This window comes from Lynx rufus, unplaced genomic scaffold, assembly GCF_022079265.1.
Source record: "Lynx rufus isolate CCGP_SWC_20201006 ecotype Redwood Valley unplaced genomic scaffold, mLynRuf1.p SCAF_9, whole genome shotgun sequence".
Taxonomy (NCBI): domain Eukaryota; kingdom Metazoa; phylum Chordata; class Mammalia; order Carnivora; family Felidae; genus Lynx; species Lynx rufus.
In genome coordinates, this window is record NW_025814897.1 from 8472105 (window position 1) to 8594000 (window position 121896).

The following is a 121896-nucleotide window of genomic DNA, read 5'->3' on the forward strand; positions in this document are numbered from 1 at the left end:
GATGTCCTTCTAGAGCCTGCTGTCTCACCTGTGCAGATTGACAGACAACAGGAACAGGACATGTAGAGAATCCCCACGCGGCCGCAGGGGGAGGGAGGCGCCAGCTTTCTTTCCTAGAGGAACCGGGACAGGCTGTCCCCGGGGGAGGGGGGGCGGGGGGGGGCCTATTTTAACGAGGGGGTTGGGTCTCCAACCTTGTAACATCTCTCCAGAGAAGGAGCCGCATCAAGACCAACAAAACCTTCAAAATATAAACTCCCTAATTAATAGGGAGTTTCATTTCAAAGTTTGCCGTTTTTCAAATCTTGCCGTCAAAACCTCTGCTCTGGGGTAGATCTTCCACCCTCCTCCCCCATATTTAAGTTTCCAGGAGAAATGAGCTCTGGCAGGAATTATCCTGAACAGGGTTTGGCTTTGGGTTTTGGTTTCGGTTTCGGTTTGGTATTTCATAAGTATATAAATCTATGTGTGTGTGTACGTATATCCGACTCAGCCGCTCTTTTCTTTGACTCTGAATCACTTCAAGCCCAGAATCTTAGGAAGCAGCCTGGGGCCCCGTGAATCCCAGAGCCCCACAAGAATGTATAATCTGCTCCTTTCCTTGATGAAAAATGAGTCATTCTTCAACAAAGGAGGGACTAAGGCAAGATGCTTATGTACCAGGGCTTAGTTCCCTGAAAGAAAGCGGGATGCCATCTTGATGGGACTCGACTTTCTAAACACCACCTGATTTAGATGGGCCTAGCCCATGGGCCTAGCCCATGTCCGCGATTGCCGTAAACTAAGGGAAATGTCACCTGTTAATTTTCTCCTTACATTGCCCGAAGAATATGTTTAAGCAAGAGTCCCTCTATCGTGAATCCAACCATTCGTGCTGTCATTGTATTTCCTTTCCTTGCAAAATTTCATTTTTGGGCTTAAGGCTCAGCCTTCTTAGAGCCTCAGTCCCCTCTACTGCCATGGTTTGTACTGCTGTGATTCTTCTCCACGGGCTGGTTCAGGGCAGAGGGACCCCTGCGTGCCTGCTAAATTTCCACTGGTCCCTGGTCTTCACCTCAGTGAGCTGTTCATTGATGCTCTGCTTTATGAACCTCAGGAGAGATAAAGCCAAGTCTAGCCAGTTCTGGTTCCCATCTTAGCCAGCAATAAAAGGTCTGTTCAGCCCTTTGCTTTGTTTTTATTTTTTAAGTTTATTTTTATTTATTTTGAGAGAGAGAGAGCAAGTGGGGGAGGGGAAGAGAGAGAGGGAGACAGAATCCCAAGCAGGCTTCATGCTGTCAGCACAGAGCCCAATGCGGGGCTCGAACTTACAAACTGCGAGATCATGACCTGAGCCAACCAGGCGCCCCCAGCCCTATGCTCTGTGACTCTCATGGTCATCTCCTGCCAGGCTCAGGAGATCCCCAGGAGCTTTCCTGCGAATGACAGAGATCTGTCTCCTACAGTACAATGGGAGGCTTTGTGTGTTTTAATACCTTATGCCATTGACCAATCCAGATTCCAGTAAAAATAATCCTCTCCTTTGCAAGAATTAAAGTTTTTAAAATTTTCTTACAGAAGAAAATGACAGAGAGAAGAGTCTCTGCAATTTAAAGCCATGTTAAAGGGTCTGTCACTCATGTCCCAGGATTACGTGATAGCAACCCGTTTATCCACACCTGCTCCTGCTTTTCAGTAAGATGAGTGTGATAGGCCTTCGGGTTTGCTCTCCTGCCACGATGCACACTGATCGCTCAGGTATATGGCCTCTGAGAGATGGGAATTTATCTCCAAAGGCTGCAACGTCAAGATTTCCTCCACGCGTGGCAAAATCTTTCCAGAAGATGGCTTGGACCAAAAGGATTGTTTCCACATGGCATGGAGAGAGTTATTTTAACCTAAATGAAAAAAAAAAAATCCCCTAGAAAGTGTGTAAATTCCACCAAATACTACTGAAGGGCAGTCTCTGGTAATGAGTTTAGTATAAATCTCACTTTATTCTCAATTCTCTTGCTTTGGGGAGGAAGAAGGGCAAAGTACTAAAATCAATGGCAGGTGAAATTTGAAGCACCACAGACTTTTCTGGAAAGCCATCTGGCAATATCTTTAAAAATTAAAATCATATATACTCTTCAATTCATCAGTTCCATTGCCAGGAATCTACCCATTGGACACAAAAGTGCCTGTATAAAAGGATGCTTATGTGAGAGCCAAGAACTGAAAACAAAGAGGAAATCCCGTAGGGTGACTGAATAAGCGTGGCGCTCGTGGAATACCACACAGCCACGGAAAAGAAGGAGGTAGGGCAATACAAGATGATCTGGGAGGGTCCCATAAGCAACTTTTGAAGGAGAAAAGCCAGAACCACAAAAAACAAAGACAGGAAAAAAAAATGTGTACGATATAATTTGTTCCCATTAAAAAAAAATTACTCAAATAATCTGTATGCGATAGATAGATATAGATAGATCTAATACACCCATATAGAATTATATAAAAGTTGATAAAAATATAAAAAGACGGGGCGCCTCGGTGGCTCAGTTGATTGCGCGTCCAACCTCGGCTCAGATCGTGATCTCGCGGTTCATGAGTTTGACCCCACATGGGGCTCGCTGCTCTCAGCACAGAGTGCACTTCAGATCCTCTGTCTCCCTCTCTCTCTTGCCCCTCCCCTGCTTGGCACACACACTTGTTCTCTCCCGCAAAAATAATAAGTAAACGTTATATATATACATATGCATATGTGTATATATAGAGAGAGAGACAGAGAGAGAGAGAGAGACAATCGCTAAGGATTAACATGGGTCACTTGGGATGGACAGTGATCAGAAGTGGGATATGAAAGTCTAGACAGGGTGGTATGATAAGTGTCCATGAGAAGAGCAATTACTGTTCGCGTAAAGTCATACATATATTTTTTAATTTTTAGTTTTATATATAATCCTAAAATAAGACATAAAACAATGATCATCAAAGGTTAATGATGGTTACCTCAGAGTAGTAGAATCTTAGATGAACTTGACTTCCTTTTTTTTTTTTTTTTTTTTTGAAGATTTTTAAGTAATCTTTACACCCAATGTGGGGCTTGAACTTACAACCCAGAGATCAAGAGTCACATGCTCCATGGACTCCAACCAGGCACCCCCTTTTTTTTGTTTGTTTTTATATGTCGTTTGAACTCTTTAAAAAGAGCATGTGCTACTTGGGGCACCTGGGTGACTCAGTCGGTTAAGCATCTGACTTCAGCTCAGGGCCTGATCTCATGGTTCGTGAGTTCAAGCCCTACATCCGGCTCTTTGCTGACAGCATGGAGCCTGGAGCCTGCTTTGGATCCTATGTCTCCCTCCCTCCCTGTCCCTCCACAGCTTGTGTTCGCCCTCTCCCTCTCTCTCTATCTCTCAAAAATAAGTAAACATTAAAAAATTTAAAAAGAAAGAGCACGTGCTACTTATAGTTTATATAAATGTATTTATATATTATATCTGTGGAAATAAAGACCAACCAAAAAAGAAAAGCAAAGCCTACATGTTCAGAGCTTGCCACAGCAAGGGAGACAGCCACTATCCAGACAATTCTGGCAGAGTCAAAGGCAGGCAGAGGAATGGGAAAGCTTCGTAGTAGACAAAAGGAGTCATCAGGCGTGCCCTGATTGAAGGCTGTTGGCCTGGGGGCGGGGCGGGGACAGTAGGCGGGCTAACCAGAGGGGTGCATCCCATGTGATTGGTTAGGAGTGCACATTTGGCTTTCTCTGATTGGTCCTAAGTTGGAAGCGGAGACAATCAGGGAAGCTGTTACTTCCTAATCAAATTCTGCCCATTTTGGAGTGATTGTTGCATGTTATTGTTTAGCTTCCGCGATCGTTTCTAGAGAGAGCCATCTGGCCTCCTGAAAGTGTGACTTACAGCAGGCTGGCTTCCCGGGCTGATTTCGTAGGTAAATGGGCTGCTTCTCTGGAAAGGTTGCTTCAGGTTGTGCGTCAGAGTTCTGGTTTTATAGATGGTCTGGGCATTGTCCGTTTGTATATTCAGTCTCCACTATTTTATTATATTTATAAGTAAATATATTTTATGTATTGACAAATATATTTTATATTACCTAATTTGTATTTTGTATTAAATGCCAAATTTCCGGGGCGCCTGGGTGGCTCAGTCAGTTGAGCATCTGACTTTGGCTCAGGTCATGATCTCACAGTCCGAGGGTTCGGCCCGGCGTCGGGCTCTGTGCTGACAGCTCGGAGCCTGGAGCCTGCTTCAGATTCTGTGTCTCCCCCTCTCTCTGCCCCTCCCCTGCTCATGCTGTCTCTCTCTGTCTCAAACAGAACAAAACAAAAACATTAAAAAATATTTTTTAATGCCAAATTTCCATTTTATGTAAATATAAAGCTATTTAACTGTGAAAAACAGAACAAAATTTTTTTTAATTAAGGAGGCTAATGAATGATGTAAGAGAAAACAGGTCCTGTCTTCTCGGACCTGTCATGGTAGTGGTTCCTAAACCTGTTTGTACACATTGTTGCACCTTTTAAAACAGGAGTTTGTTAAACTGCAATGGAAGAATGTTCCTATTTCTGTAGGAATCTTTTCCTTGTAACTTAGAAGAGCTTCTAAATCCCTGTTGCAATTGCCCTGCCAACTTCCCGCTGCTGGCTTGTTAACTGTATCACTCTCTCTATGGGAGTTTGTGAGGACTGTTAGTCGTGAGCACCAGCCTGGCTTGGTTAGCAGGGTAAAGGGGAACACGCCATCGTGTGCCCATGTGCCGAGCTGGTCTAGAAGCACCATGATCAACTATCCCAGTCAGTTGCCTCTGGTCCTCTCACTGGGGAAGTTAAAGGTGTAAAACACCCCACATGGGGGGAGGCTGGGGCAAAGGAGTTAACAGACAAGAGAGCCAAGCCCCAGAGTGGGGCTGCTACTGGCTCCTTAAATCAACTGGGGCCACACTAGAATGTATCATTTCTTTGCAACCTGAAAGGGTCCAACTATCACATGTGGGCACTCAAGAAATACATTCTATTTCATTAAAAAATATTAAAAATATGCACATATAAAATAATACAGAAATACATAAAATAGGGGTGCCTGGATGGCTCAATCAGTTTTGCATCCAACTTTGGCTCAGGTGATGATTTCCTTGGTTCGTGAGTTCGAGTCCCGCGTCGGGCTCTGTGCTGACAGTTCAGAGTCTGGAGCCCGCTTCTGGTTCTGTGTGTCCTTTCCTCTGCCCCTCCCCCACTCACACTCTGTCTCTGCCTTGTCTCTCTCTCTCTCTCTCTCTCTCTCTCTCAAAAATAAACATTTTTGGGGCGCCTGGGTGGCGCAGTCGGTTAAGCGTCCGACTTCAGCCAGGTCACGATCTCGCGGTCCGTGAGTTCGAGCCCCGCGTCGGGCTCTGGGCTGATGGCTCGGAGCCTGGAGCCTGTTTCCGATTCTGTGTCTCCCTCTCTCTCTGCCCCTCCCCCGTTCATGCTCTGTCTCTCTCTGTCCCAAAAATAAATAAACGTTGAAAAAAAAAAAATTTAAAAAAAAAAAAAAAAAATAAACATTTTTTACAAGAAATATATACCATAAATATATATAAAATAAATGTAATAAATCAAGACAGGAGACCCTATGCTTGGTTTGCATAACTAATTATAAAGATATATTTATTGACAGTCTTCCAATGTACAGCTTTCAGAAAAAGAAAAAAAAAAGAATTGGAAGCACATATCAAAATGAAAGTCTGAAAGGCCTGTTTCTTCAAGCTCTGTAAATCTAAAGTGACTTTGTTTTCAGTTCCTAAGGTTTCATATACGTTACGCTGTTCTCGGACTGAACCTGGTCACCGGTCTTACGACTCATCTGAACACAGCTTCTGAATTAAGTCTAGGGTGACTATCCTTTGTCACAGAGCCGTTTACTTAGTTCCTACTCCACCACTGACTATGTTACACCCTCATCTCATTAAAAAAAAAAAAAAAAAGAAAAAGAAAATCAGAAAAGAAAAATTTGAGATTGTGGACTGAATGTCTGCTTGAGACACGTTTGTTATCGTTTCCCTTCTCGTTCTCCCTGAAGACGCCCCCTGGGAAGGGACAGGATAGAGATTTAGTGCGGCCATCCTCAGACCCAGCGCAGGACTGCAGGGTTTAGATTGGGCCACCTTGAAAGGAATATGTGAGGATTTAGGGAACTACTCCTCCGGGGGAGGACGTGGGTAGTTAGGGTGGCCACCTTTAGAAGGGAGGACAGAGCACTGTGATCTGGAAAAGAGGGTGGGAGGAAGGAGGTGAGGTCACCGGAACTAGAAGTGGAGGACGAAACAGTCGTGTCTGGGGATTGGATGGCTGGACCTCATTCCCAGCAAGGTCCTAATTCCACCTGAATTAGCCCAGGAGAACTATGGTGTGGGGCACCGTGGGTGAGCTCTAATGCTGCGGCAGGCTGTTCCCTGTGAAAGAAGCAATATTAGACCTCCCCCAGCCATCACCAGGATGTGTTTTGAGTCCACACACACCAAGACGATCTGGTCACATTCAGGCAACCCCACACCTCACTCCCGGACACATAGGAACCACTGGATACCCGGTGGGGCAGGAAAGGAGAGGCTGTCACATCTGGATTTGGGAACCCGACAGTGGTTCGCTTGAACAACTCTCTCCGGCCAGGAGAGGCAAGAGGGGGCACCTTCACTGCTACCGCCCACAACTTTTAGTGGCCTGTCTCAGCCCTCTTCCTGTGGAGTCAGGAAGTGGCCCTGGGCCTAGCTGCAGGAACTCTGCTTACCCACATTCACACAAAATGAGGGTAGGCACAAGAGATCTCATGATAAGTCAGACGATAACCACTAGCCGTATGCATTCTGGCCCCACATTCATAATTCAGAATTACTTTAGGTGATGGGGAGGGTGTCCTCTCTCATATATAACACGAAGACAAGTATCCTCCTTCTTGCAATTAATAATGTTTTATGATGAGCCAGGGGGTGGATTCACAAACAACTGGGCCTTGAATCTATTGCCAGAAAGAGAGGCTCAGTATTAATTATGCAAAAGCTAAAAATATTGTCTTTGATAGTCTCCAAGATTAAACTCCAAAATTTGACACAGAAAAAGAAAAACACTTACCATAAACTAATGTGATTTGCTATCTGGAGATACATTTTGCCATCAATCTACCCTGGAAAATACCCCAGGAAGGCAACTGAAAAGCTCTAACATCCACCTTCCTCTTCATCAGCTGTGCCACTCTCTTGTCCTTTAATGTTTGACTGGACAACTCTACCGAGTTCTAACGAGTCTCTATGCTTCTGGTCTGTTTCATCCTGGGTACTTCCAATGAACCCATTCTGCCCACAGAAATGTGTGAAAATATGTAGCTGTGCCACAGAAATGTGTGAAAATATAAAAGTCCCACCATATAACAGGGCCTCTGCAGTACTGGCTTCCATCCTTGGAATTGCACATGCTATCTCCTGTTCCGCGGATCCCAATCTGGTACTCTCTACTCCTGTCTCTTCTGCACCTCTGACCCCAACCTTGATGGTTCCCATTGGACTTTCCACTCCAACTCAACCTAGCATCTCTGTCAGACAGAATCCTGATACTTGCCTTCCACATTCGCCACCGAGTATTTGGATAAGAGATACTCCTAACCCTCCCCACACCAGTCTTTCAGCAGCTATGCCAAGGGAACCTGGAAAGTTTCCAGCTTTATCTCCTTCTAATCTATCCTCACTGAAGCCAAATTCATCGCTCTAAAATAAAATTTTTATACTGTTTCTCCCCTGCTTATAATTCTTCAATGGTTCCCTGTGGCCTTCAAGATGAAGTCCAAACTCCCCATGGCAAACATGGCGGGCAAAATCCTGCTTGACATTGCTCCAACCACTCTTTCTAGATTCTTACGCTCAACTCCTCAACCACTCTTTCCAGACTCTTACTCTCAACTCCTCTCTACCCAGTTTTCATCTTAACCATCATAATATACTTGCAGCTCCCCCAGTACACCATGATTTCCTGCCTCTGATATCCCCCCTTTCTAGAATGTTCTTTCCTACGCTGTTTATCAAGTAAACACTCAGTCTTCAAATATAAATGCTTTCTTTTTCGGAAAGCCTTTTTTTTTAATTCTCAGAAAAGAGCTTAACATGTCATTCTTGGAGGTCCTATAATGCTCTTTACTAAAATTGTTATATATCACTGTAATCATTTGGGGTTTTTCTGTTTGTTTTTGAAGTTTATTTATTTATTTTGAGTGAGAGAGCAAGAGCGAATGGGACAGGGGCAGAGAGAGAGAGGGAGAGAGAGAATCCCAAGTAGGCTCCTCACTGTCGTGTGGAGCCCAACGTGGGGCTGGAACTCACGTACCATGAGATCATGACCTGAGCTGAAGTCGGATGCTCAACCAACTGAGCCACCCAGGCACCCCTGTTATCATTTGTTTTTAATGTTTGTCTGCCCACTTAACTGTCTTTGAAGTCCTAGTCCCTTGTGTAATATCTGACCCATATTTACTCTTGAGTGAAAGAACAAACAAATGAATTAAGAAATGTTAGAGTGCCTCCAAAGCACGTTCTTGAGAAAATTTTAACATGACTTTTGGATGTCAATCTCTACCAGAGTTGGATAATATCACTGATTTTTTTTATTATTATTATTATGGTGAAAGAGAAGAAGGAAAAGCCTGTCCTTTATAGCTTGAGCCATATGTTGTGACAGTTTCTCTGTGATCCGGTGATTCCTGACCATTCGCCAGGAATTCTGACAAGGAAGAAGTTGTGTTGAGAAAGGAAGGAAGTAGAAGGAAGAAATTTAAAAAGAGAGCAGCTAATGGTTCTGCCAGGTTAAAAATGGGAAAATAGGAGCTTTTGCTTTGATAACATTTTCAAATACATGAGCTACCAGGTAAGACACCAGAACAAACCAATTTTGGACAAGTTGAGAGACAAGGAAAATTTGCACCCAGAGATGTGAGTCTGTAATCAATTCTGTGAGGAAGCGTGCCGGTGGGCAGACAGGACATCTGCTCAGAAGAGATGGAACCGTAGGATTGTTCCTAGTAGTTTAAATTTTTGTTATTGCTGTCTATGGTAATGAAGAAAAAATAAGATTTTGGTACGTGTGGCATCAGAGAATAAATAGAACCCTGAGATCTGTCTTAAACTGACATAGCTGATTATATATGCTTTGGTGGTTCTATTAAATATTTAATTTTTTTTTTAATTCTGAACAGTTGGGTGGGGAGGAAGAACAAATTCTTCCCTGTCCCATGTCTCATAGATGCTGTGCTCATGATTCTCTGATTCATTTCCATGTAGAGGCAGAAATGATCATCCAAGAGTGTAGTGAATGAGCTTATATATTAATAATAGGATGGCAATCTGGCCTCTCTGCAGTTTTTACTTTCAAAGCACATATCAATCTCATCAGCCACAGAGACCATTGACTTATCAGGCCCTGGACAGAGAAGACAATCTCTGCTTTGTCTATCTCTTAGCCAACTCCCATCAAGAGCCTCTGGGAGAATGGTATTTTATATAAATATATAAATTTATGTAAATAAATAATATATATTAATATATAATCTATTTTATGTATTTATATAAATGTATATAATTATATGAATAATAATTACTTAGATAGTATCTCTTATGATACACAATCTCTCTGCTCTTTTACGTACTATATAAAATTGTTGAATAGAATCAAATGAGATGTTCATCAAGAAAGCCTGCAAGAAACAGTCATACCATTTCCTATTTTAAAAAGTCACTGGGATTATTAATGACCATCCCTTAACAGAAAGTTTCATGTGTCATAGGGGTGCCTGGGTGGCTCAGTCGGTTGAACGACCGACTTCAGCTCAGGTCATGATCTCACAGCTCGTGAGTTCGAGCCCCACATTGGGCTCTGTGCTGACAGCTCGGAGCCTGGAGACTGCTTCGGATTCTGTGTCTCCCTCTCTGTCGCCCCTAACCCACTCGCATTCTGTCCCTGTCTCTCTCAAAAATAAATAAACATTAAAAAAATAAATTAAAAAAAAGAAAGTTTCATGTGTAATATTTCTTTAAAATACAGAGAAAAGAGGGGCGCCTGGCTGACTCTGTAGGTAGAGCATGTGACTCTTGATCTCAGGGTTTTCAGTCCGAGCCCCACTTTGGAGGAGGGATGACTAAAAAAATAAAATCTTTAAAAATAAATAAAATAAAGGAAAAAGAAACAAAACAGGACTCAGACAGTTTTAGCTACTCTGCTTCCTCCTTTTTCAAGTCAAAATCGCAATGCAGTAGCTGACTTCTTTGGGTGCTCTGAGCCCAGTTCGCAGGAAAAGCTAGATTGAACCACACCAAGTAACATGGCCGTCCCAGCCCTTCCTTGCTATCTCTTGAGCTTACAAGCCGCCTTCTCTATCTCCTCTGCTTTTCCTCTATTCTCTTTAAGAGTAAGCCTTTTCTAGTGGTAAATTCCCAGACCTATTCTCTTATTTATTCATTCAACAAAATGTATTCATATAGTGAGAGCCCACTATTTGCCAAATACCATGTCATGTATTGGAGGTTGTGGATGAGACAGAACCAGTCATGGAGTTGATAAGCTAAGGTAGGAATCAACTCAGGCTAAGTTATCCTTAGCTCTTTGACAACCCCACGATTCCTCTGGCAAAAAGCGCAAGCTCTTGGCTACTTTCTCAGCTGTCGGATGCCAGCGGTGGTCTCTGTGGGCTGGAGGACTCTGCAGACATCACCAGGCACGTCACATCAAGAAGCACCAGGCGATGAAACATTCCATTTGCAACCCCAGGCCCCACGTTCATAAGGACTTTGGAGGGAGATGCAGTTTAACAAAGGTGCAGATTCTTTTTTTTTTTTAATGGAATTTATTGCCAAATTGGTTTCCATACAACACCCAGTGCTCATCCCAACAGCTGCCCTCCTCAGTGCCCATCACCCACTTTTCCCTCCCTCCTACCCCCCATCAACCCACAGTTTGTTCTCAGTTTTATAGAGCCTCTTATGGTTTGCCTCCCTCCCCTCTAACTTTTTTTTCCCTTCCCCTCCCCCATGGTCTTCTGTTAAGTTTCTCAGGATCCACAGAAGAGTGAAAACATACGGTATCTGTCTTTCTCTGTAGGACTTATTTCACTTAACGTAACACTCTCCACTTCCATCCACGTTACTCCAAAAGGCCAGATTTCATTCTTTCTCACTGCCAAGTAGTATTCCATTGTGTATATAAACCACAATTTCTTTATCCATTCGTCAGTTGATGGACATTTGGGCTCTTTCCATAATTTGGCTATTGTTGAAAGTGCTGCTATAAACGTTGGGGTACAAGTGCCCCTACGCATCGGCACTCCTGTATCCCTTGGGTAAATTCCTAGCAGTGCTACTCCTGGGTCATAGGATAGGTCTATTTTTTAATTTTTTGAGGAACCTCCACACTGTTTTCCAGAGTGGCTGCCCCAGTTTGCATTTCCACCAACAGTGCAAGAGGGTTCCCGTTTCTCCACATCCTCTCCAGCATCTATAGTCTCCTGATTTGTTCATTTTAGCCACCAGCCACGCTGGTGACAGCGTGAGGTGGTATCTCAGTGTGGTTTTGATTTATATTTCCCTGATGAGGAGTAACGTTGAGCATCTTTTCGTGTGCCTGTTGGCCATCCGGATGTCTTCTTTAAAGAAGTGTCTATTCATGTCCTCTGCCCATTTCTTCTCTGGATTATTTGTTTTTCAGGTGTGGAGTTTGGTGAGTTCTTTAATTTTTTTTTTTAAGTTTATTTATTTCTCAGACAGAGAGAGACAAAGCATGAGCGGGGGAGGGGCAGAGAGAGAGGGAGACACAGAATCAGAAGCAGGCTCCAGGCTCTGAGCTGTCAGCACAGAGCCCGACACGGATCTCAAACTCACAGACCTCGAGATCATGACCTGAGTTGAAGTCGGTTGCTCAACCGACTGAGCCACCCAGGCACCCCGATGAGTTCTTCATATATTTTGGATACTAGCCCACCAAAGTGCAGATTCTGCCAGAGGCTACTGACTTTTGAGACTGTTCTGATTCCCATGATACAATCCCTGTCTGCCCCTTACACCCCCTCCCTCCCTTGCACACTATGCTTGATTGACAGTAAACTACTCCAGTTCCCTGAACCCACTGTGTCTTTCAATTCTCCGCATCTTTGCAAACTCTGCCTCTCGTCCTTCCTTTGCCAACCTGTTCATCTACCATACTCCTGTCATTCAAGTCACTGCTTAAGGAAGACCCCCTCCCTAATGCCTGCTGGCTTCCCTTCTCCCTTCCCCTTCTCCTTTCCCAAAGTAATCCCTCCCTCTTCTGTACTGGAGATGGATGATGCAAAGTTTTCTAGCTGACTCTCTGAATTCTAGTTAATCTGAGTTCATCTCCTGGCCCTACCGCTTAGCAATGGCAATCTTGGACAATTTACTTAACCTTTCCGGGTCTCCATTTCCTGACCTGCAGAAGGGGGCAATAATACTATCCACCTCGTAGAGCTGTTAGAGCTAAACAATGTAAAGAAATACAAATGCTTGGAGCAGGTTCTGACGCATAGTGAACCCTTCTACCATTGATCATATCACATTGGGGTGGCTACACATTCGGTTTCACTTCACCCCACTGGACTGGCAGCTTCCTAAGAGCAAGAATCATGTCTAATTTATCACCGGGCCCAGCATATGGTAAACACACAACAAGTGGGCTTTTAGCTGAACCTAATAGTGGTGTAAAATATGAATGTCAGAACTCCTTGCAATTCAGTGCAATTCAAATGCAAGGGATTTTAAGTGGCTCACGCTGTACTAACCGCAGTGAGAGATCCTCCTTCCCTATGCTCTCTTTATAACTGCCCTTTCCTTTATGACTTCACCTGAGCTGTTCATCCATCAAGTGCCTGCTTTGGGCCAAGCACTGTGCTAAGACAGTTAAGATTTCTTAGTGAACAGAAGGCAGTCCTAAGCCTCTAGAAAGACACAGACAAGTAAACGAGCGTAGGAACCAGGTCCTGTGAGAGTCACAATGAACCAGCACACAAATGCCAAGGGAAAATCTGAGGAAAAGCAACCATCTGATTTTTGATGTCAGAGGAGTGAAATCTGGCTGAAGGTAGGAGAGTGGAGTCTTCGGGAGGTATAGTCTTCACCCACTAAGTTAATAACTGACCAACCAGCTGCCCAGGGGCACCCTTCTCATGTTATTAACGGCAGCCCGGAGCAACCCTAGCTCCCTTGCAACATTACTTCCTAAAGAAGACGCCACCCTTAGAAGTGGGTAGAGTTGAAGGCACAATATGTTGTGAGATGCCTGGGGCCATATCCTAGCTCTCCTAGAATTCGCTGCAATAAATCTTCCTGCTTTATGCACCTACGTCTCTTCTTGGAAGGATCCAGGTGTTTTCAAAGCACCAGTTAAAATTATACAGGCATCAGTGATTTTTATTATGGTCAGAAAGACCTTGATTCTCTTTGCATGTAACGTGTGCTCCACATCTAAGACATTCGGAGACAATCTCTAAGTTCTTGCATTAGTGAAACATTTATTGGACATCTACTGGGGCACCGTGCGTATTACCGCTACCCCCAAGGGCCGGCATCTCTTGACTTTTTAAATTCTTCATTTCCTTTCTCCATGATCTCACACTCCGTTTCCCCACACCTGTGGGTTCGTTGATACAATGCAGTAAGTTGAGGGAAGTGTAAATACATGGGAGACATGAAAGTCAACAGAATCCCTCATCGAGTTTTGAGTGGCTTCTGGCCTTAGCTAGAGGGACTGCATTCTGGGACTTCCAGTCTGGTTAGCAGGGAGTGCCTTCCTTTATCTGAGCATCACCGTGGAGCAGTCCTCTTTAATTCACACTTTTCTCTCCCCGTGTCAAGTACAGCACTCCCCCTCTCCTATTAGCAACAGAATATAATTCTACATGTTGAATTTGAGTTCACTGGTAAAGGTTAAGGGTTCTGGCGTCAGGCAGAGCTGGGTTTGAGTGCTGCTGGCTCCCAACCAGTAAAGTCACTGTGTGCTTTTGGGTAAGTTACTTAACATGTCTGGACCCAGCTTTCTCATCTGAATAGAGTTGTTGTAAAGATTAAATGAGATAACATATAAAAAGTTTAACTAATCATTGTTCTAAGTGCTTTATTGTATGAACCCATTTGTCTTTTACAAGGAGCTCATCCCATAGGGAACTTAGGGGTAAATATCATGTCACCATTTTATAGCGATTTCTGCCAGCTCACACCTCCCTTACATGCCACATTCTGTACTTCCCCGGGCACAAAATAAAGGCAGCTTTCCTGCCGCGACTGGCCTTGAGATGTTGCTAGCCCCAGGCACCCAGCCCTTGAGCCCTTCTGAAGGGGACCTCTGGCATGCCCACTGTGGCTGCTGGGCTCAGACAGCCTTCAGCACTTTGCACTAGCTGCAAATACATCTTGCATTTTAATCCAAGAGAGCGGGCTTTGCTGACATTAAGGACGTGGTGCAAAGCTCAGCTCTTTAGTTTCCAAATGAATGAAAATGACACATTGAAAGCGAGGCTGGCCACAGCATCTCGCTGGAAAACAATAATGACTCACAGGAAAGACAAAGACTGAGTAAGCACTAACGAAAGGCCACTCATCCCTTCATTAGCATCACATGGGACAATATGGTCTTGCTATGGAACAACCAGAAGCATATGGACAAAAATCTCCCAGGCTTTTGAGGACAGTCTCATTCCCATCTGGCTTGTCAACTGCCTGTCTTCCAAAGGAGCTACACTAGGAGTTGACAGAGGATATACAGGGGTCACGGATATACAAATGTTTGCATGTGGCATGCATCTGCATCAGGACTGGCATTGCTAATCAATTGTGAAATGACTATTAGATAGCTTTAAAAAGCAAGCTTATTATTTACAGTCGAGATGTTGGACCACAAAAACATTCCACTGGTGACAAAGAGAGATTGACGTTTCTTTCTGTAAGTATATACTGTCAGAGGTCAGGGGAGAAAAAGAAAAAAAATCTAAGCATAAATCAAACATTTAATGTGTGACCCTTTCCTTGTTTATTATTACTACTGTCATTATCATCACCTTGTAATGCATATCTTAGGCACAAAAGCGTCTTATAACACGTAAGCTTTTCTTTCAACCTATTCATTATTTTTATAGGTGATCACTTATTCGCTATATTAATAATTATCTTTGTGCAACAACAACAAGAAAACACATCTTGATTTTAATGCTAGTAAATGTTCACAATTTTGAAATCAAAAAAACTATCTACATACCATCCCACAGGGAAAAAAATTACCTAGGGAAAAGGGTCTCATGAATCACCAGCAAGGAGTTACCAGCAAGGATTGGGAGCTAAAAGGAGATGTCTAGAATCTTTTTTTTCCTGAATTTTTTAATGTTTATTTATTTATTTTGAGAGACAAAGCATAAGTGGAGGAGGGGCAGAGAGAGAGGGAGACACAAATCTGAAGCAGGCTCCAGGCTCTGAGCTGTCAGCACAGAGCCCGACCTGAGGCTTGAACTCACAGACCGTGAGATCATGGCCTGAGCTGAAGTCAGAAGCTTATCCTACTGAGTCACCCAGGCGCCCCAATGTCTACAATCTTGTATTAACTAAATCAAGTGTTTGGTTACCAACATCAAGCATTCTTAGAAGACACACTTCATGTATATTTTTAATGGTTTTGGTTCCCCAGCATCTAAAACTCTTTGCTTGGCTTGAGAAACCTAATGAGGCAGAGCCCGCCCCTCACTGCAGAAGCTGAACATTCCAGGTGCCAGTTTGCCCAGCCGCCCTTGCAGCTATAGCACTGGCACCTGGTCTAAACTGATTGGATGCACTCACATCAGAATTTGAACCAGGAGCTAGTGACCGAAGAAAGAGAGCCCTCATGGGCTACCTTCTGGCAAGAATCATAACAGGGCCAGAAGCTACACTTGTTTTCCAGAGGTGCAGCAATCCTCATGGCCCCTTCTGGTACCAGCATGGGGTGGTGATAGGAAAGCTGTGGTGTCTGCACCTGTCACCAGAGACGTGGCTTCTAGGTCAGCTTTCCTCCTCCATGGGACTTTCCCTCATTTTCTTCATTGTCTTTCTACTTGCTCGTCAGCATGGCAGGAAATTGTGCATGTGTAGACTGCTCTTGCCATACTATCTCTCATCAGCTTTAAGGAATTTCTTCTTCCTACACCTCTGAAAGAATAGAAAGTCTTTTGTGGGAATTATATCTTTATCCTACTCCCAGAGGGTACTGCTACTTAAGAAAGTTTTCAGCAATTAGCTTAACCCTTCGATTAAAACCTAAGTGGTCTCCTACTAAGCCACCAGGCTGCTTGGGACCTAAGTGATTCGAGGTGGTTACAGTTCACATAGAGCTTTCCAAAGCAAACATCTATGAAATTATAAACATGTCCACTTGATAAAGGAGATGGTAAGCATTAGAAAAATATACTAACTCGCCCAACGCACAGAACTGGTTGAAAGTGGGACTAGATTTCAGAGACTCAAAACCCAGGCTTCAAACTTCATACTTTTTCCTCTATGTGACTGTATCTCTCAGCTGTGTCGTTCATGGTGGCCCTCACACTCAGAGCCCAGAGTCATTTCCAAGGGAAACTGCTCCGTGCTGAGCCCCTGCTGACAGGATGGCTATTCACACCCCTCTCTGGCTTCTATTGATTGAACAGGGGCGGACAGCTGACCCCAAAGAAAGGCAATCCACAGACTGGTCAGCAGTCTCTGAGGTGGCCTGACACGAGAAGTTTTGACTCAACAGAGGTGACCTGAGTCAACCAGATTCTAGCTGATTTTTATTGCTTCTAACCGGGAGACCATAATTGACTCAACCTTTCTGTAGATAGTTGCTGTAAATGCTATTCTGATAAACAGATTGTGTAGAACAAACTTGTTCAACTTTCTGTTTTACCACTTTTACATAAACATGTCCTGCAGGACCTCACATGTTTGAAACCTCCCAGTCTTCTTCATCTCCGGTAACTACTTTCCTTTTAGAGATTCTGTTCTGTGGGCTCCTCAGTCCCACACAGTCTCGATCCTTTCTCTGCATGATAGGCAGCACTTTGAGTGCTTTACATAAATTATCTTCTTTTAAGGCTCACAGCAACCCCATAAAGTAAATACTATTCGTGTCTCCATTTTACGGATGAAAACACAGAGGGGTGGTGGTGGTCTGGGTCCAGGTGGAGATAGAGGAGAAAAGGGGGCAGATCAACAGATATATTTCGAAAGCGGAACCAACAAAGCCTGACTGCTGAATTAGACGTGGAAGCCAGGGAGGAGAAGAATCAGGGATGATGCTTAAGTAACAGAGGGAATTATGCAGCCATTTGCCCAACCGACTGGTCATCTCTAATTGGATGTCCCAGAAGCCCTTCCAGAAGATAAGTTCACCATGTCTAAAACCGAAGTGTATCATTTTTCCATAAGACCTGCTCTTGCTTTTAATGTTTTCTTTTTCAAAGAGCATCACCACCACGATTATTAAGTGGCAGGTACTTTGCAGAAAGGATTGCAAATGAGAGAAGCCGTTTAAGACTACAGTCCAGATCCTTCTAGATAGTCAAAGTTTTCTCCAACTTACCCATCTGTTTACTAGACTTTTAGCTTCATTGTTTGACCATACGCTTCTCAGGGGCAGAGACTGTGTGTATAATTAGAGCTAACAGTTACTGAATATTTGCCAAAGGTCAGGGCTTATGTTAAGCACTTTGCAGGCATCATCCCATGTAGTTCTCCCAACGGCCTTGGGAGGCAGGGCCCAGGGCACCATGGTTAAGAGCCCGGGTTCAAATCCTGCCTCTGGAGCTTGCTCTGGGGGAAGTTACTCAACTTTTCTGTGCTTTGGTTATCACACGGGACCCTGGTAGAATAGAGGGGGGACCTCTAACTCAGAGAGACAAGATCAAAGAAGGCTTTCTAGAATGGAATGAATTGCTTTGTTCACAAAGTATTAGGGGAAAGGTGTTGCCAGCAGAAAGAGCACACCAGGTGGAGGCCCAGGAATAAACCAGAGCATGGAACCTTCTGAGAACTGCCAAGGCACTTTACCAAGAGCAAGGAAGGGGGACAAACTCAAGTGCCTACAAGAGCCAGGCAGGTAAGGTAAGTGAGAGGGGCTGGCCAGGGATACGATAATGGGAAGGTGTGAGGTCGGGGCAAACTGGAGAGCAAGGGACCATCCACTGGCGCCAGCTTCTACTCCCAATACAGGCTTCATTCTCTTCCCCGACCCACCTGGCTTACACTGCCTTGGGGCTCCTGCACTTGCTATGGCCTCTACCTGGAATGTGCTTTGCGTAGGCTGGCTCCTTTGCATCATTTCAGCTCAGACGGGAGTTTTTAAAAAATTTTTTTAGTTTATTTATTTTGAGAGAGAGAGAGAGAGAGAGAGAGAGAGAGAGATTGAGCGAGCACAGGTGGGGCAGGGGCACAAAAAGAAGGAGAGAATTCCAAATAGGACCCACACTGTCAGTGCAGAGCCCAAGGTGGGGCTCGAACCCACGAGCTGTGGGATCACGACCTGAGCCTAAGTTGAAAATCAGACGCTTAACTGACTGAGCCACCCAGGTGCCCTAGCTAGATGGGATTTAAAGGAATCCTTCCCTGATCACTGCCCACAGCCACCACTGACCTGCTATGCTAGTACTCCGCTCTGATTCCTTCAGAGCATTTGCTAGTATGTGAAATTATTTTCCATTTATTTGTGCCTTTCATCTGTTGATTTAATTGTATATTTTTAAATTTTTTTTTTCAACGTTTACTTATTTTTGGGACAGAGAGAGACAGAGCATGAACGGGCGAGGGGCAGAGAGAGAGGGAGACACAGAATCGGAAACAGGCTCCAGGCTCTGAGCCATCAGCCCAGAGCCTGACGCGGGGCTCGAACTCACGGACCGCGAGATCGTGACCTGGCTGAAGTCGGACGCTTAACCGACTGCGCCACCCAGGCGCCCCTAATTGTATATTTTTAAATACAAGTTCTACCGGAGAGGGAAAGTTTTCCAGCACCTACAACAATGGTTGACATAGTGGGAGCCCCCAAAAGGCCATCTATTCATTTTGAGTAAACAGAAGGTGCGTTTACTGTGCACCTACTCACTGCCAGATACTCTGGGCTGCAGAGATGGATTTGGTAATCACCAGAATATAGGTGGCACTTCATGCCACAGGAATGGGTGAGAAAACCCGGGACAGGCATGTGGAGTCAAAATATAATGGGTCAGAGAGGAATTCTATGTAGGAGTAGACAGAACAAAACCCCAAAGAGACGGATCTGGGGAGGTGAAAGGGAAGCTGGAGAGATGTGGTATCACAGAAACCAAGGGAGAACAGAGCCCATGATATAAATTACCACTTGATTAGATAACCTGCTTCTGGCTGATGATTCTGTGCAGTAGCTTCTTGGGGTGTGGCTGAGACTTGTTGACTGTGTAGTATTTGTGCTGTGTGCCCATTGGGGACTTCTGAAGAAAGCCTTATCTACCTATCTACTTTCTGTCTGGGTTTCCTGGGATATAGCTCACTAGTGATGTCATATCTGTTCTCCTTTCACCTTAATTCAAGTAAACTTTCCAGAATTCTCCTCTTCGGATAAACAAATCTCCATTTATGTAGGCATCCTAGCTGGAAATAGATATCTGTATCTATATATCTCTGGTATCTGTCTATCTAATTTTTTTTTTCAACGTTTATTTATTTTTGGGACAGAGAGAGACAGAGCATGAACGGGGGAGGGGCAGAGAGAGAGGGAGACACAGAATCGGAAACAGGCTCCAGGCTCTGAGCCATCCGCGCAGAGCCCGACGCGGGGCTCGAACTCACGGACGGCGAGATCGTGACCTGGCTGAAGTCGGACGCTTAACCGACTGCGCCACCCAGGCGCCCCGAAAAGTCAGATGTTTTACTGATTGAGCCACCCAGGCACCCAGGCACCCTTATTATATTTTCATAATACATGTTATGGGGGTGCCTGGGTGGCTCAGTCAGTTTAGCGTCCAACTCTTTTTTTTTTTTTTTTAATTTTTTTTTCAACGTTTATTTATTTTTGGGACAGAGAGAGACAGAGCATGAACGGGGGAGGGGCAGAGAGAGAGGGAGACACAGAATCGGAAACAGGCTCCAGGCTCCGAGCCATCAGCCCAGAGCCCGACGCGGGGCTCGAACTCACGGACCGCGAGATCGTGACCTGGCTGAAGTCGGACGCTCAACCGACTGTGCCACCCAGGCGCCCCAGGTATCTGTCTATCTAAATCTGGATCTGGACCTGGATTTGTACCTCTCTCAGGTGATTATAAGGGCCTAAAAAAAAAAAAAAAAAGGCAGGGTCAGGGGATGGAGAGTGACCAGAATATACACGAAGGGAGGCTATGTGTGATATTCCAGATAAGAGTGTTGAGGGATGACTTTGCCGATAAGGTGACATTTGAGCAGAAGCCTGAAAGAATTAAGGAGCAAGCCTTGTGGATATTTGGGGAAGAATGTTCCAGAGAGAAGGAGTGGGCAGAACAGCAAGAAGGCCACTGTGGCAGGTGGAGAATGAGCAGGGGAGAGTAGGAGAGACAGGGGGTTGGCCATGTGCAGGGTGGACTGAAGGCAGCAGCCTTGGCCTTCAGCTTAGGAATTCTCCAAGGCTGCTTTAGGAAATAGGGGGACCTCCCAGTGGTGCCCGGAATACAGCAGGTGCCCAAAAAGCACTTGTTAAATGAATGAACCCCTAAGGCGGACAGAGAATTATTTTGAGATCTGCATCCTGGGGTTCGCCGCTAACTGAGTGAGTCCCTAACTCAGGCAAGTTTAGCATTTGATTATATTGAATTTAGTGTTTTCCCTGGATTTCCCCCCCCCAGTGTATGTCTTAATGTTTCCTTTAAAAATTTGGTGTAGGGTCTGGGCGCCTGGATGGCTCAGTCGGTTGAGTATCTGGCTCTGGCTCAGGTCATGATTGCACAGTTCATGGCTTTGAGCCCTGGTCAGGCTTTACACAGGCAGCCCAGAGCCTGCTTCAGATTCTCCATCCCCCTCTCTCTCTGCCCTTCCTCACTTGTGCTCTCTCCGTCTCTCAAAAATAAATAAACGTTAAAAAAAAACACTTTATTTAAAAAATTGGTTTAGGGGCACCTGGGTGGCTCAGTTGGTTGAAAGTCTGAATCTTGGTTTCAGCTCAGGTCCCCATGCTGGGCTCTGCACTGTCAGCATGGAGTGTGCTTGGGATTCTCACTCTCTCTGCCTCCCCCCCCCATATGTTTCCTCCTTCCCTCCACCCCCCCTTTCAAAATAAATAAATAAACTTTTAAAAATAAATAACGAAAAACAAAAATTTAGTTGATTTAGGACATAGACCATGTCTTTTATTTTATGATGGAAAGTCCAGTGCTGGAATTCAACACTTGCTTGGCTTAATTAAATCAAGAAAGGTAGTGGAATATAGATACAGAATTAAAAAAAAAAAAAAATTTAGTGTTTATTTACTTATCGGGGGGGGGGGGGCTCAAACCCACAAACCGCAAGGTCATAACCTGGCCCAAAATAAAGAGTCAGACGCTTCACAGACTGAGCCACCCAGGCATCCTCAGCAGTTCCTACTTTTTACTGGAAACCTTTCTAAAGAAATTCAGGAACTTATTTTATTTTGGATAGCTCCAAGAGGCAGTTAAATGTTCAGTAAGTTTTGGCAAGGACAACTTGTTTACTAGAAGGCATGTCCAGATAAAATATATTGTCATCACTTTCTGTGTTTACTTTGCTAAACTACGTGTTTGTAACAACATTTTAGAGTGTTGGTAGGATTGAGTCTATACAATAACTTGTATTGTCTTGGGTGGTCAATTCTTTATATACAAAAGCAATAGCTGGGGCGCCTGGGTGGCGCAGTCGGTTAAGCGTCCGACTTCAGCCAGGTCACGATCTCGCGGTCCGGGAGTTCGAGCCCCGCGTCAGGCTCTGGGCTGATGGCTCAGAGCCTGGAGCCTGTTTCCGATTCTGTGTCTCCCTCTCTCTCTGCCCCTCCCCCGTTCATGCTCTGTCTCTCTCTGTCCCAAAATAAATAAACGTTGAATAAAAAAAAAAATTAAAAAAAAAAAAAGCAATAGCTAGGATTTACCAAGGCTCTTTTATATATGCAGCTGGCCGATAGTGAAACTGAGGGTCAAGTACTCCTGCCTCATGGATCTTGAACACGGTTAACCACGGAAGTGGTTTTCACTGGCTTTTCTAGTACCGGGTAGTATTCCGATGTATTATTTTAAATTATCACGAGAATACATGCTCATGGCAGAAAGTTTTTAAGACACGTAAAAACACAAGTTTTCAGAAATAACAAATTATCCCTCATCCCATCACCCAGAGATAAACAGCCACCCTTACAATTTAAAAAAATGTGGGGGCGCCTGTGTGGCTCAGTCGGTTAAGAGTCTGACTCTTGGTTTCCACTCAGGTCATGATCTCACAGCTCATGAGTTCAGGCCCCACATCGGGCTCTGCACTGACAGCATGGAGCCTGCTGGAGATTCTCTCTCAACCACCCCCCCGCCCTTCCGCCATTCATGCTGTCTCTGTCTCTCTCAAAATAAATAAATAAACTTTAAAAAAATAAAAAACTGGAGGAGGTCACATGATAACTAAAGAGCTAGAGAAACATTTCAGGGGAATACTGATGTTGTTTCAAATAAGGTAACTGTTGTGACCAAAATGAAGGACCATGAGGGATAGGAATCGATACACGGCTGAACCCTAGGCTAAGGTACTGCCTGACTCTGCCTCTGCTTGTCAAGTGTAAACCTGTATGCTCTGGACTGACCACAGGATTAGCAAGACAGAACACAAATCGATCCTCTATGGTCAGAGCTCACCTCCACCAAACTCCTGACTGTGATCAGTGACTTCCCAAAACCACGAAAAGCCGTCAGATATTTGTATCATATTTCTCTCTTGAGCCTCGGTCACCTACCTAGGCTTGTGGCACTCACTTAGGGGACCCGTAGAGATGTGCTTAATGCTTCCTGCCTGGCGGGACTCCTCGAATCCTCATTTCGGACTCCTGGATGCTCTTTGACCGAATATCCCCTGGAATGTCTACATTCAGACCCAAAGAGCCGAGAGTGGAAATTTCCCTGTGACTTCCGCTCTTAAGGTTACAAGTAAATACCCAGAAGCCTGTAGGTTGGCTGTTTGCCCTGTCTCCCTCTGACCTCAGCCACTAGGCTCACTCACCTGTCCCCCATCCTAGACTCTGAAGCCAGCCTAGACCCTACATCAAGGTGACTTTCCCAACCTAACCACCCAACTCTCCAGAGGCACAGTGACTCAGCAGCAGTCCCCTCTGCTTCCTGTGAACTGCAGCCCTAATTATAGGGCTCTCGCTTCCATTTTATTGTTGTGCTACTCGTATGTGTTTGGGGAAGCTGTCTTGTTCTAATTCGTTTGTGATTGGTTATCTTTCTTTTTTCCTTCCTTCCTTCCTTCCTTCCTTCCTTCCTTCCTTCCTTCCTTCCTTTTTCTTTCCTTCTATCTTTACCAAGCCCCTACCTGGTTCTGCTATTCAGTAGTTGGCTCCTTGCCCTATTCCTCTATGCGTAAATAGTTTTCTACCTCCCCAGTTCTTCTGAGATTTGAATTCTGCTTTGCCCATGCTCCCAGATGCTGGAAGCCTGAGGCCTGGCTCCCCTGGCCATGTCTGTACTGCCTTCTGGCAGATTAATGCCTAAAGAGGCAGCCACGGGCTAGAGAGTCACGGGGTGCTGTGGTCCCCAGAACGGAGCCAGCTTGAGTGCTTTCTACACGTTGGGCACAGAAGAACTGAGGACACTGCAGAGAGCAGGACAGACAGAGCTCCCACCTTCCAGGAGCTTACCTGCTGATGTGAGGAGACACAATAAAACAGATAAGCAAATATAATTCTAGGAGTGAATACTGTGGAGAGAAAAGAAACATGCTCGTGGGCGCCAGGCCTCCCGCTGATTTTCTGTGATGCCAGCCGCTTACGTGAACTGGTCCTGTATCTGCTCGTGAGAACTTCCCTGAAGGCTCCTTTAAGGTAAAGCAGTTCCCATCAAAAATCCTCATAGAATCTGAGTTTGAAGCTTTTGACAATTAAGTTGTGAAAACAGCGACTAATCCCACTAATGCTGGCTGGGAATCCTTTAGCAATTATGGGACCTCCCCTTCCACATGACCATAGGAATCTTTCCCTTCACTGGGAAGCCCCAGAACCCACACATGCAACTCACAGGACTCTCAACTTCCTCTTCCTCGTGGCTGGGGTACTCTTTGCAAACATAATATCTGCCTATCTATAAAATCCAATAGAAAAGGGCAGACAGTAGCACATATCACCAATAAAGGTAGACTTAAAAATTTGGGGGGGAGAGCTAAATCAAGCACCCCATTTAAAATTCAAAAGCTATAAATGGTTATAGAATAAAAAGGGAATCTCTTTTCCACGCGTCCTTTGAATAATCATCCAGTCCCCCCGCCCAGGACAACCACCATGACCAGCTTCTTGTGTGTCCTTCCAGAGATAATGCAGGCACGTGTAAGCACAGGTAGAAATATTCTGTTTTTCACACAAATGGTAGCATATTATATACACTGGTATTGACATCACTTTTTCAAAAACAATTCCAAATGCATTAAGCCACTTCATTCTCTTTAATAGGTGAATGGCAGTCTAATGTATGCAGATACCACAATTCATATAAAATAGTCTCCTATGAATAGATATTTAGGTTTATTCCAGTGTTGTTTTTTTTTTTTGCCTCTGCCAATAATGCTACAATTAATATTCTCGTGATACAGCCTTTTAACACCGGGTATACTTTAACCCGAAAATTCCATCATTCTCTTTCCAACTGGCTCAGTTATGTGCGTTTGTAATTCTGTATACGAGTTTCCTTTTAAAACAAGGGAAGCTTGCAGAGGTGATGAGGATGTTTCTGGTACACTTAAAATTGCACAAAAAAGATTTGGTGCAATTTTTACAACAAAAAGTCTTTCAACTTCTGGGCAAGGTGAACTGTCATGACACATGTTGGTCCTTGTCAAAATGGCAACGTGCCACCTTAGGAGCAGTTTTAAATTCAATAGTAAACGTTCGTGATTCTCAAAATTCCTATGTTGACCAAATGTGGTAAATTAGGGCAGCCACGCTGTCTGGTTCAGGTAGAAAACCAAGCACATGACTGTATGACACAGCATATTGAAAACCTTGTGTTCTGCTCTCCGGGGGCCTCCCACAAATGCTGGAGAAAAAAAAGAAAAAAAACAGGAGTCATGCTGCTGATATAGAATCTTGTGGTAACTCCATCAAGAGAAAGAAGTCCTGGGATTGGTCACCAGCACGTATCTCGTGCCCTCTAGTTTCCTTTCCCTACGAACTCAGCATTAAAAAGCAACTCTAAGCAGTCCCTGAAGGACCTGGGCAAGGATGTGTTTTTTCCCCTCTGTGTCTGTCTTCTACAGATCATGCTGTTTAGGGGAATGATATGATTAAGAAAACTTTACATTTTGTGGATGGTTGGAATTAACCAGAATTGTCTGGAAGACACGAACCGAATGAAAAGTCACAGCGGTCGTCTGGCTCTGGGCGCAAAGCTCTTCAACCAGAGGAAGTCGAGTGCTGGCCAAAGGGCTGGGGCTGAATGAAGCGCATGGAAGGGACCACTGACATTGTCTCAGCTGAGTAAGGTGAGTGCTTTGGTGGAAAAGGTGGAGGCAGGAGAGAGAGTTCTCTTGCATCCTCAAGCACATCCATTGTATACACACATTTTCAAAGAGGAAACTTCGAAGGACGTTGCTAGGAAAGTTCTGGATAGAGTAGAAGCAGTTGCTGAGGGTGTGTGACACTTTTCAATCTGAGAGTGGCTTATGGGCCCTCACTTTTTAAGTCCCTGGAGGTCTTAGAAAAGGCGGCTGGCAATTGGAAGTTCCAGGCTGAGGGTAGTCAGGTGGGAGGTGATGGCCATCTCAAACTGTCTTTTGAAGTTCAAATGTGAATATAGGTGTGCAGCAGTCTACCTGGGAGCTATGGTTTAGAAAGAAGCGCTGCTCTTTTTTTTTTTTTTTTAAGTTTATTTATTTATTTTGAGAAGGAGAGAGAGAGCACAAACAGAGTAGGGGCAGTGAGAGAGAGAGGAGAGGGAGAATCCCAAGCAGGTTCCATGCTGTCAGCACAGAGCCCGATGCGGGGCTCGAACTCACGAGCCACGAGATCATGACCTGAGCCAAAAGCAGACACTTAACCGACTGAACCACCCAGGTGCCCCACGAAGTGCTGCTCTTGTACCCATTCTCTCCACCCTGACCAACCCCCTGTCCCTAATCTGTTCTTTCCAAAGCATTTGCTTTTAACTAGTGAGGCTGTCCCAAGGCTGTAACTTCTGTGGAGCTGCGGCCACTCAAATCCTTTTCATTATGTGCAATTCACAGTCACAGCTCGAGGTCCAAGCTTGATTTTATAACTAAAATACAGATTGGTTGTCTCTCCAGAATTGGTCATGGCAAATGTGCCATAGTTGCCAAATGCCTATTTTGAAATTTTATTGTCAAGACATTGAAAGTTTGATCCTCAATTCCACCGTCTGCAAAACGAAACGTCGGATCAGGCCAAATGAGCTCTTAATTTTCTCTCATCAGTCTTATATTCTCTGAACTCATGGATTTTCTTTCCTGTATATTCTTTTGCTTCTAAGTTAATATAATCTGGACTCAAAAAGAGAGACATTCCCTAATACTTATTTGTCTCAGGGGCACAGAAGCATTTTATTTTTGTTAGAGATTTTCTTTCAACACTTGTTGACTTAAGACGAATAACCACGCCTGGTTATTCTTATAATAGTGAGCGTTCAAAGTTTTCATACCCTCTCTGTAACATAAAAGTCTCATTTATGTAACTATTTGTCTCTTCTAGATAAGGCCATAAAACATTGCCACATACATATTCCACTATTACCACAAATACATGCCTAAAACCAAAGTATTCTCAACATTTGTTCAAGAAAGTAGTTTCCCTACCCCTAAGCTTCCTCTTTTGCCCAGTCTGCAATACTAAAGGTTTTACATTTACACTCACAGAGTTACTTTGGACTTCTCCCGTTTCTCACGTCTGTCTTGGTCAAGTGTATGCAATCATTCACAAAGCCTCAGTACTTTTCAAGTCCCAGTGCGTCACTAAACTGTCCCTTCCTCTCCTTCACTATTTACTTCAGTATTTCATGTCTGTTCTGCCGTATTGGCTGTCAAACGTGTCTCCCTGCTCATACCCAGTCCCTCCCCTTTCCAAACCATCCAGTAACCATCACAATATTTATTTTCCTAAAATAGGATGTTCTCCACGTCACCCTGCCTTCAAAACTCTTCACAATTCCACAAAACCCTTCCAATTCATTGATACGCCTTTCCCCCTCCGCTCTGTTTATCAAAATACTATTCCTCATCATTATCCAGCTTCATTTTCTTGTCGTTTTGAAGCCCAGGCTCTTCTTCTATGCCAGTCTTCTCAACTGCTCCAACTGAAGGCAACCCTTCTTTGGTCTGAAATGTCATTGGATTTATGACCCATGACACACACTAAACACTTATAAATTCTCTTGTCTTCTTTGAACTTTCATGTGTTTTTATTTCCCCAGCTGCGTCGTGAGGTAACTAAGGGCAGTTACCATATCGCGTTCTCGCAGTGGGTCCTGATTCCAGAGGGAGACTGTGCTCCCACCCGTGCACTGTTACTGACTGTGATCTTGGTCTCAGTTTTCTCATCTGTGAAATGGAAATAATGATACTTACTTCCTCACAGGGGTTTCGTGTGCCTAATAGGAGACAACACATGCCAAGTCCCTAGAATGGTAAGCATTCACAAATGTGGGCAGTTGCAATAATTATTCATGTCTCTTAGCTCCAGACTACCTAATATAGTGCCCTGGTCTGTAACTATGCTTAATCAATACTGAATGGAATTCAGTTGAGTCAATGAGGGAACTAAGACTGTGTGGGTGATATATTGTGGAGTAGGGGAACTCCTGGCATCACTAAAATCATGCCACAGATGCTGTCACTTATTGTCAGCCAGCCAGCCTCTTTTTAGGTCCCCGCCGCTCCCCGATACTGCACAAGAGACTTCTGAGGGTTTGGCTCAGCGAACAGGGGATGATTTCCCAGAGCATCCCTCCCTGCTTGCCAATCAAAACAGACCGGGCTGCAGAGATCAGGGCGCCAGACAGCCTGAGGGTCTTAAAGGTGATACTAGAAACGTGGACCAGAGAGCTCTCGTGTCCCAGAAGAAGCCTACCCGTCTGCTATTTCCTTTAATAGGCCCCAAGCCCGGCCTGCTGGAGCGGAAAGCAGGCTCAGCGAGGTGTACCTTTTCCGTCTTACAGTTACCAGGATGTCCATGGGCACCAGCCAGCAGGATGCTGTCAGCTGGGACCCCGTCATCCATAGCTAAAGGGCTACAAATGTTGGCCAAATAAGTGGGGACACCTGTACTGCTCGACGGAGCCATAGAGGCAGATTTTTTTTTTTTTTTAAGAACTGGGAACTATAAAGTTGTAGCCCCAATAAGCGGTATGGATGTCACTACCATTAAGTAACCCAAGCAAATTCAGCAGATCCCGGCTTAAATCACATATGCTCTATTGAAAACAATTCAGAGAGACAAGAGAGAATTTCATTAAAGGTGAAAAGTCTCATCATCAAAGGCATGACGGTCCAGTGAAACAAGGATGTGCTTCGGCCGCAGACAGGCCTGTATATCCTTCCTGTTCAAACCGTGTCGTTTCAGCAAATTTTTCTAACCTCAATTTTCTGAGGGATAAAGGGGATAATAACACCTAGCTCACGTGGCTGTGGTGACACACACATGAGACAATGCACTTAAAGCGGGCTACCCAGTCTGTGGCGCATGGTAGGGACACAAGCCACATAAATTCCCTTCCCTTTCACTCCCAAGGCGGATTCATCCGGCCCAAGGCTAGGAGTGGGGCAGCCGCTGAGAATTCCACAGGCAGGCGAATACGATTATTTGAACATTACTGAAATGTTGACCTAAATTGTGCCGGCGGTTGGACTACTGACAGGAGAGAAAAAAAGGCTCTCTGCTCTCAGCGCTCTTCACTCTTGCAACTCAGCGCACAGGGCTGTCCGTCTCCTCCCAACCTCCAGCGGGAGATCTGGATTTATCCCGGGTTTAACCTCGATTTTGACACACTGCCATTTCCAATAAGGCCAGTTTCCTTGCCGAAAGAAGTCCTTCCCCTGGGTGAAATCCCAACAGCTTCATTTGTGTAAGTTCCCTTATTGGTCTTGCTAACGCGGGTGTGGTTTTTCCTCGTTACAGAATATTGATAATAAGCAGAGGAGCACGGGCAACTCGCCCTAAGTAGGCAGCCTGTCGGTTTCCCTGCCCGCCCAGGGAATGAATGGGCCGCCTTATTGCTGCGAGGACGAGGTGTCGCCGAGCAGAGAGGCGCCCTCCCGGACGGGGCTGGGGGGCGGGCCGGGAGAGGAGGCCAGGACCCCCGGGCCGGGCCGGGGGAGGGCAGGGGTGCGAGGGGAGGAGGCCAGGCGGGCTCGGTGGAGCCCGACAGGTTCCCGTGGCTCCCCTCACCCCTCTCCACGCCTCCCGGGTTTTCCCCTTGGCTCGGGGTTTCCTGTTTCAGTTCTCGGTGATCTCCAGCAGCAGGTGCTGGTTTGCCAACCTCGGCTCCAGAGGAGGCGAAGGAGAAGGAAAAGAGGGAAGGGGAGGAGGAAGCGGCGCGGCGGCGGCGGCTGCGGCTGCGGCTGCGGGCGGGCGGCCGAGGAGCGAGGCGGCAGGCGGGAGAGCCGGCTTCGCTCTCGCCCGCGGAGCAGCGGCGCGGGCGGCGGGCGAGCCGAGGCCCCGGCGCGCGGCCGGCCGGCCGGGCGGGCGGCATGGGGGAGCCTCCCGCTCGCCCCGCGCCCTAGCGGCGGCCGCGGCGGCCCAGGGCGGAGGCGAGAGGCGGCCGGCCGCCGGAGGGCCCCGGGGCCGCCCCGGCTTCCAGGGCATGTCGTGATGGCCGCGGAGAAGAGACCGCAAGTAGGTTGAGCAACAATTCCGCGTGCGCGCGCGGCCGGGGCGCGAGTTGTGCAAGCCCGGGGGAGGGGGCGCCGGGGCCGCGGTCCGCGGGGAGGGAGAGAGCGAGGGCGCGCGGGCGGGCGCGGCTCGGCGCGGGGAGGGCCGGGGCCGGCCGCCGTCGCTTGCGGGCCCCGCCGCCGGCGCGCCGCTTCCTCGCGGCGTCGGCCATGCCGGGCTGCGGCCGCCAGGTTTGTCCCCCCGGCGGCGGGGGAGGGGGCGGACAGCGGCCGGAGGGGCCCTGCGGGAGCCGCGCGAGGGGAGGGCGGCGCGCCGGGAGGCCGCGCCCGGGCGCCGGGCGGAGAGGCCGGAGCGGCGGCGCCGGGCGAGCTCCAGGCCCGGGCGGGTCTGTCCCCCCCCCCCCCCCCGGAGGACGGGGAGTGCGGCGGGGAGGGGGTGGGGGGGGACCGGACTGAGCGCCCGCGGCTCCCGCAAGCTCGGGTGGGGCCGAGCGGAGAGCCCGGCCCGCCGTCTCCGCGGCCGGAGCCGTCCTCGCCGGCACCTCGGGCCGGGTGAGGCCGGAGACCCGGGCCCCGCGGCCTAGGGCAGCGGTCCACTCCCGCCCGCCCGCCCGCCGCGGGGCTCGGCCGCCGAAGATGGAGGCGAGCCCGGGCGCTCCGGACGGAAACGGACCCACGGCGCTGCCCCTGCGGCTCTGGGCGCCGCGCGCTCGCGGGGTGAGGCATCCCCCGGCACCTCGGATCCAGCCCCAGCCCTTAGCTTTCGTGACGCGGCCCCGGCGGAAACCCCTCCGGCGTCCCCGTCCCTCCTGCGCCCCGCGCCCCTCACCCCTCGGCCCCGGGGCGCACCCCGGTTTTCACCTCGCGTTCATTTTAGACGGGCCGCTGCTTCCCACCTTCAACCCCCGACACAGCCCTGTTCCACGCCGAGCTCGGAGAAAGGATCCCCGCTTTCCTTCCCTACACTGCCTCCCCTTTCACCCCTTCAACCCGTTCAGAAGCAGCCTGAGCTTCCAAGTACCGATTACTCTAACTGGGAGTCTTGCCATTTGGGTAACCGTTAACAATACTGGTTTGTGCTCCGTGCTTTGTGATAAAGAGATGAAATCTGAATCCAGATTTAGTCAAAGTTTTCCTATTGGTTGCAAGGCTGGGTTGGAGTATCCCCCAGGCCGGTGAGACGCTTATTGATTCAGATTTCTTTTTTCTTTTCGTTCTTTTCTTTCCTTTCCTTTTTTTAACCATCTTGGAATAGTTACAGAGACACTTGGGCTAGTATATTTAGAAATTTGGTAAAATTCATCAATTCTTGACTCATTTCCTCGTTGAGTTTTTCCATTGCATCTTCTAAACGGGAAACAGTGGATATGCCTCAAACACTTTTTGGGCTTTCCAAGAACCACAAGAAGTCAGCAATACAGCGTTCTATCCGTATCTATCTCTATAGATAGATAGAGGTATCTATAGAGATAGATAGGAGGTATCTATAGAGATAGATATGTATTTAAGTCTACATATGTTTAGGTTGCAGAAGTTTGTTTAGGTTGTAGAAGGTATGACTTACATGTATTTAAACACTCCCATTTAAGTTAATTTTAATGGCAGTTTCTTCATCTTGGTGTTACCGGACTATGAACATAGCTTCGCCAAATATTTGTAAAATTATCTTACTATCTTACCTCTCTGTTCACCTGTTTGCTTCCAATTTGGCGTTCTTATTTTACGTTATCTATACCTGTCTCTCTGAAGATACCCTTAAATATCGGAATGATCTAGTAACTGAAATCTAGAATTTGAAACGTTTTGAAATCTAGAATCCAAAACGTTTTGAGTTAGAGTTTTTACTTAAAGAGTGGGTTTTACTTTCCAAGTACTGTAAAATTCAACCTCGGGCATCTGGCCATCACTAAAGTACTGGAACATTACAAACAAAGTAAACTTTTTAACCAAACGACAACAAAAAGGCCGTTGAATTTAAATCTCCCTTTGATAATGAACATCTAATGAAACTAGTTGATTAACAGTGGAAAATATTAAAGAATAGGAAACAGAAGCGTGGAATGTTTGTATTGTTGATGGGAGTTTTTATTAGTCACTTCCTTTTATTAAGTATTTGTTGTAATTATCAGACGAATAAAAATAACCTATTTTATATTACTGGCTTCTCCGGGAGCTAGGTTTCACAGGTTATATCTGCCAAATTGGGCCCCAGGTGCTTCATGGAAATTCTATTTTTGAAGTATTTTCCTCATTCTGCACCTGAGTTACCTTGTCTTCATTCTAACAGACCACAATGGCTTTTACATTAATTTTAATTACCGTAACAGACGTAAAAGTGTTGCTATCATTTTATAGCTTTCAATTCCTTTTCTGTACCCTCTTGCAAGTTTTTATACTCTTTCTGGGCTTTTCACTGTTTTTGTGCGTAAATTAGAAGAATTCTCTCATTCTGATGGGAGAGCGATTTTAAAGGAACAAACATAAGATAATAAGTAGATTTTTTTTTTAATCCTGTTAGTGTTAGAATGTAGGATTGTAAACCAGTCTCCAGTTATTGCTCCCTGGGCACCAGTAAACTTTTATTCCCTCAGCAGATAATTAATTTAGTGTTGATCTAGGTGCTGTATAAGGCCCCTGACCTCTAGAAGAAGAGACATTAGGAACAGCTAAAACATGGTGCTGGATGAAATGGACTAAGGGGGACAAACGAAGAATAGGAAATGCAGGTATTGTAGTGGGAAAGGCTCTTGGCCAGGTCTCCAAAGTTAAGATTCAAGCTGGTAGAGCGGGATAAGAGTCCCTTCCAAGCGAATACTGTGAGGCAAGGAAGGCGGGGCGTGGATGGGCCAATAGGAGCAGTGAGTGGCAAACACGGTTTCCGGGTATAGCTTTTACTGGACAGAGAAATAGTAAATAAGGTCAGTGAATAACAAAAAAATGTATTAAGTCAGGTTTCCAAATGCAAACCAAAGTGAAACCAAATTTAGAATCCTGAGATGCTGGGGTTTGATCTCCAGTCTACCAAACGTCATAAGAAATCTTGTGTCTCGGAGGTGCCCGCATGCCTCGTGGACTTACAACGTCTGAAACACCCTGATTTTTACAAAACTTGAATTTTAAGGTCGACCAGAAGACCTGTTATAATATTTGCTGCTGTTCGTAGTTTGGAGAAATGATGGACAATTGAATTTTTTTTTTTTATGTATTTCATCCCAGAATATATCTCCAGTGTCTTGGGGAAGAGACTTTATAGGGCAATTGAGCTATTTAAATGAGGTGGCCTGGGAAATGTGCGCCGTGTCTGTCACATCTGGTGCTTTATGGCATAAAGGTAGCTTTCAGATCTGTGATCTGGAGACACCAGTTCTCCATCCTTGCTGTGGTTTTTGTAGCTGACATAACAGCTGTTATGTATTGTGTGCCGATGTGCCCGACCCCATGCTTACACACTGCTCTTCTGGTCCTCATTCTATAGATGAGGAAACCCAGACACAGCGTTCAAATAGCTTCGAGTCACACGGGTAGAAAGTTGCAGAAGGGAGCCAGAACCTTTGCTGCCTGACTCTGAAACCCATGCCCTTACCCCTTGGGCAGTTCTGTCTCCCTGTGATTCTGTTTTTACTTTGTTCCCTAAGACGTGTCATCGTGTGTACATATGTAGACACACATCGTTTGAAAATTAAGAGATGCATGATCATTAGCACTGATGGGTCTGGAAGATGAGAAGACATACACTAACTTACTCTCTGCCAAGTACTCCCAGGTCTGGACAATATGAAATCCCGTCTGGCCGAAATAGTTTGGAGGCAAGGACTGTGTCTTTTCAGCAGATTGCTTAGGGTCCCTAAGAAGACAAACCTGAAGACAGTTTTAGTCTGACATGGGGAACACTTCAACAGAAATGTAGTCCCACCAGAAGGAGCATCTTTTGGCAGAAACCACAAAGGTTTTTATGAGTAGTGATTTTTACTGACGTTTACAACACTTTTTTCTGGCTAGAGTAACGTCACATGCTTCCTGGTAAAAGACTCAGAAAACGTAGACAAACGTAAACAGTTTTTTAAACCTCTATGACCCAGAGCTTGCTAAAAACACTACGACGCATTTCTCTCTTTAACTTTGCTGTGTACCAGCAAAGGATTGTTTTACTTCGTTAAAATGAAAATGGAAAAATAATCCCCCCGTAAAGCCTAGTGTATGTGGTTTTACATCACAGCACTGACAGTGATTCTTAGGCTCAGTGAACTGCCCACAAGCAGATGTCTGAAAAGTCAAAGTGTTCTGCCTTCAAGGTAATTACCCACTCCTTAAGGGTGGATAGGGAATAAGCGGAAAATCCCAAGGTTGTCCTGTTTGCCTGGAACATTGTCCTGTTTGCCTGGAACATTACCTTTTCTTCGGCTCCTGGCTCACTGTCGAGGCCTCTGCTTAGATCTCATTTGGTTTGCTTTGTTGTATTTTTAAGGCTGATGACAATAGGTAACACTTAATTGTGCCAATCATCGTTCCAGGTGCTGTCCGTGTATGTTATACTGCACTGCCCTTGAAAAAGTATTTATGGCCTCTTTTTCTTTCCTCCCCTGATGAAGAAAACAAACCACAATGTGGTAAAATAACTTACGGAGGTCTCACAGTTAATAATGGCAGAGCCAGGGTTCCAGGTTGGTCAGGTTTACAACCCCCTCCTTTAAACAAATATTTAGGGCTCTGTAACCTAATGTGTGTTAATAAATTTGGTAACGTGAAATTTAAACAATGTGATGGAATCCTCTTTCTTAGAAGTTTGGTTCTAAAAAGCTTGGTTTCTAAAAAGTTTGGTTCTAGAGGTCTTTTTCTTATGCAGGTAGAATGATAGAGCTTTGCCTCCCACCTTCCCATCCCCAGGTAGCATACACTAAGGATTTTCTCAGGATATTCAAAGTATTTCAAACATTTTCTTGCTAAGAACATGTCATTTAATCCTTATTCTGTGTGAGTTACACACGTTTTTCCCCCAATATTTTAATATCATTATGCTTTAGTTGAACATCCCAATGAAATGTTTTCTGCACCTGGGTCCTTTGGAGTCATAGAAGTAATGCTCAAACACAACAAGCTTTAAGGTTTTTGATTGCCAGAAAGCTTTCCAGAAAAGTTGAATGGATACGTATACCTGTTAGCAGAGAGAGAGAGAGAGAGAAAGAGAGAGAGAGAGAGGAGAGAGAGAGAGAGAGAGAGAGATTGGATTTCATCATGTTTGAATGCACTATGGACTTTTTGGGGCACCTGGGTGGCTCCAGCGTCCATCTTCGGCTCAGGTCATGATCTCACTGTTGGTGAGTTCGAGCCCTGCATCAGAGTCTGTGCTGACAGCTCAGAGCCTGGAGCCTGCTTCGGATTCTGTCTCCCTCTCTCTCTACCCCTCCCCCGCTCACACTCTGTGTGTGTGTGTGTGTGTGTGTGTGTGTGTGTGTGTACACGCCCTTGTCTCTCAAAAATAAATAAACATTAAAAAAATTTTTTTAATAAAATTTTTGACAGTTTGCTAGATGAGCATTGATACCTAATTTTAATGCTGGTTTTTTTTTTCGCCTTATATTTTAAATTGTTTAAGTACTACAAGTTGGTTAAGAAAAAGCAGAGAGAGAATGAAAGCCACCTGGAATCTCCTTACCCAGAAATAACTAATGTAAATATTTGGATGAATCCTCTATTTTTTATTCCCATAGGTATACTTTACAGAGTTTTTACTTGGGTTTTTAAGTAGAAACACAAGCGTTCCATAATCTCCCAGTTTTGGGCAAAATTATTTGCTTGCTCCCCTGTGTTTTCAAAATATTACATATTCCTCCCTAATCTTTGAATATTTGTCTATGTTTAACTGTTTACTTCTTTCTTTTCTGCTTTTTGCACCTCTACTCTTCATCTGCAGACAGAAAGTACTACCTAGAGCATAGATTTGTCATAACGATATACTGATAATACAAAATGTTGATAACAGTACCTTATATGCGCATATGATTTTTTTTATCTTGTTTTAGGTTCCCTGAGGGCTAGGACTCTGTGGTCTACATTGTTCTAACCCAACTCTGATACAACGCTTGGCACCTAGTAGATATTTCATGAATGTGTTGTTATTGAAGGGCCACATAGCACTTAAAATGAACCTGCTAATGTGGGTGGGATGAACAAAAGCCTGTGGATGGTGAAGAGATGGTCACAATAATTGATTCAGAGCAAATAAGAGAATTGGTGCCCAAACTGTAAAAATTAACTTAGAATGAATGATGAGATTTCTTGAGGGGCCATACAGGTTTGCATTCTAAGAATATAATTAACCTTATCTACCCCACTTAGCAGGGGAAGGATATTATAAAACTGACTTGCGTAAAACGTTTATTCTTAAAGTCTTCGAAAAGCGCAATGTTTAAACTGTTTTAAGTGGAAGATTTTGTATGCAGACATGATAGTTTTCTACCTTCAAATAATATGCAGCTTATAATTTCACTTACTGTGAAATCTAATAATAGCTAACATTTATAGGGCACTAACTCTGTGCCAGGCACCGGTATTAAGCACTTTATTTACATTATCTGATTTAGTTTCACACAGTTCTGTTAGGTTTATACTGTGGTTGTTTTGCCTATCTGCTAGGTGATGGAACTGATGTCCAGAGATGCTTATAACTTGGCCAAGGTTATCGAGATTTCTGGTTTATCCTAAAGTAAATGGCAATACTTGTTCATGCCTTTTTGTTTGTTTGTTTTTTAAATGGCGGGGGCAGCAGGACCTCATGATGTATACTGATTTATATCAGCGAATTCTTTGGTCTTCTTGATGTTATCTGTTCCTTGCTGACACTGCCCCTCCCTCCCTCCCACTAAGCCGGGTTGGACAACTGAAGGCTTATGCTGCACAGAGAAAGCAGGTGGGACCTCAGAATTGCATCTCAGCTCTGCCCTTCCCAGACCATGACCTTAGGCAAGCCTCAGTTTCACTTTGACTTTTCTCAGCTATCAGACACTGTGTACTTCGCAGAGTTGTTTTTACTGAATCAAGATCATGAGCACAGAAGCGTGCCAGGCACTCAGGATTATTAGAAAATGCTTTAGCTGTATCCGTTGATTTGATTGGACAGAGATTTGGTTTGTTTTGTTTTTCTGTCTCCTTATTCACAGGCTCTTAATCATGTCCTGAGTGGTTGGGATTCCCAGGTAGGAAAAGCCTATAAAATTGAGTTTGCCGTTACTGCTTTTAATATGTCAGTTTGTATTATAGATTTTCCGAAGGGCTTTCAAATCTATTACTTCATGTTTTTTAGGGTGAAGCTAAAATTAGTTTTTGTTCTTTGTTCTTCGTCATCTGTCCTCATTTACTATTCAAAATTATGTGGGTTTATTTTATCCTTATTCTGTGACTTAGTCTGTTTCACATCTTGGCTTTTACTTTCTAGCTCATTTTTATTGTGTGCTTACAGGGAACAAGTTCCCCATGTAATTGAGGCTTTCTGCTTGTTGTTGACTTAGACATTTTTGTTCTACCTTTGAATTGTCATTTTTGTTAATTGCCTCACTGATGTGGCGATCTTCTATATTAGATAACTTCTGGAATTTTGCTATAATTTTAAATGATTAGTACAGACTTAAAAGGCTTAAAACGTGCAGTAAATTATCTATGTTGATAAAGCAAGTATTCCTGTTTTTGCTAAGAGAGAAAAGTACCTTAAGTAGCATAAAAGTCATGGGCATAAAAGTATGTTAAAATTGGCAATATAGTGCATAGGAAGAAACACTCTGAGGTAGCGGAAATATTTTCTAAACTGCATTTCTATTATTTTGATACTTCACTTTATCTTTTAAAATTAAATTTTGAGTTTCCTTAACACCTTCACTTTATCACATTTTTAGAATACAGAAAAAAGATCTAAAATGATGCTGAAAATCATCTGTGATTCTCACCCAGAGATCATTTTGGTATCAGTGTTGCCATTTTTAAACTTTTAGCCCATATAAACACATTGCTTGTGTTGAGAGAGACAGAGAGAGAGAGAGAGCTAGCGGGGTAGGGGCGGAGAGCGAGGGAGACGCAGAATCCGAAGCAGGCTCCAGGCTCTAAGCTGTCAGCACAGAGCCCGACGCGGGGCTCGAGCTTGTGTACTAAGAGATCAAGACCTGAGCCATAGTCAGGTGCTGAACCAACTGAGCCACCCAGACGCCCCTGATTCTGTTCCTTACAAATTCCTAGATGTGTCGTGAAAATTGCACCATTTTATATTCTTAGTGGCGGTGTGTCTGTCCATTCTTTGTACCTGTTACTATTTCCCCACATAGGCTAGCTTTGCTCATTTGAGAGAGAAGAATGGGCATGATGGTGTTAAGCAGCTCATTCTTTGGAGGCAGAGGGACTGAGTTTGAATTCCTTTTCTGACACTTACTGGCTATGTGATCTTGAACAATTTTTTTATTTCCCAAAGCCTCAGTTTTTGGGTTTTTTTTCCCTCTGTAAATTTGTGATAGTAGTACCTACACTCATGGTACTGTCCTATAATAGTGTGGTTGTGGAGATTAACAGATGATGTGTATTGAAGCGTATGTCCTTGAGAGATTTTAGCTGTCGTTATTTATTATAAATGAGATTTCCCATCATTATCTTTTATAATTTGGTATGCCTATATTTTATACCTGGTATATATAAAGGAAAAGTTACTCATTTTTAAATAACCATCTAGCTACCTTACTGAACTCTTTTATGTGTACTCTTAAATTGTAGGACTTAGTTCCAACACCTTTTCAGTCTGAGTCTCTTGATTTTTCAGAATAGGTAATGGTGATAACAATAATAACAATTTTTTTCAGTACTTCAATTCTACTTCTTATATTGTGTTGGTTGAATTTAGACAACAGTGTTGATGAATAGTAGGCATTTGTTGATGACTTGGGCTTATTTCTGATTTTAATGTGACGTCTTCTCTGGTATTTCACTTACTAAATGTCAGTGGCTGTTGCTTTCATAGATAGGTAGGAATATATACACATATTCCTGCAAATAAACATAAAAGTCAAATGTGAGAAACTTGAAAATAGATTTATATGTTACGGGAGGATTCCCTTAAGTTACTTAATCCTTAAGTATCTACTAGGCACATCTTCAAAAATATATTTTCAGTGTTTAATTCATATTCTCTTCTTTTTTATTGAACATGCAATCAATCAATTTAAATATATCTTCAATTTCAATAAGTTTGAAATATCACTGCTTTCAACGTACTTAATGATTCGATCCGTGTCTCATTGATACACCCTTCAAGACCTACTCTTGTTTTCACTATTGTCCATTGTTGTATCATATTTGAATGAAATGAAATCATATTTGAGTAAATGAAACAGTTTTGCCCCTGGAATAGAACCTTTTATTCAAATGAAGTCTCAGGATCAGGGTCCCAGCGTCCTCGTTATTGAGCCTCTGAGGCCTCTTTTAGAACACTACTTGAAAACTTCTTCCCCTCCGGAAAGATTCAAGTAATTTCTAAATCCCCCAAACTGACAGTGCCACTGAACTGACATTTTCAGAAGTTAGCAGGAGAACTACCTCGTGATCTCATGAGGTTTTATTAGATTTTATACTGAAGTCCTAACTTAGCATGTTTACAGAGATGATTAAGTATGGCAATATGTGCTACAATGAAAATACGGTATTCACAAATCTAGGTAGTATCTTTCTATCATGAGGTTACTGAAGTTTTGGTCCTTGAGTCTCTTCTTTTTTCTACATTCTTCCATGTATCCATCATTACGGTTTAAAACCCCGTCAATATGCCAGGGATGACCAACTTTATCTCTCTCTTATGCAGCTGCCTTGACACAGCTCCCTTTGGATAGCTATTGGTATCTGAAATGAAAATCATCTACAACAATTTCTATCCTTCCAAATCTGTCTCTTTCCAAGCCTTCCCTGCTTGAGTAGTCCTTCATTACCTTCTTCTCAGCTGCTCAAACCAAAAGTCTACCAAGCCCTTGATTGCCCAGGTCCCTCCTTCCTCTTCCACAACCAAGCCGGCGCATGAGCCTTTAATCCATACACGTAAGGAGTTGAGTTAACAAGGTTCTTCAATATTAGAAATATCTATTATCATAAAATAAAGTCTACCCGGGTAATGTGTGTTGTGACAGTTTGAGTATGCTATGCAATTCACTTTATATGTAGAACTTCTATGGATAGAAGTAAGATTATGCATATATTTGGTTAGTTTCTGTGCTATTTTTGTTAGATTTTGTCACCAGCATTTTATTAGACTTTTAAACCAGTCACATGCTCTCCATGGTGTCCAGTGCCCTCAAATAATCTAAGTGAAGCTGGATGTTTTGAGGTTTTGCTGGAACACACCCATGGAACCTGTAGGCTCAGCAGCCTTCACCAGGAATGGAGTCGAGGGTATAAATCTTTCACAAGGTTGTATTACTTCCATGGTTATTGACACTCGTAACCTTTTCTTAAGTCAGCTTTAATGATGGATTCTTAATTGATTGGCGTGAAGATTTCTGGGAAGAATCCTTTCCATCTCCATGAACATGACGTGTGTAACATTCCCTATCTGCAGAACTCCCCACCTCTTGGTCACAGTTTCAGGGGGGTTGTCATTCATTCGTGCATTCAGAACCACTCCTCCTTAACTGGTTCTCCTTTTTCCTTTTTGCTTCCTAATTTCTTTGTGCTTTTAATTTTATTCGTTTGTTCAACTTTATTTGGTTCGCTTGCTCATTTTAACCTTTCCAGTTTAAATTTTTAATTCCTTTATTTCTTGTCTTCTATTAAAAACAATTAATTTTTCTTTGAGTTTCATTCTGGCCACATCCCATAGGTTGTAATTTTTTTTTTTTTTACTTCTTTAACTACAGAGTTATTTGGAAGAGACTTCTAATTTATAGATCGGTGGTTTTTAAAATCTGTTTTTGGCACTCTGCTGCTAACTCCTGTCTGTGTATCATGGTCAGAGTGTACTTCCATTGTCGAGGCTTGGGTTTTTACTAAGTGCCTTGAAGAAGGTAGGCTAGTGTCCATGGCTGTCTGTATCTTAACTTTGAAGTCAGGCGGCCTGTGGCGAATTACTCTGTGAGTACTTGAGATAAGGGTCATTGTTACCATCGTTATTATGGCTTAAATACGAATACACCTGGGAGGTTAACGCCCTCATCATCATTTAAGGCCTGTGGATAAGAGAAGTAAATCTAACATTTTGCATTTGGGGGGCTTTCTGTCATCTGTGTGTCTTAACTTCCAAAATGAGCTGTTTTCACAGTTGGTTTTAAAAGTGTTTGAGTTGCTTAAGCGGAGCTCCTCTCCTCCTAGATCTCCACACTTCTTGGCCCTGGTACCCACCCTTCCTTTGTGCTCTCTAGGATGTTCTGGGGGTGGGAGCTGAGCGAGCACCTGTGGCTTCTCCATGGTCCTCCCTGTGCTCTTCACTGGTTTAACGGTGTGACAGGGAGCGTCTTCCGAATCCTCCCACTGCCCCCCTCAAGACTGGAAAGCTTTGGAAATAAAAATGAACTGTTCTTTCCTGACCTGTGTATGGATGGCTGGATAAACTGGCCAAGAGGAATGGCAGAATTTTTTCCCATTCTTGAAGGTGGGGAGTGGTGGCAATTCTAGTGGCTCCTGTGAGAAAATTAACAAATTACTCTGTTTCTGAAGGAGAACCAAGGGCTTCAAATTACTGCCTTTTTATTTCCCAGTAAGCCCCCTGCTGTCCAGTGTGCTCTGAGGTCGTCTGCTTGCATTCGGGGGAGAGCTGCTGATTGGTCCCCACACGTCCGCGCTCTTCCCCTTTCAGAGAAAGATCGCGAGCTGGGAACCAGAGCCTGCTAATGTCCGTACCCCGTCCACAGATGACACAGATTTTCTGTACCGAGACAGACCCTAGACTCAGAGTGCAGGTAGCCGTTTAAAGTATGATTTTGGAGGAACACCAGGAATCCGCTTGTTAGGAGAAATCTCGCAGAATTGATGCTGCGACTTTGGTCGAGGGAGGCAGTTTTCCTGCTGGCCTGGGCGGTGGGCAAGCACGTGCCAGGCTGGCAGCTGCAGCTCGGCCTGGAGGCCACCCCGTGCCGCGAGAGCACCTGAGGGAAGCCGGGGCAGGTGGAGAAAGCACTTTGGAGCTCCTGGGTGACAGCCAGCAGCCAGAATGCCCGTTTGGCAAGTGTGCTGCTGGGTGCTGAGTGTTGGGCCCGAACGCTCCTGCGAATAACAGGTAGATCAGCAGTGTTTATTACCCACCTTGGTAGCAAATGAGCGCTTAGATTCTTTGTGCGTTTCAGTAGATTGGGTACCTCTTCGATGATCAGCACCTAATCCAAGCAGGACAGTTCAACATGGATTCACGTTTGGTCAAAATAATTTTTCTTGTCACCGTGTGCTAGCCTCGGACTCGATTTTGTGTGTATTATCTCTACAGAAATAATCCAAACTGGAAGAATAGATAAAAAGATGAGTTACTTATTTTAGAAATACTAGTTCAGAAGACTGATTAATTTGTACACTTGCCAAATCTTTGCTTCCCAGTAATGTAGCTTTTTGTTTACCGAACCAAATGGGTTAGGAGTCTCTTGGAAGAGTGAGGAACGGGATGAGCTGACCCTGCCCTCCCTGCACCCTCCGTTCTCTGTGCACATGCGTGCACACGTGAGCAGGGAGGAGGTGAGGTGCGGGGGCAGGGTAGGGGGGCCGAGGACCCACAGTGTGCTCATGCTGTCACGTTTCACCGGCTTTCATCAGCTTCCCCATCTAAGTAGTCATTTGCTCTAATGAGCTGTCCTTTCACCCCGTCCTCCAGAATCCTTCTCACTTAGATGTGTGATGACTTCTTGAATTATACAAGCCTCCCGGCGCCCCCAGTGGTCTGTCTTTGCGAGTTTGGGGTTTTTGGTGGGGGAGGGACTGAAGCAGCAACATAGGGAGTCTGTAGGCGCAGCATTAAGCCCCAGGTATGGTGAGGGCTGCTCAAGAAGGTGGAAGATGTGTTAGAAAAGGAGGCAGGAGAGCAACAAAAAACAAGCCCCTGCTCCTGAGTTTCTTGCCGGGAGAGGCTTTTTCTCTCTCGCCCCCTGGCAGTCCTGGCCCCCTTGGTCGCACAGAAGCAGGGACAGCCTGAGAGTTGGGGTAACATTAACAGGCTTGTAGTTGTTCTCATTCACTCATACACAGATGTGTGCACCCTTTCTCTCTCTTCCCCACTGACTTCATTCTCCTGCCTTGCGCTTCTTAAAGAGGAGAAACCTCATCCTTCTCCAACACGCCCCCCACAGTCTCTTTCTGCGTCTTATTCCTTGCCTGCCGCCAAACTTCTCAAAAGGATACATGTGCTGTCCTTTCCTCTTCACACACTTTGTGGCTGGGAGTTGTAACCTGTGGCCTGCGGTTCCCCGGGGGACCCATGGGCAGAACACGCGCCTTTTGTCATGTTGGGCAGGAGGAAGTTTACGTCTTTGTGTTCCTGGATCTCCTATATTCCTGATATTCAGCGTTTCCCCCGATGGTGAATGTAAGCAATAAACCCGGTATCAAGAACAGCCTACCTGACTTTGTCACCTGTAGAAATTGCAAACGTGTCCCTCTCTGTTTCAGTTGAGGTAGATTCTCTGAAATGCCTTTTTCACTGTTAGCTGCAAAATCTCGGTCCGTGTCAGGTCTGCTGCTGCATCTTGTTCTTTGGGATGTATGTTTTTATTTTACGTATTTACCAGCACTTCTTTGAAAAGCGATCTGTAGACTTCATTAGCCCGCGAAGGGGAGGTCTGGCACACTCGGAAAAGGCATCTGCCGTCCACCCCTCTCTCCGTCGCCCTGGAGTAGCTCCCTGTGAGGCCGCTAACTGCCTTAACCCAGTGTCCTCAGCCTTTTTGCAGGGGGTGTGTGTCATTCGCTGCCCTCGATTTTTTAATATTTTACTTCTTCTTGGTCTAGACCCATTGGCTCTAATTGAGATAATATATCCTGTTTGTTTCTTTTCTTTTTTCCTGTGTAGCTTTAGGTACCTGTCACCATTTGCTTGGCCCATTATAATACCTTCCTGACACGTCGTCTTTGAGTTTCTTTTACCCCCCTCAAAACCAATGCAGCTGGAGTGATCCTAAAATGTAGTTAGAAACACATCATTCCTGAAGGTTGTCAGAAACCTTCAGGGGCTCCCCATTACCTTTCTAAATTGTGGGAAGAAATAGACCAGTCCCTTTAAAAAATTTTTAATTCCCATATAGTTAACATGCCATGTAGTATTCATTTCAGGTGTAGAATATAGTGATGATTCAACACTTCCATACATCGCCCAGTGCTTGTCACAAGTGCCTCCTTAATCCCCTTCACATATCCCCCCCTCCCACATACACCCCCATCTACCTCCAATCTGGTAATCATCAGTTTGTTATCTGTAGTTAAGAGTCTTTTGCTTAGTTTGTCTCTTATTTTTCCTTTGTTCATTTGTTTTGTTTTTTTTTAATTAAAAAAATTTTTTAATCTTTATTTTTTGACAGAGAGAGAGAATGAGCAGGGGAGGGGCAGAGAGAGAGGGAGACACAGAATCTGAAGCAGGCTCCAGACTCTGAGCTGTCAGCACAGAGCCCGATGCGGGGCTCAAACCCATTGGCTATGAGATCATGACCTGAGCTGAAGTCAGACACTCGGGCAACTGAACCACCCAGACATCCCCGTTTGTTTTGTTTCTTAAATTCCACATATGAGTGACGTCACATGGTATTGGTCTTTCTCTGACTAACTTATTTTGCTTAGTATTTTACTCTCCAGCTCCATCCATGTTGTTGCAAATGGCTAGATATTCTTTTTCATGACTGATACTCCATTGTGTGTGTGTGTGTGTGTGTGTGTGTGTGTGTGTGTGTGAGAGAGAGAGAGAGAGAGAGAGAGAGAGAGAGACATATTTATTCATCAGTAAGTGGACACTTGGGCTCTTTCCATTTTTGGGGGGGTGGGGAAATACCCACTAATGAAATTAGTGGGTCATAGGGTAGCTCTGCTTTAACTTTTTGGGGAACCTCCATTTGTTTCCCATGGTGGCTGTACCAGCTTACATTCCCACCATCAGTACATGAGGGTTCCTTTTTCTCCACATCGTCGTCAACATTTGCTGTTTCGTATGTTTTTTCATTTTAGCCATTCTGACAGGTGTGAGGTCGTATCTCACTGTGGTTTTGATTTGTATCTCCCTGTCGATGAGTGATGTTGAGCATCTTTTCATATGTCCGTTGGCCATCTGGATGTCTTATTTGATTTGGAGAAATACCTATTCAGGTCTTCTGCCCACTTTTTAAATTGGATTATTTGGTTTCTGGGTATTGAGTTGTATAAGTTCTTCACATATTTTGGATACTAACCCTTTATCAGATATGTCATTTGCAAATATCTTCTCCCATTCAGTAGGTTGTCTTTTAGTTTTGCTTCCTTCACTGTGCAGAAGCTTTTTATTTTAATCTTGTCCCTATAGTTTGCTTTTACTTTTATTTCCCTTGACTGAGGAGATACATGTAGGAAAATGTTGCTGTGGACCATGTCATAGACATTACTGCCTGTATTCCCTACCATCATCACTGTTTAAAAAAAAAACCTTCAATGGTTTCCCAGTACCAAAGTTGAAACTCTAGTATGGCCTCTTTCTAGCCTCTTCTACAGCAGTAGAATTAATCAAACAGCAGTATTAATCACACAGTGTTCTGCATATTTTATTATCTGTCACATCTCTGGGCCTTCAATCCTGTTCTCTGGGCAAAAATCCTTTCTCCTCCCACCTTACCTCGCTCACCACCTTCCCCCCAGCCACAGACACATACACCATAGTCTGGGTGGGACTGACATCACCGTCTGTCTGTACTCACCTCTCAGAACCTTCTCAAATCATAGCCAATGTCCTTGTCTCTTGTACCCTTATGTGTTAATAGCATTAATTTTGACATACCCTCTACTGCACAGATGGTCATTTATCGGGTTTCCCTAGTACACCTTTATATCCCTTAGGGAGCACTTGTATCCGTGTTTATATCGTCTCTCATCTTCGCTCAGCATTATCCCTTTGTCCCAGCGGGTTTTAAATACACACTTGCTGAGTGAGCACGTGGACTCCTGGAACCCAGATTTAAGCGCTCATGCAGTGTGGTTGGGTGCTCACGGACGATGCTAGTTCCCTGCCTTTCATCAGAGCATTACTTCTTAAATGTATAAATGAAATGTGATCAGCTACCTAACTTCCATAAAAATGCCCTAAGAACCGAGGTGCTCCATAATTAATGATGTTACTATCGATAAAATCCCTCAGTCATAGGAATTCTTTCTTTTCATAAAAGATTTTGTTCAATAGCAATTATTTAAGGGAAAAATTATCACAGCTTTAATTGTTCAATAGTTAATAACTTCTAGGTCTTAGGAGAAAGCTAACTCTGAAAAGTGAAGCAATTTATTACTTTAGGAAAGTTCTGTGGAACTTTTAGGAAATTAAAATGTTAATGAAATTATGAGAGAGGTGGGAGGGGATCGCCTTGTCTAGAGCCATTTATTTCACAGCCCACCATCTCAATTGTTAAACTGAAGGAAATGTTTTCTTATTTTCTACAAGAAAAAAAAAAATCCTTGTTTCCTTTCAGGTGCCTCTCATTACTTTCTTCTAATTATGCTTCCATTTTCTCCCTCTTCCGTTTACTCCTGCCCACCTTCATGCCAGTGTTTTTCTTCTGAATCACTGGCTCCCAACCACCTTTATCATCATGTTCCCTTTTGGCTTTCCCTCAGCATCTTGTAATTATTTTCACTGGCCGAGATATCATGACCCTTCAATCTTCAGCTTTTCTTACAAAAAGCTTGGGTATGTTTGGCTTTTCCAAACTAAATGTTTGGAACTAAACTAAACTAAGTGTATTAACTCATTTAATCTGTGTAACAACCCTGTGCTGTTGGTGGTATTGTCCCCATTTTCTGGTTAGTGAAACTGAGAGCAATTAAATAACTTGTCCAGGTTACTCAGTTGTTGGAAGAGGGCATGGTATGGTGTTGGCTTTTATATTCATAAATTAGGAGGTCAGCCTCTTTTTCTTTGGACCCTGTGGTGGAACAAACTCTGCCCTGGAATTTATTGTCAAGGTTCAGGGACGTGGTTCAGAATAGCACTAAACCAGACCTGTAGAAATAGTGGTTCCTCTATCGGAAAGCATGGCCCACCCAGTCTAGTCAGGCACTCTCTGGTACACTGACCGTATCCCTTTGCTAACAGCAAAATTGTGCCCAAATATGGCAAAGCAAATACATTAAGGAAAGTGACAACACAATCTTATATTTGATTCAAAAATTCTTGGGGAAATGTAAGCATATATAATCCACAAAATGTAATTGTGTTTCTATATTAGACAATCTATTAATATAATTCATAATGTTAGTAAGCCAAAGAAAACAGTATGATCACTTTAACATATTAATGCAATCCACATTCCTGATTTTTTTCTCTGTATCTTTCATGTAGGAGGAAAATGTATTTCTATAAGTGATTTTTCAAAGGCTCTATATAGTGTGATGTGTATATGTATAGTTGTATATAAACAAAGAATTGCATATAGCTCACACTTGCTGAATGCTTACTATGTGCCTGACACCATTCCAAGTGTTCTATATTAGCTCATTTAAATTTCAGAGCAACCATATCACATCTTTATTTTTTTTTCTATTGAGAAAAATGGGGCCTGGCGTGGTAAATAAGCTCAAGGTGAGGGATGTATGTGTTGTATATCTGTATGTGTGAACACCACCTAGCTGGCAGTCCATATATGCTTAATAATAAACTCCCAGAGGCATTCCCATCAGTATTGGGAAAAACACAAAATAGCCAGTGTTATATAATAATACAGTGTAATTAGACAAAAGGATGGAGTAAGAGATCTAAACATTGGTAAGAAAGAGGCCATGTGATGATTTTACGTTATTGTATGTATCTGGAAATCCCCAGAGCCTCAGAGAGACACTGATGGAAACATGCGGAGTTCACGGAGGTACCTAGTTCACTGAAGTTTTATGTGAATAAAATAATATTTTAGACACCAACAATAACTAGTCAGTAAATATAATGACAGAAGAAAAAAAACTTCATTCACAGCAGCAAGAACAAAAGCAAAACATTTTAAGACAAGCTTAGTAAGAAGTTTGTCTTTTGTGAAGAAATCAATTTTTTTTTTTTGCTGAGGTATAATTTACAGTCAATATCATATGAATATTAGGTGTACATCATAGTATGTTCATACATTACAAGATGATTCCCATGAAAAGTGTCATTACCAACTGTCGCCATACAAAGTTATTACAGTATTCTTGACTCCACTCCCTAGGCTGTGGATTACATCCCCGTGGCTCATTTATTTTGTAATTGGAAGTTTGTACCGCTTAATCCCTTTTTTTTTGCCCCTCCCCTGCCCCCCCCCCCGCCGCCGCCCCTGCCCCTCGTAACCACCAGTTTGTTTCCTGTATCTCTGCGTTTATTTCTGTTTTGTTCATTTGTTTTGTTTTTTAGATTTCATATATAAGTGAAATTCTATGGTATATTTCTTTTTCTGAATTATTTCACTTAATCTCTCTAGGTCCATCCATGTTGTTGCAAATGGCAAGATCACATTTCTTTTGATGGCTGAGTGATATGTGTGTGTACCAGATCATTCTTGATTCAACAGTTCAACAAATCAGCAGTACTTTTTAAGCAAGTCCTACTATAGCACACTCTCCCTCCAATTACCAACAGCTTTTTGATTAAAATCTGTCAAAACAGTTCTAAAGTATCTGCATGTACATGTAAAAATAGCCAAGAAGAGAATAAGAAAATGAGAAAAAAATGTAATTGGGGCACCTGGGTGGCTCAGTTGGTTAAGCCCCTGACTCTTGATCTCAGCTCAGGTCTTGATCTCAGGGTCGTGAGTTCAAGCCCCACATTGGGCTCTGTGCTGGGCGTGAAGCCTGCTTAAAAATGTAATGATAGAAGACTTGCACATTCAGGGTCCCCAATATACTATCAGTCTACAGTCTTAATATATGGTATAGGCACAGAAATAGAAAAAAATCAATGGAACAGAACTGATAGTAAGTAAGCCCAAGTTTACAGGACATTAGTATAAAATAGGGTCCTATCACTCCCATCTCAGATTAAAAGCCAAGGCCTTAGCGTGACCTCCAGTCTTGCTTCTCACCGTAGGGTCAGTGGGCCAACAGCCATGGCCTCAGCTGTGAGCTTGTTAGGATGCAGTGTCTCAGACCCCAGCCCAGACTTCCTCAGTCACAATCTTGAAGATGTTCATGGTGCAAATGCTGTGTAAAGTCTGTGAGGCACTGCCTTTTAGAGCTCCACTTGACCTGGCTTCTTATGTGGGTCCCTTTCCGTCCTCATCTTCTCAGTCCTCCCCCTGCTCACTTGCCACCCGTCCTGCTGGCCATGTTGCTGTTCCATAAACACACACTCCTGTCAGGCTTTTGTACTAAATCTTCCCTCTTCCTGTGCACATTTTCTTTGCTGTCTGTGCAAATATCACCTTAGCAGAGAAGCCTTCCCTGACTGAAAGTTTCTTTATAGCCTTTTCCATCGCCTGACATTTATGTATTGTATATATTCTCTCCCTGTCCCCCAGCCAGGCTACACAGTAAGCCTGGGGAGAGAAAGGGGCTTCCTTCATTCCTACTATCTCCCCAGCACCTGCACCTCAGAGGTGCTCAATTACTGAGTGAAACTGGCATTAAAAATACCAGTCCTAAAGCTTCTGAGGAGAGGGAGAAGTTACACTCAGCTCTTGTTTTTCATTGTACTTTTGTAAAGTTGCTGCAAGTCCTGAACCATTGCTCCTAGAGGAAATAGAGGAGTAAGTTCCTGTGAGCCTCCAGTCAAAACACTTCCATGGACCAATCAACACATAAACCTGTTGCCAGTGTGTTGCTGTTTAAAGACTTTTTTAAAAAATGTTTTAACATTCACTTTTGAGAGACACAGTATGAGTGAGAGAGGGGCAGAGAGAGAGGGAGACCCAGAATCAGAAGCCGCTCCATCCAGGCTCTGAGCTGTCAGCACAGAGCCTGACGTGGGGCTCATAGTCCCAGAGCACGAGATCATGACCTGAGCTGAAGTCAGATGCTCAACCAACTGAGCCACCCAGGCGCCCCGGAAAGACTTGTTATTTCATATATAGTGTTGGTTCGTTCACCCACACCAACCCCACGGCCAGCAGCGCTTGAGGTCGGGCCTACCTGGGGCGCGTGCTTTATATGCAAGGCCTTCCTGCGCTTCAGGACACTGGACAGCGCTTGAGCGCCGGGCTGGAGAGCCATTTAAACTGCACATCCAACAAAAAGCACAAGATTCAGAAGACCCAGCAGTAAATAGTACTTTTCAGCAGCCATGTTGACAGTAGGAGCGCTTGAAGGAAGAGGCACAGCCTCACTAAGTTCAGCCTCAGCTGGAATGTGCCTCAGGCAACTCCGATTTTCCACCTCTCCTCACACAGGCCCGCCAAACGGCTTTGAACGAGTATGAATTTGGAGGGAACAAATATTTCTTTACCAGGAGGCAGATTTGCAAACACAGAATCTGCCAGTAACGAGGACCACCTGTACATCAGTCTTTCAATAAATATGTATTGTGTTTCTCTGTGCTCTGCTCCTGGAATGATCTACCGCTCAAACATTTATCAAGTCCTGGCCATAGGCCAGGCCCTGTGCAAAACTCAAGTCCTCCAAAGATAAATTTAACTGTGTTCCAGGAAAGGTTTCTGCAGATTTGGGGCTTAGCTGAATCTTCAGTAGTAATGGGTAGGATTTTAACACGTGAAGCTGTAAAGAAAAGGTGTTTTAGAAGAAAAAACCTGTAAGTCACTAGCCATTTTAAACTTGGGTACCCATTAGACGCACCTGGGCTATCGCCAGTTCAAAATAAATAAACAACTAAACCTCTCTAGGCATGAGATTCTGGCATCCATATCTTTTAAAACTCCCCAGATGGTTCTAGTGTGCAACCAAATTGAAAGAATCATTGCTTTATTTAAAGCACTTAAACTCGTGTTTGGGAAGAATATAGGTTATGTGACGGGAAGATCAAATCAATCTGGAAAAGGGATTTTGACCCAGGTATTGAAATGCTATCAGTTCTTTATCGCATATGTCTTGAGTGCCTATTGTATGTGGAGCACTTGGCGGGGTACGGGGGATCTATCAGCAAGACCCCAGGAGTCCCTGCCGTGCTAGAGTTGACAGACGCTGTTGGCAGCTGTTGAGGGTGATTCACATTCTAAATTTAACTTCTTATAGTATATGGTGATTGGTATGGAGGAGTCTTGTTAGGGAGGCTCAGAAATCTAAATTTAGTATCTAAATGATTACATCTCTCTCTTATGGAATAGAACTCTGTAGAGAAAAATGTTATGAACTCCTGTGCCGATTTCGCTCGGCAGCGTCTAACACAACCGTTCGGTTGGCTAGCCTCTCCGTCTTGTTCAGTTTCTTGAATACCAGGACAGTTGGCTAAAGTGAGTAGTGCAGTACTTGGAAATCACTGGCGTGAGGGCCTACAGGGCACTAGCTCCAGCATTTCATGTTCCCGTCTTAGAAGAATTGGTATGTCAGGAACTATTTCTATCATGACTATTAATGAGAATTTCGATGGAATTCTTAATAAAGAACTTTGGTTGGGCCATAGTTGGTTTGTAGTTACTTTTGTGTCATTTTCTGCATCCCATGCTTTTCTCTCCCCAGTTCCTTTCTACTCCGTTCTCTCTTACACACTCTTCTGGGCCATTCGTAAGATCAGACCTCATGACAGAGCTTTCTTTTAATTCTGTCTGATAGTTATTCTTTATAGCCTGACTCTGTCAGTCTCGCTTTTCAACAATGCTCTTGACCGAGCAGTGTTTGAATTCGTTTGCTGCATGGAATTATTTAACACCTAAAGAACCAGACCCATGTCCGTCCTCCACTGGGATGCACAGGCTGCAGGGACCGTGGTGTACATGAACGAGTACACAGTGGGTGGAGCGGGGGTAACGGCAGAGACAGTGGCCGATAGGGGCCCCCACAGCATCAGGAGAGAACAGTTCTGACTAGGCTTTGATAATGAGGTTGCAAATATTGTCACTACTGTAAGAGGTAAGGTGTCATCAGGTTCTCCTAATTCGGAGAATGTCTTACCTGTATTTTATATAAAATTACACACTTTGGGTCAGCTTTTCTCGAGAGTTTCAGTTATATTTAATGTAATTGTGTATTTTAATATGGATGATATCAGGTGATTTCTACCTCTTTTAAAATCATTTATGACCTTTTATGCCCATGAATTTTCTCTCCCTTTACTCCCTTTTACATTAGCCGCTTTAGGAACCTGTGACGTGAGCATTCAGGATGTCATTTGTATTCACTGAGCTTTTCTAAAATTCCTTGTTCCTTGATTATTTACAAGTTTGATAAGAACTGAAGATCATCTTAAAGTTTTTTTTTCTATTCATCTTTGAGAGAGAGCGAGAGAGCGTGCGAGTGGGGGAGGGGCAGAGAGAGAGGGAGACACAGAATCCGAAGCAGGCTTCAGGCTCTCAGCTGTCAGTACAGAGCCCTATACAGGGCTCAAACTCACAAACCGTGAGATCATGACCTGAGCCGAAGTCGGACACCTAACCGAGTAAGGCACCCAGGCACCCCGAAGAGCATCTTTTTAAAGACTTACTGCTTAATGAATTTTTGAAAATACTGAATAAGAAGTTAATCTGGGAAATAATTGAAGCCTTACACTGTGGAGTATGTTGTCACTTAAAATGACTGCAGAAAAATTTTTGCTTTTAGTCTACTGGGAAGAAATAACTGTTTTTTGTGTATTTGCTATTTGTCTCTGAACCCTCTTAGTGATGTAGCACTGAAAGATTGTCAGACCCTTAGAATTTTGATATTGAGGGACATTATCTTCCCTCTTTTAAAAAAATTTTTAACACTCATTTTTGAGAGAGAGAGAGAGAGAGAGAGAGAGAGACAGAGCATGAGGGAGGGAGGGAGGGGCAGAGAGCAGGAGACACAGAATCCAAAGCAGGCTTCAGGCTCCTAGCTGTCAGCACAGAGCCTGACAAGGGGCTCGAACCCACAAACTGCAAGATCACGACCTGAGCCGAAGTTGGAAGGTTAACTGACTGAGCCGCTCAGGCGCCCCTTATCTTCCCTCTTATTACAGGACTTTTTCTTCTGTAGAACTTTTAAGTTTATTCTGAGAGCGAGCATGCCTGTGCATATGGGAGGGAGAGGCAGAGAGAGAATCCCAAGTAGGCTCCACACTGTCAGTGTGGAGCCCAGTACAGGGCTCAGTCTCATAAACCGTGAGATCATGACCTGTGCCGAAATCAAGAGTCAGATGCTTAACCAACTGAGCCACCCAGGTGTCGCAGAATTTTTTCTTTTTTAAAAAAACTTTCCCATTATATGTGTTTTAACTGTAGTCTGACCAGAGTTAATTTACCTAAGTCTTCATACCATGTTTTGTTCCCCTTAATAGCTCTTGATAGCAAAAGCTTCTGTTGAATGTTGTTTGAGGGGGTGTTTTTCCTGCCTTAGTTCTGAACCAAGTGAGAAATAGACAAAGGAGCCAGACAGATGGACATCAAAATAGCCTTTTTTTTGGTGGAACCATGGCAGAGCCCAGCTTGGAGGGCTTGATAACCTTGAACGTCCAGACTAGAAAGCTTTAACCACCCAGTCTGGGGCAGTGCTGGGGAGCAAGGCAGCCGTGTACTGTGTCCGTGGGCAGATGCCCAAGGGAAGAGGGCAGAGGAAGGGGCCGGGCTTTGCTTACAAAATTCTTCTTCCCAGGCTCCCCCACCAGATCAGTCCTCCTCCAGTGAGGAGGCAGAGGCCAGATGGAGTGTTGTACCCAAGGAGGCCACTGTAGTTGGGAAGTTGAAGCCAGAGCAGGAGACGCCAGGAAAAGACCTCTCATCACAGAGAGGCTGATGTGCCCTCAAGCCACCGCTGCCTTGGATGTTGACAGCAGCCTCAGTGGCAGAACCAGGGCTACAGGAACACTGCAAAGAGCTGAGGGCTCTGGGAGAAGCTCACCCTGTCATGAAAGAGAAATAAAACTCGCCCACGAGCACTTTCGTTCACATGCTGGTACCTGATTGATTTTGCTTCATTCTCTTACCCTGTGTGTGTAGATTAGGTTTTTGTAGGTTGGTTATTTTGTTTCTTAGTTTAGTTCTCAAAAATTAGAGAAGAGTTTTGGCTGAAATTTTAACCTTTGAACCTTTGGGAGACAGTTGGGAAAATGTGACATGGTAATTTCACTTCCATGGTGTTACTGTTAGGATCAAGGAAGATCGTGTACTTTGGGAAACAAATCCACATTAGGGGGAAGGTACTGGGAAGCGGGCTTGTATCACCAGTGATAAAGAGAATTGATTTCCAGACATCAGCATCAGAGCCCACGTGTTCACATTCAGACTTGAGCAAACAAGGTCCTAACATTAGACACCCCCTTGGCATTGACAGATTTCAGCGTGCTCCCCAAATTACAAATGACACCTGCCTTGTTTTTTCCTGTCTTAGCCGCAGGCCTGCTCAGCCCTGGTTTGCGACGCCCCGGAGAGAGCCCAGTGCAGCTGTTTGTATTGGCTTTGGGGGGGGGGCGTGGCGGGGGGGGGCGGGCAAGTGGACCAGGCAGGGCCTATGACTAAGAAAGCCAGACGGGCTTTTCACCTACAGATGTTTTAATGTGCTTAACATTATCCAATACTAGCAACCAAGATAGTCTAAATACCCCAGCAGGATCTGATTAGCTTTTTCAGATCACTGCCTTTATTTGCTGTTTGCAAAAAAGCTTAATCCAGTGCTAGAGATCAGGCTCCCTGCTGAGCCCTTGGGTAGTTTTCTCTCATTCTTTGTGTTCACAGTGGCAGGAATTAGTGAGAAGATTCCTCCTCCTCCTCCTGAATTAAAGCTATAAAGTAGTAACTATAGTAGCAGGGGATAAAGAGAAGAAAGGAAACCCAGGGGAAAAGAGAGGACTTTCTATTCATACTAAAGAGTTTCCTTTTTATACACACAAAAAAGTTTTAATATGAATTCATAAATATTGACCTGTCTCTCTGAGTGCATAGCTTAGGTTTTATTAGGGTTTAGTTGTAACTACTTTGCTTTCGTGTGTGTTATATTTTTTATTTCTTATCTTGCTAAATCAAACTCCATTTTACCAAAAGAAGTACATTTGCTAACCATCCTAGTGGCCTTGATTTATGTTTCTTACTCCTTTTGCTCATGAAATTTTAAAGAGAAATACCACCATGTCACTTTAAAAAAATTTTTTAACTTTCTTCGCTTCTGTGACATTCATATGCTTACCCAAGACATAAAGTCTAAACTCTGTGTAATTTACCTTATAAGTTGCAGTAAACTATGTTAGAGATGCTTTATCTTTAATGCGCTTACAGCATTAGACCACAGGCTCACCTAACTGCAGAAACATTACCGTAAATAACCCTTGGCAGAAAAAGAATGGTTTCTGCTTTAGACCTAATAATTACATTTAGTTAGAAAATATTTCCACAGATTTTGAACTTTTCTAACATTTGGGAATGATATACCTTAATAAAATAGTAAACTCTTTGGAGAAAAAATATAGACAGTGATCTAAAGTATACTCTGTGTTTTTATTTTATTTCTGATAACAGGACTTTTTCAGGCTTCTGGTAGGCATAAGGAATGTTTTCTTCAGTGAGATAACTGAAAATTTGTAACTGTATGGAGTAGGCCTTCCTCTTGGGTTGTAAATAGAGAAAATCTCATTGACACTTGAGTGGACACAGTAAGGGCGTGGCCAGGAGTCCCAACTGGCACTTTTCCCCCAAGTATTCACAAATGACCCTAACGGAGAGTAGCTCCAGTATTTGTGATTGGTTTCTATCGTTAGGGGTGCTTTAGCCACATTTTACATCTTGGCTCTCATAATGACACAATGATAAATCCTAGGCTGTGCGTAATTCAGCCTGTATCAGAAAGTCGAATTTTAGTAGCAGCTCCTGCTTTACCTGGAGGAGAGTGAAAAGTGGGTGCGTGCTTGTGTGGGCGGCTGGGGGCGCGAGCTCACAAAAGTAGGTGGTGGGTCAGAGGTAGGTTTCCTTTAGCGGGGGGAGTATTTTCACAACACCTGAGGGGTTGTAAATTTTGGTTGAACTTCTTTAATTGAGGCCACTCAGGATGAAACTGCAGCCCTCAAAAGCAAGTAGTGGTAGCATTGTAAGTACTGCATTCTGGAAGTTGGAAATAAATCTGGGGTAACAAGCTTCCTCCCTGAGGAGGTCCATTTTGGTCATTCTTCCCCCCATATTTCTTCTTCATAAAGTTAACTTGTTCCTGAGCTGGAATTTGAGCTGGAATACAAATCCCTTTAACAAGTATAATAATGTTGTATATTAGAACATAACGAAAGCTTTTATTTAATGAGACGAGTGAGTGGAATCCGTAATAAAAGAGTTTTACGTGGCGTTGCACATGTGTAAGGTGAGCCGTGCTGGCGATTTTAGGCTGAACGTAAGCAGTTTTGTCTAAATGTACAGTTTGGATGACACATTTGGCACACAGTTGGACCACACTCGTTTCGTCTTCCCACACTACAGGACTAGTGAACTCACTTTTTAAAATTCTGTTTGTAAGCTCTTATCGCTCCCCCTCCCTTTTTTGTCTTTTTATTGCCTTGCAACAAACGAACCAATACCTAAAAATATTTTGGATTTCCCAGTGTTTCCAGGGAAATCGTTTGACTGTAGCCTTCTGTCTCATTTCACTAGTCACTCATTTATTAAAGAAAGGGATTACTGCAGTAGAGAATCGCTGCTTTGACACACTTCATTTTCTTTATTTCTCAAAACCCCAAAGCTAATAGACTGGAGTGGAGCCTCAACTTTTTGGAAACATGCAACTCTGACTACTTGAAAATAGAATTGGTTTCTTTGTTTGGTGCATGAAAAGCAAGGAGGAAAAGCCGAAGGCCGCCCAAGCCAGGTGTTTCTTGTTGGCAGCCTGCTGCCTAATGACTCGGCTCCCAAAGAGCAGCTGCCGGCGAGTGGCCTTTGTCTGGCCTATTGTTGCCCGCACACCCCTCGTTAATACACACGCTGCCCGGGGCAGGCCCCGGGAATGACATCAACTCGCTTATCGTAGGAACCTGCGAACCTGACGCAGGGAGCCGAGCTTGGCCCGCATCTGCCCAACTAATTGTGAGCTCCCGCGCCGTGATTGGCTGTCCCTCCACTCGGTAATCGGTTCAGCCAAGACATTGCCATTGCATCTGTCCAACCATTCATTGTTCTTCCTGGCTGCCTGCACGTCTGCGGCTACCACTGTGTTAAGGAGTTCCCGCTGAAGCTGCTGCAGAAACGTCTTTGTATTTTCCTGCCGCCGTGAGTATCTGCGCTACTTAATGCCTGCCTCCCAAGTTCAACTTGGCTAAATACCGAGAGTATTGACTTGAACTTTGTAGAAGAGAGGATACGCCTCAAACGAAAGCCTACAAATTATTACGGAGTGCCAAAATACAAGATCATTCTCTCCGTAAAATACGTGCAGCAGATCTTTTACAGGTTTATCTTCTGGAGTCCGATCAGTCATTACAGCCTCGTGAACGTTTGCAAGGCGCTGCGCACGGCACGTGATCATTTGGTACTTAAAGATAAGTGATGATCACATGTTCTGATATTTTGACAAACAACGAATTAGGATTTTATCTTGTCACATTCTTAGGTTCCTTAAAGTGTCACTGTCAGACTTAGGTGCTCTAAGCTGATAGTAAGATATGATCGATTTTCCTACTGTCGTAAAAATCTAGCTTGGGGAGATGGACCGATGCACAGGTAGATGTTTCAGACAGCTTGCTGTAAATACAAGGACTAAGTGTTCACCTGCTCTGTCAGCGGTTTTTGATAGTAACATAGAGTCCTGATTTCTCCCATCTCTTTTTCCCTGCAGTGGTTTCAAACATTAGGCTGAAGATGTCGTTCCCATAACTATTGCTTTCACGAGTTGTGTAATGGGGAAAAGAGGAGGAGACAAAGACTTTCATCTATCAGTTGGGAGGGAAAGAGAGAGCATAAAGGGTTAAAAAGAGGTTTTCCTTTCTACCACATGCCCTATTGTGTGAACATATGCAGGAGTCTATTGAAAGTTTTCAGAAGATGGGCAGGCCACCAGTTGCTGGTCTCCTGCAGTTCTAGTAGACATCTGCTGCCCCAGAGCATTAACCAATCTGTTCAAAGGGACATCCTTTCTTTGTTAGCTAGAGGGATGCGGACAACAGCACTCACTGAAATACAATGGTAATTAAATACACAGAGACTACAGCAGTAGGTATTTATTACATATTCATTATTTTATTTTCATTGTTCTCATAGTATTACCATTTGGATAACAACCAGAACCCACTTTATGGCATTGTAACTTTACATTACAAACAAATAAATTGATTTAACAACTTTGTGGTCTAATATTCCGGATCTGTGAGGCTCTTTAGAATAAAAACAAAAACAAAAACAAAAACTTTTTTACTGGATTTGAGGTGAAGGATTATCCAAGTCATCTAATGAGAACTTTCAAAGATCTCACCAAACGGGGGAATTCGTGTGTATACAACACATTTCTAGTAAATAACCGTTCTATTATAAACCTACTTTCAGCTAATAGAAAGTTTCTTTTTGACAATTAAAATAGTTACACTTCATCATCTACAAAATTAGCATGAAAATTTGGTTATTTTTCAACAAATAATATTATTTGATTTTTAATCTATTAGGCCTTTGGCAAAGAAAATTATTTCTGTGTCTAGGATAGTATCTAGACGGAAGCTATAGCTTTGTAAGTGTAGAAATCTGTGTTCAGACCATGATATTTTTGCCCAGTGCTTTTTGTATTCATGAATATAGTGTGTAAAGGCCAATTACAACAGATTCCTGATATAAAGCTTAAAAGTTAAGCCATATTTTTTGTAGTTTTTTGATAATGATGGGAGTATAAACGCTGACCTGTTTTATGTGTGAAATTTTGTCTACGTTGCTTCTTCATGAACTGGGCGAAATTAGCCTTATTGGTTAATAGTTGATTAAAGGTGGTTTACATATGTTTGCATTTGAGTACATGCAAACCTTAAAAGTCTAGTAAGCAATTTAGAATTAAGGGGAAAAGTATTTTCTGTCTTACATGTAATAAGAAATGTGACGGTATTGAAGTCTTTGCTGTCTTTTTCGACATTACGTTGATAATTTTGAAGGCCCTGAACAAGAGTAAAGACCCTTTACTGTTCTTTGTCCTAAGATTTCTTGTAATAATTCCTTTAAGTTTTGCACATGACATGAACAAGTACTGCAGCCTATGAAAATATTTTTTCAGCTTTTAAATCTTAAGACTAGCCTTTAATATTTTATTGAATGATTTCAAGATCATTTGTGAAAAAAATTTTAACTGCCATATTAAGTCAGGGCAGTCTTTTACTAATTACGAATGGGTCAGGAAGCATTTCAGAGATGAAAGTTTTAAAAACCAAATGTTTGCCATTTGATCGGTACAAATAAGGCTGCTTCAGATTTGGATTATGTAGTGAAGAAAATCTGTGTGGCTTATAGGCCTGGTAACAACTCCTTTGCCCTTATTCTTACTGTTTCATATTTAGTCTGTTGATTGACAGGAACTAAAAATTATTTAACTGCTTGTTTAGGGAAGATGACGTTGGAAAATTCTGAAGTAACCAGTTGAAATATGGAACATGAAGAGAGAGGCCTGTCACTGTGGAAAAAAAGGTTCTGTGAGACTATTTGAAAAGAAAAAGCTGTTTTGCCTAACAAAATAAAATGTTAGTTTTTTTTAAAAGTAGGGTAGATCAAGCTTACTTTTATCCTTAGTGTTAAAAATCGTGTTAGCCCGGTTATCGTAAACTTTTTATTTAAATAGGATATATAAATTACATGAGTGATTATAAGTTAAAGGTGTGTGATATTCACTACATTTGTATACAGTTGCGTTTTCTGTGGTTTAATATTATAAAAAGTAAACTATTGGCAATCTCATTTTTTCTCCCTATTTTATCATCATAGCTGTAGAATAAAATTTAGTAGTAGAGCAGTTTTACATTGTGTCATGAACACTTTTTTAGATTAGACTGAAGTGATATAGAAAGACTTAAATATTTGTTTAGGGTGGATCATTTATGGTTTAAAAATCTTTACAGTATTGGGTTTCATTTCTTTGGAAAATGGGAAAATTCAGAATAATTTCACTTACTCTTTAAACATAACATTTCATTTCCCTGTTCCCCGGTGGCTGTGTTTTTGATAAAGTATTCATCTTTTCTGAAACTGTCCCAAAGGAGGACACTGCTGCTCAATATTAAAATAATATCTCCTACTTCAAGTCGGGGATTGGGTCAGTGAGTCATTACCATGAAGAATTATCCCACAACAGCGCTTGTGCAGAACCCAAACTTTTCGGGGGAGATCAGCAGCGTGGCCCATTAAATACACTTCCTGCAGTCAGAACAGATTGCGGGGTTTACGGAACAATGATGTGGGAGCTTCCAGATTGGCCTGGCAGCTGCATTGTTCTCGGAGGGTAAACCAGACGCACTTAAGTCCCAGTCTCTTTTATAGGCTTTTGTTCATACCAAATTATTCTTTGACTGTGCTAGCATTCATGATGGCATGTTAAAAGAGTGCAGCTTAGCAACCAGCTTCTGGTTGCCAGGCAGCCCAGCTTCCAATAGGGTTTTCCTTGTTCGAGATACTTTTGGTGGGAGCTCTGCGAAGGCCACGGTGCAGATTTTTCTTTTAACTGTATCCCTTCATTAGGATTCTGTTGTGATTTGTTACTTGCATTATGGTGTCAGTATATTACAGTAGTTAATAAATCACTGGGTGTAAAGATGTGCTTTCAGAATCCCTTCCTTTAATTCTAAATAATTGGGCTCGTGCATATCCATATTAATAGGAAAAAAATGAAATAGATACGGCTCAGAGCTCTCCTAAAGAGTGTCTCTTTTTATCAGTTGTGCCGTCCCAGGCCAGGAGAATTTGATGTTCCTTTAAGACTAATGAACGCTCTATTAATAGAACAGCGTTATCTGTCTTCTCCAGGGATAAAACCCGAAGAAACTCCTGTCGAAGTGTGTAGGAGTTCCACACGGAAGAAATGTTAAGTGTGTGGTTATCAAGCTAAAGATTCCGTGTTCTGTTCTCTAGTATTTACCATACTTAATAGAATTTATTTCATTATGTGGAAATACTTCACTCTCTAATAAGTTCACCAAGTATGCATTCAGATGTTTGACTTCTTAGAAGAACACTTAGCATTTTTCTCTTCACATTTATATAATAGCTCCTTTCTAGTGTAAATAAGATGTTGAAGAGCTTTAGAATAAAATGTTTTTTACAATTTTCTTTTTTAGATTACTTAAATAGGTGTTTTATGACAGTCTCAAATTCAGCTACCCCTGCCTTACTAATCTCCCCAGATGGAACACTGGAATTGCCTTAATAAGTAAATTTACAGCCCTTGCACTGAAGCACAAGAACAGATAATTTTATTTTGCTAACCTGTTCCTGGTAGAGAAATAACAATGATTCCCAATAGACTTTAAGGAAAACTAGTAAAACAGCAAAAGCATTTTAAACAGCAAGGCATTCCTGGGGGTGGCAGGGGAGGGAGTAGCAGAAAGGATGACTTTTTCGCGAAACGTAGATAATGGTGAACTAATTATCTGATATAATACAGAGAGATATTTTCTTCTGTAAAATGCAGGAAATTAAGATAACGGTCAGTGTACTTAACTGTATGCTGCTAATTTTATGAGAACGATTTCATTTCTGCGCTTTCTAGCAATGTGCACAGAATAAACAAGAACTCTTTTCCCCTGGAGTGAAGTAGATGGTAGTGTCCTTGACAGTAAGGGTGGCGTATCATTAAGATTTGTATTCGTTACTATGTTCAGCAGTCACAAAATAAAGATTGTTAGGACAAAACTGTTCATCTTCTAAACGGAGTAGGATTCACTCTGTAATTATTTCATTCTTTGTTGGCCGTTGTACAATTGTGCTTTTACAGCGCACCACCCAAAGTTTTTTTGAAATGTCTTTAGGTTGTTGTTAAGCTTGATCCAAATTAACGTCAATTTTTCAATTACAGTAAAGTTAATGTTTTCCTTTCTCTCCGAATGGCTTTCTCTTTAATCTTTACAAATGTTTATGAACTCTTTTAGAGAACTTGTACACAACCTATCCTGGTATATCTAAAACATGCTTTTGGGTAATGTTCTAGGTGTCGCTCTGGAAACATTGGCCTTTCTGACAGTGGAAAGGTCTCTTCCGTAATGGTCGAGAAGCATCATGACAGAGTGGGCAAAGCATGGGTTTGGGAGTCGGGCAAAACTGGGTGAAAAAAAAATCCAGTTCCACTGGTTATTTTCTTTGTCGCCTCAGAGGGATCTCATGGCATTCTAATTCCTAACTTCTTCATCTGAAAAACGGGGCATGATGCCATCTTGGGCAAAGGTGTTCCGCGGGATGAGAAGACGTAGGTAACTGCAAAGTAGGTATTCGGTATAGTTTGGTAATAAATAATCTTTCAACTTCTTCACTGAAACAGGAATGAAACTGTACATAAGAGATTCTAAATATTTTACATTTTTTCTCTAGGAATACGGGGTGCTTTGCATTCAGGAATACAGAAAAAATAGCAAAGTGGAGTCAAGTACACATAACAGCTTCATGGGCTTGAAGGATCATCTGGGGCATGACCTAGGCCACCTTTATGTGGAGAGCACTGACCCACATTTAAGTACATCTGTACCTTGGTCAATGGTGGAAAAGCCAACAATGGATAAGGTTAATTCCGGGAAGGAAGAGAAAGAGGTGTCTGAAGAGAATGTGAGCTCTGGTGACTCTGAAGAAAGCACAAATTCCGATAACGAGTCAGACCAGTCGAGAAGCATTTCAGCAGAGCCATGCTTATTAACCAAGACTCACAGACAACTGTGTAGGTCTCCCTGCTTAGAGCCTCACATACTCAAACGCAGTGACATTTTGCAAGACTTTAAACCTGAGGAGTCCCAGACTACCTCCAAGGAAGTGAAGAAACCCCCCGATGTGGTGCGAGAATACCAAACGAAACTAGAGTTTGCACTGAAGTTAGGCTATTCTGAAGAACAGGTTCAGCTTGTGCTCAATAAACTCGGTACCGATGCTTTAATCAATGACATCTTGGGAGAGCTCGTCAAGCTTGGAAACAAAAGTGAGGCCGAACAGACGGTTAGTACGGTCAACAGTCTAACGCGGGAAGCGCCTTCCCTGGAGTCTCAGCGGTCGGACTCTCCGATGCAAGAGCTCGTGGCGGATGACGGGGAGAACCTGAGACCCGTAGTCATCGATGGCAGCAATGTGGCCATGAGGTAAGTGCCAAAGTCTTCGCTGGGTATTACTGAACCATCTTTGAGAGGTGTTCCTAGTGTCGTGACCAATTTCTCTTCTAATAGTCACTGAAGTCAAGGTTATTCTGCATCCCCACATTAGCTTATGTATTTTTTGAAAAATGTTTAATGTTTTTATTTGTTTTTGAGAGAGAGACAGAGAGAGCAGGGGAGGGGCAGAGAGTGGGGGACACAGAATCCAAAGCAGGCTCCAGGCTCTGAGCTGTCAGCACAGAGACTGACGTGGGGCTCGAACTTGTGAACCAGGAGATCACGACCTAGGCTAAGGTCGGCCGCTCAAGCGGCTGAGCCACCCAGGTGCCCCTAGCTTACATATTTGGAATCGCATCTCTTTCACTTTTCTTCCTCCCAGCTGCCAGGGGGCTCTGCCAGTTCTCCTCCCGTTCATCCTTAGATACAGACCCTCTTTCCCCAGATACATGTCTTTTTGTTCCTCATCCCGCTAAATTACTATGGCCTAGAAATCCATGCATATTCCTGGTTGAGTGTTGACCACTAGTTTTAAACGAAGAACTTGACTGTGATAATATTCAACAATTTTGGAATCTAGTCAGGTAAACAGTCTATTTCTAGGTGAAGTCAAATAATCCTAGGGGAAAACACCAATTCCTTTAGAAAACTGTTTATATTGATTTGGGAACAAATCAAAGTTAGAGTTTCAGATTTTTTTGTTTCACTTAAGAAATGTAAATTCAAAAATAATTCCTTACAAGCTGGGGATAAAAAAGCCAAAGCGAAACTTCTAATGAAATTCTTTCTATGAATTTTAAGAACTCAAAATTTTAAGTGCATCTAAATTCAATTAGCATGAAGTAAATAACCCCCAATGTTCAGAACACTATGAGGCTTATAAAGATGCGTAAAGGCATTGATTCTTTCAGAGAGCTTAGCATTTCACACATGGTTTCTTAAAAAGTGATCTGAGGATACCACAGAATCGTCGCAGAACTTATTAGAAATGCACATACTAGACCAGTGCTATTCATTGGAAATACACTGTGAGGCATGTGCATCATTTAAAATTTTCTGGTACCTACATTAAACAGTTAAACAGGTAAAATTAACATGGATGGTATATTTTATCTAGGCTTATAGACCCCAAATATCCTTTCAACATGTCATTGATAACGTTATTAATTAGGTGTTTCGCCTTACTCTTTTGATACTAAGTCGTAAAGTCGGCTATCTTACACTCACAGCACGTCGCCGTTCAGACGAGCCTTACTTCAAGTCCTCGAGGGCCGCCTGGAGCTGGTGGCCACCGTACTGGGCTATGTAACTCTAGAGACCTGCCAGCTCTCCACGCGGACTGCCCAAGTCCAGACCCAGGTGCAACTCGCACATCTCCTTGTGTAACGAGTATGCCAGCTACCAAGAATGTGTACTGACATTTGAGAAGCACTGTTTTTAGCGGGTGAGGGTGAGGACTTACACACAGGGTATGAGAAGGACCAATTTGTAAGCCTCAAGGTAACCTTCTCAGGTAGGACCAACATTATCTTTCTTTCAGTTATAAGCCAATGAGACTTGCAGGATTTGAATTGCTCCTCCCAGGTAAAGCATAATTCAAACCCATGTATACCTGACTTCGAAGTCTGTACTCTTTTTATCGGATAATGAGAGAGAAAAACAAGTTGAAAAGGTTCAAGTCAGACCTTCTAAGGCCTTGAGTGCCAAGCTAGAGAATTTAAACTTGACCGTGATCCAAAGATAATTGAAGATTTTTGAGAAGAGGACTATAAGAGTACAGTTGTGCCTTAGACTGATAATCTAGCAGTGATGTTTAAAGTGGATCATAGGGACACCTGGGTGCCTCAGTTGGTTACGCATCCAACTTCAGTCGCTTCTCAGCCTTTTGGCTAAGGTCAAGTGTAGTGTCCAACTTCAACTCAGGTCATGATCTCACGGTTTGTGGGCTCTAGGTCTGTTTCGGGCTCTGTGCTGACAACACGGAGCCTGCTTGGGAGTCTCTCCCTCTCCCTCTCCCTCTCCCTCTCCTTCTGTCCTTCCCTGATTCCCACTTTCTCTCAAAATAAATAAACTGGAAAAAAAAGAAAGTGGATTATAGGAGGTAGATCGATTTGGGTGCAAACAACCCTTTCTAATGGAATAAAGAGGGCCTGAAGTGGCATAGACGTATGAAGTGTACGTACGGCCTTGAGAAGTCTTTCAGTAAAATAACCTACTGTTTAATCTTTCCCGAATGAGTTTTTTTTCCTTGTAAAAATCCAGAACTAGCGAACAATTACTTTAGCAGAGTGATCATTTGTAAGATCTAAACATCATGAAATCTCCAGGGAGAGCCTAACAAAGGAAGGTTCTGGAGGGTCACCTGTAACTATAGCCAGATATGACAATCACCAGGGCAAGTCTTGGGCTCTACGCTTGGAGAATCTGAATGAACGGGGCTGTGGTAGAGCCCACATCATCATATATTTTTGAAAGGTGAAGGTATTTCGGATGTAGAGCCAGTGTCAAAAATCACTTAGCATGAAATGTGCGTATTTACAGATCAGGAAGCAGAGGAAAGTGATAGTTCAGGGAAAGAGTGGTGTGAAAAGCACAAATGTTAGAAAAAAGTAAAATGCTAGAAAAACCAAGGATGTACAAATGCAGTCAAACTCGAAGAAGAGCAGGCTTTAAGGAGAGAGATTAGAGGACACGACAGCCAGGAAGTCACTGTCTTCAGGAATGCCACGTGGCATTAAAGATCGAAGCCCGCTTACAGGGATGCCAAGAAAAGAAGCAATGGGGGTGTCTGGCTGGCTCAGTCAGTAGAGCACGTGACTCTTGGTCTCAGGGTTGTGACTCCAAGCCCAACAGTGGGCATAGAGCCTACTTGGAAAAAGAAAAAGGAAAGAAAGAAAAAGCAATGAAGAACTACAGCTAGATCAGTATTGTAGAAAGTTGACAGAGGAAGGGGAAAAACAGGATGAAGGAATGTTGGGGCAGGATTTTGTTTCGTTTTCAGTTTAAGAGTGAACCTAGATAAGGAGGGGGTGGGAAAGAGAGTCTCCACAGGAGACGAAGACAGTAAGACTAGGACGGTCTGGCTTCAGACCGAACCAACTGCCAATTCTGACGGAGGAAACAAGAAAGGCACAAGTGGAGTATTTGGCGTTAGAGGGGAACGCACTTTTAGAGAGGTGCAAAGGGCATGAGATTTATAAAACCTGGAGCCCGCAGAAATGAATTTCTGAGATGGGTGTCCTTTAGATAAATGATGTCACAGTTGGGTCAGCCTCACATCAACTCATATGACCCAAACCGGCTCCCAATGGAAATGAAAGGTACTTGGATGATGGAAAATTTACGTAAGACTCTAAACTTTACTTCTCCCACATGGTGCAAATTATCCACAGGAAAACTGATTCAAAAATAGATGGCATAATGAAGGCATTTGAACAATCTATTCTTACATAATTATGAAAACAAACGTCTACCCCCACACCCTTTTGGCAACCCCCTGTATCGCTTGCTGTAAAGACGGGACAGTGCGGATTCTGTTCTCCTCTCCGTCATATATTTTAATCTGACACTTAAACGAAAGTGCTTCAGGCATTTCAGGACAGAACAGGTTGACAGGAAATTTTTATTATAGCAGAATTATACTGTCAGTCACAATAAAATGTTGTACCACGTCCATAACTTTGAAAGTGCCAGAACTCATGAAAATTCATAGTAAACTTTCATATTCTGCCATTTATAAGATCTACATAAAGTAAAAAAAGTCATTTAAAAATACATATCTACTTCAGATTCATAATCTTATTTTAACAGAAATGTAGATAGATTTCATCCATGTCATGTCTCATAAAATATAACATGGTTTTACTTTTCAGATTAATTTCCCACTCATGATAAGTTAAGCAAACCTATTATATAATAAACTCATACACAAAATAAGTAAATACAAGCATGAGTTAAGAATAGAGTACTATTTTATTTTCTTTCTGATCTCTCAGGCAGAATGATTTCATATATAAGATGAGTATATTTTAGTTTCATTTAAATGCTAGCTATAGAAGTGATAGAAAATGATTAGATAGAAGTTAAAGGTAGAAAAGCCAGGGCATTTTTATTGAAATTGCCAAAGGAGACTTTTAAAAAAATAGTTCTTGGGGCGCCTGGGTGGGTGGCTCAGTCGGTTGAGCGTCCGACTTAGCTCAGGTCATGATCTCACGGTTGGGGGGTTCGAGCCCCGCGTCGGGCTCTGTGTTGACAGCTCAGAGCCTGGAGCCTGCTTCGGAATCTGTGTCTCCCTCTTTCTCTGCCCCTCCCCCGCTCGCATTCTGTCTCTCTCTCGCTCTGTCTCTCAAAAATAAATAAAAATTTAAAAATTTGTTTAAATTAGTTCTTTACATACCACTTTTGTGATTCTGAATTGTTAAAACTTTCCAGCCCCACTTTTCAGAACTGAAAAAGGGGAAGTCTTACGGGCTTGTTATTAGACTTAAAGGTAATTAATACCAAGTGCCTGGGATGTAATAGGTGTTCAGTAATTACGCTTACTGCATTAGCTCTAGCTTCTAGATTTCAATCCAGAATATAGTAACTCATGTAATGAATACTTTGTTATCCCAGGGTTTTATTTAAGTGTTTAATAAGCATAGCAATTTAGCAGTCCATTTTGTTCCTATGATTTATAGGAATATTTTAATTTTTGCCTTAATTTTATATTGGTGGTTTTCTGTGATGATTTCTACAGTTTCATAAAGGAGCCTTGGATCTTAGATCTGGGTGCCTTCAAAGTTGCACAGAGACAAGCCGCATAACCAAGATAGACCCCAGAGGTCCCAGGGTTGCAGGGGTCCTACTGTGTTGCCTTGAAGGGAGCATGCTTCTACTTCCCGTTGACCAACATGCTTTAGTTTCCTTTATGTTTATTTATTTTGAGAGAGAGAGAGCGAGAGCACACGTGTGCATGAGCAGGGGAGGGGCAGAGAGAGTGGGAGAGAGTCCCAAGCAGGCTCCATGCTATCAGTGTGAAACCCAGCTCGGGGCTCAAATTCATGAACCGTGAGATCATGACCTGAGCCGAAATCAAGACACTGAACCAACTGAGCCACCCAGGCGCCCCTGATTAATATGCTTTTTAAAATGCGCCACATGGATAAAAGTTCTGGGTAAGTCTGTTGAATAAACAATTCACCAAAAATTGACAGTTACCCAGAACTTACTGTAGCATAATTTGTGATACTATTTCACTGCTAAGTATGGAGGACGTCAGTGTGTTAAAATAGAAAGGTGAGCTAAGTTTAGAGAAAGCCCTAAACTTTCGCATATAAAATAGTAAGAATTCAAAACCTGTTGGGTTTCTGAAATATGAAACAGAGTGAAAGTTATACTGAGTGGAGCTGGAGTAACAAATCCTGACAAAAAGTGTGGTTGGTTTTAATTCCTTAAAAAAAGAAAATCCCTCTTTAGTAATTTAGCAAATTGGTCATTCAGTCAATAGGCCTCTTTCCTTAATGGGACAGATACTTGATAATGTAGATATTCCATGAAATGTATGCCTCAGAAATAAAGCATGATTATTATTTATCATATTTCTGAAATTAAATTCTTAGGATACTGTGATTTTCATTTCCTCCAAGTAGCTTTACAACTTTTCAAACCCTGTGATTCCGTTAAACTGAAGGTAGTTCATCAGTGGAGTTGAATTCGTCTCAGTCCACATGTATCCAGTAGTTTAAGTTTTTTTTTTTTACATTTATTTATTTTTGAGAAACAGACAAAGCGTGAGCGGGGGAGGGGCAGAGAGACAAGGAGACACAGAATCTGAAGCGCAAGTTCCATGCTTTGAGCAAGCGGTCAGCACAGAGCCCGACGCAAGGCTTGAACCCACGAACTTTGAGATCATGACCTGAGCTGAAGTCGGATGCTCAACCGACTGAGCCATGCAGGCGCCCCTGTGTCCAGTAGTTTAAATTCATATTTTTCCTTAAAGAAATCCAGTGCTCTTTTCTTTTATGTGTGGCTTAAGTTACCAGGTGACTTGTCCTGTCATTAACGAAGTACAGTTCTGAGAGCTGTCATGGATGGGAGTATGATAACTTGGGGTCAGTGCACTTTGATGACTGAGATTCCTTGATTTCCTTTTTCTTTTTAAAAATTTTTTTTTATTTCCTTTTTCTTGAAGTATAATTCACAGACCATGTTATATTAGTTTCAGGTGTACAACATACCGACTTGACAATTCTGTACGTTGCTCAGCATTCACCAGGATAAGTGTAGTCACTGTGCACCATTATTACAGTAATATTGACTGTATTCCCTATGGTGTATTTTTCATTTCCATGACTTATTTATTTTATGTCTGTAAGTTTGTACCTCTGAATCCCCCTTATCTGTTTCACCCGTCCACCACCAACTTCCCCAGTGGCAACCACCAGTTTGTTCTCTGTATTTAAGTGTGTTGTTTTTCTTTTGTTTAGTCGTTTGTTTTGTTCTTAGATTCCACATATAAGGGAAACCATAGGGTATTTGTCTTTCTCAGCATAACTTATGTCACTTAGCCTAATACTCTCTAAATCCATCCCTGTTGTCACAAATGGCAAGATCTCACTCTTTATGACTAAGTGATATGCTTGTGCGTGTGCGTGTGCGTGTGTGTGTGTAACTATATGTTCTTTATCCATTTAACTATAGATGAACACTGAGATGGCTTCCTTATCTTGGCTATTGTACATAATGCTGCCATAAACATAGGGGTGCATGTTTCTTTTTGAATTAGTGTTTTCCCTTTCTTTGGGTAAATACCCAGTAGTGCAATTACTGCATCGTGTAGTGTTTCTATTTTTAATTTATTGAGGAACCTCTCTTTTCCTCGGTGGGTGCATCAGTTTGCATTCCCACCAACAGTGCACAAGGGTTCCCTTTTCTCAACATCCTTGCTAGTTGGTTTTTTTGGTGTTGAATTGTATGAATTCGTGAGATATTTTGGATATTAACCCTTATCAGACATATCATTTACAAATATCTTCTCCCATTCAATAGGTTGCCTTTCATTTTGTTCGTTTCTTTTGTGCCAAAACTTACTTGGATGTACTTGCAATAGCTTATTTTTGCTTTTGTTTCCCTTGCCTAAGAAGACATATCTAGAAAAATGTTTCTACAGCTGACGTCAAAAAACTTACTGCCTTTGTTTTCTTCTAGGAGTTTTATGGTTTCAGGTCTTAAATTTAGGTCCTTAATCCATTTTGAGTTTATTTTTTGTGTAAAGAAATATTTACTTTGGAAATATTTTATTTAGAAGTACGAATTTTGGAGTAAGAAAGTGGTCCAATTTCCTTCTTTTGCATGTAGCCATCCAGTTTTCCCAGCACCATTTATTGAATGGACTGTCTTTTCCCCATTGTATATTCTCTCCTTTGTTATAAATTAACTGACCATGTAGATGTAGGTTTGTTTCTGGGATCTCTAGCCTATTAAATTGATCTGTTTATGGGCCAGTATTATACTCTTTTGATTCATAGAGCCTTGCAGTATATCTTGAAATCTGGGGTTGTGATATTTCCAGCTGTTCTTCTTTCTCAAGATTGCTTTGGCTACTCAGATTCTTTGGTGGTTCTTTACGAATTTTAGTATTATTCTACTTTTGTGAAAAATGCTACTGGTGTTTGATAGGCCTTGCATGGAATCTATGGATTGCTTTGGATAGAATGGACATGTTAGCAGTATTCTTCAAATCCATGAACTTGGTGTATCTTTCCATTTGAATCATCCTTAATTTTTTTTTTTTTTTTTTTTTTTTTTATCAACCTCTTCTAGTTTTGTGAGCATAGGTCTTTCACCTTCTTGGTTAAATTTGTTCCAAGGCATTTTACTCTTTTTGGTGCAGTTGTACATGGAATTGTTTTCTTAAATTCTCTTTCTTCCCCTTTGTTTTTAGTGCATAGAAATGCAACATATTTCTGTGTATTAATTTTGTATCCTGCAACATTACTAAAATTAGCAGTTCTAGTAGTTTTTGGTGCAGTCTTTAGGATTTTCTATGTAGAGTACTAAGTCACCTGCAAAAAGTGATAGTGTTATTTCTTCCTTACCAGTTTGAATGCCTTTTATTTCTTTATTTGTCTGATTACTGTGTCTAGAACTTTCAGTACTATGTTAAATAAAAGTTGATGAGAGTGGACATCGCTCTCTTCTTCCTGATTTTAAAGGAAAAGATTTCAGTTTTTCACCATTGAATATGATGTTAGCTTTGGGTTTGTCATATGCAGCCTTTACTATGTTGAGGTATGTTCCCTCTGTACCCACTTTGTTGAGAATTTTTATCATGAATGGATATTGTATTTTATCAAATTGCTTTTTCTGCATTTATTGAGAATATCGTGATTTTTATTCTTCCTCTTGTTAATATGATATATCATGCTGATTGATTGCAAATATTGGACCACATTGGCATCCCTGGAATAAACCCCACTTGATTATGATGAATGATTTTTTTAATGTATTTGTTAATTCGGTTTGATTATGTTTTGTTGACAATTTTTACATCTGTGTTCGCGAGAGGTATTGGCTTATAGTTTTCTTATTTTGTAGAGTCTTTGTCTAGTTTTGGTATCGGGGTAATGCTGGCTTCATAGAACAAATTTGGAAGTTTACCTTCCCTTCTATTTTTTTGGAATAGTTGAAAAGAGTAAGTATTGACTCTTCTTTAATGTTTAGTAAAATTCACCTGTGAAACTATCTGATCCTAGACATTTGTTTGTTGGGAGTTTTTTGATTACTGATTCAATTTCATTAATAGTAATCAGTCTGTTCATTGTTTCTTTTCCTTCCTGATTCAGTCTTGGAAGATTGTATGTTTCCAGGAATTTATCCATTTTTCTTGGTTATCCAGTTTGTCGGTGTGTAATATTTTATGATATTTTTTTATAAACCTTTCTATTTCTGTGGTGTTCATTGTTACTTCTTTTCATTTCTTATTTTGTTTATTTATGTCCTCTTTTTTTCTTGATCAGTGTCCCTAAAGATTTATCAGTTTTGTTTATCTTGTCAAAGAACTATCTCTTAGTTCCATTGATTTTTCTCTTGTTTTTTTGGTCTCTATTTCATTTATATCTGCTATAATCTTTCTTCTTCCTTTTCTTCTTCTAGCTGCGGGTTTTATTCTTCTTTTTCTAGTTTTTTAGGTGTAAAGTTAGGTTATTTGATATTTTTCTTGTTTCTTGATAGAGGCCTGTACCATTACAAACTTGCCTCTTACAACTGCTGTTGCTGTGTCCCAAAGATTTTGGACCATTTGTCTTCATTTTTATTTGTTTCCATATATTTTTTAATTTCCTCTTTGATATTTCAGTTGACCCATTCATTGTTTAGTAGCACGTTTTTTAGTCTCCATGCATTCTTGTTCTTTCCAGATTTTTTCTATAATGGATTTCTAGTTTTATGCAGTTGTGGTCAAAAAAGATGCTTGATATGATTTCAGCCTATCATGGTATCTGTTCTGGACAGTGTTACATGTACACTTTTAAAAATTGTGTATTCTGCTCTTTTGGGAGGAAATGTTTTCTGTCTGTTAGGTCCATCTGGTCTGATGTGTCATTCAAAGTCACTACTTCCTTGTTGATTTTCTGTCTGGGTAATTTGTCCATTCATGTAAGTGGAGTGTTAAAGTCTGTTATTAGTGTATTACTGTCATTTTCTCCGTTTATGTCTGTTAATATTTGCTTTATGTATTTAGGTTCTCCTATGTTGAGAACATAGATATTTATAATTGTTATATCCTCTTATTGGGTTGATCCCTTTATCATCATGTAGTGTCCTTTGTCTCTTGCTACAGTCTTTGTTTTAAAGTCTTACTGTGTCTGATGGAAGTATTGCTACCCCTGCTTTTTTGGGGGCTCCCATTTGCATGGTATGTTTTTCTACCCCTTCACTTTCCGTTTGTATGTGTCTCTAGGTCTAAAATGAGTCTCTTATAGGCGGCTTAGAGAATGGGCTTGTTTATCATTCAGTCACCCTATGTCTTTTGATTGGAGCATTTGGTCCATTTATATTTAAAGTAATTATTGACAGCTGTGTACTTATTGCCATTTTCGTTGTTGTTTTCTGGGTGTTCTGTTTTTTTGTTTTTTGATTGTTTGTTTGTTTTAGTTCTTCTCTGTTCTTTTTCTCTCTTCCCTTGTGGTTTGATAGCTTTCTTTAGTGTGCTTAGATTCCTTTCTCTTTATTATTTGCATATCTCTTATACATTTTTGATTTGTGGTTATCATTGGGTTGATATATAACGTCTTATGTGTATAACAGACTATGTAAGTTGATGGTTACTTCAGTTGGAACATATTCTAAAAGCACTAAGTTTTTATTCCCCCCACCATGTTTTATATATAGATTTCATATTTTCCAACTTTTTTTGTATATCCCTTGACTAATTTATGTGGATATAAGTGATTTTACTGTACTTTATATTTGCTTTTACCGGTGAAGTTTCCTTCCGTAATTTTCTTCTAGTTATGGCCTTTTCTTTTCACTTTTAAAGGATTCCCTCTAATATTTCCTGTAAGGCTGGTTCAGTGGTAATGGTCTTTAATTTTTGTTTATCTGGGAAACTATTTCTCTTCTTACTCTGGATGATCTTGCTGGGTAGAGTATTCATGGTTGTGGCGGTTTTTTTCTTTCTTTCAGCACTTTGAAACATACCATGCCACTCCTGCCGAATTGTATCCAAAACTTTATCTCGCCTGTAAAGTTTCTGCCCCCAAATCAGCAGACAGCCATAAGGGATTTCCCTTGTACGTAGCTATTTTCTTTCTTCTTGCTGCTTTTTAAGTTCCTCTTTAACACTACTTTTTGCCATTTTAATTATTATGGGTCTTGGTAAGGACCTTCTTGGGGGCCATTTCTGCTTCCTGACCTGGATATCTGTTTCCTTCCCCAGATTAGGGAAGTTTTCAGCTGTTATTTCTTCTTATAAGCTTTCTGCCTTCTGCTCTCTCTCTTCTCCTTCTGGGACTCTTCTGATGTGAATGATATTACTCTTGATGGTGTTGTTGAATTCCCTTAACCTACTCTCATTTTATTATTATTATTATTATTATTATTATTATTTTGCTATTCAGCTTGGTTGCTGTCCATTACCCTGTCTTTCAGATCACTGATCTGTTCTTCAGTGTCCTCACATCTGCTATTTATTTTCTGTAGTGTGTGTTTTTCTTAGTTGTGTTATTGAATTCTTCAGTTCTGACAGGTTCCTGTTTCATATTTTCTATCTCTATTTCTATCCCTATCTCTATTTCTATAAGTTCTCACAGATCATCTACTCTTTTCTCAAGTTAGTGAGTACCATTACTTTGAATTCTTTCTTAGGCATATTGCTTATCTCCATTTCATTTCGCTCTTTTACTGTCTTGTTACTTGTCTTGTTCTTTAGCAGATATTTCTCTGTCTCCTCATTCTGTCGGACTCCCTATTTGTTTTCCTGTGTTAGGTAGGTTCTCTGGGTCTTCTCGTCTTGCAGTGGTCTCGTGTAGAAGAGGTTCTGTGTCCTGTGTTCCCCGTGTGGACTGCATGTTCCTTGCTGTCGTGGCTCATCTGGATTGCTTTTGACCCAGCAAGCGGCATTGACCCGCTTCGTCTAGTTTGGGCATACTGGGCAGGGTTTGGTCCCCATACTGTTGAGAGGCCTGAGGCCACTGCCGTGGTTGCTTGGTGGGCAAGCCAGCGGTCAGACTCGGTATCTGCAGTTAGCTTCTCTGCCACAGCCACAGGGCGTGCTCCCCGTGTGACAGAGGGGCTCTTGTTGGTGAGCGGAGCTGGCGGTCAGACAAGGCGCGTGCCGTTGGCCTCTCTGCCACGTCTACAGGTTCACTGAAGAGCAGGGCTTACCCCCCTATGCCGCCAGCTAAGAGGCTGGCCTGCTGGAGCTGTGGGCGCACCGGCGTGTGGGGTTACCTCCCTCCCGGGGACAGGAGTCGCTTTGCAGTGGGGCCGGGCCCTCTGGGATTGCCTGCAGGGTGTGGTGGGACACAAGCTGCTTTGGAGGCCTGCCCGCCAGGGTGGGTGGATGAGACGGTGCAGGTCCGCAGGGGATGCCGGGGCAGGGTTTGTGGTGGTAGCGAGGTGGGTGTAGAGTGGCTAGGGCTGGCTCCTGCAAGCCTCTGGCCGTCTGGACTGGGCATCAGAGATGGCACCTGTCACACGTTGGCCCCCGGAGAAATCCACAGTTCTCTCCCCCTCCATCACACGTTCTCAGATTAGCCAATAAATCTCTTACGTGTATACCATAGGCGCTTTTCAAACTGCTGCTACCGTGCTGTGCCTGGGGGGGGGGGGGGGCGGTGATTTTGCTCCTCTGGCTCTTGACGGGCGGGGACTCGCTTTCCTCTTGCCCTCTGGCTCTACTGGCATTAAGCCCACTGATGTTTGTGGTTCCCCGAGTTGAGCCCTGCTGATTTTTAAAGCTCCTGAAGTTACGCCCCACTGGTTTTCAAAGCCAGATGTGGGTGGCCTCATCTTCCCAGGACAGGTCCCCTGGGGCCATGGGCACCTGGCATGGGGCCACGCCGTCGTCTTCTCCCCGCTTACGATTCCCTCCCACTTGTGGGTGTTCCCACCAGAGGTTAGGTTCCCAGCCGGGACTCCACCCTCCCACCCTTTTCAATGTAGCCCCCTTCCTATGACTACTTGTAAAAGGTCTGTTCTGCCAGTCTGGGGGTCATTTTCAGAATTAGTTATATGGGTGTAGCCGTTGGTGTATCCATGGGACAAGGTGAGCTCGGGGTCCTCCGAACCGTCTTCCCGACCCTCAGAGAGAGAGAGAGAGAGAGAGGAGAGGGAGAGGGACAGCGAGCGAGAGAGGGGAGAGAGGGGAGAGAGATTCCCGCCCCCCCCCCCCCCCGCTCTCGCTCTCCCCCACCCCCCCAGTCCTTGAGTTCTTCAGCAGGCTTCCGTGACCTGGTCACCCGATGACTTCGTTAAAATTAACTGTATCTCCACATTTTGCTTTAGTTTCTATCCGTGATGTGAGTAGTGAACAACAAGAAAAAAACCAGAGCGTCATCAGCCCCCCACATGATGATGTAGTACAGATTCTCCTGTTGAATGGAATGAAAACGAGGCACACCAGCCTTTTCTTTCTGATATGAACGAATTATTGAAAATCCTCCCTGTCCCTTCCCCCGCATCATGGCAAGTCCTCTATCTTGGTCAGGGAACCAGGATTTCTGGGTTTAGATCAAATCTCCTGACTGGTAGGTAGCCTTTATTGGTGTATTTTTGTGCAGAGTATTAAGATAAATAGTTTCTTTGCTGCTAATCTCAGGTAGACCACTTTTGGCCAGTAGAGTCCATGCTTGTATTGCCTCACTGATAACGATAAGGAGCCACCAAAAAAAATTACATAAGGGAAGAGTGGTATATGAAATTTGCCTTGAACAAGTTCACTCTGTAGAGAAGTTTCGAGAAGGATTTCAGCACTGAGACTGCAGAGAAGGGGACAGAATTATATTTGAAAATATATGCAAAGGTTAAATTATGGACAACTGGAAAAAAGGATGAACTAAGAATATTCATTGCTCTCGTACACTAATCAAAGGGCAGAGATTGGAGACGTTAACCATTTCTGCCTCCACCCCCAAATAAGGCTTGTGATCGGAACCAGCTGGTGTTAGTTAACAGGGACGCAGACAAGCTCTCCAGGTGAAACACTGAAGTCGTTTCCTTAAAGAGTGAACGGAAATCAGATACAGATTTTAGAGTCAGAGTGTGAGCAGAGAATATGTGTAAGTTGTGATAACTTTTCTTTACATCAAGACTAATGGGGTAAACCCAGATATTTATAACCTACAAGCAGAGTTTAGTATTCTTGATACATGTGATTTAGCTTCTGATCTTTTCAAACCACAAAGGCTTTCACGTATCTAATCTGGTTTGTGAGGTTTTGTGAACTTGAGAACTGGTTTCAGTTGTCAGTTTGAATACTGAAGGTCATTTTACCCAGGCTCTAAAATTTGCCTCCACTTATCTGGTGGATTCCTTGTCCTTGGGCCTGTTTGCCCTTGAAGTACATCCCCCGATTAATAAAGTAAAATCCTCCTGGACGCCTAGTGCAGGTGTTCAGTTTGCACTAACAGAGAGACTGCGAAATGCCAGAGTTCATTTGTATTTGGTTTTGGTTCTCAACACAAATCAAAATTCTGTGCAACGGACCCGTGTGGCTTTGAGCACTTGTAAGGTACCTAGTCCAAATTGAGATATTCTGTAAACGTACAATACATACCACATTTTGGAAAAGTATGCGAAATTTATTAACTTCTGTATTGGTTGTGTTAAAATGATCATTTTTGATAAGTCGAGTTAAATATTGCTAAAATTGTCTCAGCCGCCTTCTCCTTTTAAAATGTGCTATATCATGCCTTTTAAAATGATGTATATGGCTCACATTGTATCTCTACTAAATAGCCTCTCAGCGGAATGCTTTTTACGCCCCAGCTTAATCGGGGCTTACCTTTAATTAAAGGACAGCTTAATTTCCCCCTAAGTGAGTATCCTGGGTATTACTTACAGGCTAGCTGGCCGTGTCCCATTTCTCTTACTGTTGTAAAGAACATCCTTAGAGACTACAAAAAGAATCGAAGAATCATGACTAGTTTTCTGTTTTTAATTCTATCACTGTGGAATACGACAGAGACAAGTACTAGTTATATTCCACTGCATCTCTTTATAATCTTAAATCCACAGATGTGGTGGTCATCAGTCATGAGTTTTAATAGGCCAGTGGTCCATAAACTTTCCTGTTATCTGAGATGTGTTTAAACCGTAACCTAGCAATCAGCAACCTTAGTAATCCTATTACCTGTGAATGAAGTTAATTAAAGATCACCTAAGCAGTGTTCCCAATGATAAGACATGGGAAATGTTACCCAATTATATGAAAAAGGAAAAAGTGATTAGGGTCTATGTTCCCTACTTTTGCTGAAATTGAAGACCTCTTTACATGTACTTAATAGATACGTTCTCTTCAGCACTTGGATCGAGATTAACTAGGTGTGCTTCCTGTTACTAATTTTGGCTTCAAATAATGGACCTCATAAAGTCAACACAGTCTTTCTCCTTCCCTTTGTCCTTACACTTCTCCTTTCTCAAAACTCTGTTGGCCCCCCTGCCGTTAAATCTGTAACCAAGTGGAGGGTAATGATAAACTGTTTTACATTTCATATATTTCATCGTAATTTGGGCGTTGAATATTTTCCTTATTCCATCAGTGATTTTTCAGACTTGCATTTTCTTAAAAGCAGTATAACCCTGCAAATCTTGCTGGAAGCCCATTTTCTTTTTCTTTTTCTTTTTCTTTTTTTTTTTTTAATTTTTTTTTTAACATTTATTTATTTTTGAGACAGAGAGAGATAGAGCATGAACGGGGAAGGGTCAGAGAGAGAGGGAGACACAGAATCGGAAACAGACTCCAGGCTCTGAGCAGTCAGCACAGAGCCCGATGCGGGGCTCGAACTCACGGACCGCGAGATCGTGACCTGAGCCGAAGTCGGACGCTCAACTGACTGAGCCACCCAGGTGCCCCAGGAAGCCCATTTTCAAAACCGACAAAATCAGAGTTCCGTTTGAATTGAGTGGTATAGGCAGAGCTTTGTTTCCCACTTAAAAATCCTCTCCCCTGCTGCCTCGAAGGGTCTCTGAGCCACAGTGTGGAAGTTGGGCATTCAGTCTGGTGAACACCGATCAAGTACTCTCTAACAAGGGAGACATGGTTAGAGATTACTAACAGTCTCTAACAATGTAGTTTCCGGTGGTACGTGCAGTATCCTCAAGACCAGGTTTAGCTTCCGAGTGATCTTGGCCTGTCGGAGAAAAGATGAGAGATCATAAACTTGAGCAGCTGTACGAGTGCCAGAATTGGCATCGGTCAGTCAGTCGTATGAACCTTCAGGATAGAAGAAAATTTTGGATTCCTGTGAGGCGGCACCTGGAATTAATTAGACATTCTCATACAACATAAAATTTAGACTCCAGAGTGATAGAAGGCACAACTTTCTCTTCTTTCCACATTCAAGGTTCTATCCAGCTGCACTCTTTCCTGCTTAAGGAACATAGGATAGACGTGAGACATTCTTTTCCATAATCAGAAAACGATGAAAAAAATATGTTAGTGAAGAAGGTCTTAAAGCCATTTTTTAAAGAGTTCTTTAAAATTAAAATCTGTTTTCATAGGGGCGCCTGGGTGGCTCAGTCGGTTGAGCGCCGACTTCGGCTCAGGTCACGATCTCGCGGTCCGTGGGTTCGAGCCCCGCGTCGGGCTCTGTGCTGACAGCTCAGAGCCCGGAGCCTGTTTCAGATTCTGTGTCTCCCTCTCTCTGACCCTCCTCCGTTCATGCTCTATCTCTCTCTGTCTCAAAAATAAATAAACGTTAAAAAAAAATTTTTTTTTTAAAAATCTGTTTTCATATGTCCAGTATGGCCTATGTATGATCAGGGCCTAAAAATTGAGAAAAAAAAAATCAAGTAGTCAAATATTTGAAGAGTCCCTGACTATATTAATAATTTAGTGCTCGATATTTTTATTAGTTTTATCATATTACGATTATTCTGTCATTAAGGTCCTGTGCACCCTGACTTCTTGCCACATAACTAAGTCTAAACGCCAAGGACTTAGTACAAAAGATTCAAATATGGTTTTCTAGTTTAAAGGGATGCCTTTGGCTCTTACATATTTCACTGTAGGCACTTGACTGACAAACCCTGCTAACTTGTATCCTTGCAGGTAGCTTGATATAATGACCCATTAAAGCCGTAGGAGTTTTATAATCCTCCCTGGACCTTCCAGTGGAGGGGAGCGCATACTTCTAGGTCATATATTATACTTAAATAAAAAATGATATACAGAAGGTTATAAAAAAAAAAGCAAGTGTCCTTTTTTCAGTCCTCTGATTGATGAGCTTGATTACTTTTTGGTTTCTTTTGAAAACTCAGTGTGGTGATCTCTGTACATCAAATACATTTCCCTCAAAATCACAATTTACTGTTACTGGAGAGATTATTTTATGAGTTGCATTTTCATTCCAAAGTAAGTGTTTTCCATTTTCTACAAATTAGGACTACAGGGGCACGAGAGAGTAGAGGCACTGGTTTGTCGCCACCAGTGAGGTGACGAGGGCTCTCTATGCGCCTGGTGCCCTCCTGGGTGCCTTACGGACGCCGCCTTGTTCGTCTCCTACCCGCAGGGTACACAGGTTGACCTCCGTTTTAAACATTAGAAAATTGAGGTTCAGGGTGACTCACCGCAGTCACACAGAAAAGTGGTAAAGATACCTGATCACTTGTCTCATCCCAAAGGTCGGTCATTTTCACCATATTGGTCCACTCCCTGAGAGCCATCCCTGTTGAGCAGTCCTGGTATTATAACTGCTGTTGTTTCTGTTACAATAATTAGCTATGCTACTTTATTACTAGTACGACCTTCTAGGTATTATTTTTATAATTAGATCAGTTATGGAAAGACTTGTTTAAGCAGGAAGAGCTTTCCTTTGATCCTGTGAGTCCTGTGCTTGCTACATCAATACCAAAACAAGAGAATAAAAATCACCTATTTTTTTTATTGAAATATAATTGAAATATTATTGCCATATGCTGTATTCGTTTCGTGTGTACAACATAGTGACCCCACAATTCTATACATTAGAAAGGCTCCCCACACTCAGTGTACTTATCATCTGTCACCATACAAAGTTATTGGGATATTATCAACTCTATTGCCTGTGTACTTTTTTCCCTGTGACTTATTTTATAGCTGGAAGTGTGTCTGTCTCGGTCCCCTTCACCTCTTTTGCCTTTTCCCGTAAATCTCTTCTCTCCGGTAATGACCAGTGTGTTCTTTGCACACAAAGAACGTGTCTGTCTGACTTAATTCACTTAGCATAATACCTTCTAGGTCCATCCGTGTTTTCATGAATGGCAAGGTTTTATACGTTTTAAGGCTGAGGAGTGTTCCATTGTGTTATCTACCCCACATCTTCTTTATCCATTCTTCTGATGGACATTTAGGTTGCTTCCCTATTGTAAATAGTGCTGCAATAAACATAGGGGTTCATGTATCTTTTCGCATTGGTGTTTTCTTTTTCTTTGAGTAAATACCCAGGAGTGGAATCAGTAGACTGTATAGTACTTCTTTTGTAATTTTTTGAGGAACGTCTATACTGTTACCCATAGTGGCCAGATTATGGCAATTTATAATTCCACCAACAGTGCTCGAGGGTTCTCTGTTCTCTGCTTCCTCACTAACGCTTGTTCTTTCTTGCATTTTTGTTACTAACATTTTTGAAACTAGCCATTGTGACCGGCTTGCGGTAATCCCTGATTGTGGTTTTGATTTCCCTGAGGGTTAGTGATGTGTTCAGCATCTTTTCATGTATCTCTTGGCCATCTTTATGTCTTATTTGGAAAAATGTCTGCTTAGCTCCTCTGCCAATTTTTTTAATTGGATTATTTGTAGAGTTTTTGTTTTTGAGTTGTACAAGTTCTTTATATATTTTAGATAGATATAAGATATTTTCTTGTACACATAACTTCTCCCATTAGGTAGGTTGCCTTTTTATCTTGTTGATGGTTTCCTTCTCTTTGAAAAGGATTTTTTTTAATGTTTATTTTTGAGAGAGAGAGAGAGAGAGAGCACGAGTGGGAGAGAGACAGAGAGCGAGGGAGACAGAGAATCCGAAGCAGGATCCAGGCTCTGAGCTGTCAGCACAGAGCCCGACACGGGGCTCGAACCCACAAGCTGTGAGACCATGACCTGAGCCAAAATCAGATGCTTAACCGACTGACTCACCCAGGCACCCCCTGCAAAAGGTTTTTAGTTTGATGTAGTCCCAGCTGTTTATTTTGGGTTTGTTTCCCTTGCCTTGGAGACAAATCCAGAAAAATATTGCTGAGGCCGATATCCAAGATATTACTGCCTATGTTTTCTTCTAGTAGTTTTATGATTTGGGGATTTAAATTTAGGTCTTTAATCCATTTTGAATTTATTTTTGTGTACAGTGTTAGAAAGTGGTCCAGTTTTCCCAGCACCATTTACTGAAAACTCTGTCTTTTCCTCCTTGTATATTCTTGCCCCCTTTGTTGTAGATCAATTGACCGTAGAAATGTGGGTTTGTTTCTGGGCTCTGAACTTCGTTCCAACGATCTATGTGTCTTTTTTTGTGGCACTACCATGCTATTTTGAGTACTATCGCTTTGTAATACATCTTCAAATCTGGCATTGGGACACCTGCAGCTTTGCTGTTCTTTCTCAACATTGCTTCAGTTATTCGGGGTCATTTATAGTTGTAGACAAATTTGAGGATTATTTTTCTAGTTCTATAAAAAAAATACTGTTGGTATTTTGATAGGGATTGCATTGAACCTGAAGACTGCTTTGGGTAATATAGACATGTTAACGATATTTATTCCTTTATCCGTGTCTCACAGTTTTCAAAGTACAGATATTCTATCTCTGTGATTAAATTTCTCCCTAGGTATTGGGGCACCTGGGTGGCTCAGTTGGTTAAGCTTCCAACTCTTGATTTCACCTCAGATCACGACCTCACGGTTTGTGGGTTCAAGCCCCGCATCGGGCTCTGTGCTGACAGCACGGAGCCTGCTTTGGATTCTCTTTCCCCCTCTTTGTCAAAAATAAACATGTAAAAGAAGATTTCTTCTTAAGTATTTAATTCCTTTTGATGCGGTCGTAAATGGGATTGTTTTTTTATTCTTTATTTATTTTTGAGAGAGACCTTGAGACAGAGTGCAAGTGGGCGAGAAACAGAGAGAGAGGGAGGCATAGAATCCGAAGTGGGATCCAGGCTTTGAGCTGTCAGCACAGAGCCCAACCCAGGGCTCGAATTCACAAACCATGAGGTCATGACCTGAGCCAGAGTTGGACACTCAACCGACTGAGCCCCCCAGGCGCCCCAAGTGGGATTGTTTTCTTAATTTCTCTTTCTGCTAGCTCGTTATTAATGTATAGAAATGCAGCTATTTTATATCATGCTACTTTACTGAACTCATTTATTAGTCTGATGCGTTTTTGATGAAGTCTTTAGGATTTTCTGTATGTAATATCTTATCATCCATAAATAGTGACTGTTACTTCTTCCTTACCAATTTGGATATTTTTTGTTTTTGTTTTGTTTTGTTTTTTTGTTGTTGTTTTTGTTTTTGTTTTTGTCTAATTGCTTTAGCTAGGACTCCTAATACTATGTTGAATTAAAGTGGTGAGGGAGTGGACATCCTTGCCTTATTCCTGATCTTAGAGGGAAAGTTTTTTGGTTTTTTTCTTTACCATTGAGTATGATGTTAGCTGTGGGTCTGTCACAGATGGCCTTTATTATATTGAGGTATGTTCCCTCTGCACCCGCTTTGTTAAGAGTTATCATGAACAGATGTGTATTTTGTCAAACGCTTTTTCTACATCTATTGAGATGATTGTGTGGTTTTTTTTATCCTTCGTTTTGCTAATGGGGCAAATCATCCAGCCTTGCATCCCTGGAATAAATTGAGGTGAATGATCCTTTTAATGTATTATTGAATTGTTTGTTGATAATTAATTAAGGATTTTTGCATCTCTGTTCAGCAAGGATATTGTTCTGTAATTGTCTTTTTTTTTTTTTTTCTGGCTTTGGCATCAGGGTCATGCTGGCCTTGGTAGAATAAATTATGCTAGCTTGTTTAAAACAATATTATTGTTTCAGTAACTGGGAATGATAAGGGATCGGGTCCCAGTTGTCCAGGTGGGATTCAGGAGCCCACAGTTTGTCAGGTGACTCGGTCTTTCCCATGATCCTTTGGTTCTGCTTTCTCCCGTGTAACCGTCATTCTCAGACTCTTTCTGTAACAGCCCCACAAGCTACTTGTCCTTTTCTCATCCTTAAAAGAAGAAATAGGTGATGGTCTTTTCCTCAGAGCTCCAGAGAAAATAGTGAAAATTCTCACTGGCCTAACTTGTGTCCTGGGTCTATTCCTAAATCCGTCAGTGTGACAGCAAACACTGGTCCTCAACTTGGGGAGCTTCTGTCTTGGGCCTTCGTCCCGGGTAGGGAGAGGGAGAGAAGGGTGCAGGAATTGGGTCAGGTAAGAGTGGCTAGAAGCCCATCCTTAAATGAAAAGACCATTAGCCAATCAGGAATAACAAGCCAACACCTGGATGTACCTCATTTACTGGGTATTAAAAATAGCGAAACTGTATCTTACTAACAATTTTAGTTGATGTTTAATGTGAATGAAAAACAGGTTTTCTCAGCTCTCTTGTTTCAGTAGTACTGTGGTATTTAACAATTAGTGAGACCATATACAAATGTGAAAAAAAATGGGGGTGGGGGGTAAAAGCAGATGTGCTTGTCTTGTTCTGATCTTAGAGGAAAAGCTTTTAGCTTTTCACCATTGAGTATGATGTTAGCTGTGGGTTTGCCATATGTGGCCTTTACTACATTGAGGTATGTTCCCACTATACCCATTTTATTGAGAGTTTTTGTCACAAACGGGGATACTGAATTTTGGCAAATGCTTTTTCTGCCTCTGTTGAGATGATCATGTGGTTTGTCTTCCTCTTTTTGTTAATGTGGTGTGTGACACTGATGGGTTTGTGGGTATTGAACCATCCTTGCATCCGTAGAATAATTCCCACTCGATCATGATGGATGATCCTTTTAACTTAGATTTGAATTCTGTTTATATTTGGATGATGATTTTTACATGTATTTTCATTAGGGATACTGGTCTATTTTTTTTTTCTTTTGCAGTGTCCTGATCTAGTTTAAGATTAGGGTAATGCTGACCTCATAGAATGTATTTGGAAGCATTCCTTATCAGTTTCTTGTAAGAGGGATTTACTGTTCTTTATGTGTTTGTTAGCATTTATCTGTGAAGCCATATGTTCCTGGACTTTTGGTTTTTGACTGTTTTTTGATCACTAAGTTTCATTACAGTAATCAGTGTGTTCAGATTTTATGTGTCTTCCTGATTCAGTCTTAGAAGATTGTATGTTTCTAAGAATTGATCCATTTCTTCTAGGTTACCCATTTTCTTGGCATATAATTTTCCAGAGTAATTTCCCATAATCCTTTGTATTCTGGTGATGTCAGTTGTAAACTCTCTTTTCTGATTTCATTCATGAGTCCTCTCTTATTTCTTGGTTAGCCTAGCTAAGGTTTTACCAATCTTCTCTTTTTCAGAGAACCAGCTCTTAGCTTCATTGATCTTTCCTATTCTGTTTTAGTCTGTATTTCTGATCAGTATTGTTTCCTTCCTTCTTCTAGCTTTGGGTTTTATTTCTTCTTTTTTTTTTTTAATGTTTATTTTTGAGAGAGAGAGAGAGACAGACAGACAGACAGACACAGAATCCAAAGCAGGCTCCAGGCTCTGAGCTAACAGCTGTGGGGCTCGAACCCATGAGCTGTGAGAGCATGACCTGAGCTGAAGTCAGACATTTAACCAGCTGAGCCACCCAGGTATTCCTGTTTGTTCTAATTTCTTTAGGTATACGTTTAGATTTTTTTATTTAAGACCTTTCTCATTTTTGAGATAGGCCTATATTGCTATAAACTTGACTCTTACAACTACTTTTACTGTATCTGAAAGATTTTGAACTGTAGTGTTTGCATTTTCATTTGTCTCCAGGTATTTTTTTTTTAATTTTCCCTTTCTTTTTTAAAATTTTATTTTTAAGTAATCATTATTCCCAGGATGGGGCTCAGACTCACAATGCTGAGTTCAGCAGTCACGTGCTGTACCAACTAAGCCAGCCAGGTGCCCCTCTGGTTGTTTTTATAGTACTTCTCTGCTTTCTTGCTCTTTCCTTGTGATTGATGATTTTCTTTATGCTTCGGTTTCCTTATGCTTGGATTTCTCTTTGTGTGTATTTATTACAGGTTTTTGGTTTGTGACTATCATGAGATTGCTATATACTTAGGATGCTATATATGAAGCTGATGGTCACTTAAGTTCTAACACATTCTAAAACACTACATTTTTACTCCATGTTATGTTTATGTCCTATTTTACTTCAAGTGCCTTGTCTAATTTTTGTAGATATAATTTTACTACTTTTAATCTTTGTACTAGCTTTGTAAGTGATTGATCTGCTACCATTAAGTTTCCTTTTACCAGTGAAGTTTTTTCTTAATTTGCTTCTAGTTAGGGCCTTTTCTTTTCACTTAAGGAGTCCCTTTAATATTTCTTTGCAGACTGGTTTAGTGGTGATGCACTCCTCTAACTTTTCTTTGTGCAGGGCAACTCTTTTTCCTTCAATTCTGATCTCCTTGGGTTCATCTTGTTTAGGGCTCTTTATGCTTCCTGGAACCCGGAGGTCTGTTTCCTTTCCCAGGTTAGGGAAGTTTTCACGTCTTCTTTCTTGTAAATTTTCTACCCCTTTCTCATCTTCTGGGACCCCTATAATGCAAACATTAGTGTATTTGGCGTCCCAGAGATTCCTTAACCTCTCCTCATTTTTTCAAATGTTTACTCTTCAGCTTGGGTGCTTTGCATTGCCTTGTCTACCAGCTCGCCGATCTGTTCTTGTGCATCCTCTAATCTGCTGTTGATTCCCTTTAGTATGTTTTTCAATAAGCCACTGTATTTGTCAGCTTTGACTGGTTCTTTTTTTGTATTTTCCCTTTGTGGAAGTTCTCACTGAGTTCATGTATTTTTAGGACTGTCATCCATTGAGTGTCTTTAGGACCATTACTTTGAACTCTTTATCAGGTAGATAGGTTATCTCCATTTTGTCTAACTCCTTACCTGGGGTTTGTCTTTTTCTTGCTTTTGGATCACATTCCTCCATCTCCTTTGTCTGACCGTGTGTGTTACTATGTGTTAGGTCAGCTACATCTCCTGGCCTCGTGTACGAGGCGTTCTGTGGCGTCCAGAAGCACAGTGCACCCTCCTGCTGTGGCTGGGCACAACTCCTCTGGGTGCTACGGTGAGCGGAACTGCCTTTCAGCCCAGCTGTCTGCAAAGACTACCAGCGCCACTGCTGTGGGCACATGATCAGTAGGGCTTGTCCTTGGTGCCTCTGACTGAGAGGTCTGGCTGCAGTGTAGGTGCACTGGTTGGTGGGGCTAAGTGCCCCATCCCCGGGGGAAAAACTGCTATGGAGAGGTGCCGGTCCTGATCAGGGCTATCCATTGGGTGGGGTGAGTCCTCAGGGGAATGTCTGGGCAGGAAGAGTAGGGCTGGCAAGGTAGGTGCGGTGTCCGACTTGGTTCCTGCAAGCACTGGGCCAGCTAGAGTGAAGGAGAGCAAGGAGACCGGTGCCCAGAGCACCTTCAGATCCCTGCCCCTTACGTACACCTCCCAAATTAGTAACGCTTCGCATGTATCCCAGGCACTTTGCAACCTGCTGCTTCTCTGCTGTGTCCTGGGCTAAGAAATACAGCATGCTGACATTTTAAGGGAGGAAACACGATTTACTACAGCCCTCGAGCGCCCCCACCCCCCCACCAGAGTGAAGCCCCACCAGTTTTCAAAGCCTGACGTTCTGGTGGCCTGACTTCTCAGTGCAGGGTCCCAGGGCCAGGTATGCCCTCCTTGGTCGCCTCCCTCCTCAGGGAATAACTGCTCCTGTGGTCCCCTCCCACTGGGGGGGGCTTGCCGCCACACTAGGGTGTTTTTCCCCATGCCTGCCTGCTGTGTTGGTCTCCACGAAGTGGAGGGGTTGTGCCAGTGCCTCCCGGGAGGGGAGCGTGCTCAGGATCGTCGTGCTGCGCCTTCCTCGTCCTCCTCCCTGCAGCCTTCTTTACAGGCAACACAAATAACATGTTAATGCAAAACAAACACTCAAACTATAGCAGAATCAATGTGGAAGAGATAAGATAATGAAAAAGGGACTCATCTGTTTTCCTTTCAGGGCCATCAAAAGAATTGAAAAGCAGTCCCTTTTAATAGATCCCTCATTCCACTTTTAGATTTCTGTGTTTTTCAGTTAATCCTCCTGTCTACCACTGATGACAAGTTACAATCCTAAACTTTTATTTTTTAATGTTTATTTTGAGAGAGAGCATGAGCAGGGGAGTGGCAGAGAGGGAGAGAGAGAATCTCAAGCAGGCTCCACACTGTCAGCGCAGAGCCCAATGCAGGGCTAAAACTCAAAAACCGTGAGATCATGACCTGAGCTGAAATCAAGAGTCAGACACTTAACCGACTGAGCCACCCAGATGCCCCTAGAAGTTAGAATTCTAAAGTAACCCTTCCTATCCTTTGGTTAACCCAGTTAATGATATGTGCATATATAACTTGAGAAATAATATAGGACATTCTATTTCCTGCATATTGCTGATGGAATGGTTGGCCCATTAGCCCCCTCTTCTCAGTCTTGTTTTGTGGCAAACTACATTACAATATGTAGTGCCCTGAATTTTTCTATTACAAAGTATGCCTTTATAGCCCTTTAATCATCAGAGGTGACTAATCTAAAGACACATCAAGAAGTATACTTTAATTCTCCATTGGGAAGCGTATGTGGTGGTGTTACATAGCAAGTCATGTTATTTTGAGTGTTTATGGAATTGTCCTGTTGAAGACCAAACTGTGTACTTTTCCAATTTGTTACAGAGGTACATATGAATAAAGATAGTTCTGTTAGATATGGAGACCATGAATTTACGAGTGAAAAGTTAGGACAGTGCCAGTCTTAGGAAGAATACTCCAAAATGATCTGCATCTATTTTAGCTCCCCTTGGGTTCCAGGGTCCAGTTCACAGGGGGTTGCTCGTGACTGTGAGTCAGAGTCCCTCCACAGAAGTCTCTGGGCCTCCGTCACCTGGGCCCGAACTTAGTATCCTTCTCTGCTGTTGGGTCTGCAAAGTGATCTCTACAGTGAATTACACAAAGCTGTTGGGGAAGTTGCAGTGACTAAGAAATCTGCAGCTTGTGGCTTATTGAATTGAGGCTTCGTAGTTGCCACTGATGTTACAAAGCCTGTCTTCTTCAAACTCTGCCCACGGCCTGGCAGACACTCCACAAGTATCTACTAAGTCAGGTGCCTGGTCTCTCGGGGGCTTCCAACGTCCAAAATACTCTGCCTGTAGTACAGAACATGGCAGCCCTTAATACTATACAGCAGGTCTCTTCCCCACAGATTAATGGCATTGGGGGACACCAGAGGGACACGTGCTGCTAAGGATCCTCACAGGCGAAAGAGCAAGTGGACAGATGTCTAGGTATACCCACCATCGTGTGTGTTTCTGGGCCTGGGTGAAACAGGAAAAGTCCATACAAATTGCAGACACAAGCAAGGACAGGGAAAGGTTAAGGTTGGATGAAGACATGTTTCTTTTCTATTTTTATTTTTTTTTTTTAATTTACATCCAGATTAGTTAGCCTATAGTCCAACAATGATTTCAGGAGATTCCTTAATGCCCCTTACCCATTTAGCCCATCCCCCCTCCAGTAACCCTCTGTGTGTTCTCCATATTTGTCTCTTATGCTTTGTCCCCCTCCCTGTTTTTATATTATTTTTGCTTCCCTTATGTTCACCTGTTCTGTGTCTTAAAGTCCTCATATGAGTGAAGTCATATGATATTTGTCTTTCTCTAATTTGGCTTAGCATAATACCCCCTGGGTCCATCCACATAGTTGCAAATGGCAAGATTTCATTCTTTTTGATTGCTGAGTAATACTCCATTGTGTGTGTATGTATATGTATATATGTATGTATATATACATGTAGGTATGTATATGTGTATATACATATACATACACATACACCACATCTTCTTTATCCATTCATCCATTGATGAACATTTGGGCTCTTTCAATACTTTGGCTGTTGTTGATACTGCTGCTATAAACATTGGGGTGCATGTGCCCCTTTCAAACAGCACACCTGTATCCCTTGGATAAATGCCTAGTAGTTCAGTTGCTGGGTCATAGGGTAGTTTTATTTTCAATTTCTTTTGAGGAACCTCCATACTGTTTTCCAGAGTGGCTGCACCAGCAGTGCAAAAGAGATCCTCGCCAATATCTGTTGTTGCCTGAGTTGTTCATGTTAGCCATTCTGAGAGGTGTGAGGTGGTATTTCATCATGGTTTTGATCTGTATAACCCTGATGATGAGTGATGTGGAGCATTTTTTCATGGGTCAGTTGGCCATCTGGATGTCTTTGGAGAAGTGTCTATTCGTGTCTTTCACCCATTTCTTCACTGGATTGTTTTCTGGGTGTTGAGTTTGATAAGTTCTTTATAGATTTCAGATACTAACCCTTTATCTGATATGTCAGTTGCAAATATCTTCTCCCATTTCATTCAGTTGCCTTTTCGTTTGGCTGATTGTTTCCTTTGCTGTGCAGAAGCTTTTTATTTTGATGAGGTCCCAGTAGTTCATTTTTGCTTTATTTCCCTTGCCTCTGGAGACATGCTGAGTAAGAAGTTGCTGTGGCCAAGATCAAAGAGGTTTTTGCCTGCTTTCCCCTCGAGGATCTTGATGGCTTCCTGTCTTATATTGAGGTCTTTCATCCATTTTGAGGTTTTTTTTGTGTATGGTGTAAGAAAGTGGTCCAGGCTCATTCTTCTGCATGTCTCTGTCCAGTGTTCCCAGCACCACTTGCTGAAGAGACTGTCTTTATTCCATTGGATATTCTTTCCTGCTTTGTCAAAGATTAGTTGGCCATACGGTTGTGGGTCCGTTTCTGGGTTCTCTGTTCTGTTCCACTGACCTATGTGTCTGATTTTCTGCCTCCACCTTTCTCCATCATTTCCCAACGCCAGTATGTGAGGAAGTGTATATATCCTGATCACCCAAGAACTTTGTCTCTTACCTGTGCCTGCATTTCAGTAACAAGGTAACCAAAAACGAAGAGGGTTAAGGGTCTCTTCTGATCTGCCCCTGAATCCATGCCCATGGGTCTGGAAAATGCATCTGTGAATCACAGATGAAAACGGGTGGAAGACTCATCCAGCCGCAGCCCCATGGCTTCTCCCAGGTCACCTTTTCAGAAAGATTTCAAAGACTGCCACCAGCAGTGCCTCCCAGCAGGTGTGTGAGGCTTCAGGAACAGCCTGCATTGTCGGAGATGCCCGAGGCCAAGGCATTCGGTTGTGGGGGGGAGGGGAGGCTCATGTTTAGCCCCCGTCATTCCTGTTCCATGCATCAAGCAGAGCCGTGCAGGGTCACCACCCCAGGCAGGCAGCCAGTATCCGCCTTCCCGCGGAGGTGCGTAGGACTGAAGACCTGCTGTAGAGGACTTTGGTACATGTCTGCACGTATCTGCAGAGCAGGGGAAGGTAAGTGAAGACGGAGAATGTCAGCCATGAAAAGGGCACCTGGGCTCTTTCCCTGTCTGATTCACCCAGCAGTGCTGGGTAACTTCTCAACGCCCTCGAGTCCTTGCAGCTCCGAAGGGAGAAGGCTGATCTTCCCCATGTTGAGATGAAAAGTTGCTTTGTATGGCTCTCCGGCCAGTTTCATCTTACTGTTTGGTAGCCTGACTCCTGTCTCCCCTTTCTTTCTAGTTATCAGGGCAACCGTTTGCCAGCCGGATACTTGATCTTACCCCAGTTCGCAAGACTCCTTTGTTCCTTCCTCTTCATCATTTCTGCTGCCCTGTGTTTTGCATGATGAATGTAGGGGATCTTGGAGGTAGAGTTCACATCAGAACATTTGGGTAAGGCCAGCAATTTTCCTTCTTCCAGAGGGAAGTTATCCTCAGACCCTGAAGCCACTGGGAAGTATCCATCCAAAAAGTTGTCTCCTTCTTCTCAGTTCCAGACAAAGAGGGGAAAGGGGGAAAGGAGGAACAGCAGAGAAGGCTTTGAGAACTAGGAGAAAGGAGCCTTGGGTTTCTCATTCATTCTTTATGGCTGTCCCAGTTCATCTTTTCATTAATTTCCTGATGTTCAGAGATACCAGTACTCCTTTTATTATTTTCAGTAAGGTTTTTCTAAAAATCCTTATAAACATACCAATTTCTCTACTTCATCTGAGCCTTTCTGTGGCCACTGCAAAGCAGGATTTTTATAAGCATGCTGATTCCAAACATGACAGAGTAAAAGAAGCCTTTCAAGAAAGACACCTGCTGGTCGGCCCCGGGTGTTGGTGAATCACCTGTGAACTCTGAGCCTGTATTACACGTTTTGCTCAGTAGTAATTCAGAATTTGCAGTAAGAGTTTCAAATTCTCCCTGGGAACCCAGTCGAACTGAGTCAAAAGGACACATTCTGTCAGACATTCAGGCTCTCTTATGTAATCACAGGTGGCCACAAATGTTCCAACAAATTCAGCATCACAAAGACTCACTTGAGGTGTACCGTCTTTATTGCCAAATTGTTGAAACAAAAAAAAAAAAATCAAGGCCCAATGGAATATGCCAATTCATAAATATAGAATTAGCTATTTTTATTACAGAGAAAATGCATGCAGACATAGCCCATAAATGACTACAGACTGTAATGAGTCTTCTCTATTTATATGGAATTAAAGCTTCAGTTCTTAAACATCATCCTACTTTCTTTTGGTAAACATTCAACAGATAGTTCATTTGCCCTAGTAGCTACATTGTGCTTGCTCTGACGTCCTGTTTTGCATATATTTTTTAATCAGGCTTACTCTGTTTTTCTAATTCCTTATCAGAACCTCCTACAGTTGCCCTTTCTATTGTATCCAGCACCTGTGATTAGTCACATCCTTCAACATGTCTCAGGAAGGTTACCTTAAGTTCAGTCTCCAGAAGCTCTCCTAGTCTGTACAAGTCCCATCTGCACTTGGGAACCACCGAGTAGTTCTCTGCTTGGGCTTTTAATAATTCTGGGGATGATTCTGGGCCTTGGGGGCTGGAAGGCACTTCCAAGACAACAGCCACCATTCCAGGGATTTCATGGTTAGCGTTCATTTCTTTGATCCAGTCAGGAGATGACCGGCTGAGAAAAGGGCCAGAGGCTGGGAGACCCACTGTTCACATCAGCACTTGGACTGCCTCTCGCGGCCCCCACGTGAGCTCTGATCTGGGTCAAGCATGAGAGCCAATTGCTAATTGCATTAAATATGATTTCACATTAGTGTGGGGTGTTACTATACCTGGAGATGGAACTACTATGTTTTAGGAAAAGCACGCCTTCAACTTCACCAAGTATTGCCAAATTGTTCTCCTGAATAGTTGTACCAATTTACACTCCCACCTGTAATGTATGAGTTCCTACTTTCACACATCCTTGGCAACATCTGGTGTTTGCAGACTTTATTTTTTCCAATCTGATGGGTGTGAAGTGGTGTCTCATTTTGGGCTTTAATTTGCATTTCTTCACTATTGAGCATCTTTTCATATGTTCGTTGGTCATTTGGGTTTCCTCTTCTGTGAATTCACTGTTCATATCTTTTGCCCTAAAAAAATGGTTATTCTCAACGTATAGGAATACTTTACATAATCTGAGTCCTAGCTTTTTTTTTGGCTCTGTATGTTGCACATATCTTGTTCTAATCTATGGCCTGTTTATGCATATGCATTTTTGTTCATGCTTTTACATAAAAAGTCTTATGTACTCAAGTTCATCCGTCTTTTCCTTGATAACACACAGTTGTATGTCATCTTTAAGAAGTATTTCCCCATCCTAATGTCAGTGTATCCTGTAATTTCTTTCAAAGTTTTATAGTATTTTTCACATTTGAATCTTTGATCTACAGCTTATTTTTGTCTATGGTAAGAGCTAAAAAATACAATTTTATGGTTTCCATATAAACTCCCAGTTCTAGTGCCATTTGTTAAATGGTCCATCTTCAAATTAATTTCTAATGTCACTTATACACAAGTCTCACCTTCAGCTTGCTTTTCTGTTACATGTTTTTTCCATCTTTGCCCATATCAATATAACCTTGATTGGATATCACTAGTTTTATGCTACATATTGATCATTATATTCTTGGCCTTTTTCTTCTCCCATAGCAATTTTAGGATGAGCTTCTCAAGTTCCCTAAAAATCCTATGGAGGGCTTTTATTGGAATTTCAGTGAGCTTGCAGATTCATTTGAGAATTGTTGTCTACATAAAGTGAGTCTTGCCATCCATGAAAATGGTATATTGTTCCTTTCATTCATGTCTTCCCTTTGTTTTTAACATTTATTTTTGAGAGAGACAGAGCTTGAGCAGGGGAGGGGCAGAGAGAGAGGGAGACACAGAATCTGAAGCAGGCTCCTAGCTGTCAGCACAGAGCCTGACACGGGGCTTGAACTCAAGAAACTTGAGATCATCCCCTGAGCCCATGTCCGACACTTAACCGACCGAGCCACCCTGGCGCCCCCAGGTCTTGTCTTATGCCTTCATTATAGGCTTTCTCTTTTTGTTTTCTCTAGAAAACTCTTGCCTCTCTTTTTCCTCCTTAGACTTTAGTTTTTGTTACTTTTACAAATGGGATTTTTGTTAATTAAAACTTGAAATTGGCTTGCTACTGTATAACAGTACAAATTTTTTAACTACAACCTTGTATCTTGTATCTTCAGTGTAATAACATGTTGTAAAAGAATATTGTCTGTAGGATACAGCCCTGTCTGTGGAAATCTGTTCGGTGGCATAGTACCTAGCCAATTTTACAAATCTTCCACATGGTCTTGAAAAGATTTTTCTCTTACTCTCTGCAGGGTCTTGTGCATGTCCATGAGATCAAGCTCGTCATGGATCCAGTCATCTATATTCTCACTAAATGTTTTCTGCTTCACTGTTCAATTACTGTTTTTTCTTCTAGGAATCCGTTCATCATTTCCATTACTCAGTTCACAATGAGGATAGCTTCCTACCCTAAATTCGTTTTTACTATTCGTTTTTGTGAATTCATTTTTACTATTGTTTAATAACTTTTTTATCCCTCTGTTTTCATACATTAAAAGAGCTTTCCAAGTTTTCTTTAGTTTATGGTACAACTAAAAAAGCAGACAAGGATGTCCTTAGCTACAACTAACAGAAAACTTGACTACAGTTTCTTAAAATGGGGGAAGTATCTTTTGTGAAATAACAAGGCCCGAGAGATAGGTGCATGTCTTTCTGCTCAGAAACCAGGCTTTCTTTATGTCCTTGTGCATCATTCACAGTGTGGTCCCCTCCCGCCTTGGGCCGGTCGGATGGCAACGGGGGTTGTGGGACAAGGAGAGGACAACAACCTTTACCATCAGGATTGCGGGGCCTGATACCCCTTGAAGCATCTGGAGCATCTCTGTTCTGTGACTGTAAATGATTTGCTGTTGCCACACATTTTGTGAACATTCTTTAATTAGGAGATAGAATCTTCTATTTCTGCAGTAAAATGTGACCATTTCCCTTCCCAAGTGAAGTCACCAGGGAGCAAGTGCTCATGTCGAGGCAGAAGCAGTAAAATGCACAAGCTTCACTAAACCAGGTGTCATTCGGGACTAGCAAAGTACAACACACTTAGATTTCAAAGCATTAATACAAAATAAAAATACGGTCAGTTTTTAGCGAGTGTTTGCATTTAGGAACGGTATATATAGTCTCTTAAGAGATGATCCCATTCTTTCCTATAGCTTTCCAAAAGACTGATTTGAGTATTTTCTATGAAACTCAACATCACTTTGTCCTTTGCTGGGGCATCGGCAGGACCATCGCGTAGCCCTTCTTACCTAGGAAATAGGACCTCAGACTCCCCCTTCCTGTATCCCTTTCTCTGAAACTTTACTGCCTCTGATTCTGCCCCTAACCTTGCCCCAGCCCGGTTTTTGGAACATGGAGTGTTAACACTGCAGTTTGCATCCCCAGCCTTCGGTATCTACAGAGCAGGTCGGTCTATCTCTGTTTTATCCTTAAAAGGATGATATAGATGGTTCTAGTACTTCCTCGGAGGAGTCTACGAGAATATATTAATACACCTAATGTTCAGTTTGTGCTAAAAATGAACAGAGCATTTACTTACCTTACTTGATTCACCCCCTCCTTAGCACCGAGAAGTAAAGAATATTTGTCTCCATTATGGAGCTCAAGCTGCAAAAAAAAACAAAAAAACAAAACAATCTTTACATTCAAAGTTTTAAAAACTGTATCAATGTTATTTTTGATTAGATTAAAATGCACAGGCAGAGCCTGGTGCTAGATAAATATTTATTGAGTGACTGCACTTTTATTTGAGCATTTTCTTTTAGGCACTAAGACTGCTTAATCCAATTTTGAATGCCCTTTTGTCATCATTAAGCCTTGTCGGGCACAATAGTGTTAAACAGAAACCAGGTGTCTTTTCATTGAAGAACATGGGAAGTGTCTCTCGTAGGAGATTAAGCATTGTAAGCGTGATTTTCCGTTTATAGATATTATTCTGTGTGGCTTCTTTTTACATTTGACTGAAATTCTTGCTGTGGTGGTGAAGTCTTCCCTTTGTCCTGTCCTGATTTAAAAGAGCTTGTAACTTTCAGACTAGTTAACCTTTACAACTGACATTTAAAAACTTTTTTTTTATTCTCCACCCATTAATCTCAATTTTCCTATTTCTTTCTCACAGATTTTCAGCTTTTCAGTTTACCTGAATGTTTCTCTGAGCCATACAACTCCATCTTAAATTCGAAATGCATTACTCTTGTCATTAGGGGATCATTTCTGTTTACAAATTTGAATGAAGTTGTAACTTTAGATTTTGTTGTGTCTTAACGTGTTCTCAAATAATGTTTCAGCCATGGAAACAAAGAAGTCTTTTCCTGCCGGGGAATAAAATTGGCAGTGGATTGGTTTTTGGAAAGAGGCCACAAAGATATTACAGTTTTTGTTCCCGCTTGGAGGAAAGAGCAGTCCCGACCTGATGCTCTTATCACAGGTAAGCCCCGTCAGCTGTTGGCTTGCAGCTTCCATACACACCTGTGCAGGTGTCGGGCACTATCAGGTGTTTCACTGAGACGCTCGTCTGTTTCAGTTTAGTCAGCGCGTGTGACGGCCACTCTCTCTTGGGTGACGCCTCAGAGTTGCTGGTGAGTTTGCAAGCTATCTGATTATGTTAAGAAAACAGCAATCCTTGCTCCATAGCCAGTTATCTGGGCTTGGGGTTTCGTTTTTAACTTGGAAGCCTTTTACTTCAAATTTTGTGAAATTTTGACCTTCAAAATTCTGGCTTTGCCACCAACTCCCAGCCGTTGACCGGGAGCATCAAGCTGAATGAACATCCTTGGACCTCCGTTTTCTCACCTGCTGTATGAAATGAGTGCCTGGTCGAAACCGACCCGTAACACCCTGGAGGTATGCTCTCTGGGGTCAAGTAGAAGGAAACGACTTGATCTCAGTCAAGTATCTGTTATTTCGCACTGTTTTGTAATTTGTAAATGTGTGAGTTTCAGGCAAAAACTGTCAATGACTCTCTGTCCACGTACAACCCTTCTTGCCCCTCTCTTCACCGCCAACATGAACAAAATCTAAAGAGCCTGTGTGAAGAAAACGACATTTTCAAATCAAAAACAAACGGAGAGACCACATACCTGAAGGGAAGATTAAAGACTCTCATTTTATCTGTAATCATGAAACCATTATTAAGCTAGCCTAAGAACAGATAGACAAGATATGGAGGAGTCCAGAGCTGTGGAATTAGACCCTGCTCTGTATAAACTGTCATGGGAAGAAGGTGGCATAAATTCAACCAGGGGCACCAAGACACTGGATAACTCTTGGGGAAAATACACATATTTAGATCCTTCTCTTGTAACATGTGACAGGAAACTCCAGACAGTTGAAGAATTTTCACAACACAATCGTCTCCGAGTGGCTGGGAAGACCTTTCTAAATGTAACATTTTTAGAAGACATTAGGAAGGAAATGACACGTACTTGCATTAAAATTTAAACTTGCGTGTTTTGGGAAGTCTTCTGAGGCAAATAAGAAAAGTCACCGTGTTTAAGGGGAAAAAAGGACAACAAATAAAGAACTTCTGTCCTTAACACATCAAGAGCTCACACACATTGGTAAAATCAATGCAGAGCCCTCCCAGAAATGGTAATGTGGTGGGAACAGTCTGCTCACAAAAGAATTCAAGTGCCCCGTAAGAGGAAAAAGTTCAACCACATTCGTCGTTAAAGAAGTGCAACCTCGGGGCACCTGGGTGGCTCAGTCGGTTCAGCGTCCGACTTCAGCTCAGGTCACGATCTCGCGGTCCGGGAGTTCCAGCCCCGCGTCGGGCTCCGGGCTGACAGCCCAGAGTCTGGAGCCTGCTTCGGATTCTGTGTCTCCCTCTCTCTCTGCCCCTCCCCCATTCATGCTCTGTCTCAAAAATAAATAAACGTTAAAAAAAATAATAAAAAATAAAAAAAAAAGAAGTGCAACCTCAAACGACTCTTATTTTTCAGCCAGCCAATTGGCAGAGATTGAAACGCTGGTCAGACTCAGTGCCCGACCGGAGCTGTTCCCTCACTGCTGTGGAAACGGAATTTGTGACAACTTTTCTAAAGAGCAGTTTGGTCTTCAAATATTAATACTCTCGGATGTACTATTTCCCCTTCCAGGAATAAGTCCACAGAAGATAAGCAGAGTTCCAGGCAAAGATTTACAACCACAAAGTTACTTGTAGTAGAAAAAAAATAGAAATAAACCCTACCTTCGTTAGAACGGTTCAGGGAGTCAGAGTATGCGAGTATTTGGGCAGAACTTCTAACGCTCCGAGGAAGTGGTCTTTTACGTGAAAGGATTTATTACTGTGTGCGTGTACATATGCACGTATACACATGCATGTGTGTACGTAGATCACCGATGGAGAGGACACAATACGCAGAAAACGACTAGCCGAAGTGTTCACGGTAATTGACTCTGCGTCATGACTTCGTGAGGTTTTGTTTCTCCCCGCTTCTTAGTATTTCCCTTTACCTTTCCTCATTTTGCTCAAGGAACTTGTAATACTTCAGTGATTGGGGGAAAGCTAAATGGAAAAAGAAAACATATTGAAACATGTCAATGCCTGGAAAGCTTGAGCACGAAAGGAACATGAGCCCAAGAAGAAGGGGGAACGACCACAGGGAGGGGGAGAGTGGCTGGGTTGAGGAGGCCAGCCTGCCAAGCCTCCGGAACACCTCAGGCTGCGGCTGACTTTGTAAAATGCACGCCAACTACGGCGGACCCTTGACCGGCACGGTTTGAGCTGCGCCGGTCCACTCCGAAGCCGACCTTTTACAATACGGTCTTGTAATTCTCACGGGACCGTCTTCACTGTGGCTTACTTGAAGAATACAGCGTATGATACACACAACAAAGAAAATACGTGTCGACTGGCCTACAGTAGTCATGTTTGAGGGAGTCCAAGGTTACGTGGATTTTCGACCGCGTCTGGGGTCAGCAAGTACCCTAAGTCCTGTGCTGTTCAGGGGTCGCTTAAAGGTCGTTAGGGGTTTTCTCCCTCAGGGACATCGTTCTGAAACCTGTAACCAGGTCATACCTGGTCAACAGTCCGTTATTTTTTCACCGTCTTAAAAACATGACAAATCTTGCAAGTTGTCACCTAAAGATTTAGACTAGTGTGTCTGCCAGCCTTCCGGCAAGTTAACACTTACTTCCCAGGCACCAAGCTATGTATCAGGGACTGTGTGAGGAATCTGAGAGCCACTTAAACCTACTAACCATACTGAACCCGTATTTATTTAAGGTCGGATTTCTTTTCCTAATCAGTGTCCTTTTTACCTCATTAGCTATTACAGAAAAAGGAGATTAAGCAAGATGACCGTTAGGCCACCACACTGGTTTCTTCAGTCGCTTCGTGGCATACCACGTGTGAGGAAACACTCCCACAGATCAAGTACCATGGGTTATTCATGAACACAGTCAGGAACCTGGAGGACCCCAGAATATGCATCTCTAGAGTGATTCATGTCTTCATTCTGCAGACACTTACGGAGTATCTGCTACCGTGCCGAAGGCCGTGGCCATAAACGTTCTGAGGGCAGGCACCACGTCTCTTGTATCAGGGAAGCACAAATAATTAGAGTAGGATAAATGCTATAGTCGAGACCAGGCTTCTGATTTTGTATTGGTTTTCTGTGATTTTTATCTCAAATTAAGTTGAAGAACGGTGTTTATTGAGAACTCGCCAGGCACTGTGCTGAGTGCTTTGCCACATGACAACTCACTGACTCACTGACTTCTCCCACCCGACCGACTGCCTCTCCGGCTCAATAAGATATGACTGCCGGATACAGAAGGTGCCAGAACCTGAGATTTACCCATGATTCGCTGATGAGAACACCCCCGTTTCCACCACTTCTGTTCTGCCGCTTTTCTACACCAACGTTCTGGTCTCGGTGATCTCATGTCAGGAACGTCATTGAAATCCGTATGCCAGCGTCAGAGCCAGCAGACCCCTAATGGCTCTTGTGTTCCCTCCTCCCGGGTCCCCTGCTCATCCTTCTGTTGTGGCAATTCCAGCCTTTGCTTACTTGGTTTGCATGTTCCTCCAGTGACTGATGGCTTCCCGAAGAGAGGTCCTTCTTAATGCTGGTGGCGGTTGATGCTTCACATACCATAGCGTGGTATCATAGCACAGCCGTCATCAGTCGCTGGAGAGAGCGATTTTTTTTTTTAAATTAGCCATTCCAGTTAATAAACATGGAGAAGTAGCCTTAAAAAAAAAAAAGTCATGACCTCATGACTCTGTGCCAGTACAAACAATGGTGGGAAGACACGAAGTGTGAGAGCAAAAGTAGAAAGAAGGGATGGTTGGGGGAGAATCTTTATCACGAATCACAATATGAACTCTGGCACCTTTTAAAAAAAAAAAAAAACCACTACACGGGTCCATTACAAAGGGCCGTAAGAATGTTCCAACGCAAGACGTTGGGAGCTTTCCTCTACCTGTTCTTTTTCTATGGCAGCTCTCCCCTAAAATCCTTTTTTTTTTTTTTTATGTTTATTTTTGAGAGAGAGAGAGAGAAACAGTGTCAGCTGGGGAGGGGCAGAGAGAGAAAGAGGGAGACACAGAATCTGAAGCAGGCTCCAGCTCAGAGCCTGACACGGGGCTCAAACTCACGAACCGTGAGATCATGACCTGAGCCGAAGTCCGTCACTTAACTGACTGAGCCCCCTGGGCGCCCCTCGCCTGGAATCACTTCTGATCTCTTCTCATTCGGTCCAGCCCCTGTGAGGCTGTCGTCATTTGTTGCCACACGTTTCACAGGAAAAGACGCGAGACATGTAGTGGCCACGTCTGTAACCACAGCTCTGACTCCTGCCTCCTCTGTGAGCCTTCTGCCTGAGACCCTCCCCCTTGCTGCCTCTGCTACTTCTAAAGCTTCTCAGACTGTCCCACTTAGTCCCACTGCTTAGAAGACAAAACTACAAACCAACAGACTCGTGGGGGGGAGGGCTAGGCCGGGGTGGGGGGGGGGACTCGGTTGCAGAGCTGCTTTGTCAGAATAGCGGGCAGCACGAGTGTGAGAGAAGCCAAGTGCCTGTCACAGCCCGGGGCCCCAGCTCTCCAGCAAAACCTTCTGTAGTAGCAGACAGCCCAGCACATTGTCATTAAGCTTTATTCTTTCCAAGTTTTAAACCGTTTTAAGCTCACTTTTTTGGGCTCTTTTTCAAGCCTTGCAACCCTGAGGGACAAATACAGGGAGATACAAGTAAGTTCTGTCCACACAGTGCAGATTATCCTAATTAAGTGACGACTTACGGGGCACCCGGATGGCTCAGTCAGCTGAGTGTCCGACCTCAGGTCATGGTCTCACAATTCTTGGGTTCAAGCCCCGCATCGGGCTCTGTGCTGACAGCTCAGAGCCTGGAGCCTGCTTTGGATTCTGTGTCTCCGTCTCTCTGTCCCTCCCCCACTCATACTCTGTCTCGGTCCCAAAAATAAACGTTAAAAAAATTTTTTAATGATTACATAAACCCATTTCCTATTTTAAAAGCTCACGTTGCACAAAAATAGCCCTGTGTGTTAGGTACGTGCTCATTCCTGAAATCTCACCCTGATTGTTCCTGCAGATCAAGAAATCCTGCGCAAATTAGAGAAGGAGAAGATCCTGGTGTTCACGCCCTCCAGGCGAGTGCAGGGGAGGCGAGTGGTGTGCTATGATGACAGGTTCATCGTGAAGCTGGCTTTCGAGTCGGACGGGGTCATCGTGTCCAATGACAACTACAGGGACCTGGCCAATGAAAAACCAGAGTGGAAGAAATTCATCGATGAGCGGTTGTTAATGTACTCGTTTGTCAATGACAAGTAAGCAAGACCCTTCCCTTACTTCCCTGCTTCCCTGAAATTCCCTGAAAACACACCGCCCTGGCGGCCGCTCCTGGAGCGCCCCCCCCCACCCCCCCCCCCACCCCACCCCCCAATTTCCCCTCTAATCCTCAGTGGGAGTCAGGAAAACCACAGAGTCCTGCCTCTGGAGGCCGTGTGTGAGCAACAGGTCGTGCCCTATAAAACACGCACAGAGCAAGTCTGTCATCACTGACAGGGACAGTGTCCATCTTCAGAGAAAGCAGATCTCGAACATATTGACCTCCAAAACACTGCCTTCCAAAATCTACTTAAAGCATTCATAGCTTAAATATTTTTCAAATACATTTGTTAAATGCATGATTAAGTTGAGAAACGGACAGATGACGTAAAAGCAGGTCTCCTGAGAAATATTTACAAATATGTGGGGAAAGTTCACCTGTTGATAATCAAAAATGCAAACCAAATCTATCAAGAACATATTTTTTGCCCATTTAATTCACAAAAATATTTTTGCACGTGCTTTACGCTGTTAAACATGTAGTGAAACTGATAGGCAATTCGGTTTGGTTAGCAGAAGCCTTGAAAATACGTACACCCTCTCAACTCAACCATCTCATTTCTTGGAATTTACATACTAAGGGGAAAAGACCAGAGATGCTCATTTCTGTATTTATAAACTCAAGAATTCAGAGGCAGCTAAAGGTACAACAGAGCAACCAGTTCAGTCGCTGGAATATTCCATCTCGTGGAATATCCTTCAGCCCTTCAGCATTGTGATTACGGAGACTCTTAAGGAACGGAAATATATTTGTTAAGAAGACAAAGCACAAAACTATATTTGTGTTTGTGAGATGTGTTTGCATACAGAAACAACTAAAATGCAACACATAAGGGGAAAATAATTGTATTAAGGTTACAGGATTTTGCACCTCTTCTATTTTTAATAATTTTGCCATATTGGTTTGGCTAATAGTAAACACTTATCCGCTAAGTGTTCTTACCCGGCCACGTGGACACTCTCTTAAGAGTTCATACGACATTATTCACATATTATGGGTAACTGCTTGGCTCATTTGAACTTCAGTGACATAATTAGCACAACTCTCGTGGTGTAACTTCCTTTTGTGGTGCTGTGTGTGCCCTGAAATCTTGCATCCATGAGATTTTTTCTGTCTCCGCTAAGAGGCAAAGAGAATGGACTGGGGGGTTAAACATGGAACCCTGACTGTGCCATGTGAACTCAGGTCAAAAACCTCCCTTAGGAAAGTGTATTAATCTGCAAAATGGAGCTCATACTTCAAGGTCTCGCGATCAGGAAGAAGAGGAAGGGGGGTACGCCCAGCATCGGGCGTGGTACACGGACCGGGGTGTGGTGGGTATCACATCTTCCCATCATCCCCCCCACCTTCCCCTCTTACTACCGCACCAGGTCGAGGGTCATGAAGCCCTCCTAAAACTTCAGGGTGTCGTTTTCTGAAGCCCTTACAAAATCCCAAGACTGACAGGAAGAAAGAATTAACGAGGACACGCAAGGCTCAAAACTTACTTGAATTACAGCAAATACAAATTTGGCTTGACACATTTTGTTTTCATTAAAAAAGTTTCGTGTACTGATTTTTTTTATCCCATACACGTGGAATCAAAATATTGGATTGTAAATGACAAATCACGGGAATCTACCCCCAAAACCAAGAGCACACTGTATACTCTGTATGTTAGCCAATTTGACGATAAATTAAAATTAAAATTTTACACATACCTTAGAGTGAATCAATGTCGACCTTCTGTCTTTAGAATTAAATGATCAGCCTTCTAATTAGGTATCTTTTCTGTTCTGTCCTTGACAGGTTCATGCCTCCAGACGACCCCCTTGGCAGACACGGCCCAAGCCTCGATAATTTTCTGAGGAAGAAACCTATTGTTCCTGAGCACAAAAAGCAGCCTTGTCCATATGGTAATTTTCTTTATAAGTATTTATGCCTTTTTGGGGGGGTTTTGTGTGTGTGTGGTTTTTTTGTTTTGTTTTGTTTTTTTTGAGAGAGAGAGAGAAAGAGAGAGAAAGAGAGACAGAGAGACAGACCGGGCATGAGAGGGAGAGGGACGGGGAGAGAATCTCAAGCAGGCTCCGTGCTGTCAGTGCAGAGCCCAACGCGGGGCTCAGTCTCACCAACCGCGAGATCATGACCTGGACCAAAATCAAGAGTCGGACATCTAACCGACTGAGCCGTTCAGGTGCCCTAACATACACCTTTAGTGCACAATATGTTGCTAAACTACTGTTAATAAAAATATTTTAAATTTCAGGGGCGCCTGGCTGGCTCAGGCCGTTGGGCGTCCGACCTCGGCTCAGGTCACAATCTCGCGGTCCGTGAGTTCGAGCCCCACGTCGGGCTCTGGGCTGACAGCTTGGAGCCTGGAGCCTACTTCAGATTCTGTGTGTCCCTCTCTCTCTCTGATCCTCCCCCCGTTCATGCTCTGTCTCTGTCTCAAAAATAAATAAACGTTAAAAAAAATTTTTTTTAAATATTTTAAATTTCAGACGGCATAGTGTGCGGTTCTTGTGATTGTAATTAAATTTAAGGAAACGCGTTAGCGCTGAAAAATTCGTCATTTTGACCTGTTTGGATTCAGTGCAGATGCCCTTCCCAGAGTTTAAACACGGTTCCAAAAACTCAGCCAGTGCTACGTGAAGTTAGTCGTCAGGCGGCTCAAAACGTGGGGTTTCTTCCATCCACGTGCGCGTCAGATCGGCCTGGGTTTCTCGCATTCCCGCGGTGTGGTTTGCTCTTGGAAACCACGTCCTGCCTGATGGGGAAGCCGTCCCGTCCCGAGGAGAATGGGCAGGGAGGGAGGGGGTTGGGGACTCTGGAAGCCACTCGCTAGGACCGAGGCGGGAACCACTGAAAGGCGGCCCTTCTCCCAAGTAAGGAGCAGAGGGGCCGCCCCGCGAACCGCCGCGCCGCCTGTGTTTCCTACCCGGGGTCCAGCAGCAGCGCCAGGCTCAGGGGCCGGGGGCAGGCGGCGTGCTCCTTTGCCTGACTAGCTCTCCTGTCCACAGGGAAGAAGTGCACCTATGGCCACAAGTGCAAATACTACCATCCCGAGAGGGGCAGCCAGCCGCAGCGGTCGGTGGCTGACGAACTCCGGGCCATGTCCAGAAACACGGCGGCCAAAACGGCGAACGAAGGCGGGCTGGTGAAAAGCAACAGCGTCCCCTGCAGCACTAAAGCGGACAGCGCCTCGGATGTCAAACGAGGCGCTCCCAAGAGGCAGTCGGACCCCAGCATCAGGACTCAAGTCTACCAGGACCTCGAGGAAAAGCTGCCCACCAAAAACAAATTGGAAACCAGGTCCGTCCCCTCTTTAGTTAGTATCCCGGCGACTGCCACCGCAAAACCCCAAAGCGCTACGTCTTTAAGCAACGGCCTTCCATCCGGAGTTCACTTCCCACCTCAGGATCAAAGACCCCAGGGGCAGTATCCTCCGATGTTGATGGCAACCAAAAATCACGGCACGCCCATGCCTTACGAACAGTACCCCAAATGCGACTCGCCTGTGGACATCGGGTATTACTCCATGCTGAACGCCTACTCGAACCTGAGCGTGTCCGGCCCGCGCAGCCCCGAGCGCCGTTTCTCCTTGGACACGGACTACAGGGTGAGCTCCGTGGCTTCCGACTGCAGCAGCGAAGGGAGCGTGAGCTGCGGGAGCGGCGACTCGTACGTGGGCTACGGCGACCGCCCGTACGTCAGCTCTCCCGACCCCCAGCTGGAGGAGAGCCTCAAGTGTCAGCACGTGCACCCGCACAGCCGCCTTAATTCCCAGCCCTTCCTGCAGAACTTCCACGAGCCCGTGACCCGAGTGCAGAGTTACAGTCACGAAGAACCAAAGTACCACCCCAAGGCGCCTCTCCCGCACCTGGCCGTGCACCTGCAGCACCCCGCCGTGGGGGCCCGGGCCAGCTGCCCCGGCGACTACCCCTCGCCGCCCGGCTCCGCCCACTCCAAGGCGCCGCACCTGGGGCGCGCCCTGGTGGCCACCCGGATCGACAGCATCTCCGACTCCCGGCTCTACGACGGCTCTCCCTCCCGCCAGCGGAAGCCTTACTCGCACCCGGAGGGGCCGGGGGGCTGGGAGCGGCCCGGCTACGGGGTGGACGCGTACGGCTACCGGCAGACTTACTCCTTGCCGGACAGCTCCACGCAGCCCTGCTACGAGCAGTTCACCTTCCAGAGCCTCCCCGAGCAGCAGGAGCCCGCCTGGCGCGTCCCCTACTGCGGGCCGCCCGCGGAGCCCCCCAGGTACCAGGACAGCCGGGAGAAGGTCTACGTCAACCTGTGCAACATCTTCCCGCCCGACCTCGTGAGGACGGTCATGAAACGGAACCCTCACATGACAGACGCCCAGCAGCTCGCCGCAGCCATTCTGGTGGAGAAGTCCCAGCTGGGTTATTGAGAGACGATGCATCTTTGTGGTGTTTAGTAGTTTTTTGTTCAGCTCAAACGCTGAGGGAGGTTTGCTACAATAGCACATGTGATCTCCTTCTCGGCAAGGAGGTTCTATAGTATCCATTTCTGTGAAGTACTGTATCATGGAATCTGTATGTATCGCCCCACCTAGTGGAAATATCACGGGATTGCTTTACATGGAAACTTTTTTTTTTAACATTTCCTTTTTAAAGCTCTCTCCTCGGCTGGAGATTTTTCCAGTTTGATTTCTTAGATGTCTCTGTGATCTTTGATATTCCTCTTTGGTGCATCAGGGGTTTATATGCAGCACTTTTTATCCTTGTTTCGTGTTTTCTTAACTTGGTGTTTGTCTATCGATCGCGAGCAATTACGATACCTTCAGAACGTTGAACATTTGACTAGACCCTAGCCAACTATTTTTTCAAGCCAAGCTTCATTGGAATCTTTTACAGCTTTTTAAGTTATTTTTATTTGGGGAAAGTGGGCTTCTTTGTGCTAGAATCATTATTTATAGAAACAAAGATATACTACCGCACTGACTTTATATTTGAAACAAAACGGAAGTTACCAGTTTATGTTGAAATGGGTAACCGTCTATATATTAGAATGATTTACAATATGGCACTTTTCATTGTTCTAGTTTTGTTCGGATTTTTTTTTCTGTTAAGTAATGAGTTAATTTAATATGGTTGATTTAAAGGAAAGCAGATGCAATCAATGGAAAAAATGGTTTCCATTTTATTACTATTTTTCTTACCCAATAAGGCAAAAGCCGCGTGTGCTCCAGCGTAGAGCTGTGTGACCCAGCTATGATGTGCTTCTAGACGGTAGAAACGGAATTGAATTCCCAGATCCTCCTTCACCTGTATTTTTAATGTGTTTGTCTTTTTCTTTTGGGGGCACAACAAGACTGGATAAAATCACCCTTTCACAATACCTGCCTGTTTTTAATGAATCTAATTATTCTCAATGCAACTTTTATATTTAAGATACTCTTTAGCTTTCCCGCTATTTATCAAGGCTGGCCTGGGGGGGGGTTGTGTGTTGAGCATATGCAAAGCTGACTGGTACTGCACTAGAGGGAAGGTGGTGGTGGTGGACTTGTAAATGGTAACTTAAAACGTTTGTAAGATAGTGTATATTTCCCATTTTCCTGGAGGTAGTTTTTTTTTGGGGGGGGGGGCTTGTTATATTATTAAGGCCAGATTCTTGCCACAAATAGTGTAGTTTTAGCTACAGACTAAAGTCTGTTCTAGTATTAGTAAGGGATATTTCTGGTTTCCAAGTCATGGGTTTTGCTAGATGCGAATTCATGTTTGTCTTTAAAGGGCGGACCTCGCACGCGGGGGCGGACGGCGGGGGGGTTGTCACGACCTCCACTGTTGCCTCCAGGCTCTGAAATTTTCTTCCTGTGACAGACTCCTCTGATCTCTGCCTCGAGGCCCTGGTCCTTCTGATTACCCTACATGCCACAGTTTGAAGTAAAGCCCTGAAAAGCCAGAAAGTACCTTTTACTGTTGATACAAATTGTATCTTTTTAACTCTAAGAACTATTTTGATTTGTAGATCTAGTGAACACACCAATGTGTAACTATGATTAGACTTTTGGGCAACATTTTATCCCTTATTTAAATACAAAATTTTAAAGTAAAATTGAGGTCTAGACTAGGGTAGAGCATAAAAAGTAACAATTTAGGTAAATAAAAGTGTCTGTGTTAGTTTTATATAATACATTAAAATATATTAAATACACTTATTGGCATTTTCTTTCTCCTAAAACTTACCTAGTGAGAACTTAAAAAAATAAAGGTAAAATGCTGCCTGAAAATAACGTCCGAGCACCTTTGACTAGGATAACATTTTCACTACTTGTGTGACACTGTGTGTCACATCGAGTAGGAATCGGGTACACAGTAAATGCTTCTAAAAGGCATTGTGCATATTGACATATCCAATAATCTGAACCGTGTTCAGCAAACTTAATTCAGGAAAGTGGCGTTCTACATAATTATTGCTGTTGTTTTTGAGGTGAGGGTGGCCCTCGTCTGTGCCCGGAAACCGTGCGGACGGTGCCACACCTGCCATTCCGAGGGGTGTCTGAGCGCGACCCTGCTCACTCGTGACTCCGTTCTCCTCGATTCCGTCGGTCAACTATCTGTAGAACAAGTTTCAGTGTAGAGGCTAAATGAGTGCCAAAAATAGGGTTACGAGTGTGGAGTACCTTTTACTGTAGTCCTGTGCTAGGCCTTTTTTGTTTTGTTTTGTTTCTCGTAAGCGTGCAAGCGTTTGTAAATTCTAGGTTTTGCTTCCATTTTCTTAGTCTTAGCATTTCCGTTAGCTGAAGATTCTGCCACACTTTACTGCATTTATTGAAATGAGGTCTTCGGTGAAATGTAGGTCCTACTTTTCACGTGGCCTGCTCACCGTTTGTAGCCGTCTGTCATTGCTTCCTGGCTTCTAGATTAAGGAAAAGTAGTTGTAGCTTGTGAGCACTTGTCCTGAAGTGACTAGCTCTGAACGACTCACACTGAAATCCTTCAGTGTAATTCACTGTGAGTTAAGAAATAGCAGTTTTCTTAAGAGGACAATTTGTCCCCCCCTCCTTTTTGTTTTGGTTTTGTTTTGACACCCATGTGGCTTTCAGAGCTTAAGAATGAGATGGTTGGCAGACTTTAGATACAGCGAATTCTTGATGATCTAAAGCAATAAGTAAAAGGATCCATCATTCAATTAAACCCGTAGCTGATCCCAAACCTTCATTGTCGCCAAAACTTTCACCTTAATCCTGTCTTTCACCAGACTTGCTAATAAATAACTGGAAAGGGAGGGAGGTAGTAGGAAAACTGCCCCAAGTGGTCAGCTGAGAGAAGAGAACGAATTCAGATTGGAATCTTCTGCCCCGAGTAACTGACAGTTGACGGTACTTTGCACAGTCATTAGCCGGTTCCTTGTCTCTGTGTCTTAGTACAGAGGGAGTAGCACCCAGCTGGCCAGTTACTGGCCGTCACTATTTCCTCCTTTCTTGCACGTGATAATGTCAGTTTTCAGTCTGTTGATGATCTCTGTATCCTGATAGAGTTTGTCATTGACCTCAACATTGAATGAAATGCACACCAGTATAAAATGTTTGATACTGGTAGAAACTTGAACTTTGTGCTTTTATGAAATTTCCTTTATGAGAATATGTAATATAACTAATAAGCGCGGTTTTCTATGTATATATACACACATGCATACATATTTGTTATCAAGTATTAAAAACAGGAGGGTGGTGGGCTTTCGGCTAACTTTCCCTTCGTTGAACTATGTATGTTTCTGAGTTGCGGACGACCAAGCCTGGAGTCTGGATGACCAATGATAAGATTTAGAACCACTTGAATGGAAAGCAACTCTTCAATGGTTTTATTCCTGGTATTTTTAAAGAGTTATTTTGATAATTTTAATAGAGTGTGTAATTTTAAAACACACACACACACACACACACACACACAAAGTAGTATTGATTATACAGATAATTATTTAACATGTCTTTTATGGATGTATCTATGTATATGGACAGTAATATATTTATAAAGCAAATATACTTTGATTATGTCGTAGCTGTTAGTTTGTGATAGGTTAGAGGGTGCCTCTGGGTACAGAGGTGTGTGTGTTTTGAAAACTCTCGAGCTGTTTTTCCCCCAATTTAATGGCACTGACCCTAAGGTATATTTGGTTGTCGTTCTCATTTTTGCTGTCCGACTTCCTTATATAAGATGAGCTTCCTAGGTATACACCAGCCAGTCAAATGAAGCGTAAAATACATGAACTGCACACGTGCATGAGAATAAGAGAAAGCAGAGTTAAGAAAAGTAGAGAACTCTCTGCGTTATTTTTGATTGGTCTGGGCAACTCCCTCGGGCAGAGGTTGACAGGCGTTTTCTGTAAAGGATCAGACAGTAACTAAGTCAGAGTTCGAGAATCTTACCCTCTGTATAAACTACTCACCTCTGCACTTAGAGCATGAAAGCAGCCACAGACAGGAACGTCAACGAGCCGTGTGGCTGTGTAGCAACGGAACCTGACTTAGGCCAGTCTGTTCATCTCTGTCCCAGAGGGAGAAAAACGGGCCTATGAAGCAGTAAGTTCTGATCCCTGTTAACGTAGAAGTGAGAACCGCATCTCAGTTGATGCTGTTGATGGCTTTCAAAAGAAGATTTTGAGCCTGTCCTATTAAAGCATCTTTCTTATCCAGTCACACCCATTCTATATTAGCGACATTTCTTAACGTTGAACCGCACACAAAGAAAGCATTTGGTCAACAGATATTTTACTAAGTATCCAATTTTTTTCACGAACTTTGTATTTCTATTGATAAATGGGAACACCTTACCTACATTTTGTGTTTTAAGGGCCTCACGGACCAAAAATTCTGTTGTATTTTGAAAGTCAGCATGTAATTAGCCACAAAATATTTTAAAGACTGCATTTATCCGTTCTGTTTTTCTGCTGGTTTTTTGACTTCTAAAAAAAAAAAAAAAAAAAGACGACAGATGTGCCCTTCTTTAAAAGTGGTTTTAAAGAAGATAAACATACTGTAATTTCACATACTATATAGCTTTATTCTGTAAGATTTAAATTGTGACCAGTGTAACTGTAGCGATAATGTGAGTGCATTTGCTGTATTGTGGCTCTCTTTACAAGAATCCAAGTGTATCCCTGCTCTCTCTGTCCAGATCTTTAGTGTAGCTTCTTGAGACACCTTAGGACTGTCCTTGGTGAATAGTCTGAACACGGTCACGTGTGATTTTAAGTCCGTCGGCACCACACACGGTCGGGCACGTTCGCTCACAGCACTGTCATCGGTGGTGGTCACATTTTCACACCGTTTCGCCGGCAACAGTAAATGGGGTGGAACACCACCTTCCAGTTTAGTTACTTTATTTTAAAATTGCAACACACCTCTAGCTCTTGACCGCATCCACTGTTTAAAACGGTCACTTCCCCTGGCCCTTTAAGGTCATCCGCTCCCCTGCTTTTTGCTTCCCTTACAATAACACGGTTATGTGCTAGGAGTAGCTTTTTCCCTAAGGTCCGTAGCCTCTAAGATGTAAAAACAATTTAAGGTTTTGACCATTTGGCAGTTAAAAATTTTTGGAGAATTTGGTGCACGTCTTCATTTAGTTTTAGAAAATTTTAAAGTTCCACTTTTCAACCACATATCCAATCTGCCAGTCGTCTGTCTAGGTATTTCAAAAGAATAACCAATTGTTTGCTGTCCATTAAAGCTTTTGACCCCTCTCGTAAAGCAGCTTATGTCTTTAGGGAAAAAGACCTTGAAAAGCAGTGGCTTGTTTTTTTTAAACGGTTTAGGTTTTAGATTTTCTTCGTTTTTTTTTTTTTTAACTTATGTTTCCTAGCCAACACAAAATACCCACAAACATGCGAACCTCCTCAGAGATGTAAACGTAGTGCTGTACGTGACCAGAGACTGATCTCATCTCCCGTGAGGTGGTGTTCTTCCTGAACCCTAGACGCGTGCCGATAGAATTTCCAATTCAGCCCTTCAGACTTTTCTTCTAGGAAAATAAAGTCAAGAATGTTTAGAACCACCATTGGACAAAGTGATGTGATTCTATTTATCCTATGTCTGCTCTGTGTGTTTCTGTATTGGAATTTTTACAACTCCAAAAAGCAGTATTTTAGACCTACTGGAAATCCCTATCAAAACAGCTATGTGATTCTGCCACTGAGAAAAAAAAAAAACATTAAAAAGTTCATTTTTTTATGGTGGTTTGTTTTTGTTTCACAAGGAAACGGACCTCCTGCAGAGGCACAGATGCTAAAGAAATCAGAGCATCTTTCTCTTGTCCCTTGGCCTGCCGACATTCGGCGGCGGTAACGGGGGTGTTCCACAGGACACCCACCAGCCCCTTATCGGTGCAGTGGAGCCAAATTAATGCCTGTGAAAATTGCAATTCAAGGCCACAGAGACCCAGTGGCCCTTCCCTACCATTTTAGCAATTGCCTGTCTAGGCTATTCCCAGCCTCAGCTGTCTCTGGCTTTGGGCCTCACCTCTTGTGACCCGAAGACCTCTTCGCTGTATAGATGTCTGCTGCCTCTCTCCTTGCAAGGACCAGCCTTAGTACCCTACCCGGGCCTGCTGGCAGTAGGTTCCCTTCCCTTGTGACCTGCTGGGAGTTGAAAATACTCTTATTTCATCATGTGGTCACAAACCCAAACTGGTGTCATGATCTTCATGACTTTAGCGTATTCACGTTCTCTGTCAGAGTCGAAGAAACTTTTCTTTCCACATCAGATGGGTTGTTTTTTGTTTCCTCTTGTCCAATGTTTGCGTGTGTGTGTGTGTGCGTGCGCGTGTGTGTGTGTGTGTGTTTAATTGCCATTTGTCCGGTATTTTCTTTACCCCTTACCCCTCCCCTTAAGCTCTCTACCTGGGGTGTGGATTTAGGTCCTTCATTTCATCTCTGTCAGCAGACTTCACTCAGCTACAGTCGGTGGAGAACACAACACGTTCTGTCGGTAGTAGGAGAGGTCAGGCAGGATCTCGGGGGTATCCGAGTAGCCTACCCCGTGGGCCAGTGCTAGTTTATTCCTCCCCCACCTCGTCCCTTGGTCCACAGAGGATTCACACACCTTGCCGAATCAAGTCAAGTCAAGGGCAGTTGGAAACGGCAACTAGAATCGTGTTTGCGCAGAACAAATGAGTCTCCCTGGGTCTCTCATTAGTTAAACGTGTATTTATCAGCATCTGATGCTGGCTTCGAGTCAGTGACGTTCCTTTGGTGTTTTTAAAGATTTTTCAAAGCTTTTTAAAAAATCTTTTGACATTTTAAAGGCTTTCGGGTTTTTAAAGTAACCTTTTTAAAAATCCATTCCTCTGTGCAACTGTCATTCTGGCCATTAAGAAGACAGCCCCTGGCGGCCAAGTCCCACACACGCCCTACGGGCAGGGACGCATGTTACTGAATGGAGGAGTCCCCACCTCTTAACCCCCCATAAAAGAGTGTTGTGAGGACTGAGTTAGACCCTCTGCAAGGCACAGCCAGGCCTCAGCCCACCCTGTCATTGTTATGTAAATGTCAGGTATTTAAATACACAGTCCTGGGCACCTGGGTGGCTCTGTGGGTTAAGCGTCTGACTTCAGCTCAGGTCATGATCTCACAGCTAGTGAGTTCGAGCCCCACATCGGGCTCTGTGCTGACAGCTCAGAGCCTGAAGCCTGCTTCAGATTCTGTGTCGCCCTCTCTTTCTGCCCCTCCCACGCTCGTGCTCTGCCCCTCTCTCTCTCTAGAATAAACAAACATTTAAAAACAAAAAAAAATTTTAACAATAAATAAATAAAGACACAGTCCTCTCCAGATGTTCCCCCCAGAGCCTTCTGATTCACAGAGCTAAAAATATTCCAGAGTTTTGATTCCAATAAGCGCCCGTGGTGTGATGTTTTGACTGGCGGGGTCTATTTCAGGAATGACCCTTCAACCTGTTTCAAGAGGTCTTGGCACCCCATATCCATGCAACCCCACGTTCAGGCCCTTCGTGGCTCAAGAGTTTCCTATATATCAGAATAGAGACGTAAATGGAGTAACAAAAATGATAAAAACCAGGTACACCTTCCAGAAGCTCGCAGCTCAGTAGGTCAAGGATGGCATTACTGCCCCCCAACCCCCAGTTCCGCTTTCACTCCTGGAGGTGCCAAGCCACACCCTGGCCCCGGGGCCTGAGTCAAAGGGGATGTCACTTCCCGGCAACGGGAAACTCCAGAGCCGGTCTGGACACAGCAGCATGTGCTCAGGTAGACCATGCGCATTTGTGGAAAGATGCCAGATGAAATCGGGTGATTGCTTTTTTCTCTTTGAGCACTTCCTTCTTGTTTATAACTGCTCCTCTCAAATCCGCAGAGCGCTGACCGGCAGACCATTCACATCTGAGGGTTCGGGACTGTACTTAAACCGCAATCCTGTGCAACGGGCATTATCCCTTTTTAGAAACGAGACAATGAGGCCTCAGAAAGGTTCAAGCACTTGCTCAAAGGCAAGTCCTTCTGCTGCTTCCAAAATGCTTGTTTCCGTTTACTATGCTGCAAGACAGTGCTCAGAAAGGCGCCCGTGCTTGTCCTTAGTGTGGGTTCCTGTCTGAACGTTTAGGAATGAACCCCGTGCTCTGACTTCACCAGGGGCAGGGAAAGACTAACAAAAACAGAAATTAGAACTCTGGCTTTTGTACTCCAGTAGACCCACACACATTCACCACTCTGCTTTTAGGCGCAACTAGGCATAACCAGGACGTCACTCCTTTTGGAGGGAGAGAACACCCAGAGATCCGCCTGTCCTGAAGCCCGTGCTGATTGCCCGAAGCTGTGCTCGGCTCAAGACCCAAGCCGCCGGAGCAGAGCTCCCTACTCAGGGCCTTGGGAAACCCACGGACCCCCAGCCTCTCTGATAAGCAAGACTGGCTGGTTCTGTGCCACCAAGATTGGAGGCTGGACTCCCGACTCCCTCCGCAGCGCCCCTTGTGGTCTTAGTAAGAGGCAGTACCTTCACTGCTAATGTTTCCAGTCACGCACAGAGCCCTTCTCGGGTGTGCTGCGCGAAGCCCCCACTTAGCTCTAGGACTCTCACCCTGTCCACTGCAAACAACACCTTGCACGCGAAGCAGCTGCCATTTGCAGTTCCCAGGCCTTGTATTTGCACAAATTCAGCACGAGATTAGAGCCAGACAAGTTTAATTAGGTGGTCCAACACATTCCCTTCCGTTCCCCTGGAGAGCTCAGGGAGGGACCCAACACTCAAAGCTTTACAGGAAATACAAGGATTAAGTGCATTTCCCATTCGCCGAACGCCCTGCCCTCCCCGCTCTTTTCCAGAAGCCTGCGCTGGCGAGCGTCAGCGTGTCCCAGCCACCCTTTAACTGCCCGGGACCGCCAGCACCGAATGCTGCAACACTGGAGTCCCGGGGCACAGGCTTTTCCGTCCCCAGCCTTCAGAACTCTCTCCCCAATTCACTTTCCAAAGATGGACTTATCATTCCACTTGAATAACGGTTTCAAACGTGCAAATGAAAAGGTTCAGGGAAGGACAGTTTTCACTACATGAAAAGCGATTCTGTACAGGCCAGAGATCTATGGGTTTGCTAGCTCTGTTACCCAACTAACAAGACTCGACAAAGCACGCTGCAAGTGGCGAATGCAGTGAACGTTCAAATGCCATGAATTCTGAATCTGTCAGGGGAGGACCAGAGCACATGCACGTTCTAGTCTCAGCTCAATTCACGGCCGATATTGCACAAGTGGAGGTGGACAGCCGTGGGAGGGGGCCAGAGTGCGACTGGAGGCCACCAGCGGCCCCGGGGCAGTTTAGCCAGGCTCCACCAGCTCCAGGGTCTTAAAAAACCTCCCTGCCTCATCGGGCCCTTGACCTCACGGACACCCTCCCCACCCCCACCCTTGCCCCATCTCTCCGCGGTTCCCAGACATCCATCAAGGTCCAGATTCTCAGCTCTGCCCTGCCCCCCTCCCCAGCCAGAGGTTGCCTGGTGACACTGAGCTCACCAGGTGGCAGTGGTCATGCGGGAGGGGAAAGAGGAAGGCGGCAAGACCCATGCAACAGGAATTTAAGACGCAGGCTTCCTATACCACTTTCCAAATGGGTAGCAGGGAACGCCAAGTGCATAAGGGGTGGAGAAGGGAACATCTGAATCCGGCCACAAGCTTTAGGGATGTTGCAAAAATCTATGTGCCTCAAGGACTGAGCAGCCAGGCTCTAGAGGCCCCAGCAGAAGCTAGGGGAGGGTCATCACAGCTTGCTTCCTCAGCTCCTAAGGAGCCAGGGGCAGGTGTATGTCCTAACTGACCATCTCTCAGGGCTGTTTGTCCATCTCAACATGCAGCAGCATCGCCAGACCGCCTTCGGAGCCTTCTCTGCTAACCTGGGGGGGCAAGCATGACTTCCCGCCGTCAGCGTGGTCGGGGTCCACAGCCACTTGCCACCGCCCGGTGACTCTGCCCACACGACCCTCCGAGCCCCAGCGTTCCTGAGGCTCACCATCCCAAGGAAAAGCATGCATCCTGACATTGGCTCTTTCTGACTGTGAGAAGATTGCAGTTCAAAGCAACACGTGGGCAAGGAAGCAAAGTAACAGCAGGAGAGGCGGGTGGAGGGAACCGGAAGCTCCTGTGGGTGAATTCCATTTTTCCCACCTGCAAACAGGGACCGGCGATCTGATCTGGTGAGTGTCCAGCTCCTCTCTGGCTTAGAGCACAGCAGGGCTCACTCCTACCGGGTGGAGGGGAGGTACTGGGGTACAACGGGACATGCACGAACTTTGCAGCCCGATCTGAGAGCCCATCGCCACACGGACGACCTTGGGCAGTCAAGTCCTTCGTGGTGAAGTTCAGCCACTTCCTCTATTGAATAAAAGGAATATTTTTACCCAGCTTCCAGGAGCACCAGGGTAATAAAATAGCCGTGCAGAACGTCCAGCACCAGAACCTGTGACATAATGGCGCCTCGCCCCCTGCCTTTCCTTCCCTCCCTCACACCACACACGGTGGTTCCCAAGCTCTCCATTCAGCCCACTTTCTAGATGTCAGGTTCATCACCGCCTGCCCAAACCCTGCGTGGACTCAGGCTTCTGGGAACCACCGCCTACTCGGCCTCCATCAAACCCCTCTCCCTTCCACTCTGTAGCTCGAGTTAACCTAACAAAACGCTTCCTAGAAGCCTTTGGCTGCCCACCTCCAGCTCATCCCCCCCCAACACACACACACCGCCTGCATGACGAAGACAGATGCCTCATTGCAACACGCGGAGCCCCCCGATCACGGTGACCTCCGGATCCATCACCCGCCCCTGCACCCATCACAGACCGTGGACCTCCAACCCTGCCCACGCTGGGCACGGTCCGCGCTCTCAACCCTCCAGGTTCCAGCACCTGCTGTTCCACTTTACCAGCACAAACAGAATACCCGGCTCCACATAAAGGCCAACCCCTACCTACAGCTTTCTCCAGCCTTTCTGACAGGAGGGAGGCTCATACCCTTTGAGCGCAGCCCGCTGTTGGGGTCCTGGGGCCGGCCTCAGAGGAGCTACCGGCTCACCGTCTATCTCCCTCTGTCCGAAGCATGTGTGCCACACGAGCAGTGGCTGTGTCGGATTCCGTTTTTCTCTTTGACTGACTCATTCATTCATTCACCAATCGCTAAAGTAGCTGCTGCTGAAGGAGGTGCTGAAGAAGAAACTACACGGAGAGAACTGACGATGACCACCACCTCCTTCACGTTCAAGGCTACGCGTTAGCTAGCAGGTTACTTGGCTCCTGCCCTTCAGGAGGTCACAGTCCAACGAGAACAGAGGAAACAGCGCGGATGCTTGCAACCTGTGATAGTGCTCTGGGAAGACAGGACATTTTCATAGAGACAGTGACCTTGAACCCGGCTCCCAGAGGGTGATTGCTGTATGGGGGCAGGAAACATAAAAGTCAGAAGAAACCACACACAGAGGCAAGGGGGTGTGACAGAGAGCCTTCTGGGGACAGTGGCCTTAGATGGCTACATTACTGCGTGCATGGGCGGGGGGCAAGCTGGGAGACCCAAAGAGGCCAGGCTGCAGACATCCCTATAGAGCGGCTCGGAATTGGGGCCTTGGACGCATCACAAACAGGGGCTGCAGCAGCCTGAGCAAGCAACAGACTTCATCCTCGGCCAGCACAGCGTTCTTGTTTCACTGCTGTCCGAACACCCGTGGCCCGGGGTGTGTTCTCTCCGACGCGGCCCCACCGCGGGGCTGCCTCCTCGAGAATTTGGGCGTGGGGTCCCTGCACACAGGCAGTACAAGGGCCACTGAAAATACTGGAGATTTTTAAACAACATCTAAATGGTAGAACACAATTTTGAGGAGGTGGATAAATCTAGAAGAGGGTCAGCAATGGGGCACCTGCCTGCTTGTCCCTCCCCGTGAGCACGTAAACAAGACCAGTTCAGTGGGCAGAAGAGGGGCCCGTGTGAGGGACACGCCTCTGAGGTCAAATGAAACCTGACTTTCAACTGGGGGGAAGCTGGGCGAGGGTTTCGCCACGTGGCCATCCAGGACACGTCACATCCTGTACCCGTCACAGAGGGCCAGCCAGTGCCACTGCCCTGGCCTGTAAATAACCTGTACGACATTAAGGCGCCTTCTTCCCAATCCTCCTCTTGCCCCGGCCAGCCCCACTCTCCACAGAGCAGCAACCGGAATACTCTCTCAGAGTCATGACAAAGGTCGGTCTGTCCCATGCTGAAAACCCTCCAGTGGGTTCGCAGATCCGGATAGGACACATTACCCATCAGGCCTCACTCCCCTGCTCCACGTGAAAGCCGTCCGGCTGCAAAATTTGAGGCCAGATGCGTGGCTCTGCCTGGCCGTCAAGTTCTCTCTATTCTGTGTGCCAGGAAAGCTGGACCACAGCCTGTTCCCCAAACACGGCCAAAGGCTCCCCTACTCGCTCCTGCCGCCGCCCCTGCTGCAGAGAATCTTCCCCCACTCCCAGCGCAGGGCTGAGACTGATCCCACCAGGAGTGTCCCTTGTGGACGTCACCTCTGCCACCTACAGTGTTACCCTGCTCCCCCCGCCCCCCACAGCAACAAACAGCACCATCGTCACCCTTGGGAGGCCGTGTTTCTCTGTGGAAATCCAACCCCTTACCCCGGCCTTCTGACAGCTTCCCAAGGACTGTGCTCCCTCCTCCCCTCCCAGGGCATTCCTGTCCATCATTACCCTCAACGCGCTTTTAGCCCTCCTGGTCCCCTCCCTCACTTCTTCAGGTCTTTACTCAAGTGTCACCTTCTCAGAGAAGCCTTCTTGACCAGCAGTTTTAAAACTGTAATTCCGAAGACGGAGGGTCCAAGATGGCAACTCAGGAGACCCCGAACGCGCCTCCTTCACGGACACACCACATCTTCCCCAAATCCACACCTGCATACAGAGCAGTCTCTCCTGAAGAACCACTGAGGGCTGAATGAACAGCTCCTGTGCGACAGAGGACAAAGGGACCACAGAGAGAAAAGTGGGAGAGACGGACCCACCCTGGTGTTGCCAACTGCGGCAGGACTAAGGAACCTGGAGCAGATCTGTCTGCCCTGTGGCGAGAGAGGGAAAAAACCCGCCAGTGTGGCAGGATTCTCGCACAGAGGGACGGGACACTGAGGTCTTTCTATCCAGGAAGCAGCTTTATTCGTGCCAGCATCGGCTCAGTGGGTTCATACCCCGAAAACTGAGCCCCCAGCGTGGTGAGGTGTAGCCTTTTATAAATTTTCTACTTCTTGGTCTCGCATACATGGTAATACACAGACATAAGGTCTGATTGGGTGGCCTCATGTTACAGGGTCTTGAGGAACGTCACGTACAGACGGACAGCGTCGTGAAGAATGTCATGTTCAGTCAGAGAGCCAGGTTGCGTTCTCTTATCTTGAGGGGTTTTTTTTCTCACCACATTCCTTAGGTAGGGGACTCTATCACAACACTTGATTTTTTCTAATCATTCATTTAAAAATTTTTTTAAATGTCTCTTTATTTATTTATTTTTGAGAGAGAGAGACTGAGCTGGGAAGGGGCGAAGAGAGGAGGAGAGAAAGAGAAGCCCAAGCAGGCTCTGCACTGTCAGCACAGAGCCCAACTAGGAGCTCAACCTCATGAAACCTGAGATCATGACCTGAGCGGACATCAAGTGTCAGACACTTAACCAACTGAGCCACCCAGGCGCCCCCCCCAAAAAAGCTACAGTTTATAAAAGGAACCAGGGGTCGATCATGTGCCAAATGGCAAGGGGGCTGCTGGGACTAGGTCCAGCGTGGGGTGAGCTGGTGGGTAAAACAGGTGATGTTCCCCTCCACTTTGATGGCAAGGTCCTAGTGCCCTGGCTGGCCTGCCACCACGCCCGACGCTGGGGCCCTAACCTACCCAGCCCCGGCCCCATACCCACACCTGTCCAAGCTCCAGCTTTCCCATCACAGTGGTCCCAGTGGGGCCAACACTGGGACACCCCCACCTCTCCCCCGGCCCATGCCTGTGAGCTATTCCATCAGGCAGCCAAACCCAACAGGCACACATGGTCTACACAGGCGATGTCCCTACATAAGGCCATTCCTGAACGGCTAGAACCAACTATTCCACCTAATTCATAGCAACAAACACACAAAGTCAGAGTGAGGACACAAAGGAATATGCTCTAAATGAAAGAATAAGACAAAAACTTCAGAGAAAGAGCTAAACAAAACAGACATAAGCAATAGGCCCAATAAAGAGTTCAAAGTAATGATCCAAGTTGATTCTACACAAAGCAACCTACATATTCAGTGCATTACCTATCAAAGTAACACCAGCATTCTTCACAGGGCTAGAACAAACAATCCTAAAATTTGTATGGAACCAGAAAAGACCCCGAATAGCCAAAGCAATCCTGAAAAAGAAAACCAAAGCTGGAGGCATCACAATCCCAGACTTTAGCTTTTATTACAAAGCTGTAATCATCAAGACAGTATGGTACTGGCACAAAAACAGACACTCATATCAATGGAACAGAACAGAGAACCCAGAAACGGGCCCACAAAGATATGGCCAACTTATCTTTGACAAAGTAAGAAAGAGTATCCAATGGGAAAAAGACAGTCTCTTTAACAAATGGTGCTGGGAGAACTGGACAGCAACATGTAGAAGAATGAAACTAGACCACTTTCCTACACCATTCACAAAAATAAACTCGAAATGGATGAAAGACCTGAACATGAGAGAGGAAACCATCAAAACCCTAGAGGAGAAAGCAGGCAACAACCTCTTTGATCTTGGCCACAG

General features: G+C 43.7%; 1 protein-coding gene across 1 annotated transcript; it reads left to right on the forward strand.

The window, feature by feature from the left end:
• The first annotated feature begins 25409 nt into the window (after nucleotides 1-25409).
• ZC3H12C (zinc finger CCCH-type containing 12C) lies at nucleotides 25410-112834 on the forward strand. The gene is made up of 6 exons (XM_047071158.1): nucleotides 25410-25677; nucleotides 62721-63472; nucleotides 97094-97233; nucleotides 102363-102597; nucleotides 104448-104554; nucleotides 105659-112834. Exons 2-6 carry the CDS (start codon nucleotides 62793-62795, stop codon nucleotides 107053-107055), a joined length of 2559 nt encoding a protein of 852 aa, XP_046927114.1. The 5' UTR covers nucleotides 25410-25677; nucleotides 62721-62792; the 3' UTR covers nucleotides 107056-112834.
• The last annotated feature ends 9062 nt before the right edge of the window (nucleotides 112835-121896 follow it).

What these genes read in the sequence shown, in the direction of transcription:
- ZC3H12C (XM_047071158.1), top strand. Translation starts at nt 62,793, where the DNA reads ATGGGCTTGAAGGATCATCTGGGGCATGACCTAGGCCACCTTTATGTG. An exon ending in GGCAGCAATGTGGCCATGAG is followed by an intron (nt 63,473 to 97,093) that starts GTAAGTGCCAAA and finishes ATAATGTTTCAG; the next exon opens with CCATGGAAACAAAGAAGTCT. An exon ending in ACCTGATGCTCTTATCACAG is followed by an intron (nt 97,234 to 102,362) that starts GTAAGCCCCGTC and finishes TTGTTCCTGCAG; the next exon opens with ATCAAGAAATCCTGCGCAAA.